We start from the raw sequence: 142,810 nt of genomic DNA, 5'->3' as shown, positions 1-142,810 counted from the left end.
AGCTGGGCTCCACGCTGGGCATGGAGCCTACTTAGAAAATAAATAAATAAAAATAAAATGCAAACACAACAGGGAGGATTAGCGCGTTGATAGGCTCTACCTAAGAAGACGCTTGTGGGAGTCTTAGACTCCGGAGAATAGCCAGGCAACGAACAAAGATGCTGCCTCAAGAAAGGAAACCGGGCACACAGAAGTGGAACCAATTTCACCAGTGGCCTTTGTAAGCTCTACTTCCAGCCTCCATGAATCCTCATTCCCAAAGAGCAGCTGCAGGTAAGTTTGTGTTTTAGGCCACCTTCAGGTGTCTGGGAACTGAGAAGGCAACGCTCCCTACTAGTTAGTACTAATGAGAGTTAATGACAAGTGGGCTGTTAGTCCCCAGGTAATGACAGGGTGTGGGTTCACAGGGTTCCTCCCGGATGTCTGCCTATGGGAAAACAGCCCAGGACCTTCTTTCTACGGTGGGGATCAGGCCGGTGCCCCATGTCTGTTATCCGGCTCACAGCCTCCAGGCTCGCAGCCAGGCCTGCTTTAGATTCTGCTCCTCAGACTGGCCTAGGCTGTCACACTTTGAGGAGGTGAAGCTCATTGTCTCTCTCATCAGGTGGATTCTACAGCATTTATTAAAAGGATTTACTGCATGCCAGGCCTTGTGCCAGCTACTGGGAAACGAAATGGAGTACGAGGAGCAAGCACCTCCCCACAGGAACTCATACCAGGCCCTAAAGTACTGCTGCGGAAGTGCAGACTTCATGCACAGGGATGAGGGAAGGAGGGGCTGCTGGGGCCCAGTGCCAGGGACAAAACCCAGAGCATTTCCAATACACCTGCAGGAACAGGTTAAAGAGTGTAACACAGGGGCACCTGGCTGGCTCAGTCAGGGGAGCGCATGACTCTTGATCTTGGGGGTTGTGAGTTCGAGCCCCAAGAGGGTGTCGAGATTACTTAAGTAAATAAAACTTAAAAAAAGTGTAACAGAAAAAGATCCCATTCACCGCAGTAATAACAAGACCTACAACATCTTAGAAATGAACCTAATGAGAAATGTGTAAGAGCCAAAACTTTAAAACTCTGGTGGACACACAAAGATGACTAGAAGAGATGGAAAGATATACTTCCCATTTCCTGGATAGGAAGACTCCCTGTAAAGCTCTCATTCTCCCCCAAATAATCTATAAATTGCATGTGATTCCAATTGAAAAATCAAAATATTTTTCACAGAATTTGACAAGTTGTTTATAACCTTATTTGGAAAAGGAAATATAAAAGAAAAGCCAAAAAAAAAAAAGTGGAAAAAATGAGTTTTGGGTTTTTTTAACCCAACTGTTATATAAAAACTGCTGTAATTAAAACAATAAAGTACTGGGGCGCCTGGGTGGCTCAGCTGGTTAAGCTTCTGCCTTCAGCTCAGGTAATGATCCCAGGGTCCTGGGATTGAGCCCCGTGTAAGGCTCCCTGCTCAGTGGGGAGTCTGCTTCTCCCTCAGCCCCTCCCCCCACCATGCTCCGGGCACATTCTCTCTCTCTCAAATAAATAAAATCTTAAAAAGAAAACAATAAAATACTGACACAGAATCAGACAATTCAATGGAACTGAAGAGAGGCTCTAGGATGCCCATGAATGTGTATTTATAAAATGCTTAAGGTAGAATTATAAACCATTTGGGAAACTATAAATAGTTGATAAACAGACTGGAAATAATAGGCTTTCTATCCAGGAAAAACTCAATCCCTATCAAATCATATACAAATATAAATCTTGAACAAATAGCCAAAAAATATATGTACAAATATGTCAATTACCACATCATTTATAATTACACAAAAATTGGAACTGTACATGTCCATCAATGGGAATCAGTTTAATTACAATAAACCTATAAAATGCAAGACTCTATAGCCCTTAAAAGGCTAAAATAGATGTGCTGACATGGAAAGATGCCCTCAACACATTAATGAGCAAATCAAAGAATACCCAAAATAAAGGATTGTACAAACACATTACTGCAGGAAAAGTAAGTTCATATACTCACTTTAAAGTCTGCAAAGAGGGGCGCCTGGGTGGCACAGTCGCTGGGGTCCTGGGATCGAGCCCCGCATCGGGCTCCCTGCTCAGCAGGAAGCCTGCTTCTCCCTCTCCCACTCCCCCTGCTTGTGTTCCCTCTCTCGCTGTGTCTCTCTGTCAAATAAATAAATAAAATCTTAAAAAAAAAGTACATGCATGCGTGTGTGTGTGTATGTGTGAATATTTAAAAAAAAAATAAAGTCTGCAAAGATATGTATAAATTGGTAATAGAGATTACACCAGGATGGAGAAGAAATAGCAATTTTCAGTTTCTAATTTTTCTAATTTATATACTTTTATATTTTTTGAGTTCGTGAAATGGGCATTATTATTTTTATTTTTATTTAAAGTCCAAAAATGTATTGCCCATTTGGGGAAAAGAAAGAATAATAATATTGCTAGTGGTTTCTAGGTTGAACTCAAAAGCCACCATCTCTCTGTCCCTGGCCTTTACTACGGGCTCTCCATGGAGTCAAGGTAAAGGGTAAGAAAATCTATCCCCCGATGTGCAGCACCTTTTCCCTCCAGTGTGACCCCTGGGCCAAATAATTTCTCTGCTGGCTTCAACAAGTTCAGGCTGGGGTGCAGAGGGCTCCCCACCACACCAGACTCTGCTGAACCTGCAGAGGGGAAACTGTGCCTTCCCCGTTGGGATCATTGTTGCCCTATACCCTGAGCTCTGGGGGAATAAAGAAATGGATTTGCAGGGAAGCACTAGAGACTGTCTCCCAGAGATGCCCACGCTGTTTTTCCTGGTGCTATGAATCCCTCGCTCTTACCCTACTGTCCTGTCCATCCTAGCACACTCTTCACAGCCTCAGGGCACCAGTTGGGCCTTATCTTCCAGAACTGCATCAAAGAAGCACAGAGCAAGACTTGAACCTGCAGCCTTGACCAACTCAGCTAGGCCATGAGCTCTGGGTCAAAATTTTATCTCCCTCCCCCTGCCCCTTCCCCTTCACTGTTCTTAGCTTCTCATTTCCTCTGCTGCTAATGCATGAGGCTCTTCTCAATACTACTAAAACTTCTATATGGGCCTAGGATATTCTCTGGTCCTAGGCAGTAAATTCAAACTGATCTTGTTTAGGTTAAAAAAAAAATTTTCCCCCCACAGGTCTGGCTGCTAAGCTGGTAAGCTAGTACTAGGTCCCTGCCCAGTGGTTTGGAGACAAAGCCCCTAAAAGTAACCAAGTGCCTTCTCTGGCCCGCCATTCTTTCACAGCTAGTGACTCCCCCTTGTTGGGAGGAGAGGGAGCTGGGCTGCACCAGGACATGGTACTCTCACATTGGGTGTGCCATCAGCATCTCCTCAAGAGCACGAGCAGACATGAAATAGCAAAACCTGCAAAAGAGGCCACAGGAGAACTTAGAGAAAAAGTCATATTTTTAAATGTGTCTGTGATGATTAAAAAAAAAAAGTAGAAAAAGAAAAAACAGAGTGTCTTACAGATCCAACAGAGAATCTAGAAAAGCACATACCAAATAAACCTAAGGAAAAGAAGACAATAAAGACTAAAGCAGAAATTCATGCTTTAGAAAACAGAAAGCTGGGGCTCCTGGCTGGCTCAGTCGGTTGAGTATGTGACTCTTGATCTCAGGGTCGTGAGTTCAAGCCCCACGTTGGGCATGGGGGAAAGAAAAAAGAAAAGAAAACAAAGCACAACTGACAAATCTATGTGCTTTTAAGTTACATAAAAAAAGAAATTAATGTACGATGTTAGAAATTAAGAAAGTGAAAAGAAATCACAGCTACTGAGGGAACTTAAGGGCAATAACCCTATACCCATGATGCTATTAAATTTGAAAAGAGATCACTTTCATAGAAAACACAAAGTAAATGTTTTGTAACAACAGCTACAGAAATTATAGGTCAATCTCCTTCACAAAAATAAATGCAAAACTCCCATGCTGACAAATCAAACAGCATGCTAAAAAAAAAAAAAAAATACCCCATTACCAAGTATGGAATATTCAAGGAATGTAAAGATAGTGCAATATTAAGAAATGCATTAACACAATCCATCCTATTAACAGGCAAAGGAGAAATATTTCACCTTCAAACCATGTTAAATAGATGTGACAAAATGAAGCATCCACTACTAATAGGGAAAAACTTCTTAATAAAGTGAAGCAAGAGGTGAATTCCCTAACATGACATAAAGACCCCAAACAATCAGCAATAGCACTAGAGACATTCATATTAGAGTGAAAGGGGGGGGCATCACTAAGGAGAACAATGGCCTCTGCTCACTAAATATTTGCCAAATGAATTTAACATGGAAGGACAGTCCTAGGAGAGAGGCGGTAGTCAACTGACAAAGGGATCGGCTCTGAAGTCAGCTCCACCTCCTGGAGAAATATCAGTCACACCACTGGCCTGAATCTCAGTTTTCTTATCTGAAAGGTGGGGGCTACTACCACCTGCCTCGAAGTTGTCACAAGAACTATGAAAACTTGGCCCCACGCACCACACACATGTTAAGTGCTCAAGCAACAATACTACAGCTAGTAATATGTAGGGTAAAGCGGGCGATACCACAGCAGGACTCCATTTTTATAAACAACAGAAAATTAGTAGTTCACTCTGGAACAACCTGAGGTTAGGGGCCCTGATCCCCATGCAGTTGAAAATCTGCATAGAGCTTCTGACTCCCCAAAAAGTGAACTACTAATAGCCTACCACTGGCAGGACGCCTTACTGATAACAGAAACAGCTGATGACCACATATTGGATACATTATATGTATGACCTACTGTATCCTTACAAGACAGCTGAGAAAATGTTAAGAAAATCATAAGAAAAACACATGGACAGTACCATAATGTATTTACCGAAAAAAAAAAAATCCACATATAAGTGGACCCACACAGTTCAAACCCATGTTGTTCAAGGGTCAACTGTGTGCACAGAGTCAAGTCTGGAGGAACACTACTGAACAGTGGTTAACTGGGTTGTGAAATTACGGGCAAATTCCTCCCCTTCTGTCTATTTCTATTTTCTAATTTTTCCAAAGAACATGTATTATCTGTAAAATACAAAAAGAGACTAAAAAGCCAAAAAATGGTAACAGAGTTCTGGTTTTAGCCAAGATCGAGGACTGGGCAAAGCTCATGGCCAAGGTGGCAGAGGAACTTTACAGGTGAGGGGGGAGCTGGTTACCCAGGGGAGGGGCTTGCGGGCCTCCTGGGCCCTGTGTCCTCTCGGCAGTGAAACCCACTCAGCTTCAGGCACCCCCACACAGCGCGTAGCCCAGCTCCTGGCGGAGGATGAGCTGAAGCCCTCTGGGGCCGAAGCCAGCACACAGTGCTGTACTATTGCATATCCTGACCTGACTTTGTGCAAATGACACAGAAATCCTGGATGATGGCAATGGGGTGAGAGTCCTCATTTCTTGAGCCAGGGGCTCGTTATGCAGATGTGTTTACTCTATGAAAACTCACCCAGCTGCATACAGTATGTACCCTTTTGTGTGTATGCTGTGTGTCAATAAAAAAAATTTTTTAATAATTAAAAACTCAGAGGAGAACACTCAGTTTCTGTCCTCTGCCACAGAGCTTCCCTCTTAAACTCTGGTTTTGATAAATATGAACTCATGGACCAGTTTCATGGAACAGAACATTCAATCCGGTATTTTGCCTGACATGTCTTGCTGTCTTCATTTTTCCCGACTCTTTACTGATTACTACTAAAATTATCAATGGACAAGAAAAAAGTTCTGGGGCAGTCAGGGAGACACAGGAAAGCCAAACTGGATGAAGCAGCACACACCTGCATCATCTGAGTAGTCCTGAAAAATGCTAGCACCCAGGCATTTTCTCAGGGGCTGGGCCCCGGCACTGATATTTTCTTTTTTAAAAACTGCCCAGATGATTCTAGTATGCAGCGGCACGGAGAACCACTGAACTAGCTGAACCGGAGGGACTGGCCCCAGGCACTCTCTCAAGCAAGCTTCAGCATGCTTGTCCCGGTGGAGGCTGTGGGGGTGGCAGCAAGTGTTTAGGGCCGAAGTGCCCTGGCACCCTCCCAGGTCCTCCTCCACGTCCCATGACCCCCAGACCCCAGGCAGAGACCAGGGGGGACCCATGCCCCCACAGGAAGGAGGCAGCCTCTGGAAGGGTGGGAGAGGAGCTTCCCAAGGGTTGGACACAGAGCCCTGGGCGCTGGCTCCCAGCCAAGTGTTCAGAGTGCTCTGGACCACTTGCCAGTACAGCCCCAAAACATGTACCACTCCAACCACACAACCCCAGAGCTAAGCCCTAACTACTACTCAGGGTCCGAATGACACCACCGGGAACCCACAGCTGGAAACCAGGAAACCGAGGAAAAATAACAGTGAGAAGAAAGGCCACAGGGCAGAGGTCAGCGTATAGCTCAACCATCACATCAGGGAGAAGTGGCAGGGCCAGTGAGGCAGGGATGCCACACGGACCACCTGCCCAGAGTTTCCAACATTCATCTCTGGGACCCCATACCACCCTCATCTTGCATCCACTCTACCTAAATGTGTGAGAGGAACCCACAGGTCTGACCAAAGCAGATGGCTATCGTGGCCCAGCAGCCAGCCCCACAGCATCTTATAAGCTCCTAGATAACTGACATAAGGAGTCCCTGGCCTACACCCCACAAAGCAGTCCCCTCAAAGGCCCCCTCTGCTCAGTCTAGAACTTAGGGCTAAGCTCAAAGCACACGGGGTGAGAGTGGGCATAGGCTGAGGCCACGAACAGTGTTCTAGGATGGAGAACACAGCAGGAGAAGAGAAAGGGATGTGCTGTACCAGGAAAAACAGAATGGACATCTCTGGGGCACAGCCTCCCCCACTCCACTGAAAATCCATCTCTGTGTGCCCCCCACACAGCTCAGGGTGTAGGGTAACAACGATCCCACTTGGAAAGGCAGCCTCCCCTCTCTGGGTCCAGCAGAGCCTGGGGGTCAGAGGGTGCTCCCTGTACCCAGCTTGCACTTGTTCAAGCCAGTAGAGAAATGATTTGGCCCAGGGGACTTGGGCCTTGGCCCACGCTCAAGGGAGAAGGTGGTGCAGAGAGAATCTGTCTGGGGATGCAGACAGGACTCTCAGCCCAGAACCCTTCCAGGGTCTCTGCCTCTGCTCTAGTTACTGGTCTCCCTATACCCTCCACCTTATGCAGAGGAACCAGCAGGAATCAGGGATGAAAACTTCCTAAGATATAGGACGGTGGATGAGCAGAAATAGCTCCTTCAGTAAACTCCATCTGTGTAGCAGGGCTGGGAACCAAGGCCCACAGGCTAAAAGAGCAGACTCTGGGGGAGGAGAACACTGAGGGGGAGGGGACGTGGGTGCCTGCTGCGGAAGAGGCAAAGCAGGAAAACTCAGTCAATAGGGCAGGGAGTTTAGGAGCTCACTGTCAGGGACAAGTTGCAAACCCTTTCAATGTCTTTGTTTCCTTCGCAAAGCCCATGAGGTTAGGATTACATGTGAAAAATGCTTGGAGGCGGGGTTGAGAAATCCAATTACTTAAGCACCAAGGGCACAAGAGTTCCAGGCCACAGAGGTAACCAGGATTTGCTCAGACCCTAATCTTACCGTCCTTGGGATGTTTGCCTCCTAAGGAATATTTCTGCAGCAGGACAGTGTCACCTATGTCTTAGCCCCTGCCCTACTCTCCTCAAGGATGAGGCAGCTGTGGTAGTAGGAAATTGGTATTTTTATTTTTATTTTTTGTCTAGTCTTTAGCATCCTACATGAAAAGACCGAAGATCCTCAGCAGAAAAAAACAAGTTTTACAGAGTGTGTAGGGGGAAAGCGGGATAAAGTAGGAAGGAAAATGTCCAAACTATAGCCATCAAAAATACTGGGATGTTTGTCCTCACAGAAACTAGCACAGAGTCTGTGATCAGCCCCCAGACGAGAAGAGCTATATCTCTGAAGACTGAGAGCCGCCACATGGAAAAAGCTCAAAAGTCAAGGTACCCTGCCTGAGACAATGGAGCTTTAGCATTTTGTAGGGCCCAAGTCCACTCTGGCATCTACAGGAGACCTGGCCTCTCCCTAACTGTTCTCTTCCTCTAAGGCCCGTGGTACACACGTGCGCACACGCGTACACACACACACACACACTCCTGCCCCTTCAGGGGGCTCCGCAGGCTCTGACTCCTCTCCATCAGAATCTGAGACTCACAGAGAAGAAAGGGCAAACTGCAGGCATCCTTATCTACAGAAGCTGAGAGGCAGGTAAGTCTTTCGAGGTCCTTGGAAAGAATCTCTGGGATAGTAAGATCTCTACTCTTCCACGCGTCCTCCAGATGGACGGTACAGAAGAGAGGGGAAGTCCTATCCAGAAAGGGGCAGGGGGAGGGGATCAAAACAGAGACCCTCTGCTTTCCCAGAAGCAAAGTTCAAAAATAATGCAGTTGAAGACATGGCCCGTAAACTGTGGATCACCAGTCCACCGCAACTTCTAAAGCCATCCCAGCTATTTGCACCTGCCACAACAAGCAAGAGCGTGTTCGCCGGACACGCCTCATCCAGTGGCTCCCAGACCGGTCTGGATGGTGCTGAGCTCCCAAGGTGAGCCATGCCTGGCACAAGCCGCAAACTCCTTGTACAAACAAAGTAAGGCTATGTTTCCATCTGCAACATTTTGGGAATGAAGGGAAAAAAAAAAGAAAACTGGCACTTTGCCACATTTCGGTTGAGAAAAACTAACTTTGGTAACCCCTTCATTTCACAAAGAAAACTAAAGTCCTGGAACATTAAGTGCCCCCACACCCAATGCACAGGAGCAGAGTGGGGAACAGAGAGGAGAAGAAACCAGACAACTGCACTTCCCAGCTTCCTCCTTTTAGCCGGTGGTCTCCATGGGAACCCCGAGGCAGGCCGGGCTGCAGGATCCACACACTCGAACTGAGTAGAAGGTGATTCAGGATTCAAGGTGGACCGCCAGGGCATGGTGTTTCCGTCCTGCTTTACCTGAATCTCAGACACACCACATCTATAACCAATAATTTTTCCTTTCAAAACTAAGCTTTCTTCCCAACTATTTCATTCCTGACCCTACTACCCTAATCTGCAAGCACCAGATTCCAGAAACACTTACTCAAAACAAGGCTGGCATGTGGATTCTTCCTGCAAAGTCCCTTGAGGTCCACTGAGCCAGTGATGAAAGCAAATATAAAGAGCTAGGAGCTAGGCACAGCTGGGGGCAAAGGGTTTGGTCCGCCACGTGCAAGTTCACAGCCCCAAACACAAAGATCAAAAGCCTTCACTGCATAAAAAACAAAACTTGCCAGTGCTGGTTTTCCCAGTCTGAGTTAGGATTTTTGCTAATTTTGTCAATGTCTCTTGCTTTCTGTGGTACTGTGAAGAACAAATAAGGACTTATTTTTCAGGATCTAGTACTGTACCTGGAACATGGTAAATGCTCATAAATGTTGAAAGACAAAGGGAGAGGAAAAGGGGAGATAAAACAAGTAGGATCACAGTCCTGGATAGCATGATAATCAATAGATTTTTTTTTTAAAGATTTTATTTATTTATTCGACAGAGAGAGTGAGAGAGTACAAGCAGGGAGGAGGAGTAGAGGGAGAGAGAGAGGCAGGCTTCCCGCTGAGTAGGGAGCCTGATGCGGGGCTCGATCCCAAGACCCTGAGATCATGACCTGAGCCGAAGGCAGACGCTTAACCATCTGAGCCACCCAGGCGCCCGATAATCAATAGATTTTCACCATCTGGGCCATGCTGGTCCCCTATTTGTCCCAAGGCTTCCTAAACTAACCCCCAAGGAAGCCACCTCCTTCTCAGAAGCTGCACACATGCTGGGAACAAGGGGGAGTCCTCAGCTGACTGCCAGATGCAAGAGTGTGAGAGGAAATGAGGCCAAAGGCCCAAGAGGTCAGGGTGGGAAAGAGAGCTGGGAGACCCGGAAGCTGAGCCAAACCAAAGCCCCTCCCCATGCTCCCTGCCCCCACCTCCACTGAGCCAAACCCCTTGCTACAGCCTCAGGGGTATGGGAGGGGACTTGGCAGGACCACAAAGATCATTTCTAGCAGCTGGGGGGAGCCCGGAGCCTAGGCCCCTCCTCAGCAAACCCAGCAAGTGGGCCACTGGAGCCCTCACTGTGATCCCTGCGGGCGGCTCCCGGGTCCCTGCACGCGGCTCCCGGGTCCCTGCACTGTGGCAGGCAGGAAGGCTCTGTCCCTTTGGCTCGCTCACATATCTATCCTGCACTGTCCTCTCAATGGTTCAGAAGGCACTGGGGTCACTAAGGAGGTGGGGCTGAGCTCTGGGACTCTAACTACTGTCCTTATCACGCATGGAGGGGGGGAAGCGCGAGCTCTCTCTAGCTCTCTCTCTCTTCTCTCTCTCAGCATTCCCAAAGTCAACTCTGTGTTTGGTTCCCTTCCTGCTCTAGCCTGACACGCTCACCTGCGTCCTTATCTCCCCAAGTTCACTGCTGCTTGAAAACTTACCTCAGAGAAAAAGAGTTTCTGCTAGACCCTCACCAACGGCTGGAGAGTAGGAAGAACAGGCAAGGAAGAACTAGTAGGAGTCACCCACGGTGTGTGGATCACAGATCCTCGACAAAGGGGCATTTCTGCAGTGGTCCAAAGGAGAGACAGGAGGCAGAGATCCCGGGCACAGTCCCAAAATAGTTTCCAGACATCCTCAGCCAGTCAAGGATTCCCATGGGGCAGAGCGTGGGAGCAGCGTGGGAGCCCGAAAGCAGGGGTGGCCTGGAGCTCTCGGCACTGGGCACTCACTCCTGTCCAGGCTGCCAAGAAGGAGGCGGTGGCAACAGTGTGTGCTATGGCATGTTCCTTGGGCTATCATGAGTAGACACATAACACACTAGCCAGCAAAATGACAAATTGCGTTTATCAAGCTCAGCTCTGTGCCTGTGCTAGGCATTACACACACCCTACGGCACGGATGTGCCTGAAACTCTGGCTGGACTGCACACAGCAGACGAGCGTATTCCCACTGCGTGCTGCACACCACTCACCCATGAGGTTTACCCGTCTTGCACCCATCCTGTGGGAACACAGACTGGGACAAGTGACGCCCCCTTGTCCCGTGTCCCAGAGTCTTGGCCTGATCTCAGAATGAGCTCACGCACCAGACACATCTTCCTACACCACGACCTGCTGAGGGAAGAGGATCTGGTAACACTGCCTCATCGGGGTATGTGGGACACGGCACCCGATTGGCCACCTAAGGAAACTCCATGTGAGGGAAAGGTGGCACCAGGAATGGGGGGGGCAGGCGGGGGCGGGGGAGTGTCAGATCTGAGCGCTTGTTGGCAATGCCCAAGCCGGGCCAAGAGGAGACTAGGATTCTCAGACAGACAACTCAACAATAAAAACAAGCACAGACACAATCTCAGAACTTCAAAAACACAGCCGGCTCAGGCCCTAGGCTGAGAAGGGGGAAGGAGGAAGATGTGCTTAGAAGGCTTCCTCTGCTTTTTCAAGGAGCCTCTGCCGCATGCCCACAACACCAAAGGTTGAGGCATCAGGCTGAGCGCTTCCGGCAGCACTGCAGGGCCAGCAGAACACAGGGAGAAACGGAGAACCGGCTTGGAAAGAACTGAAGAGAAGCCATCGCTAGGCAGGAGGGGGGTGCTTTGGGGAGTAAACAAACCTGCCAGCAGGCCTTCCTCCAGCAGAGAGGGAAGCTCTGGCTGACAAGGCCGGAAACACAGAGAGGGAGGGAGCTGCCTCTGCCCTGAGCCCATCTGTCCTCATCCCCTTGTCCTGTTCTCCCCAGGGTGGGGGGCAGAACAGGTGCACTGCATGATCTCCATGCCCACAGCCCTCAACAGCACACACACTGCTTACAGCTCCCCCAGGCAGCAGTGGGAGGCCAGGGAAGGAAGTGGAGGTGGAACCGGGGGTTCTGCTCTGGAGAAGGGAGTGAGTGAGCTCACAGCTCTCTCCTTCCCACCCACAGCACCGCCAGTATCAACCACCCTCTGCTTCCCTCAGGGGCCGCCCACTGCTCCCAGCCTCACCAAGGCCTGCCCAGCTCCCCAGGGGAGCTAATGCCACCTGGCTCTTCTTCCCCCAGAACGGGGCTTCAGAAGCAAAATTCATGCCCTCCGCCAAGCACTTCCTTGCCTCAAGTTCCTTGGTAGGAGGCCAGGGAACCACCCCGGCTCCTGATCCAGCCAGCAGCTGCCTCGCCCAGGAGCCCCCATCCCACGTGGGGAAGCAGAGCCCCTCCCCGCCAGCGTCCCCACCCAGTCAGTGAGGCGGCAGGATGCTACCTCCAGCACCTCCACAGAGCTTCCCACAGCTTTCCCAGGAAGCGGCAGGAGGACTGCCAAGGACCAAAGTCTAAGAGCCTCCGGGGACTTCAGCAGCTTGCCCACCTGCTACCCAAGCCACCTGATTCCCACAGCTCCCGAGGGCTCCGAGGGCCAAAGGGGAAAGTAGGGCTGAGGCAGGGGCAGGGACAGGCTCCCTCCCCCCATCCGGCCCCTGCCCTGATAGTCCCCACACTCCTTCTCCAGCCTCTCTGCTCTCAACTTGAGAGGCAGCCACATGAAGCTGCCTCCCGCTCAGTTTTCCCCACCCTGGGCCAGCAGAGGATACTGCTGAGTAATCCCAAACACTCAGCGGGTCCCCAGCCCTGAAAAGAGGGGCAAAGCCCAAGGAAACCTGGTCCTTGCCAACGCGAGAGGAACATCTGTATTCCCTAGTAATGGCTGAGACCCCACCAGATTCTGCCCTGCTCTGCCCCAAATACCCCAGTCCTGGCCCTCAGACGATCACAGTGCCCCCTTCTCTGCTTCCCACGCACCTGGTAACATTCCCTTCCCAGTCCCCCAGACACCAAGCTGCACAGAGTAACAACAGCCGCCCGACGGATTCCCAGTCATGATGTTGCATCAGCCCCCACCCTACCCAAAATATCCTCACCCCCACCACCTCCTCTCCTCTCCAGCCATCTCCATGGTGACAGCAGCATGACTAATGACACCCTATCAGCTTCAGACTCAGGAGCACAATCCCCCCTCACCCCCCCCCAGGGCGCCCCGGGATTTCTGCAGGTTGGATGCAAACCAACAGCACCAGGGACATTCTCTAGAGATTTCCAGAGGCAAGGGTGGGGAGTGGGTTGCATGTATTTAAAAAAAAAAAAAAAAAACCAGTTCAACAAACCCAATCCCAACAGCACCCAAACCATCCAGCTGAGAAAGCAAAAAGAATCCAAACAAAACCCACACAGGCCTGAGAATTCATTGGTCGCCCACACCCCCGCCACCCCTCCCCCTCAGCTGCTGCTACACACACAGTGGGAGATTAAGGGATCACCAGAGGAGACCCTTTATTTTTATCCAATCCAGTCAAACACTTCACCCCCACCACACACGCGCACACACACACATGCGCGCGCGCACACACACAAGCGCGCGCGCGCAGACACACACACACACACACACACATAAGGTACCTTGACAGCAGCCCCTTGTCCCCACGGCCCGGCTCCTTCACCAGCCTTTATTTCCACCTGCAAAAGAAGCCAGAAAGACTGATGAGCCAGGCAGACACCAGGAAAGAAGCGAAGTCCTTCGGCTGCACAGCCCCAGCACCGCTGCAGGGGAAGGAGGAGAACCGGAGGGAGGGGGCCGCGGAAAGAAAGGATAGCAGGGACCATCTTCCTGGCTCCAGCTGCCGCCCAGACTCTTGGTGGATGGGCTCATTCGCCTTTCCGTGTTTTTGTTTTCATTTCTCCTTTTTCCACCCTCCCGAGATTCAGGAGGGCACTGCCCCTCCTCCTGAGTCCTGTCTGGCCTCGTCCCTCCCCGCCCTGCCCGCTCTACCTCGGCCGGCCTCCTCTGGTGCATCGGCCGGCGGGCCTCCCATTATCCCCGCCGGAGCACACGGAGGGAGGCACTGCAGAGGAGGCGGCGGCCAGCTGCCGGCTTGGCTCCCCTCCCCGCCGCCGGCGAGGCTGGTGTGGAGGGGGCGGCGCGCTCGCCAGCCAATCCCCGTGGCCCGCCGGGCGGCGGGGGCAGGGCCGCCGGGGGTGCTGGACCTGCCCAGCCGGGAGGCGGGGGCGCCGCCAAGGGTGCCGCGGTGCTGCGCTGGCTGCAGCCCAGGTCTGCCGCCGCTCCCTGGCAGGCCGGGGATCCCGGGGCACCCCGCTTCCTCCTGAGCAGGGGACCCTGAAGGTAATACCCAAGGCGTCCTCTGCATCTCCAGGGTCAAAGAAGGCAGACGGCGCCCGGGGTCGAGCTGGGGTGGACTGGTGGGATTCCCCCTCCAGCCCCTCTGTCACCCCAGGACACCAGCATACTGCCTCATCCTAGCAGCAGCGAAAACAGTGCCAGGTGCTAGGATAAGAGCAGGAGGAGTGACAACCTCCGTCATCTTCCAGGAAGGAGAAACAGAAAAAAAGTCTTGGCAGTATGAACCTTTACCCCATTTTTGCAGATGAGGAAACAAGGCGAGACAAGTAAAGGAACTTACCCAAGGTGACAACAGCTAGAACACAGCAGGGCTGGGACTCCAAGCCAGATCCATCTGGCTCTACAGACCAGACTCTTAACCGTGACACACAGTCCTGCTCCTCCCTCCCTCTAGCGCCCACCTCGGAAAACAGACTGCTTGAAGCCCACACTGCTGTGGTTCAAAGCCTCACCAAGTCAGCCTTGCCCTCCCCATACACACAAACACCCACACCTCACCCTAGATCCCTCATCGCTCATGCCTGAACACACCCCACCCTATCCAGACAGCCTCTGCCACCACCACTAGGATGTTTCCTCCTCTCTCAGAAAGGCCATAGAAGGTGGCCCTCCAGGTCCTCGGCGCCCCCCAGACCTCAGGGCTTCCCATCCCTGGGAAAGGCTGAAGAGAAGAGGTGACCCAGACCCCAAGAGGTCTGGCCTCCACTTCCCAGACTCTGAGCCTTTGAACGCTACAACACCCAGGAGAAGAGAAGAATGGCAGGAGGAGAAAGAATAGAATGGGGAGAGGAAGGTCTTAACAAACCACTCCTTGATTTCATTTCCTGGGCATTCCTGGGCACACCCTGCTGCACCCTATCCACTCCCTGTAGCTGAATACCCCCGAAGTTACCACCTCCTGGGAAGGGGACAGCCACAGACTCTGGTGCTCGCACGTCTGGTTGAGTTCCTGGCTCCATCACCAGCCAGCCGCAGCACCATGGTTGTGTTACTTTACCTCTCTTAACCTCACTTGGCTCTTCTGTAGAATGGAACTACAAACACCAGCTAAGCCCTGCACAGTCAGGAGGATTCTACAAAGAAAGGTAGCATGGCGCCCGCCACGTGACCGAGCAGAGCGAGCCACCATCACTCTGAATTTCGGGGGGAAGCTCACCGTGTGCTACTTCTCATCTCACAGATGAAGGTGCTGAGGCCACAGAGAAGAGGTAACTGGTAGAACTGGTTAGGATGTGTGGGAGCCTCTGTTTCAGTGACCTGCCCAGTTGCTGCCCCCTCCATGGGGTCCCAAGCTGATACTCAGAATGGGAGGAGCTGCCTTGGCCTCTGGTGAGGAGACTCCAAGAAGCACTAGGGCCCACACCTGCCTCACCCCTGGGGACAAAGGGCAGCCCTGCTGGCTCCTCTCCAGGGTAGGCAACAAGGCGAGGCAAGGAGCAGGGTCCTACACCATGGCTCGAGATGGGAAACGGCTTCTGCACCCCCAAAGCTCTTACCTGGGCCAGGCCAAGAGAAGTCCCCTCTTTACTCTGGTCCCCAGCACCCCTGCCCGCCCCCCCCCCCAGACACACACACGGTTGGCTGCTGGATAAGAGTGACTAACACTGCTTGGACAGTAACAGTTAACACTGTTGCCGCTGCGGCTGCCACAGTTTATCAAGCCCCTGCTGCGTCCCAGGCCCTGTGCCAGTTACGCTGTAGGAGCATCTGACTGAGCGTCTGACTTACTCCACACACAACCTTGCCTCTCATGGGAAAGCGGACGAGAGATGTTAAGTCACTTGCCCAGCAACACACAGCTGGTGAGGAGTGAGCTAGAATTCCAATCTAGGCCTTGCTCATTCCAGTCCTCTCACCCCCCTCGCTCTCTGCCAACCCCAGGGAAATGCAAAAAGGGATAGGGTCATTTGAACCTAACCACTTCCCTTCAAGCTATGGGTCTGAGAATAGTAACGTTTTTCATGCATCAGAGACTTCGGGAAGCTGCTCCTTGACTGGATTCCCCTCCCCCTTCCCCTCCCCCGCCCGGTGCTAGGCTTCCTCCGCCTGTTCCCTCCCTCTGCCTCTCTCCCAGCTCCTCTAGCCCCCACGGGCATCCCCCGCTCCTCCGGGGCCTCACAGCGCAGCTCACAGCCTCTCCCAGAGCACCGGTCACAACCAGGCGCAGTTATTTATTTACACGGCGGTCTTCCCCATGTGGGCGGGGGCCCCATCTTCCCCACTTTACTAGGCTGTGCTAAGTTTCTAGGCAAGGTGGGTGGGGAGGCAGGGGGTTGGGCACTGAAATGTGGAGGCCACTCTCCTGGTTGACCTTCTCTTTGAGGTACCCAAGGATCAGAGGGACACGTGCTCTCTGGAGAGGGCAGACCTGTTCGAACTGAACTACAGCTGAGCCTTAGCCTCGTTCAACCAGCATGTCTTCCTCCCCAGCCTGCAGGAGCCACCCTGACTGTCTGACCCACCCCCCCAACTCCACTGCTAACTCAGTCCTACCCTACCCACAGGTCCTGGCTACCCGCCCCCCTCCGCCCAGCAATCCAGGGATATCCTAGAAGAGCCTATGCTCCCCAGGGCAGTCTACCTGCCCCCGTCTCTGTCCCACACGGGCCTCCTGCCCTTTCCTGAGGAACCTGGAATGTCAGGGCTCCAAGGAGTCACAGAGGTGCATGCTCCTAGCAGAGACACTCTCCACACCCCACAACAAACCCTCTCCCATCTCTACCGGCCTCTCTTTCGACATTTTGGACTTCTCAGTGACTGACCCAGAGGTACTCGGGACCCCTGGGGGCTGAGGGGCCCCTCCCTACTTTCTGTCATGACCCCAGTCCCACTGTACTCCCAAAAGAGGAATAGGGCCAGAGCCATCCCTACTGAGGAGAGGCAGATGGATTCACTCACTCTCAGAACACACAAATTACCCCAACACTGAGAACCTCAGTAACACGGGTACCCACAGGCCAGAAACCACACAGATATACAAAGACTAGGGGATGGGGATACATCCAGACATAGATTCAGGAGCATGTGCAGGAACATCAACCAAACATCAACCCCATGTAGGGCCCCACACTTGGAGCATGACGTAGCATATCTTATTTAATCCTCAAAACAAACCAGTGAAATAGGAATTATTCACACCTATTCTACAGATAGAGAAATCCATTTACAGGGAGACTAAGCACCTTGCCTAAGGTCACACAACGAGGAAATGACTGAGCAGGGCTCTTGCCTTCCCCTCACTTGCACTGATACAGTCGGACTGCTCTGTGTGGTTCTAGGATTTTCATACCAACCTACCTCTTCTAACGTTGGCAGAAGATAGACAAACTTCTCTTCTCCGGCACAGCTGTGTCCTGAATGAGGTCACTCCCCACAAAGCTTTACTTTAAAGCTCAGTTCAAGACCCGATTCCTCCAGGAAGCCTTCTAGGGTTACCCCAGTCCTCTGTCAGCCGACAGCACTTCTAACATTTCTCATCTGACACTCGGTACTGCTACTTGTCTGTCTGGGTGTCCTGCCTCCCCCACCAGAATGGCTGGAGTCATGCCTTCCCAAAGCCCCTTTGGGGTTTTGCCCAACATACCACACACAGAAGGCACCTGAAATCAACTGGGGGGGACGTCATACCCTCCTCTCCTTTCCTCTCCATCACACAAAGGGATCCTGCCAAAGAAACCCAATACCTCCTCCACCTTCAGAGCCTATGTTTGAAGTCCCCGGTGTCCACGCATCAATTTCCACCCAAGTAATTGCAGCCCATCACACACATCATCCCCTATATTTGAAACTCTTTGCGGTTGTCATGGGAACTGCCTTTGCCTTCATTCACTGATCAGGCCTCACAATTAGCTTTGGCAGCGGAAGTCTGTGTCAACAGCAATCACAAGGAGGAGGAGGAAGAGGAGGAGGAGAAGGAGGAGGAGGAGAAAAGGTGCTTCTCCTGGAGACGCAGCAGAGATGGACTGAACCCAGGCACCCAGCAATGTCCGAGGGAATGTAGTCAGAGCCTGCCAACAACTCGGCCGGCCGGCCTGCTTCCGAACTCACCAACAGAATGCACCTGGGCCCCCCAGGCTAACCGGCAGCAGCTGGAGCTCTGCCCATACCCCGCATGCCGTCCTCGAAGCTAGTGAGAAAGTCTTACAGTCTATTTCCCCACCCCAAATTCAACAGCCTTGGGCCACCAAATGTCCCAGGATCCAAGCAAACAACACGGGACCTTAAGAGGTCGTTGAGAAGTGGGACAGGAATGCTGAGTGGTTTAGAGACCTGGGGACAGCGCCCGTGGAAGACTTCCAAGAGGAATTCACACAAAGTGTCTTCCCCACCACCTGGAGGACCTGGGAGTACCCTCGGGTGGCCCCCTGCGGTGTGTCCACGTCCTTCCACACCCTGCCACCAGCCCTGAGCGTTCGAGAAGCATCTCCACACACCTCAGACTCAGGGGAGGTGCCCCCTTCCTCCTGGAAGCCCCCTCATCCTTCACCTATGGCTACACTGAAACTCTCAGAATAGGTCCCCTCCCTTCCCCACTGGGCCCAAAGGTGAGTAAGGCTGGTCTCTGCCCTCGAGGCGTCCCTCCCTTACAGACCTGACAGACTGTACTGTAATTATTTGTTTCCATGCTCGTCTCCCTCCCCAGACTGCGAGCTCATTAAGGACCGAGTAAGCGCCGCCTCCGCTTTCCCCGCCGCTGAGGCTCGGAGCGCGCCTTGCGCACAGCCAGTCCCAGGCGAGATTCGCTGAATGAGGCTGGGAAGGCGACTCGCGGGTCTCCAAGTCAAAGCAGATGACGTCCTGCTCGGGGACACTGAAGCCAAAGCCCTCCCCCAGCACCGGGGACGCTGCCGGTCCCAGCACCAAAGAAACACTCCGGGAAGGTGCCTCTCCTCCTTCCTCATCCTAGCACCAGGACTTCCCAACGCCCCGCACCTTGCTGGGGGCATGGATGCATACCCTTAACGAGCAGAGCAACCCATAAAGAGAGGAAAAGGAGACAAGAGCGAGCCCCTCCGTGTGCAGCTCCCCTTCCGTCTGGAGGATCCCGAGGTGCTGCCCTGTCAGCAGCGGCAGGTACACCCTCCGTCCGCAGGCTCCCCGGCTGGGTGTGCGGAGGTGGGGCACACTGGACTGGGGGCTTCACGGGTCAGAGCCGGCGGCGGAGGAAGAGCCAGCGAGCAATCCCCAGACCTGCAGTCACCCGCAGTCCAGCCGGTCACCCCACAACTGAGCTGCCAGCTTTCTCTTCTCCCTCAAAGACTAAGAAAAACTTAGGTTATCGGATTTCTTATGCAAATGACAGAAGACAGGGCCCCAGAGGGTGTGTCCACCGCGGGTGTGGCAGCAGCCTCTGCCCTGCTCTGCCACCCTCAGGTAGAGGTCCCTGCAGCCCTCAACGACTCCCCCAGGAGCGCCTGGCCAGGCCCAAGTAGGGCTCAAGGGAGATGAAGGGGTGCCTCTCTTCCTGAGCGTCCTGCCTTCGATCCACAAGGGAGCTGTGAAGAAGTGATGGGGATGGGGTTAGTGACAACTCCTGAGACCCCTGATGTGGTCTTTCAACCGGTCGGTCCCCACAACGCCTTCTCCAGAATGAGAGGCCCAAGGCAAAGAGGAGACAACAGGGCTAGATGCAAACACAGGCAAGGCTCACCAAGGCCACTGGTCAAGACTGGGGGTGGGAGAGGCCACTTCCCTCTAGCGAGCGTCAGAGACAGCCTTTGGGTAGGGAGCCAGGCCTCATTCCTGTTGTTATTCCTTCCCCATAGCAGGTAATTAGAACACAGCCCATGCCTTCAAGGGGAGGCAAGGAGCTTCAGGGTGTGTTAGAGCCTAGGAAAGCACCAGCCCCCTCCACACCCCTCCCCGCTTACCTTGGGGGTGGGGTGGGGACAGGGATCCCAGTCCAAAATATTCTTCTGAGAGCAGCCAACAGAAACAACTATTTCCCCAACCCAGATACACGTTTCAGTGAGGGTTCAGAGATCACACAGGGAAGCTCCATATTCAACAGAACTTTTCATAGTAACGGAAACATTCTATATCTGCACTGTCCCATACACAAGGCGCTGACCACATGTGGATATTGAGCAACTGAAAGGTAGCCGGTGCAACTGAGGTACTGAATTTGGTTTTATTTCATTTTAATTAATTTAAACTTAAACAGCCACACAGGGCTAATGGCCACCATACTGGACAGCTCAGATAGAGAACATTTCTGAAATTTGGGGAGGCCGTGACTACTACAGAGAATCTGCTGAAAACCATGGGCCCTCTCCCCTGAGAAAACACACCCCTGAACCTTCACATATCATTTGGCAGAAATTTTCAGAACATTCACACTCTATTCCAACGTAGGTCTGAGATTAGGTCTAGGTCTAAGATCATCTAGAACTTGACCAAAAACTTTTATGGCCTAAGAGAGAGGTTTCTTCGGCAATGTAATTGTCTAAGTAACATGAAAACAGACCTGATGTTATACTTTACAGTCTCAGCAGAAGACACCACGCGTGGAAGCCCCCACCGATAGAGGATGTCCTCGTAACATCCCTACCAGTCAACACCCAGCCTCTCCCAGACACGCGCAGGCACAGGAGGCACACGCCCTCTCAGGGCTGGCTCTTCATTTTTGGAACAGCTGTAAATGTTAGACAATTGCTTTTTCTTTTCTTTTTTTTAAAGTAAGCTTTACACCCAAAGTGGGGCTTGAACTCACAATCCCGAGATCAAGAGTCGCATGCTCACCGACTGAGCCAGCCAGGCGCCCCTAGACGATTCTTTTTTCTAACATAGGTTCAATCTCCCTGCTTATAACTTCCACCCACTACTAAAAGTTCTGCACACTCCTGTACACATAGAAACTGACTCCCTCTTTCACATAAGACTCACCTTAGCATTCTTCACTTCAAAGTTGAACAGCCCTGTTTCCTTCAATTATCCTTCATGTGACCATTCTGATGGATCTCGAGATAGGCTGTCAACAACCCTTTTAAGAGTTTCAGCTCGGGGCACCTAGGTGGCTCAGTTGGTTAAGCAACTGCCTTCAGCTCAGGTCGTGATCCCGGAGTCGCAGGATCGAGTCCCACATCGGGCTCCCCGCTCAGTGGGGAGTCTGCTTCTCCCTCTGACCCTCTCCCCTCTCATGCTCTCTCTCACTCTCTCTCAAATAAATAAATAAAATCTTAAAAAAAAAAAAAGTTTCAGCTCTTCCTACTTGCTAGGAAACCAGGGTTCCTTACTTGTGCATTAGTTTTTCTTTTTTTAAACAAGTACAAGACTCTGGATTTACTGATTAAATTCCATCAAGTTTGGCTGGGGCCCAATGCTCCAGACCACCCCAATCTCCTTAGCCCCTTGTTCTATCATTCGACTTAATACCTACACCACCACCATCACCACCCCACCCCACCCACAGATCTGACACACCTACTCCCTACCTACAGCTTAGGAAGATGGTACACATGCATTCTCCTCCGTAAGTCTCCAAACCCTCCCATAAGACCCAAGGTCCTACAAACATATACCACTCCTCTTCACAACCACCACCAATTACTTCTCTCATGGGCTCCAAGATCCTGAGTCAGGCTACTTACCAGCAGACATCTTCTGAGAGCCCTTTCCTGACTACTCTCAAAACACACACACAAGTTCCACAAGTCCTTAAGAGATTTTATTGATAACTCACTAGACTAGAAGCTAATGGGCTCCAGAAGAACAAGAATAAACCTGAAGCAAATCTCAAGAGGTTATTGTCTCCCTGACCTGCAGGGTAAAGAAATGGGTTGGGGTGGGGCCACCTGAGTAGCTCAATTGGTGAAGCGTCTGACTCTTGGTTTCCACTCGGGTCGTGATCTCAGGGTCGTGAGATCGAGCCCCGTGTCCGTGGGGCTCCACGATCAGCTCGGAGTCTGCTTAAGTTTCTCTTTCCTTCTCCCTCTGTCCCTCCCCCAACCCTGTGTATGTGTATGTGCATGTGCATGCACGCTCTCTAAAATAAATAAATAAATCTTAAAAAAAAGAAAGAAAGAAAGAAAGAAAAGAAATGGATTGGGTCATCTTCTTTATTCTTGTTGGCAACTGGAATTCTCTACCTGTTCATCCAGACTTACTTCTGTCCCCTTCTCCAAGCTCCACCCCCTTTTCCCAGTCACACAAGTGCTGTAGATCAGCTCTTCACACTCTCATGGACATACAAATCACCTGGGAATCTGGTTGAAGTACAGATTCTGATTCAGTACGTCCTAGGTAGGGCCCAAGATTCTGCAGTTCTAACAAGCTCCCAGGTAATGCCGATGCTGCTGGTCCGCGGATAGGCAAGAGGGATGCATGGTCATGAACCATTCAGATACTCTGAGACTCAGGGCGAGCAAGCAACCTGACTAGAAGAGCCCAGGTCGGCGCTCATCACCTGGGTCTCTCATCTGCATCAAATTTCCACCCTAACTACACATTAGATACACCTGGGGAGCCCCAGCCCAATTGGGCTCATCACAGACCAATTAAATCAGAATCCCTGGGAGTGGAACCCAGGGGATCGCAATGTGGAATCCCTGATCCACTTGGTTGATAAAAAGATTGAACCAGGCAGTTACACCAGTGACCTCTCTTCAGGATGACTTTAAATAAAAAGCTGGCCCTCTGATCTGTCCAAGAAGCTGCAGGAGATGCCATCATTTATTTGCAGAAACCCAGATCTATTCATTTGGCTGGGCTGCTTTATAAAGAGTCACAAGGACCACCCCCCTCACCAGAGCTCACCACTTGCCTTTCTAGTCTCACAAACTACCTTTTTAACAACCTGCTCTAGAGCGATGGAAAACTGATGTCAAGCTTATGTGCTTAAATTTTCCAAAATCTCTCTGAAAAATTGGGACTTTTTGCCTGTCTCCGGTCTTTTAGCCCTCTTTCAAGCGCCATAACTGCATAAAGATTGTCACTCTGCGAGCGTGGGTGACGGGGTTCCGTACCATAGCGAGCAAAGGGCTCACGCTCAGGTTGAGGCAGCTGAAGGGCCCTCCTTTCCTAAGCACACCCGCTGGGGTCCTCCCCAAGCTCACTCCTCCCAACAACACAGGGCCCCAGGGGCTGTTCTCTGTCCCCAGTTATGCGCCCAAAGTTGTAAGCCTACTCTTCCTTCTCATTCTTGCCCTGGGAATACATAAAAGACATTTATTGTCTTGAGTATTTTCCACCAGCCTCAGCACATTCTGGCCACTGGACTTCCTGACACTCCTCTTCAGGGGTCAGGCCACTCCTGAATCTGCCTTCGGCGACACGCACCCCCTTTCCACATACGGAGCGTGGCCTTCCACCATCTGCGCTCACTGAACAGAGCTCACGTAGCCACACAGACGGCTCAGTTCTCCCTGAGTCCCACCACCTCCCTCCTTGGGGCACCATTCAGGGCTGTACTGTCAGCATTTCCTTTTTAGAGAGCAGTCTTATCCCTCCTGCTAACTTCCCTTTTAGAGTCTGTGGCCATGGGGTTAAAAACCGTTTGCATTTGAAAAACAATTTCTAAAGTCTGTGGCAAATGCCTGTTCTTGCCCAGCCTTCACTCTGGCTTCCCAAACGCTAAGATGGGGTTCCTTTCTCTATGAAGGATCTGATCGCCTCTCTTCTACCATTTCTCCCTTTGCTGGTGCAAACTGGTACCAGCCTGAAAGCACCCCTCCTCACAGCCTCTGTCTTCAGAAACACAGAACTACCGACAGGCGAGGCAAGAATTCATAGGTATTCTGATACTGTGGAGGGATCCCCAATTCTGAGGTATCTTGTCTCAAAACTGGCAGAGAGAGCCACTGAATCCACCTGGCTGAGGGCTAGACAGTGTGCTCACGCTATGTATATATATTCCCATTTCTCTTCATTTTTCACCCACAATGTTCTCAGTCAAGCTTCCCACCTTACACGTATGTTTTTGTAAGCAGGATTTGTTTGTTTTTTTCCATTAAGAGTTATTCTCCTACCCTTCCTATCAGGTGTTTACTGCCTTCACCCACGAGCAACTTCTCAGTCAGGCCCAAGACCTCAGCAGCGCCTGGCCCCTGGGTGTCTAGCCTCCTCCCCCAGCAGAGAGGCTGCAAACTCCTCCTTCCTTCTGCCTGGCTCCATGGTTCTTCTGTGAGCAAGCTAGAAGATGTCTTGAGATAAACATTTAATTTTTATTATATCTCTACAATTACGACTCAGAGACTAATACACAATTGTTAATGCATGAAGATACCACACTGTCTCTGTTTCTTTCACCCATCGCCATCCCTCAGAGTTGGGATTCACTCCCAGGCATCTTCTCTAGGTGTTCTAGAAATGTTTTGTCACTGTCTATTGATTACCTACTATGTGCCAGACATTATGCATATTTTAATCTCCATTAATCCTCACAACAACCCCGCAGAGAAGGGTCACTCCATCTGACAAATGAGAAACAGATGCTCCATCTGACAAATGAGAAACTGGGTGGCTCAGTCAGTTAAGTGTCGACTCTTGATCTCAACTCAGATCTTGATCTCACAGTTTTGAGTTCAAGCCCTGCATTGGGCTCCATGCTGGGCATGGAGTGTACTTAAAAAGAAAAAAAAAAAAAAAAGGAGAGAACGAGAGAAAGAGAAACCAATGCTCAAGACAGTAAGCAGTCCAGTGCTTGCTTTGGGGTCTGAGGCCTACTTTGTCTCCACACCCACCAAACCCTACTTTTCTAATTAGGCATCTCCGTTGTGCTACAAGTCACCACTCAGGTAAAAAGAATGTGAAGACTAACAGCTTCAGACATCAACCTAGGATCGAAATCCTTCCTGCCATTAGGAAGGAAGACCACAGTCCAGGAATGAACCACATCAAGGTGGATGGCCTCACTTTCAGTCCCAGAGAGGCAGTCACCTGGCTCTGGCGGGAGGGCCCGTCCCTGGGAGCTATCTCTAGTCTTAAAATGCTGAACTTCTTCTCTGAGTGAAGGGGCTCCACGGCACCTCCCCCTCCACAAACACACACACACACACACACACACACACACACACACAGCAAAAAAGAGTGAGGAGTAGGGAAGAAAGACGGGAAACCCAAGATAACGTTCCCCGCTTACAGAATGATACAAGGCAGCTGTCAGCAGACAACTCAAAGGAGGCAGGGGGAGGTGGAGACGGGTAGAAGGAAAAGGTGCCTAGAAGAAGAAATGCCAGGGAGCAGGGATACAAGGAGACGAACTGGTTCTCAAGAGACTCCTGGATGCTGGGTCTTGCCCCACCTGAAGAATCAGGACCCAACTCTAAAGTTCTATTCCTGAGCCAAAACCAAAAACCACCCTCAGATGCCAGTAACATGTCTCCCCCTTTCCCAACCTCCCCAGTCCCAGGACACATTCCCTCTGCTACAAGGCTGCTCACATCTGATGCATAAGGTCCCAGCAGTGCCGCTGGGGCTGGTAAATGCTGGGCTGGCTCTCGGGCTCCATCACTCAAGCGGAGCCTCTCGGGGCGTTTCTCAGCTCCGTGATCGCGTGAGAGATGCATTCATTAAATGCAGCGTGGCCTGGACAGTGGTTCCCATGCTTTCAGCTTTCACAAACCAATTTAAAAAAAAAGTCGTAGATCTAGAGCTAGTAGCTACCATCTTGTATTTTACCAAGTAAAGACTTTTTTAAAAAAATAGATCTACTTTCTACCAGCACCTTCATTTCGTAAAAGAAAGCACCTTTTGAACATCAAATAGAAAGGACCTATCCTTAAAACAGGTCAAAAAAAGTTAGCTCACTCCACTGTCCCCTTTCCATTGTTTCTCTAGAAACTGGGAAAACTGTTGTAGGCCAGCATTGGTCTACACGCCAGTATGCGGACCTTCTGTCCTGGGACACCTCGGGCCACCAGCCATAGACCCTGGGGGCCTAGAGGGACAGCTGGCCATGGCGACGTCCCCAGGGATACAGATCTCTCAGCAGGGCTGTCTGTAAGCCTCAGCCAAGCCAGATCCCTGTATCTTACCCATGATCACCGGGCAGCCCAGGCCGGCAGCTTATGCACAAGGAAAACAGGACCCTGGCCTCATTCTCTGCCCCTTTCACTCAGGTAGGCCGCACTGGTGCCGCTCTAAGAAAAGCTCAAACACGGTTCACCAGGGCCGCTGGTTCCAGGAACATCCAGCTTAGAAAGATCAACCCCCCTACTCAGGTTTGATCACGGGAGAAGCGGAGTGAAACATAAGGGGTGGGAGGCGGCGGGGTGGGGCGGTGAATGCCTGAAGGAAGCAAGCAATGGAACCAAGCTTTAAAAGTAGACTGAGCAGGTCTTCCTTACACCAAAACACCAATCTCATGCCCAGGAGTGAAGCCTACCCCTGCTCTTTTCCCTGCTTTCAGAAATGACCCACAGGGCCCTGGGCCAGCAGGATGCCAACTCCCCACAACACCAGCAACACACAGGGGCTGAACACTGTCTCCCAGGCTGGGGTGGGGAGCTGCCTGCTTTAACCAGAGACCGGGGAAATAGAGCACAGTCTGTGGTCCTGGGCCATGACATGCAGCTTCCACAGGGAGTGGACAAGAGAAGGTGAAAAGGAGTAAAAAACACCCCAGCAACACCCACTTCCCTGCCCCCAACACTTGGAGCTTTCTTCCCAGCCACGGGACCACAGCCCCACCAAGCTCACGGCACAGCTGGGCGCTCAGCGGTCAGGGAAATCCCGAGCGCCAGCCGCCAGCCCATGGAAGCCACAGGTGCCCTAGCCCTCAGAAGCGCAGCAGCTCCCAGCCCAGCTGGAAAGGGCTTCAAAGGCCATCAAGCACAACCCCTCCATTTCCCCGGGGAGAAGACAGGCCCGGAGAGGGGGCCCGAGGCGCCTGAGCCCTTGGACAAATCAGTGGCAGAGCAGAGGAGCCCCGCAGACCGCGCAGGCCGCCGGCTCTGTCCAGCGCCAGTTCCGCTGCCTGCAGCGACCTCAGCTGCTCCACGCTCCTCCAGAGCTGCTCAGCTTCGCTCGTCCCTACTTCTGCCAACTCTCCGCTATCCAGGCTGCCGCCAACCTCGTGCTGGCAGCCGGCCACCAGAAGAGAAGGGAAAGATGGCCAGTGCAGGGTCACTACCTCTCCACCTCCCCCTTTCAGCTCATCCCCGCTCCTCCTTTCCTCCCTCCATCCCCCTATTCCAAATAAAGGGAGTACTCTTTCCTGGGCTTGACAGTGTCTCGAAAGCACATCATTCATTCATTCATTCATTCAGTTAGTCTCTGAGTGCCAACTACACGTCAAGGAACTGAGCCAGGTCCTGAGAACACAGGAGATAAGGAAAAGTCTTTGACCTCCAGAAGTACCTCAGTCCAGGAGGGGAACCCAAATCGTGGGTTGTCATCAAATTCCCAGTTCCAACTGGCGCTCCTGCTGTCTTTCTGAGAAGAATGATGGTGCCCAAGAAAAGGCTTAGGAAAAGACACATCCCATTCCATCAGGGCAGCATAAAACCGCCCTGTCACCCCAAATCTTTCTTTCCAAATCCCTCAGTCTCCACCCCTTACTTGACACCATCACTCCCCCACGTCACCCAAGCATTGGTGTGACCCGGAAGTACATCCGAGGCTTCACGCAGGACAAAAAACTTCTAGAAATAAGGCTGGATGCGTCAAACGCAAACATCGGAGATGAGCGTGCTAGCCGGAGACCCCTGCTACCCGGTTTCTCTCTTACCAACTGTCAGCCCGGCAAAGGAGAGCAAGCCAGCTCCGACCCATGGCCCCATTCAGAGTTAGACCGAAAGGATGAGAATGGAAGAACGGGCCCAACGGCGTCTGCAAGACCCTGAGAGTACATCAGCTTCGTGGAAAGGGCAGGGCAGCCAAGCAAGGGCCAGCTTACCTCCTTGAGAAGCCCCACTTTCTTCTTCAGCACCTCGCACTTGCGCAGCTTGCAGATCTGGTGTGTGCGGCGGTTGGTGCAGCTGGTGCAGGCCCCACAGTTTTCCAGCCGCCGGCAGGGCTCACAGGTACCACACCGTTTTCGTTTCTTTCGCCCATCTCCACCCCCTCGGAGTTGGGGTTCGCTCCCAGCCATCGGGAGCCCAGGCCCCTGGAAACCCCCTACCATCACCTGGCCCTGAGGGAAGTCATAAAGGCCTGGCAGGTCCGGCTGGACCGCCAGCGGCACCTGAAACTGGCTCATGATGCTGCCAGAGGTAGGGGCATAGGTGCCGGAGGAGAGCCACGGTCCAGCTTCCCGCCTGCCTGCCAAGGCCCCCACCAGGTCCTTCTTTCCTAGAACAGTCAAGAGTGCACAAGGGTGAAGGCAAGTAGCTCCAGTCTCCAGGACAGGCGCCTCTTCACCTCCTCTGCAGCAGTCTGATAGGGCTCAGTTGGGGGCCACTCTCCCATCTGCTGGGGCCCAGGATCTGGGGCAGGACACCAGCAGCGGTCCCCAGAGAAAGGATCATCTTGGCTGGGTGGGTTCTTCACCCTCACCCACCCTGGACCCAGGCATGAGGTGAGCAGGTGGGTGTGTGGTGGGGGCTGGGCAGGGTGAGGAGTTTCTCCTGGTACTTGTCCTCCGGGGGCAGGATGATGGAGGAGGCAGCGCTGCCTAAAACAGAGACAGAAAGGGGAAGCGCATCACTCGAAGCTCAGGGACAACTTTCACATGTTACCTCTTCCTGCTTCTGGAAAAAGAGAAAATGGGGGAAGAGAAAGGGCTTGCTCAAACAAAGTCCTGCCCGAACCTCTGGCAGGGGCGCACCAGCACCCCCCCCTCCCCGCCTGCGGGAGGAGGCCTAGCGCCCGATGGGGGTGCTGAGGGAACCTGCCCGACAAATTTAAAGGGGTGATCAAGGTGAGATTTCTAAGAAAGTTGTCCTCTGCCCCACCCCCACGGGCTTGGGAGAGTTTCACCAAAATTCCCACACACACCCCTCACTGGAGGTCGCTGGGCCCTCCCCGAGGGCGCAGAGCTTTCAAAATAAAGTTTGCTGAGAGCTTCACTCGGCGGGGCTGCCCGAGCGCCCCCGGCACGGAAGCGGCCTGGACGGGGGCGCGCCCGGGGTAGCCCGCGCCGGCCGCCCCACCGCGCCCCCCCTCCCGCCCGCCGGCCAACGGGGGAGGGCGGCCCGCTCCGCCGAGGGGGCGCAGGGAGGGGGGGCGCGCTCCAGCTCGGGCCGGGCCGCGCGCGCGCCGCCGCTCGGGCTCCTTTGTTCTGGGGCCTCGGCCGCTCGGCTCCGGCGGCTCCGCAGCCCCCGCCCCGCCCCGCCGCCCCCGCCCGGCTCCGCTACACTGTGACCCGTAGCACCCCCGCCCCGTCCCCCGCAACAAAGTAGCGGCCCCCCCCGGCCGGCCCCCGGGCCGTCCCCTCCTCCCCCCTCCCCGGGCCGGGGGCCCCCCTCACGCCTCCCCGCCGCCCCTCCCCCACCCCGGAGCCGGAAAGGCACCGACTGCACCGACCTGCCCGCCGCCTCCGGGGCGGAGCGCACAAAGGGGCAAAGTTTCCCGGCCCGCGCTGCCGCCGCCACCACCGTCGCGGCCGCCGCCGCCGCCTGGGGCGCCCGCCTCACGGAGCGCCTGGCCGGGCCGAGCTCGGCGCGCGGAGCCCCCCGCCCGGGCCGAGGAGGGGACGGCGCAGGAGGAAGGAAGAGGCAGCGGCGGCCGCGGCGGCAGCAGCAGCAGCAATGAAGGCGTCCGCGGGACTCCCCGCCCCCCGCGCGCCGCGGCACGTGCTCGCCCGGGGACTCCCCCGCCCGGGAGGGCGCGCACGTGCGGCCCCGCCGAGCCCCGCCGGCCTCGCCGGCCCCGCCGCCCCCTCCGCCCGGCCCGGGGCTGCTCGAATGGGGGGAGGTTTGTTCCCGCGGAGGGGGAGGGGACGGAGCGGGCAGCCCGCGAGCGGGTGGCGGCAGGGCCCGGCTCCGCCGCCGCGCCTTTGCACCTGCAGTACCTCCCCGCCCCCGCGTCGGCCCTCCCAGGACCCGGCTGCCCCCTTCGGGCTAGCGGCGCCCGCCCTCCGGCGCTTCTGCAGCCCGGGCGGGCGAGGCGGGCCGCGCGGGGTGGGGCACGCGGACCTCCCAGCCTAGGCCCTCGGCCGAGCCGGCCCCGGTGTCCCCACTTCCTGCCGCTCCCTGCGGGCCCGAGCGGCCTGGGACGGCCCCGGAGCCCCCGGGAGCACTGAGCTCCGGGCCTGACTGACCCCCCTCTCCCGGCTGCCGCTCGCTCATTCCGAGGCAGGACAATGGGGGACATCGCGCGTTTGCGTACCGAGTCAGCCTGGCCGGCAAGGAGGGGTTACCCGGGGACAGAGGCTGCGGGCCGGCTGCGGGGCACCCTCGCAGGGGTCACGGCCGAGCGCCGTACTCAGGCGGACCCCAGGGCCCTGCCATCGCGAGCCTCCCCCGCGCCGCGCTCGGCTCTTTCGCGTCGAAAACAAAGACTAATCCGATACCCCCGCCCTGCCTCCCAGAGGAGGGGGAACGGGCGCGTCGCGGAGGGTAACGGAGGAGGACAGCGTTCAGGAGGGGCTCAGAGAACCTCCGACGGGGCCGTGGCGCAACCAAGCCCCATTAGCGGGTGCACACACTTTGAAAAGTCACCCTGGGCTATTTTCCAGACAGAGGACAAGGAGCAAGGCACAAGAATATTTCCAAGTTGCCAAACTGCCCGTTCTCTCTGCTGCTTTTTTTTCCCCTCACCTGTTGTGCAGGCCAAGTTGAAATTCCAGGTTAGATTAATTCAGCTCCACCCATCTGGCCTGACTGCCAGGCTGCTGTCCGCAGCTGCCTTCCACCTACCTGGGTTGCTGGGGAGAAGGGTGGGTCTCTAACACACACACACACACACACACACACACACACACACACACACGCTCGCGCGCGGGCAAGTCCTGGCAGAAACAACCTTGGGGCGGACTGGCCTGACCAGTTTGGGCGGTGCTCGGGGAGCCAGGTACCTGGCAGGCATCCCCGCCCGGCTGAAGCTAACAACTCAGCCAGAACTGGAAAAAGAGCATTCGGCCGGCTATTTAGAAGAAACAAAAAAAGTAACTGATCTCAAGTAGCGCTGTCCAGAAAGCCCTAGGCGGCAGGAGAAGCCGGGGTTCTGCCTGGAACTTCCCTCCTCGCAGGCCTTTTTTTTGACAGCGTGCGCCAGTGGCCAGGTTGTCAGCCGCGGGCGGGTGGGGAACATGGCTGCAATACTTACTTCCTACCTTGGTGTGTGAGAGGACTAAAGAGTTTCTGTTCGGGGAAGTAAGTCTAGAACTGAGAAGAGATACTTAGTGTAATTTTCAACCAAATATGAGAACAGGTTGTGGACTTGAAATTGTTGTCAATGTAATAAATGTTTAATGTTTTAAGTAATTTTATTTTAATAAAAATTATATAAAAGAAAATGTAGAACATATAGAGAATTCGAAGACAAACATCACCCAAATACAACCACATTTAACCATGTGTATATTTCCTTCTAGCCTTTTCTATTTGTAGATTAGTTCCTTGTTTTTAAATAACATGGCTGTACACACTCTGATTACGCAATTTGCTTGCCTTCTTTTCATTTATCATTATACCATAAGCATTTCCCTATTTGTTACACAATCTCCAGATAGCGTGACAATGGGGCGAAGCAGGTGGCTTAGGGACAGCAAATTCTGGGTTCTAGACCCGGCTGTGTCATTTGCTAGCAGAGTGACCTTGGACAAGGTACTCACCATCTCTGAGAGAATCCAAGTACTTGGCCTACTGCTCTCTGGACAGCGCTACTTGAAATCAGTTACTTCTTTTTTTTCTTCATAGGGCATAATAAATGAGAACAGTTACTGTCTCATCCATAGAACAACCTTGTGAACTAGGTACTATCATGAAACTCATTTTACAGATAAAGAAACAGAGAGATTAAGTAACTAGCCCAAGGTCACCCAGCTAGTAAATGGTAGGTTCAGAATCTGAGCCTGGCATCTTTCCTCCCGTATTCTGAGCAATTTCCTGCCAAAGTACTCTCCACCAGCTATCTATGAGGGGGTTGTTTCACAAAACCCCCTGGCTTAGCTAGCTAGGTGGATGCTGGTGCCATTCGCCAAGACAGAGTACGGGAGGAGAGATACCTGGAGGCGTCCGTGTGGAGCTGAGGGATGGGGCCTGGGCTGGAAACACACCCGCGGGCCCCATTGCTGAGCACCGTGTAAGTGAGGCCTCAGATGTGGAGGGGCTCACGGGTAGTGGACACGGAGCGTGAGAGGAGAAGGCAGCCAGGACAGAGCCCCAGGGAACGCCAGCTCCCAACGAACAGCGGCTGACAAGGGGCCACCCAGAGAGACTGAGAAGAAGCCACCCGAGAGGTGGGAGGGAAACCGGGCCCAGACCGACACCTGCCTGTGCTTTCCCAGAGGCTTCTCCCTCTGGAACCCTGCACTTGGACAGTCTCATTTGCTCATTTCCTGTGCCTAGGGAAACCCCTTCGCCCCTCACCACCAACCCCCTTCCAGCTACTCCTTCTACTTGCCAAATTTCCACTCATCCTGCAAGTCTCCGCATAAATGCCAGTTCTCCTGCGAAACTTCTTCCAGCTCCTGGGATTCCAGAGCCCCACCCACCCCCACCCCTACCCCAGAAGTTTGAAGCTCCCTCCCTTTGCCACAGTTATCTTATCAGCATTGTAATTGTTTGCACATTTCCCTCCCAGTTACTATGAGCTCCTGGAGGGCTGGGACCTCGTCTTTCCACCTTTGTAACCCTAGACCTAGCGCTGGGTCAATATGTGTTGAATGAAGAAACGAGGTCAGTAGAACCTGATTAATGACATATCCCAGTGACACGGAAGACCCACAGGCCTCCAAGGGGTTTTTTCCAGCCGGCCTTCTGGGCTCTGCAGCCTCGCGCGCTGCCGGCTTACTCCTTCCTCGCACTCAGGGCGGCAGAGCAGCTGGGACGGCGCCGAGCCTCTCTGTCCCGCGGCCGCATTAAGCTAGAGGCAGTGAGTGGTTCGCTAACCGTGGTCCCCAGACGCAGCGTCACCAGCACCTGGGAACTTGTTAGAAATGCCAGCTCTCGGGCCCCACCCTAAACCTACTCGAGCAGAAACTGGAGGTGGGGCCCCGCGCTGTGTTTTAACAAGCCCTTCGGGAGATGCCCGCCGAAGTTGCAGAAGCACTGGACTCGTGGAAGCCAGCGGTTGAGAAGAAGCCAGTTCAGCACCCCGGCGGCGGCCGGGATCAGGCCCGAGGCGCTTAGAGGAGGGAGACCGAGAGAGGCTCCCTTTATTAAGCAGCGGTGGGGCGCCACCCCCCAGCAACCGAAGACTGAGCCTTTTTAGGCCAGGGCTCCGATGAGGTCAGGACCTGGCTGCCGCAGCTGCCCCAAGGGTTAGAAAGGGAAATCCCGTCGCGAAGGAAACAAGCCCAGTGGGCTGCAGGCTCTGCAGGGTGGGCAGGGGGCGTTGCCCTGCTTGGGGATGGAGGTGGGGCTGGGAAATAATGAGGACCTCCAGCTCCACGGAGGAACTGCGGTGGCTTCAGCACCCGGCGAAAGAGCACAGGAAGTTGAGTTGGATGTGCCCGCGTGGTTCTTCTGGAAGTCACTTCGTGGAATCAGCACTGCTGCTTGTTTGCGGAACCTGCAAATGATCATGCGTCCCTCACCTCTGAGATGCTTGACCCTGCTCCTTCTCTTTAGCTAATAAGCAATTTGTCCTGTTTGAAGAAGGAGCTTTGTCCTATGGAACCTTTTGCAGAAATGTAAATAGACAGCCAGGTCCACGCCTGGGCTTGTGTTCAAGATTGAAGGCATTGGGAGGTTTATTTGGGGACGTGTTTCTTCTTTGATCATGTATTGGTTTAAAACGTTATCAGCTACTGTTCGCATAGAGCTTTCCCTTTGCAAAGCACTTCCACATACATTATCATTCGGTCTGCGTAGTGGCTAATACACCAAGGGCAAGTGTTACTTTCCTTTTCTTTCTGTGACACAGCTTTTCTTATTATCACCATTTTACAGATAAAGGAACTGGGGCTCAGAGAGGTAATTTGTCCGAGGTCATTCACTACCAGGTGGCACAATTGGGCCTACAATCCGGGACCTCTGTGATTCTCCTATCAGGGCCAGGGCTGATACGGGACAGAAGCTGGCCTTTTGCTCCTGGGAGAAGGGAGATTCATCAGTGGATTCCTTTTGGACATGCACTGGTTAGTGTGACACGTGTAGGGTATCTAGACTATGTTTTTGAGTAGCTCAGCAAATGCTTTCGTGTTTTATTTCTGTGACTTCATTTTGAATTTAGGCTGAATCAAATAGACTATGTAACTTGCAAGGAGAATGCGAGGCCCCCACCATAATAGGAAAAAGATGAAATAACCTGGAAATCTTCTAACCTTCTAACCTAAGGGGGCTGGGCAGGAGGGTGGGAACTTTGATGGACTCTGAGACTCAGGCTGCTGAATACCCAACAGGGATAAAGGCCTTGGTACACCTCCCCCCAAACCTTGATTTGACCGGATGTAACAGGACCTGTTAGGTTTCGCTATAATAACAAACAATCCCCACGTCTCAGTGTTTGACATAAACGTTTATTTCTCAATCATGAAATCTGTCCACTGGGGTCAATAGGAGCTCCGTTTCCCATAGCTACTCGGGGACACGGGCAACTACAACTGGACATGTTGCCTCCTCGACCCTGAAGGCAGGAAATGAGGATGGGGCAAATCAAGCACTAATTTCCGAAGTGTTTGCCTGGAAGCAATTCACATCATTTCTGCTCTCATTTCACTGGCCAAAGCAAGTCACAAGGTGGCGAGGAAGCGCAGTAGGTGCGATGCTCCCATGTGCCTGGAAGGAGAAGCAAACATTTGGTTAACAGCACTAGTAACACACAGGGAATAGTGTCTGCAGGGGAGGTGGATGTGGATATCTGAGGGGTGCAATCAGTTCTGCCCATTTCATGAGTGCTTCTGCCTCCTGGGGATGTGTATCTGAGATTCCCATTCTATTGGGTTGTCACTTCTCCCACTAGAGAGGATTCAGAGACTCAGACCCCGGACAAAGAAATCTGAGCGGAGGGAAGCATGTGGAAGAGATGAGTGGCAGTGGGACAAACTCAGTAGAAATGAATGTGTGACTTGAGAAAGAATCCAGCAGAGGAAAGGACTCAGGGTATATGTGTCACCAGGGGACTGCCTGCTAAAGGAAAATTCTAAAACAGCAGAATGATGGCAGAAGCATTTCCTGCCTTCTCGCCATTCACTCCCACTCATCCTTCCTGGCTAAACTCAGGTGACACTCCAGGAAGCCTTTGATGGTCTCTCGAGACTGCACCTGCCATCACGTTGTTGTCTGTCAGGGACAGACACCGGGTCTGTCCCGTGTACCGTGCTGTGGAGAGACCACATCTTGCTCAGTGCTGGCTGCGCTACGGGGGGTGTATTAGAGTCTCAGCATGAAGGCAGAGAACCCAGCGGGAAGGCTGTTGCCGGAACCCAGGTGAGAAAAAAGTGGTAGTAGCCTCTATGAGGGTTGTGAGGTGGGGTGGAGAGAAGTACTGAAGAGAGATTTAGGGAGTCACGTCAACAGGGTAGGGATCGATTACATGGGGGCTTACAGAGGAGGTTTTCAGAAGAGCAAGGTCAGCCTTTCTAAAAGGAACTTGTAAAAAAAAAAAGTGGAGAGTTGGGGAGAGGAAAGCATAGAAAATGTGTAGTATAAAAATCATGAAATTTCTGAGCTACAAATCTTAAGAATCCAGCCAGAGCACTGCAAAGCCTTCTTAGGAAGAATTGAGCATCCTTACAAGACGGCTTCAACTTCAACCTGTTTGTCCCATCGCCTTGTTTCCATATGCAGCCCATTCCATCTCCGCTGAGCAGGAGCCTGTCCCATCTGAGACCTGAACTTGATATCAACTCCTTTCATTCTCGAGGCTCCCCTTCCCCATATCCCTCATGGGTGAGGGTCCAGCCCCCATTTGCAGGAACTGTGCAGTGCAGGCAAACCCATCCTCAGAGCCCCTACCAAACCCGATCATTCCACTTGGCCCTTGTGTGCCCCTCCCCCACACCTTCACTTTCCCCAAACCCTGAGATGCTCCCTCTGGGTGCCTGGGCTCCATTTCCAGCTCCTCTGTGTACTGGTTTGTGACTGTGGGCGAGGTAATTCCCCTCTCCCAGCCTCCTTCCCATCTGTCGAAATGCTACTTATACTCCTTCCTTCGCAGAGTCCTTGGCAGGGGGTCAAAGGAGCCACGCTATGGCAATGTCCTGTCTCGGACCTTGGCGTATCGTAGGCGCTCAGATGGTCCCCTCCTTCCATCCCGTCCCATCCCCTGCCTCCTCTTCTCCCTTCACGGAGAAAGGGTCTTACAATATTTCAACCACATGTAGCCATGACAACCAGAGTTAAAATTTATACAATAATCAGGGAGGATATTATGTATTACCTAAGAGAATGGAGGTAATGACGTGCAGGTGCCCAGGATGAGACTTGGCACTGAGTGGGAGCCCCTCCGCCGCCTCCCCAACTAGAGACGGCAGCCCTCCAAACTCGTCCTTCCCTACATATTCAAGCAGCCCTAGCGCCTGCCACCTCCACTCTAAACGGTCCTGAGCTTGTCCCCTCTCTCAGCCTTCGGGTGGCGACCCGGCTCTCACCCCTGCTGCCCTCCTTGCCCTCACGCCGCGGGCTCCTTCCTCACAGACATGGACCCCATTGCCTTGGATTCGGACCTCCTGAGCCTGGTAGTTTCACCAGAGCCCTGGACTTGAAAAGACCAGGCACCTGGGCCATCCTGTGGCTGCGGAAGAAGAAGCTTCAAACTCTTGCCACTCCAAGTGTGGTCTTGGGTCCATAGCAGCAGCAGCATGGAGGCTTGGTAGGAGGGCAGAATCTCAGGAGGCCCCAGAGCTGCTGAATCAGTCTCTGTGTTCTAACAAGACTTCCAGGTGATTCCTGGGCGCCCTACAAATTGAGAAGCTCTGCTTTAGAAGTCTTCAGGGATAAATGGGCTAGAGATAAAAAGGCTGCCGCGGTTCCCCACGGAGCAGGAGAGGCGTTCTTGGGAACACCTGCACTAATGCACTGAGTCATTCGAGGTCACTCTGGCATCGTTCCTGCTAAGCCAGGGAGGCGGGGTATGAGCTGATGCCTCCCTCTTCTTGCCATTCTGTAGGGTTGTCCTAACGGAGACAGGACTAGACCATGACCCACATCCACCTGTCATTTGGCCATTTCAAACCACAATAAAGCATGAATTTGAACATCTAGCTTTTGGAAAACAATCCAATTATTTATAGTGAATCAAAGCCTTTCAGACAGAAAAGGGGTGTGAAGGCAGAGAGAGGCCACAGGGAACAGATTAGCCCCTCAAACAGGAAGGTGCAGTGGGCAAAGGGCGCCTGAGTGAGGGGATGATGGGCACTCAGTGGGGCCTGCCCAGATCCACCAGCCCCAGGAGAACCTCACAGCTGCTAGAAAAAGGAGGGAGAAGAACAACGATGCACAGGAAGCTGGAAGCAACCCACAGGGCCTGGGGGAAGAGCTGAGGTTTATAAGTACGTGCCAATGGGTGTAGAAAAGTTGATGCAGTGGGTTTTTTGGAAAATATCCCTGGGGCCCAGAGAGGAGGCTGCACCTTGGCCATGAGAGCCTCCTTGGAGGCAGGCAGGTAAATTCCTTACGTGATATACCAGAGATGCAGGGTTTGTGTCCTGCTTCCTCGGGGCACATCTGGGACGTAGGGCCCGATATCAACGCTGAACGAAAACCTCAGGATTAGGGTTGTCAGATTTAGCAAATATAAGTACAGGACATCAGGTTAAATTTGAATGTCAGAGAAACAACATATTATTTTTTAGCATATGTATATACCAAATGCTACATTCTGGAGCAACCCTACTCAGGATTAGAGTCTGTCCCCAAGGCCTGCGACCCGGGGAGTTTGGGAGTTAGGCAGCCACCTAAGGCCCAGTGGTACCTTCCTAAGACCTACCCTATTTCTGAAATCTGAGAGAAAATGGGCTTTGTTAATTTTGGGGTGGGGCAGTCTTTTTATGAGAGGCTATGCCATATTGTTTGCTTTTAAATGTTTTGTCCTATGAAGGTGGGGCCTGCCAACGTATTTCTCACATTATCATGTATCAGGTAGGGCAATTCAAGGAATGTGTACTAAAAAGTATTATAGTTTTGATCATTTCAAGTCAGGTTCCTGTAGGAGATGATAAATGATAAATTAAATGATAAATTTAGGGAAAATATTTACAAAACAAATGAACAGGAAAAGTGTTATATACTTAGTATTCTTTTTTTTTTAAGATCTTTATTTACTTGACAGAAAGAGAGCACAAACAGGGGGAGCAGCAGGCAGAGGGAGGGGAAGAAGCAGGCTCCCCACTGAGCAGGGAGCCAGATGCGGGGCTCGATCCCAGGACCCTGGGATCAGGACCCGAGCCGAAGGCAGATGCTCATCCGACTGAGTCACCCAGGCGCCCCTATACTTAGTATTCTTAATGTGTAAGGAAAAAGATGAATATCCAAAAGGAGGGGGAAAGGCAAAGGATGTGAACATTCACAAAAGAAGAAATACAAATGGCCAATAAAGATATAAAAAGCCCAACCTCATTAATAATCATAGCAAACTGATAAATCACAAAATGAAAATACTCAGTTTTGCAAAGACTGTAACAATTCTCTTTCCCAACATATGCCACTGAGGGGACCATCACCTTGTGTACCCTTCTGGGAAGCAATTTAGCAATGTTTATCAATAACTTTCAAAATGTTTATACCCTTTGGCTCAATAATTTCACTTTTAAGAAAGTGGTGCACAAAAATCTAGGTACAAGGATCGTCATGTAAGACTTACTTGTAACAACAGAAAATGAGAAACAACTTGGATGTCCAACATTAAAGAATGATTAAGGTTATAGGATGTGAGCACATTAAATCATGATGCAGCCATTATAATGATTTTATTAATTTAAAAGTTAAACAAACATAGGTTATAGGTTATAGAAAAATAGAAGACACAAATGAGCAAAAAGAAAATCTGAAAAGAACCCGCAGTCCAATGTTTATCATTATTAATGTCATGGACCATATCTTTAAAAATCTCCTATGTTTTAGGGCGCCTGGGTGGCGCAGTTGGTTAAGTGACCTACTCTTGGTTTCAGCTCAGGTCCTGATCTCAGGGTCATGAGATCAAGCCCTGCATCAGGCTCTGAGCTCAGTGCAGAGTCTGCTTAAGACTCTCTCTCCCTCAGTCCCTGCCCCCACTAAAATAAATAAATAAATCTTAAAAACATCTTTGATGTTTTAATGTTAAAATAGTGTTTTTGAAAAATATTTGGCAACATTGGAAAACATTTACGAAATATATGAAATCATATACATTTGTAAGTAGATATGCACAAAGATCGGAAGAGAATACATCGCAGTATTAACAATGGATCTCTTGATGCTTTTTGTTTTCCTCTTCATACCTTTCTTCTAAAATTTCTACAAAAAGTATTATTCCTATAATCGAGAAATAGAAAATTATTTTTGAAAAAAGACAAATACAAAGCAATTTCTTTGGAAAGAAGGAAGCCAATTCTGATTACTAACAGAATGATTGCGGCTTTGCACACTGCAGCGACCCGGAGAACTCCAGGAATCCTGGTGCCCAGGCCCCATACCCAGAGATTCTGGTTGAATGGATCTGGGTGGGGGCCCCAAGCCTCATGTGCTTGGCAACATCTAACCACACCTGGGTGTGGTCTAACGTGCAGCCAGGCGGGGACCCACCGCTTGTCCAAGCCATCCCACTTTTAAGCAGAAGTTTAGGCCTCTGTCTGGTTGTGGAGGAACTGTAAGACCTGATTTCAAGCCCCATCAGTGGCCCTCTGTAGCTATGTGCTTTAGGCAAGCCGTCTAACCAAAGCTTAGTTTGTCTGTCTGTAAAATGGGGATGTTTGGTGCCTACCGCAAGAGTTGGGGTATGGCTTCCAGGAGAGGGCAAATGAGAAAGGTCGGTGTGAAATAGAAAGCATATAGAATGAGCTCTTTGTTGGAACCTGGAAACTCAGATGATACCAATTATCTTTGATCAATGGAATATCCTTGGCAACATGGGAACCCAGGCAAATAAGCAGGTTTGTTTCTAAGCTCTGTCAGTCTTGTAATTTGACTTGATTTGGAGATTCTGGAGGCAGGTGCTGTCAGATGTGGATGCCCAGGACAGTCCTAGCCTAAGGGCTCATGGCCAGTGGACGGCAGCCAAAAGATCTGAGTTGGTTCAGACCATTTGGTCATCTTGCTTTGAGAGGTGGCTGGCTTCCAGAAGCCCAAACCTTGTTCTCATGAAAATGTACCTTTGCATTTTAAATACATACCGCTTCCAAATACGTGCTCCTATTCAACCGTCTCCTTGGGAGGTTGCGTGGCCACTGCTTAAAATGTCTTGGGAATTCCTCTTTTGAGACTGCCTTTGTCTAAGCTACATTTTTTTTTTTTTCTGGGTAGTTTCGTTTCAATCAGTGAATTCATTCTTGTATCCTTTGAAGAGGAGCTTAATTTTAGAAAACAGTCAAAAATATCTTTCAGAACCAAACCTGATGATTAAGATGGTATTCAAGCCTAGATAAGACCTTTTTTTTTTAATTGAAGAGGTCGCTCGTGAAGTACGTGTGTGCCTGTCTTCCTACCCAGTGTATTCCCAGCACCCTGCCCAGTGCCTGGGACCCAGATGTTCAACATATTCCTGTTGAATGGTGAACACAGCCTGGCTCTCTACTGGGACCTATAAACTGGCTGCAAAGGTAAGTCTGAAAAGGCTTTGGACCAAAGCAGTCTATTTGGGATTAACAAATTCTAGTTTGTATGCTGATTAGAAATTAGTCCCTTTCTTTGCTAAGTATGCTCTCTCTCTCTTATATATACACCTTATGCATTTGACTAAAGAGAAAATTTTGCGGTTCCTTCCCCTTACTGGGGCTAATACTGGATTTAGTTTCCTAAGGCAACACTAATCAGTGACACTGGACAAATCCAAACATTTCTGGAATTATTTTTTATGCCAACCCAATTCACAAAACAACCAATCAGGTATTGTTAACAAGGACAATGCCTGAAACAAAACTCGCTTTTTCACACAAGGATTTCGAGACACCAACGTTAATCTGGATTTGCACATTAGCTGAGGTCCACACCTCCTGCCTTAATGAATTTGAGGAGTATGGAGTTATGCAGCTCACAGCCCGGACGGAGAGATTGGCCCGAGTCAGAACTCCAGGCTGTCCCGGCTCCGCCCTAGTAACTGTAGTAACTCGCAACTCGCCCGAGGAGCCTGGGGAAGACATTTCACACTTCCCCCTTGGTCTTTCTGTCCTTATCTATGCAGTGATCTCACACTCTTAAAGTCGCGGATGCAAAAGTGAGAACCATGCAGGCTGACAGGAGGCAGGCAGGGCAGGTTGGGAGGCAGGAGACGGAGAGGAAAGCAAGGTCCTGCTCAGGTAACGAGGAGGCTTCCACGCACAGCCCGTCCCGGCTGAGGCAAAGTCTCTGCTCCGAAGGAGAAAGCAAGCCAAAGCGCCAAGCCGAAGCTCGACTGCTTCTGGCCATGGAACCGTTTCCAGGAAGGGAACACACAGGTCGTCTGAGGTCAAGTTCAGGGCACGCAGCCAGCCGCCAGGCGGGAAGGAAGCTGCAGTGAATGCCTGCTTGCTTGCTCTCCAAGCCCTTCACCTTCTGAACACAAGTCCTCTATCAGCCCCTTTGCCAGGTCTCCCGGGGGACCTGAGAGGCTCGGTCCAGCCCCAGGCATCCTGGCTCAGCCTCACAGACGCAGCCCACACAGCGGTGCTGAGGGCAAGCAGGTAGGAGACAGCGTGAGCATCGGAGGCTCGCCGGCCTGCCGTGGCCTTGCAGAGAAGAGGGGCCCAAGTGCTCCATTTAAAGCCTTTGAGCATTCCTCATCCACCGTTGCCCTCCCCGCCCCCAGAACGCACCAGACACGTTCCTAGCTCCCTGCCTTTTTCCGTGGCCTTAACTCCACAGCCACCGTCATCCCGGCTTCTGCTCTACGGCTGCTCCACCCGTGTGGTGCCCAGCTCACATGCCATGGGACCCATGCAGCGCCCTTTGCTGGAAGCAGCTCCGGGTACGGTCTGTCTGGCATCACACGTAGGCACACATCGTCTCTTCCCGCTTGGGACCACACTGTAGCCCCTCTTCAGCATCACATCATACGTATTCCTTCCTTTGCCCACACTGCTTACCTGCCTGGTCTGTCCTCACCATCCTGCCTCCCATCACGTTCCTCGCCTCACCGCCGCGGCTCAGCTCAGCTAGTCTCTCTGAAAGACTCTCCACCCACAGACCTACCAGCCCCGCTTACTGAGTGGCTACTCTGTGCCCAGAAGTTTGTCTACAGTATTTCTTTTTTTTAAGATTTTATTTATTTGAGACAGAGAGAATGAGAGAGAGAGCGAGCACATGAGAGGGGGGAGGGTCAGAGGGAGAAGCGGGCTCCCTGCCGAGCAGGGAGCCAGATGCGGGACTCCATCCAGGGACTCCAGGATCATGACCTGAGCCGAAGGCAGTCGCTCAACCAACTGAGCCACCCAGGCGCCCTGTCTACAGTATTTCTAATCCTGGAACGGCCCTGCAAAGTGGGAGCAAAGATAGTTTCACTTTCAGACTTAAGGAAAACAGAGGCTCAGAGAGGTTCCTGAACTGGTCAAAGTTGCACAAATGGTTAGCGGCCCTGCCGGGATTGGAGCCCAGGTGTGACGCCTAAACCCAAGCCCTCCATCTCTTCCGTACTACTTTTTCCTTCGGAAGGCAAATATTTTGAACTTGAGGCTATAAGAATTTTGAAGAACATCGTTCTTGTTTTCAAAGCAAGGAACCAAAGAGTAGCTAGGCCTGATGACTTGCCCAGGGTGACATGGCTTCTCTCCACCCTCTTTCCTCATTCCTCCCACGTTCTGGCACCGGGGACCCTGGAACCATCTATCCACTGCAGGGGGTCTCCAGTGCCAGGTAACATTCTCCGGGGTTTCTAGATGCAAGGCCTCTGACACACATCTGTCCTGCAAGCAGGGCCCCAGAGGAGGCAAGAGAGAATGTCACAGCAAGCTTAGAGCCCCCGGATTATTAGTTGAGCTATATACAATGATAAAACCCCAAACCACAGTGACTTAGGTTTAAATCTTTCTTGTGTAGAAGAAGTCTGAGGAGGGCAATCTGGGGCTAATGTTGCAGTTTTACCCAGTCAGGGCCTGGGGCCTCTTCTGCCTCCTGCAATTCTTTCCTCATGAGGCCCTACCTGGTGCCCAGCGGCCCCAGGATCACCTGGCTCGGGGGAGTCCGAGAGCAGACTCAAAGGGCTCCCTGCCTGTCTTCTACTTGTACCCTTCACACTGGAGAGGCTGCTCAGCGCCTGGCTGGGAGCTGGCCTGGGACCTGGCAAGCATGTAGCATGGTGCTTGCAGCATAAAGGGGTAGGAGTGGCGGGGACATTTCATTGCTTAGTCCAGGGACCCTCCTCAAGCTCAGCCTACTCTTCTCCTGTCTTCCTTCTTTCTTTTCGTCTAATAGTTATTGAGCTGCCCATTCCTATGTGCCAGGCACTGGAGATACAAAGATGCATGACGTGTCCAGTGATCTACTGAAGAGACGGGGAAATAGACTATTTGATGCTTTGGTGGCAAAAGGGCAACGATGAGATACACGCGAAGGGCCCTCGGTAGGAGCGCAAAGGCGCCTGGCCCAGCTGGGGAGCAGGTCAGCCACTGAAGGTGGCGCTTGCTGGTGACACAGAGCTAAGAAATAGTAGGGGACAATTGCTAGCCCCAGATGACCAGCCAGCTGTTGGGGATGAGTGAGAGGGAGGAGTCAGGTGCCCCCAGTTTTCTAGCTGCGGTGGCCAGCGGGGGGACGGGGCCATCAGGGAGACAGAGAACACAGGCGTTCTCTTGCCTTGGGGAAGGCCCCCAGCTTCAGAGGAGGCTGTACCTCCCCAGTGCCACTCTTTTCCATTGCTGCTCCCGAAGTTGTGCACAGGGGCCCTTTCCACTGTAAGGGTTTCAATTCAAGTGCTCTCAGGAGATGAAGTCCCCTTGACCCTGGCCTCATGCATCAAATGCAGGAGTGTAGTGTGGACCATGCAGCCTCCGGGCCAAACTAAGCTGGTTTCACAAGTGTCAACTGGGCCCACTGTCCCTAGTATAGAGCTCTAGAAAACCCACCTGTAGTGAACATCTGCCACTTTGTGGAGAATCAGTGAATGAATCCCCTTCCTGTGCTTGGGGACTTTCCCACTGTGGTTGGAGGGAGAGCCAGCCTGGGCACGGTGAAGATGAAAAGTCAGATACTGCCTTTCTCAGATTCCCATGCAGCTACTGGGCATGTCAAGGGCATGTGGCTGAGACTGCAACTAAGATATACCTACCAGAGTCTCAGGTCCGTGAGGAACTTTGTGTGGCAGGAGCAGTTATGGGAGATCACGTTCTCCTAACAGCCACGCTGGACACTCCGGGACCTTGCAAATGACAGCCTTGAAGCTTGAGCTTCATTAGATCCATCGTAACCAGCTTCTGTTTGCAATTAAGGACCATGACGACTCCTTGGCAGTTTATCAGTCCAGCAGGGTGCATGGTTAGGGCCAACGCACGGGTGAGGGGAGCACAAACTGTGCAGAGGACAGTGAGTAAAACCATTTAGCTAGAACAGAGGATTCTTTCACAGAGTAGGGTAAGATTAAGGTTGGAGGATCCCAAAAGCTCAGTTCAGGAGCCTGGTCATCACCTTGTAAGAGGCACCAACACTTTTTTAAATAAACTTTTATTTTGGAATAATTTTTTTAAGTACGCTCTATGCCCAACGTGGGGCTTGACCCCATAGCCCCGAGATCAAGAGTCACATGCTCTACTAACTGAACCAGCCAGGTGCCCCAGTTTTAGAATAATTTTAGATTGAGAGAAAAGTTGCAAAGATAGTACAGAGAGTTTCCACATACCCCTCACCCAGTTTCCCCTGATGCTAACATCTTGCATTGTATGCTACATTTGTCAAAACTAAGAAGCCGACACTGGGATATTACTATTTACTAAACTCCAGGTTTGATTTGGATTCTGCTAGTTTTTCTACTAATGTCCTTTTTCTATTCCAGATTCCAATCCAGGATACCACTTTGCATTTAGATGCCAATCTTTTTAAAGGAGAAGACTGAACATGATTAAAGCTGTTTAGAATTGTCTGATAGCAACATCCAGGTTGGACCAGGAAGTTGGGTAGAATGGCATTTGTAAAGGCATCCCAGAATCTTCACTGAGTTTCCAAATGCACCTCAATGCCTGCCGCCTGAAGGGACTCAGCACCTTGAAGGTGCGGTTGCCAGGAAGAGGAGATCTGGGCCACTGGAAGCATGTCTGCCTGCTCAGGACCCGCGGGGCCAAAGGCTTATTTAGGATGCACCTGGGGGCCCCCACCTAGCAGTGCTAGCAAGCTGGAAGTTCTGCCTGCCTGAGCAACCCAAGTGGACTGCTAAATCTAAATAGGGGACCAAAGAAATGCATGCTGGCCTTCTTTTCTCAAAGTCTAGCTTTGTCTCCCTTAACAAGCAGTTTGTTGTGGGAAGAGAACAGACTCTGGAATCAGGGTGGACCTGGGTTTGAGCTCCAGCTCCACCACTTAGTGCAGGAGCCCCAGGTGAGTTCTCTAACTTCCCTGAGCTTCTATCTCCTCACTGGTAAAAACTGGGATCTTAAACCTCCTTCCTAAGATTACTGAGCGGATGAAATCACATTTAGAAAGTGTTCGGCAGGGTATCTGGCACACAGTAGGCATTCAGTCATCATTGGCTCCCTTGACAACTTGAGGATGGGGTCTGGCCTCGTAGTTTTTTTGCACATCCTTGTAGTGCTTAGCACGCAGAAGGCACTTCGTAACTTGGTGATTATAACATGGAGCTCACAAACCCAATGACCCCAGAAAGGGCAGGTCATGTCTCCAGTTACCTCACTCATTTATTTAGCAAGTCTATATTAGGCACTCGCCAAATAGCAGTAAAGAGATAAATGCCAGGCACTGTGCTAAAGCCACCAAGACAGGGTCTGTGTCAAAAATGGCAAAGCCCAGGAGGGAAGAGAGGTCTCCAGACAACTTTCATTCAGGTCCGATACAGAGTCGGACATAGCTGAATAAGCAGTGTGTCCAAGAGCACAAACACTGGCTCCTTCTGTGTGGGGCCAGGGTAGAGCCTCAGAGAGAGAGGAGTAGACTGCGGGCTGACACAATCAGTAGTTCTTTCAGTAAAAAAGAGTGGGAGAAGATGAGAGAGAAGCATTTCATTATGTGGGGAACACAAGATGTCTTCTGGAAGCATAGGTAGTCTGGTGGGGTTTATGGGAGGAGGGGTGGCAGGTGAGGTTATATAAACAGGGCAGCTCCAACACCTCTCCACAGAAAGGGCCGAGGGGCGGTCATCGGGTGGCAGGGGCCGGCCGAAGACCTGACTGGAAGCTGCGCTTTTATAGAGAAACCAGTTTTCTTTGTACAGTAGTCTCCCCCTTGTCTGACGGGGATACGTTCCAAGACCCCCGGTGGAAACCTGAAACCACAGGTAGTACCAAACCCTACATACACTATTTTTACTCCTACACGTACATACCTCTGATAAAGTTTAATTTATAAATTAGGCACAGTAAGAGACTAACAAATTCATCGTGAGTAACAACATCGAACAATTACAACCACGTGAGTTTTGTGAACGCACTCTCGCTCACAATACCTTATTGTGCTGTGCTCACCCTTCTCGTGGTGACACTGAGATGAGAAAATGCCCACGCGACGAGGTGAAGTGAGGGCAATGACGTAGGCGCCGTGATGCAGCGTTAGGCTACTGTGGACTTTCCCAGAGCTTGTCAGGAAGATCGTGTGCTTCCAGAAAACGGCTGACGGCTGGTAACCGAGACTGTGGGGAAGTGAAACCGTGGATAAGGGGGGATGACTGCACATGGCTGAGTTGAGGCAGCTTGCCGGTGGTAGTACGGGGCGGGCACGGCCGTGCTAGGAAGGGAGCCCTACGACTGCTATGGAAGAGGACGTGGAGTCGAGGAACTCGGGGGACTGGACTGCAACGTCCACTACACACCTGCAGCTAGAGAAGCAGACGCTGAGGTGCAGGGAAGATTCGGGAGCTTTCAGAGAGGAACAAGCAGAATTTGGTGAGAAAGAGTGTGGGAGGAGAGCTGGAGGGTGAAGAGGACTCCTCATGTGAATGGAGAAGCCAGAGAAACAGGCTTTGTTGCAGGGGTGGGGGGTGGGGGAGGGGGGGTGGAGGCGGGAGCTGTTTTGCACATGCTGAGCAGAAGGAATAGCCAGGTAATGATGCCCAGAGGTCCAGACGGAGCTGGCTTTCAAAGTCATCCTCCTGTCTGGGATTTGCTTCAAAACAATCTGAGAGGGGTGAGGTGGCCCTAGGTGACACAAAATTGGCTCTGAATAGATAACGGAAGTGGGTGAGAAAGTAAAATTTCGCTCAGACTAGGAAAACCAAAGCTGGGAGGGCAGACCCTAGGTAAGGCCAGCTACAAAGTTACCGCGGAACAATACTCCTCCCAAGGGCTAGTGTCATAACCATCCCCTTCTTTGCGAAACTACTGCTTTCTGACTCACTGAGAAACCTTGTTCTCTAAAATGATGGACCATTAGAAACTTCGCTGTTTGAAGTTTTATCAGTAAAAATGAAACCAACCCCCTCTGTTGCCAGGAGGATCTAAGTCACTTTGACACAGAGAAGCGGTCTTGATTTGCAATTCCCGTTCAGAGCTTCAGATAAGGGGCTTCTGAACACAACAGTCCACATTTACCTTAACTTTGTATTTCTGCCGGAAATGAACCTGGGTCTACTGTGCAGTTCAGACTGGTGTTGACTCCTGTATACACAGACCTGCTTTGCTTTGAGCCTATCAAAGCACTGCTTCATTTACATTTTGACCTAAACTCTATCCTTCCCCCAAATCCTGTAATTCTCGCTTTTCCTGTTTGGTCAGACACCCCTAGTTCCTCTGGTGTGGTCTCCTTCATCGTAATGAATTAGTGAATCGGATTTTGTCAAACTACAGGTTTGTTCCTGGTGATCTTAGGCTGACTGGGCCAGCGTATGGGTAATAGGGTTACAGGGGTTCCTTGTACTATTCCCTCCGCTATTACAAATGACTCACATTTCCCATGTTTGCAAGTGCTTCAGAAGTCTTCACCCCATGATAATAGTAGGAGCCATGACATTGAGATCTCTGCAAGTGTGAATAACAGCCCTCCAAAGACATCCACATCCTGATCCCCGACACCTGTAAATACGTTATCTTCGCAGATGTATTAAGGCTAAAGATCCTGAGATGGGGAGAGTATTCTGCCCCAGTATAATCACATGTCCTTAAAAGCAGAGAACCTTTCCCGGCTGTGGTCAGAGAAAACTGTGACCACAGAAGAAGGGTCAGAGACTTTGCTGATCTTGAAGATGGAAGAAAGGGGCCACAAGCCAAGGAACGTGGGCAGCCTCGAGAAGAAAGGCAAGGAAACAGGTTCTCCTCCAGAACCTCCAGAAAGGAATGCAGCCCTGCTGATAATCTGATTCTAGCTCATGAGATTCATGCAGCGTTCTGACCTATAGAACTAGAAGTTAAATTTGTGCTACTTTAAGCCACATTGTGGCAACTTGATATGGCAGCAAAAAAAAAATGAGAAAGAGATCACTCAGAACAGTGGGTAAAGACAGAAATGAACCAAGGGAGACACCACATAATGGAACAGCCAGAAGAGACCAACAAAGGAGAAAGTGGTCCAGATGTAAGCTGCCCACTCCTTAAAGTGACAGCTGAAGGTTGAGTAGTTTTGCAGTTTGAAGTGCCTGTTCTTCCCTTGCTTCAGTGTCTGCATTCAACAAAGAGCCTTTTTTTTTTTTTTAAAGATTTTATTCATTTATTTGACACAGAGAGAGAGACAGCAAGAGAGGGAACACAGCAGGGGGAGTGGGAGAGGGAGAAGCAGGCTTCCCGCCGAGCAGGGAGCCCAATGCGGGGCTCGATCCCAGGACTCTGGGATCATGACCTGAGCTGAAGGCAGTCGCTTAACTGACTGAGCCACCCAGGCGCCCCTAACAAAGAGCCTTTTCTATCTGAACTATCACCTTCTCCCTTCGTGTTGAAAGCCTGAGAGTTTGAGAACTTTCACAATCTCAATTCACATTATAAACCCATCAAGGTAATATTCTGGTTCCAGAAGAGCTGGTTTTACCACATCATAAACGAGAATGAAATTTAGCTATTTTTATGCATTAATCCAAGTTCTGTGACATTGGAGGACAGCCTAAAAGAGGAGGGGGACAGCCACCAGACCAGCCTGACCGTGCAGAGCTGGTCTCCGTGTTTATTTTTTATTTATTTGACAGAGAGAGACACAGCGAGAGAGGGAACACAAGCAGGGGGAGCGGGAGAGGGAGAAGCAGGCTTCCCGCGGAGCAGGGAGCCCGATGCGGGGCTCGATCCCAGGACCCCGGGATCATGACCTGAGCCGAAGGCAGACGCTTAACGACTGAGCCACCCAGGCGCCCTGGTCTCTGTGTTTAAACACCCCTCCCAGACCCACCCCTCCTCGGATGCTTAAGGTCCAGAACTACAGCTCATCACTAAACCACTTTCTCAGCCACCAATCTGGAAAATGGCAAATTATTTCACCCAGTGAGACTGTTGATGGCACTATCTTACAGAACATTCACTTTCTAAAGGGCTAAGTGTACACAGGGAAAGAAACGCTGGATTTCCGGGTTTTCAGGCTAAGTGGAGAGTGTGAAGGATAGCAGTGTATTCCTAAGTGATAAACCGCCAGACTCATCTGGTTTTGACAACCTGGGCCTAATGCCTCATTCTCACACGAAGGCCTTGGCATGTGACTTTTTCCCCCCGCCTGAATGCCCTGCCCCATTCATTCCTCAGAATTCAGATCAACTGTCACTTTCTTAGGGGGGCTGTCCCAGGTTATGTTAGTTCCTTCTGTCCTAGGCCCCCCCCAACACCTGTACTTCTCCTTTTGGACCACTCACCACACCTGAAATTACTTGTTCAGTGTCTTTCACGTTCGCCATTAGATGATGAATTCTGTAGGGTAAGGACAAGGTCTGCCTTCTGTCGTGCTCACTGTTATCTCCTCGGTCTCCAGCAGACAGCAGATACAAGTGTTTGACGACTGATTAACTGAGTGAAGCGTGGGGGCCTCGTGCTCTTATCCTGGGTCTACAGGTGATTTCTACATTAGTGGTTCCTGGAAAATGAGAATTAAACATTTGGGCCCCTCAAAGCTAAAGAACCAAAACCACTGAGTTTCTAAAACGTACCTAACATCTTATGTTCATCCGTGGTCTTGTCCGAAGCCTGAAGCAGCCAACAGATGCAAGTACAAGTGGGTCAGATTTTCGACAAGAGTAACAAGATAATTCAGTGGGAGAAGAGAATATTCTTTCCAACTAATGGTGGGACAACTGGATATGCACATGCAAAAGAATGAAACTGAACCCTTCCTTACACCACACACCAAAATTAACTCAAAATCAATCACAGACCTAATGTTAAGAGCCAAAACTATACAACTCTTAGAAGAAAACACAGGAACAAATGTTTGTCACCTTGGGTTATTCAAAACTTTCTTAGACATGACACCAAAAGCACAAGTGACTAAACTAGACCTCGTCAAAATTACAAACTTTTGTGCTTCAAAGCACATTATCAAAATACACCCCACGGAATGGGAGAAAATATTTATAAATCATGTCTCTGCTAAAAACTTGTATCCAGAATATCTAAAGTCTCTTACAACTCAACAGTAAAAAGCCAAAGAACCTAACTGAAAAAAAGGACAAAGGATTTGAAGAGGTTTTTTCCAAAGAAGAAATACAAATGACCAGTAAGAACATGAAAAGATGCTCAACATCATTAGCCATCAGGGAATGTAAATCAAAACATGACAGGATACTAGGATGGCTATAATCAAAATGAGAGCAAGTGTTGGCAAAGACCTGGGGAGACGGGAGCCCTCATATATTGCTCCAGAGAATGTAAAATGGTGCAGTCACTTTGGAAAAGTTTAGCAGTTCCTCCAAAAGTTAAACATGGAGTTACCATTTGACCCAGTAATTCCATTCCTTGGTATATACCCAAGAAAAATTAAAATCTAAAAACTTATAAATGAATTTTCATAGCATTATTCATAACAGCCAAAAAGTAGAATCCACATGTCTATCAGTAGGTGAATGGATGAACAAAATGTGGTATATCCATACAATGAAATATTAGTCATAAGAATGATGTACTGATGCATGGTACAACATGGCTGAACCTTGAAACCCTTGAAAGTGAAAGAAATCATTCATAAGAGGCCACATCTTATGTGACTCCATTTATATAAAATATCCAGAAGAAGCAAATCTAGAGACAGAAAATCGATTGGTGGCTGCCTCGAGCTGGACTGGGGGTGGGAGAAGGCGGGTGACAGGGGACGGGGAGCGACTGCTAGTTGGGTGGCAATTTTTCTTGGGGTGCTGAAGACATTCTGGAACTGACTGTGGTCATGGTTACACAACTCTATGGACTATACTAAAAACCACTGAACTGTACGCTTTCCTTAGGTGAATTGTATGGTACATGAATTATATCTCAATAAAGCTGTTAAAAATTTAAGTAGTAAAGAAATGCCGTGCTTCTATTTCACAACGGCATGCATTTGTCAGAAGCTAATCTCACACTTGTTTTCCCAAACATAAAGAAAGACACAGGTTCCTGTCTTCGGGGACACTGACACCCAAGCTGATTCATTTTCCTGTGTGCTTGAACAACTGTCAAGGGCTCAGTGCAGGAATCCCGCTCCTGGGGAATCATGGACCTGCAGGCTTCTTGCAATGGAGCACTTCAATTCTACAGAGCCATGCATTTTTCTCTCGTAACAATGAATTGTCCTCGGAGCCTGAAGTGCAGCACGAAAAATTGTCTTTCCAGCAGTCACTCCATTGAGATCACCTGACACTCACTGGGTACAGTATTTAGGGCAGGCCAGAGTGCCAGGATGACCGAACCCTAAACACGAGATGCTGGACTATGGGGCTCCTGATTCGGTTTCTCCCTTTGGTCCAGGTTCTTCAGCTCTAGCACAAAGGTCTGACCACCCCATGCCCCCTAGCAAGAGTGCTGGATGGGAAGAGAGAAAGAACACCCTAGAGTTCAGGTTCCATTCCGTAGCTCTGGGGGCTAGCACCGAGTGCCCACCCTCTCCTGAGCCACTGTACTTCCCTTTCGTGCCCAGGGCAGGGCTTGGTTGGGAATCCTGGGGACAATTCCTGCCCGGGCATGTCAGAGGGAACAAGTGAGCACACAGGAAGTCTGGGTGGCGAAGGAGTCAAGAAGAAAAGCTATGGCTGTCCTCAAGTGAAAATGGCTCGTCTAGAGCGGAATTCAGAGCAAGGACCAAGAGATAAATCGACAACTGGATTAGCAAAGGAAGCAAAACTTCCACTTTATTTTAGAAGTCCTTGAGATATAAAAGACAATAATTGCGAAGTCGAAGGCTAACACAAACCATGGACCTGAGTGTCAGAGAGGACCCCAGGGGTAAAAGAAGATGGCAAGGTGCATGACTCAGGAATTTTCCAGCTTTGGAAAGTCAGAGAGCCCAGATCACGGCAAGAACAGCCGGTACTGGCTACAGATTCTTTACAAAGGTGTTTACCTGTGGGAAAGAGAAAAACCAGAAGTTAAATTTCACATTTTCCGCAGACTCTCTAATAGTCCACCCACACTGGTATGCAACCACGCCCAGGTGTTATGAGTTAGGAAAAATCGGGAGGAAATAGGACCTGCGCAGGGTCATATTATGGAAGTGGCTGAGCTGGGAAGAGAATCCAGAAATTGCATTTCCCCAGTTCAAAAATACCTTTGAGGAGAAGTTGGCTGGGAAGTCAATTATTTAACAATTATTAGCCCAAAATGCTTTAGAGAATAGGGATATTTGTAACTTGTACAAGGTCCCGCAGGCTTTGGAGTGTGAAATGCAATTTGAAGCACAAAGCACAAGACCCATTACATTGAAGTCTGAAGCAAAGATAAAAGTGCAATAAAGGAAAATCACTAGAAGCAGGAGTTAAGGTCCTCCTCCTCCACCTTTTTCATGAGTTCTTCTTGTTTGGTTACTTCCTCAGAAAAATCTTCATTGACATCCAATACCAGTACTGGAATGTTCAGCAGAGCCTCAAAATGGAGCCTGTAAGAAGCATGAAAGTTTAGGGGACAGAAAAAAGAAAGCTGAATCAACCTTCACATACTCACGACATCTTAATAATCCATAGAGCAGATCTAAAGTCACATGGCTTCTCAATGAAATTGCATGTAAATTAGTTAAAAAAAAAAAAAGAACTTAATAAAGTTGGCTACAAAGAGGAAGGCTGAAATTTCTCTTTAGCCTTGAGATGGATACTGAAGGTCAGAGCCCCAAACATTTTAAGTGGACTACATACCAAGCCCAAAGGGAGGAAAGGCCAAAATCAGGACTGTCAACTTAGTAAAATGGACAATTTCTCTAAAAATTTTCAGCCCTTCACCCTGGGTCAACTCTATCACCATCATCAATCACAATGTTCAATCTAGGGAAACAAAAAAGCTGGAGAAACAGAACCTAATAAAATGCCTCTTAGAATATACACATTGTATCTCATATTGAGTTTCTCAGTTGGATTTATAACCACTTTGTACATCTGAACCTTCCTATGGGGCTGCCTGTTGAGCTGGTGTCTGAGCACCTGGCTGTAGGGAGGCAGGTGTCTGTGTGGTACTGTCTTCTCCACTTACTCGGTTGTCTTGTGAACAAGCCAGGCTTCGTGCTGACCGTGAAGCTGTTTGAGATACTCCAGCTCAACTCCTTTCTCCTCTTCCCTGGCCCTCTGGTGGAGTCTCTTCAAACAAACCTAAAAGACAATCCCCAGGCCACACTGAGCTCATGTGTTATCCTGGCTGTGACGATGTGGTCCTCGGGGGCTCGGGGACCCACTCGTGACATCTGGGAGTGATAAGCCACGACCTTACTTCTCCGGTCTTGTTTCCTTATTCAATCACAGGTTAACTGCAAACTTCATCCACCCTGGGAAGCTGTAATTACCCTGCTTTTAATCTCTCTCACCTCTGCCTTCCTCAGGTCCTCATCACCTCTCACCTAAACCATGGCAAGAACCTCTGGCTCTCTTTCTGGAGGCGGTGAGTGCATGGGATTAGCACAGGCCTTAAAAAAACCCACGATTCACTTCCTGTCTTCACCATGTACTAGTGGTGCAATCTTTATGGGCTTCCCATTCCTCCCCTCCACTCACCCCGCGGGAAGCTGAGAGGACTCACCAAGGTTAAGGTGTGTCAAGTTCCTGGCCACAGCAGCTCTCCCCTCCCAGTGAGCCGCCTCCACCCACCCTTCCACAGTGATCCAAGAGAACCGCAGCACTCTCCTCGATGCAAACACCTCCCAGGCTCCCTACTGCCTGTAGCCATAAAGCCCCAGGTTCAAGGAATTATCACATTTACAAAATGGTAAGCATCACATTTACAAAATGGTAAGTAATCTGAAACATGTCTTTCATAGCCTGTCACTCACTGACTCTGGAGCAGAAGGCAAACCCTACATAGATCAAAGATAAAACCAAGAAGTAAAAAAAGGCGAGGCTTAAGACTAACTCTCCTTCCCTCCCCCTTTCCAAAGAGGGCATCATTCCATTCTGCCTTCACCTGGTACAAAAGTCTGAAGCACGCTGGCTCAGAGAATGTCATCTTCTCCTTTACCTGCCACACAAGGCTGTCCCGGATTCTGGCCACCTCTCCTACCCCTCCACCCTCAACTTCCTTAGCACCTGCCTGGACTCAGATTGGACCCGTGGGACAGGCCGCCAGATTGGACCCGTGGGACAGGCCGACCTCTTTCCCGCCTTGAGACTTCTGCTCCCAATGTTTTTTTTGCCTGACTGCTTCCCTTCCTCTCTCTAACTGGCAAACATTTCATCATTCAATATCATCTGTCCTGGGAAGAACAGGTAGATTAATCCACTGATCTAGGACTACCCTCTTTCAAACACTTAACTTTATTCCCAATGTAAACTTTAGGCCCAAATGAAACACACAATATTCCCGAAGATGCAGAGTCCGTGCTGTGCACCCCACCTTTCCTCTAAGGAGACAAAATCATGTAAACAAATTTCATTTATGAGCTTATGTCCAACTTTTCAGATTGATTAACGGAGACAGATCTAACAGGTTAATACTTTTAGCACTTAACTCCTCACTAATCTTCTCCCCTAATCATTTATCATCCCAAACTTAGATCAAGTCCTTATCCTTGGGACTTTACAATTTAGTTAGATAATAAATAAAACAATATGCGAAACAGTGCATCAAGTGCTAAACTGTGAGGTCTGGACCTTTAGGGCAGCAGTCCAGATAAGGGAGGGAGCCACTGGGTCCCAGCGGTCAGAGAGGCGTTCCCCGGAGGAGGCAGGAGCTCCCCCTTTATCTCTGGTACCACCTCCCCAGCACCTCGGTGGGCCCTGGGGAAACACAGGCCACCGGTGGCATTTCCACTGTAGCAGGGGACAGAGGGAGGTGTGCACAGGGGGCACGGCGGCTGGGGGCCACAGTCTTGTCTTGTTCGGGGCTGAGCACTAGGCCGGCAGAGCCCGTGGTAAGTGTCTGTTGCCCGCCTTCATTCGTGGCTTGCAGTTCTGACCTCATCCCCCAGCTCCATTCACCTTTGCCTCCTGCTTTCATCTTTTCCTTTTCTACTTTCCCTCACCATGAACCTGCTTTCTCTTCCCTCTCTTTCTGCCCCCACACCCCACCTTCACTGCAGAGGGCTTCAAAACATTTCCCGTTGTTTGCCCCCCCCAGCACACGGCCCTCCAGCCCCGGCTTCTGGCAGTGCAGTCCTCCGTGCCACCCGCCACCGATGGGAACTCTTTGCGTGCCTTCAGAAGTATTTCATGCATATACACCTCACCCCACCTTTTAAAAAAACACCACACTTGTAAAAGGTGTCCCACCACACACACTGTGCCAGCTTTTCCTCACTTAATAATGTCTTAGAGACTGTTCCGTTAGTATAGTGCTTTCCCATTTTTACGGCGTCAGAGTTTTCCAGTGTATGGACAGAGCATAATACACTCAACTGGCCCAATGGTGACCGCCTGGGGCGTTTCCAATTAGCTGCTATTACAAACAGTGCTGGCTTGCATAGGAGCCACTTTGCCCGTGTGGGAGCATATCTATGGAGCAAATTCCAAGGAGCAGGATTAATAGGTAAGCTCCCATTTTGAGCATTTGGCAAAATCCTTGTTTTACTGGTAGGGTTACAACAAATTCTTTAACAAGTCCTGTGCAAGCAGTGCTCTAGTCCTGTGTGTGCTGTGATCAGTCGTCATGGGGAGGACACACCTGAGTGTGACTAAGAAAGACAGTGGGGCTATGAATGATAAGGGGGGACCCTCCTGCTGACCTGCCCCCTTCACCAACCAGCCCAGGAGGAGTGGCTGCTGGGACGGCAACTGGACTGCGACTCTGCTGGTGGGTCTGGCCACTGTGCTTCCCAAGCCCAAACCCCATGCCGCCAACAGTCCCCGGCAAGGCCTGGCTGGCTGTGCAGTCTTCCTGATTCCATGGGGCTGGGTGGGGACACTGAGGCCCAGACATCTCTCTTTTGACTGATTTTTTTTATGTTGGTTTGCTTGCTTTTTAGAACTTAGGGAAGAGCAGGTAGAAAGGAGCAAAATGCCCTCCTTAGGTCCATCTCACAAGCTCTAAACCCAGTATTTCCCAGGGCTCTGTATTAGAATATGGGGGCAAGTGCATGGCTTTTCACACAGAGATGTGGTTCACTTCTGTTCTGCTCTTCCCTTGGATATCGTTACCTCTGAATCTCCCAGAAGGGGTCAGGGGTGACTCTGGGGAAGGATATCAGCATTCCTGGGTCTCTGGCTCTAAAACCGTCGAAAGAGCATCAAAATCCCCATCCAGTCTTAAAGCTTTTTTGCTTTTTCTACCATTAAGTTGCAAGAGCCCTTCAAACCCCCTCATTCTACCCCAGCTGAAAGACCTCGGCTAGTCTCTCCGTGAAGACACATCAGTCACATCCCATCGTCATCATAGTCGCCACCACTGCTGTCATCATCACTGTCCCCTTCTCACAGTCATTCCAAGTGCACAAAAAAGTGAGGAAGACTTTCTTGCCGGCCTTCTTCTCTCCAGCTACTACAAGCCCATGTGCTGGGCTCCCCACTATCTTTTGGCCCTGCTTGGGCTGCTCTCAGGCCTGCTCCATCCACAAGGCTCAGGCCTGTCTCTGAATAAAGTGTGGCCTCCCATCAGAAGGGAGCTTTCCTCCTAAGATTATGCAGTATACCTGACACGTGACCACCCATTATGTAGGAATCAAAAGCCAGGAGCAACACACCTCTCAAAAAATACCTCCAGCCTTGACTCAGAATCCCACTCCAGAAGAGCCCTTAGAGACTACTAGCCTGAGCCACTGGATTTGACAGCAAGGACCCTTCCATGGGAAAGGCTGCTAGGAGCTGTCCACGGTCACTGCCAGTCAGAGACTTCTTCCGTGACATCACCCTATTCTGTATGAGGCTGGCTCCAGGGTCCAAGTCAGAAAGTCAAGGAATGTAACTTCTGTAGTCCATCCTGACTTACCAGTGGTACCCTTAAGGCTCAAAAGACAGCTAGCTGTAAATTATGCTAGTATCAGGGTGGGGTAAGGAAACTCTCCACTTCCTCCCGGCATCCTATTCAGGAAACCATCAAGACCATCAGACTCTGAGGACCCAGCTGGAGGAAAGGGAAAGCCGAAGCAGTTGGCTACAGGTAACCTGGCCAGAGGAGCCAATCTGCAAACCCTGGCTGAAAAAGACAATGCCCGATTTTCTCTATGTTGTTGTTCCATCGAGAGGGACCCTTTCTATCAGTCATCCGCTTTAGCCCTCTGCCACAGAAAGCCTGTGGGAAACAGGGTGCTCGATGCCAGAAGGGGAGGGTGTGACCCACACTGCTCTCCATGTTCCACATAATACCCGCCATCTCCTTTCTTCAACCAGAAAATCGGGTGTTGGAGAACGTCACCTCTTAGTTTCAGACAGCCCTGAAGATTAAGGCTTGATGTTCCGCATTACCTGGGGAGTAGCCTGGAGGTAGATGAAGCCATGTAATCTGAGCTGGCTGGCAAACTCCTGCAGGAGAAAAGAATGCCAGTCTTGATAGATATGCCATTCGATGTTATTGAGGGAACCATTTTCAAAAAGATTCTTCGCAAAGATATACCTGGTTGGAAATATAGGTGGGATTGGGGGAGGGGATCAGAATGGGAAATGGAATGAAAAGCAAAAGGGAAAGAAGCAGAAAAATCAATAACCAACTTGTTCCATGTCTGTTCAAGCTGCTTAACCTTTCTAGCTCCTCATCAATCTTTAAGAAATCTGAATTCTTAACCTGTATCTCCTTCCTTGTTCAACAGTAAGATGGGAAATAGCATGTCGACTCTAGAAGCCAAAATCACAGCTCTCCAACTGGATTAATCTACTGGAAGAACAGGGGCAGTGGAAAAGACGATCTTCGGTCGCCAGCGATTCTCCCTGCTGGAGGCCGGTGAGAACAGATAGCATTCAGGGTATGCAAACTCACAATTCTGAGATTTATTTATTATTGCAGCCAGCCCCTAAGCCAAAAAAACCATCTCGGGCTTATGAGGGCTTCCCAGTCTCCAGGCTGCTGATCCATCCTCTCGTGTGGTCAATAAGTGGAGAAGGAAATGTACTGAAGTGGTGTCACCTACAGAGCAGGGGATGCCTTTCTTATTTAATGCAGCGTTACCAAGAAAGCAGACCCTCCCCCAAAGCGCACAGGAGCCCTTACTCACTTGCTTCCTCTGCTGCTGAGCTTCTAATCCAGGTGCAAGAAAGCTCAATCTAAAAATCAAACAAGCTCGCCCCTTGCTTACTTCCACAACTAAAGGAGCATCTGGTAAATAGGAAATCAGAGCTAACAAGAACCCATTGCTTCAGAAGGGTCAATTCTGCTTTCAAACCTAAGGCATCTTGATACAAAACACAATTTACATCCTAAACAATGAACTCCAGTTTCTAAGGCAACGCTTAGCAACTGGCCACTTCTGGGAAAATGAAATTCAGAATCCTTGTGTACAAATGGCCCAGGGAAGTATATACCACAAGGCTGCAAGTGTTGCGATTAAGAGAATGGTGGCAGCGTCACATTCCTGAGTGTGAGCCTGGCCCCCAAATTCACAAACTGTGTTGCCATGGGCAAGTCATCAAACTCCCTCAGCCCATTTCCTCCTCTGTACAAAGAGGTAACAGTAGAACTGGACTCATAGCATTGTTGTGAGGACGGTATGTAGTACTCACAAGGTGCTTGGAAGAGTGACTGGTGCAAAGTATTCAAGACATCTTTGTTACTATACCTACTTCTTTGCTAGGCTGTGAAGAAATTAATCTAGGAGCTCCCGAAGTCAACTTTCTCAGTCTGGAATGGGTTAGCTATCGTCTAGCTGAAGGCAACATGGAAAGATGACTTTTGTAACTCAATTTCTGAAAAATATTTTCAGCTTCTTCACAGGCAACTTAGAAATTAAAATGCTGGGGCGCCTGGGTGGCTCAGTTGTTAAGCGTCTGCCTTCAGCTCAGGTCATGATCCCAGGGTCCTGGGATCGAGCCCCGCATCGGGCTCTCTGCTCAGCGGAAAGCCTGCTTCTCCCTCTCCCACTCCCCCTGCTGTGTTCCCTCTCTCGCTGTGTCTCTCTCTGTCAAATAAATAAATAAAATCTTAAAAAAAAAAAGAAATTAAAATCTTATAAAGAAAAATGACGGATCTGTTAAGAAGCCCTTTAAGAGGGGCCCTCCCCTTTCTTGAGGATGAGCACTTATTTCCCCACAGCTGGTGGTGACGGGGTGGGAGAAAGCTGGGGTGCAGAGGACTATGGGGAGGGAACAACCACAGACTGCGTGCTGGTGCCACGGAGAATGAGCTTACGGACCCAGGCATCAGGGCTCCTGTTCTAAAACCACATACTATTGTTGCTTTTAACTCCACCAGAAAAGATTTAGATTTCTTCCTCCTAGTCATCCACTCTCCCAAACAACTTGTGTTCCTCCTTTGGGACACACATCACACACATATGAGCACGTGTGCGGTCTCACAGTCCCCGTTACACTAGGGTTGACCTGAAAGCAGGAACTGGGTCTGCCTTCCTCACTGCTGCAGCCCCAGGGTCTAGCCCGGTACCTGAACATATGGGGATTTAACAAATCTGTGCTGAACAAAGGAATGAATGAATGAATGTTTTAAAGAAGGGAAAGGGTCGGAAGTCTGGCGGGCGGGAGGCGGCGGGAACAGCCGGCGGGCCGTGGCACCAGCAGCGGGAGGCGGCAGGATGGTGAAACTGACGGCAGAGTTGATCGAGCAGGCGGCTCAGTACACCAACGCCGTGCGGGATCGCGAGCTGGACCTCCGGGGGTATAAAATTCCCGTCATTGAAAATCTAGGTGCTACCTTAGACCAGTTTGATGCTATTGATTTTTCTGACAATGAAATCAGGAAACTGGATGGTTTTCCTTTGTTGAGAAGACTGAAAACATTATTAGTGAATAACAATAGAATATGCCGTACAGGTGAGGGGCTCGATCAGGCTCTACCCTGTCTGACAGAACTCATTCTCACCAACAACAGTCTTGTGGAACTGGGTGATCTGGACCCTCTGGCATCTCTCAAATCACTGACTTACCTAAGTATTCTGAGAAATCCTGTAACAAATAAGAAGCATTACAGACTGTACGTAATTTATAAAGTTCCGCAAGTCAGAGTACTGGATTTCCAGAAGGTGAAACTAAAAGAGCGTCAGGAAGCAGAGAAAATGTTCAAGGGCAAACGGGGTGCACAGCTTGCAAAGGATATTGCCAGGAGAAGCAAAACTTTCAACCCAGGTGCTGGTTTGCCAACTGACAAAAAGAAAGGTGGGCCGTCTCCAGGGGATGTAGAAGCAATCAAGAATGCTATAGCAAATGCATCCACCCTGGCTGAAGTGGAGCGGCTGAAGGGCTTGCTGCAGTCTGGCCAGATACCTGGCAGGGAGCGCAGACCAGGCCCCACTGATGATGGTGAAGAGGAGATGGAAGAAGACACGGTCACAAATGGGTCCTGAGCAATGTGGCCTGAGTATCTGCAGGATGTATAATACGCCTCCTTGGGACAAGTCCTGCTTTTTGAACTTGGAATAATAGCCTTGTTTGGGTCAGCAAAGTGGAGTTCATAAGCATTGTCGAAAGGCTTAAGACTGCTGCTGGTAATTTTGTAATATTATTAATTCTGAAACCTAAATGCCAGTTTTCTACAAATAGTAAAAACACAGCGACATTCACTGTGCTGCCACGTTGTCTGTCATGGGGGGTGGGGGGCGGTGCGCAATGAGGTATACGGACATGTGGAAGTTGGAAATGCCCGAGGGCGGTGTTTCTAGGTAGGCTTCCCAGGCCTCTATAAAATGTTTAGATTTTTAAATTCTTAATAAAACTCAAGATTAAAAAAAAAAAAAGAAGGGAAAGGGTCTAAATTACCATCACGATTAGAATGTATAATGAATTATCCTTTCTATCTCTAAAATGCCCCCTCTGAAGAAAACATCTAGAATGTGTAGCTGCCTATAGCAAAATCAATTCTCATATCTTCCTTTACAAGAAAATGTTAAGATCTTGTAGCTTCTAAACAAAGTGTTTCTTTTTCTGAGGGGTCTCTCACATGCCTAATTCACTAAAGGGCTGGAAATCAAAAACCCATGGTGATTATATTTCCAAGTAACCAGGACAGTCATATGTAATTCATCTTCCTAGTCCAGGAGGCATGGCCAGGGAAAGCGGAGAGAAAAATATGCAGTAGTATACCCAACAACTGTAAAAGAACCAAAATCTACAGCTCAACCACTTGTAATTCACATATTTAGCTTTTATAAAGAGTAAACTGTCTCTTGGGGTAGAGAAGGAATGTGTAGCCTATAGGATTTGTTCTACGTATCTTGCATGGTTTTGAGATAATGTTAAAAAAAATCACATGACACTTACAAGTGTACCCTTCTTTTTTCCCTCCAGGAGGTTTTATGGGAACACTAAGAAGTAGAACTAGGTTGTCTAATTTGAAAGTAAATGGGTGACCAGCTTAGCATCTTCAGAAGTAAATGGATGATGAAAAAGTACAACTATCAATAACCACAGCTGAGGGCACCTGGGTGGCTCAGTCGGTTAAGCAACTGCCTTCGGCTCAGGTCATGATCCTGGAGTCCCGGGATCGAGTCCCGCTTCCGGCTCCCTGCTCAGCGGGAAGTCTGCTTCTCTCTCTGACCCTCCCCCACTCTCACGCTCTCTCTCAAATAAAAATCTTAAAAAAAAAATAAGTAAATAACCACAGCGGAGCAAGAAGGGAAAACATGCAGCACTGAGCATGGGGCTTGTGGCCAGTGAAGGGCTCAGGGTCTTACCTGTCACTGTACACGGACCTCTCAAAGATCTGTACTGCGTTCTCGGCCTGTAACAGTTTCTCAGGGAAGGGCTCCAGCTGTACTTTCAGGCGGCTCATAAAAGATAATGTCTGGAATGTGTAGGACCATCGTGCTGGTTCCTGGTACATCATATCCAGCAAGTTTCCAAGACTTTGGGCAGTGAAGGCCTACAGGGAAATTACAAAGAGGAGCATTTCCAAGAAGGTATATTTACCCCATGGTGTTTACTCCCCAACACCATGGTTTAATAATCAATGAGGGAAGCAATTACAAAAGTTTCCTTCTACTAAAGAGATATAATCATATCCCCCAGTTTAGTCAAAGCTATATAATCAAGGAAGAGATTTTCCTACCTGATAAAATGAGATTTTGAGAGGGAGAGGACACGCCACCTTCAACACACCAGAGAAGAGCAGAGGAAGAACCACACATACAATCAGCACATTCACTGACTGGTTTGTGGAGTCTGTCTGATGAGGAGTTAACCAACAACCATCTAAGACTACTTGGAATCAAATCTTCCCATTTTAACACTATGTTGCCTCTCTTTTGAACTTTCATCTGTGGCTATTTCTTTACAAAACTTCAACCCAGACAAGAAAGCAACGGATTATTTGAAAATCCAACTAACCAACCAAATAGAATTCTCTCAAAGAAGGGATGAAAACAAACAAACAAAACCTTCCTCCTCCATTCTGGAGACTTTATGAAATGTATTTGAAGACCCACTTACTCAGCGTGTGCAGGTGGGAACATGTGTGAGATACTCAGAAGCCCTGGACTCTTTCCTGGGCTCTGCCACTGACTCAGCACAAAAGTGAATCCATTCGCTCTCCATTAACTGAAGGCCTACACGGATGAGGCGCCACATAGGCTTGACGCTGTAAGGGGTTTTATTTTCAGTGTTCACTGTGCTGTTATGTCATTTAATCTTCAAAACAGCTTCATGAAGAGGGCACTACTGCATGCTCATTTTCCTGAGGGGCAAATCCACTCATAAAGGTTAAGTAACTTACTTGTCCAAGGTTTCAAGATGAGTAAATGCAGAACAGGGACTCAAACCTGGCTTCCTGTAACTTCATTCTAATGCTTCTCCATATAAAGACAAGCTGGGAAGTAAATGATACATAGAATTTCCACAGATAGAAATGGGGACTAAGAGCACATATGGGGTGGAGAGGAAGACGGAGGGCGAACTAGGTTAGACAACCACAAGTGGTCCAGTTTGGCTAAGTATCAACCACAGATTCCAAAGAAGGATCCCAGCCCTTTGAAAGACTTCACGGGGAGCAATGCAGGTAGAGCAGAATGGATCACAAGATGTTTTCCCTCCTTCCAATTCTCCAACCCGCAAACACACAGCAGTCTCACAATGACCCCCGGTTAAGAGTTGGAAGTAGAGGCAGGGGGACAAATCTAAATCCACTGGAGTCTCTGATGGTGTCACCAGAGAGAGTAGAGAGCCCTTGGGGTGCAGCACAGTTACGAGACTGTATGGAAGCCCCATGAAGGGAGTGAGGTGCTGTGCACAGATGTACTAGGTTGACTGGGTGGGAGCTATTCCATCAGCGGCCCTTGGGCTACCAAAGGGAAACTGTTCTGGAACAAAACTCTGTTCAGGGCCTACACAATTTCTGCAAGAACCCATCTCAGCTACAGAACAAATGCAAACATCCCTTCAAACATATAAGCAAAGAGAGGAACAATGACTGGATATAGCAATATTCAGCAATTCAAAGGGAGAAAACCAATGCATCTGCTCAGGACAAGCAGGCCCTTAAGAGACAGAGCTGTTGCCAGAAACAAAAGAAAACAGAAAAATCTCAATGAGATTCAAGAGACTGCCACATTGATAAGAACAGGCTGTCATAAAAACAGGAATAATATGAAAAGAACATTCTTAAAGGAGAAAAAAATGCAATTGCCAAAACAAAGCACCCTATGAAGACAGTAATTAGCAGATTGTACACTGCAGTAAACCTAATTAGTGAATGTCATACAGAACATCAGCTCAAGAAATTTTCCTTAAACTAAGAGGAAAAAAAAAAAAACAACCCAGAAAATTAGGACAGAAATGAAGACATACAGGATAGGAGGAGGAGATCCAATGTACACTGTTGTATCATGCTAGAGTGTTTTTTGCCTTTCTTTTCTTTCCTCTGGAAAGATGTATCAAGTGTAATGTCACTTGTGTTCCACCTCACAGTAATTAATATAATTTTGTATCACAAACAACTTTCCAAACAAGAGCTAAAATGATCCACAACTCCACAGTATCTGTAGTTCAGACAAAGCTACCTAAGGAAATGATGTTCCTTCTCATGAGACAAAAGTCCAATACAGAGACGGGAAATGCCACCCCCAGCAAAGAGATGAGCAGAGGAAGACCATTACTCATAAGGCGTGTGTCTCCTTCTCATCAAATTTCATCATCACTGAGAATCACTAATAGAACCATGTAGTAGCTCTAATATTTAAGGACAAAGTTTAAAACTAGAAGCTATAGTAGGAAGGAATTGATCGGATAGAAAAGCTAAAACAAAAGAAAAAAATTAAAGAAAATTTCTGAGATGTGAGACTTTGAACCAGAAAAATTCAGAGTACCAGAAAAGATTTCATATATATTTATATATACAGCTTTCATAAACACATACACACACACACATGCACACACAAGAACCCAAAACTGGACCTATCCTACCAAAATACCAACAATTCAAAAAAACAAAACAAAAATCTAACAGCAGGGAAATCACATGAATTACTTATTAAAAAAAAAAAAAGATCAGAACCATATAATACTTCTCTACAACAGAAACTACCTTTTATATTACAGAGCAAAAGGAAGACATTTTTAGACAAGCAATCACTCAAATTACACCACCCACATGCCCTTTCTGAAAAAAATCTCTAAAATATATTTCAACCAACTGAAAAATTAAGAAACGGGAAGATGTGGAAATGAGAAAACAGTGGTCAGTGATCAACCAGGAGAATAGAGTTAAGTATAACTAAGGGTGTAACTAAGGAACTATTATTTATGTGGCTATGAAATTGAGTGCCACATTTCTATTGTTAAAAAAGAAATTTCACAATGTAAAAACATTCTGGATCTACAAAATTTCAGATAATTTCAATATACCTGGCAAAGAAGGTAATAAAAAAGTAGTAGAATTCTGTTTTGGCTTCTTTTTCTCTTTCACAGAGGCTCCGTTAACATTGAAAGATAGGTTTAAACATGTACATTTTTAATTTACATGTTTCCCGTTAGGATAAAAATAGTAAGTTTACCATATAAGGAAAGGGAGAAAAATGAAAGAAAATATTAAATATAGCAAAAAAGGAAAAAAAAGGGAGATGAAAGCACAAAATAAGGTGATAGAAATAAGTTAAACACAATTATAATAAGAGAAAAATTCCCAGGAAAGGCAAACCCTAACACTGGGTAAAAACTAAAAATCCTGTAAGAAAAATACCTAAAACAAAATGACATGTATTAGTTAAGGACAAAGGGACAGTGAAATCCACCAAATAGATGCAAATAAAAAGAAAGCAGATGGGGCAAAATTGTATTTTAAAAAAAGCATTATATGCTACAAGAGGGTTTTTTTATACTAATAAACCAATAAAGACTACACAAAGGAGTCGTGAATCTTTTTTTTTTTTTTTTAAAGACTTTATTTATTTATTTGAGAGAGAGAATGAGAGAGAGCACATGAGAGGGGGGAGGGTCAGAGGGAGAAGCAGACTCCCCGCCGAGCAGGGAGCCCGATGCGGGACTTGATCCCGGGACTCCAGGACCATGACCTGAGCCGAAGGCAGTCGCTTAACCAACTGAGCCACCCAGGCGCCCCGAGTCGTGAACCTTTTTACGTGCAGTAATAAAGCCCTGAAATTTAGAAATATAAGAGCAGAGCCGATTAAAAATACAAGGAGAAATGGACAAAAAGCACAAACTTTAACACACTTTTCTCATAATTTAATATAAAAAGTAGACCCCAATAATGAGAGCTCATTTTTAATTGTTATTAAGTCATTATTATTTTTCACATATCTGAAATTGATGTACATCTTACAATGTTTAAGTTAAACTTTAATAGACATTTTTATTATTCCTTAGAAGTATTATTAAATTGATTATGTGTCTTACGATCAATGGCATCTTAGAATTTGTAATATATGTCACACCAATTCCATACCTTAGAGATAATATATATTCTTCTTAAAAGTCCATGGCACATTTACCAAAATTGGTCATACACAAAAATCGATCATACGTAAGCCATGAAGAAGACCTCAGTAAGTTCCCCCAATTAAAATTGTATAAGCCATGTTGTCTGACCATAACAAAATAAAATTAGAGTAAAAAAATAATGCACACACAAAATCTACTCAGAAAATGTAAAACTGGGGTGCCTGGGTGGCTCAGTGGGTTAAGCGGCTGCCTTCGGCTCAGGTCATGATCCCAGGGTCCTGGGATCGAGCCCTGCATCGGGCTCCTTGCTCCGCGGGAAGCCTGCTTCTCCCTCTCCCACTCCCCCTGCTTGTGTTCCCTCTCTCTGTCAAATAAATAAATAAGATCTTAAAAAAAAAAAAAAAGAAAATGTAAAATACCTTAAAAATAATTCTAGGGCAAAGAATAAATCAAAAACTACAATTACAAATTCGGTATTTCAGTTAAAATCTTATATGTCAAACTCTAAAAGACAAGGCCAAAGCTTATTCCATGAAGAAAACTTTCAGTTGCAAATGCTTTTATTATTAAGGAAAGAAAAAAAGAAAAATACACAAACTAATCATTCAACCTAAAGAGCTTTAAAAATACAGAGGTTCTTAGAAAGAAAGGAGTAAATTTAAAGGCCAAAATTAATGAATTAGAATGCAAGTCCCCACAGAATTAATAAAATCCATTAACTGGGTCTTTAAAAAAGAACAATCATCTATCAAATCTATCCCTCCCCAAATATTAACACAAACAAGCAACATCAGACAAAAAACACAGTAATTCTGGATTAAACTATTAAAAAAATACAGGTACTACTTTTATACAATTAAATTTGAAAATCTCAATAAAAGGGCAATTTTCTAAGAAAACAAGGTTATCGAAATTGATTCAAGAAGGTGTAAAAACAAACAAACAAACAAAAAACCACAAACCCTGAATAATAGCTGAGGAAGGAACAGTTGTCCAGCAACTATTCCACCCAAACGGCACTGAATCCGTATTATTTAAAAAATGATTTCTATCCTAACTTCAAAGAATAGATAATTCTTACACTAAAAGTCTAAAACTTCTCAATTCATTTTATAACCCCGATGGTAAAACCTGTCAAAAAATAGTAATACCAATTAAATATATAAATATACATGCAAAATTTCAAACAACCTATTAGCAAATTGATGGAATAGTGTACCATGATCAAAAGGGTTCATTCCAGAATGTACAGATGGCGCCATTATCAAATCTACTGACTAATACTAAGAGATTAAAACAGAAAAACCCCATGGTTATCTCACTAGATACTAAAAAGGCTTTCGATGAAAATTCAACATCTGATCCTGAGGAAAACAGTTCCTATCCTAGTAATTAGAAAGGTACTTCCTCCACATGATCTACTGAAACGATTAACAATCACAGAACTTATATTGATACATTAGAGGTATTTCATTAAAAACAGAACAAGATAAGGCTGACTACCATCAGTGCTATTATAGTTAGTATTGCTCTAGAACTTCTACCCAATAAAACAAGAAAATAGAAGTGAAGTATGGATATTGGAAAACTCTTACAAATGATAAGTATTTAGGGAAAACTATTATTTTCTGAAACCTCAAGCAAATAAAACAAAAAAACCCAATAATATTACAAGACAAGCATAACAATTAACTGCTTTCCTTTAAAACAGTAACAATCAATTTGGAAAAGATGATGGGAAAACGGATCCCAGTCACAATAATAAGAATCAAATAACCATTCAGGAATAAACTAAACAAGAATACTACTATGAAAAGTAAATAATGACTTGGGGAAAATGAGCCTCCTGTAACTTTTAAAGTCACATAAAGAGCAAAATAAAACCATAAAAGCAAGAGAAAGAAATGTAGGCGCATGTTTTTATAATTTTGGATTGTGAGAGTCTTTTTAAAACTTTAATACCAAAGGCAGTAATTATGAAGAAAAAGACAGATTTGACTACATAAAAACTTAGAGACAAAAGAAAAATGACAAACTGGGGAAAGGATCAGCAATATGTGATAAAGACTTAAGATACTCAACATACAATGAGTTCTTATAAAGCCATTACAAAAATTTGAAGATCACAGTAGGGGGGAGAAAAATACAAGAGGTCTTAATAGGCAATTCACTAAAGAATACTAATAAATGGCTGATAAATATAAAAAAGATGTTGAATTCATTGGTAATCAAAGATATGTAAAACAAAATAACACACTGTTTTCTTGCCCCTCATATTAGCAACAATGAAAAACAGTACCCAGTGTTGCCAAAAGTATGGGGAAAGTGGTACAACTTTTCTGAAGGAAAAGTTTGTGAAGTATAACAGGTGTCAGCAATCTACAAGATGTGTAATTTTTGGACATTAAAACTCCAACTGTAGATAATCCTAAGAAAATACAAAAGTACACAAAATTTAGCTGTTAAGAAAAAAGATGTAGCTACAAGGATATTCATCATTGTAACATTGTTTATAACAGGAAGAAATTCATATAGTACATGTAACATTATATATTAATTAAATTAAATATATCAATTACATTAATTAAAGGATCATATTATGCAGTATACTGCAATCATTAAAATTACTATGAAGGGAAGACCTTGTATATCAAAAACCATGCAGGAAACAATTACAATTTTTGTTTAAAAAAAAGTAAATGTATATATGTTTTATACATTCATATAGGTGTATATAAATATATACATTTTCTCCTAAGTAGAAAGAAATCCAAAAGAACAAAAATGTTAACTATTTACCTCTGGATAATGGGACTATGGGAGTATTAGCTATCTACTGCTGCATAACAAATTGTGCCAAAGTTTAGTGGCTTAAACAAAAAATGTTCATTATCTCAGTTTCTATGGGCGAGGAATTGGGACACAGCTTAGCTGGCTCGTTCTGCCTCAGGGTTTCTCATGAAGTTTCAGTCAGGATATTGGCTGAGGCCAGTCATCTGAAGACTTGACTGGGGCCAAAGGATCCACTTCCGAGAAGACTCACTCACACTGCTGTTGGCAGGAAGACTCAATCTCTTGCTTCATGGGCCTCTTCACAGACAAGGATGCTGCATGACATGGCAGCTGGCATCTCCAGAGCCAGAAGTGATCAAGACAGATCAAGGTAGAAGATACAATGTCTTTTTTGGCCTACCCTAGCAAGTCCCACTGTTATTCCTGCTACATTCTATTCATCAGAATCAAGTCGCTAAGTCTAGCCACTCAAGGAGAGAATTAGGGTCTACCTCTTAAAGGAAAGTTCCAACAATCTGTGGACATATTTTTAAATCCCACAACAGGTGACCTGTGGCATACTCAGAGAAAGATATGTAATTTATTTTCTAAATGGAAAATTAACTTCACAAACACATACATACACACACAGAGACAATTTTTAAAAACATATGACAATAAGCATGATGTGCCTGCCAAAAGAGGTAACATAATTTTGAGCTGGAATAACAGAAAAATGCCACCTAGAACAGGTTCTATGATACTCTTTACTATTTAGAGTACCACTCTTAGTCTAAGTGGAAAACTAACCAACTGGAGCTTATCACCTAGACAAAGTTACTTCAGAATGAGGAACAGTCTGGGGGAAAACGGGTGTTTGGCTTGAAAGAAGACGCAAGGAGGAGAAAGAGCAAACAAATCATGAATTACCTTCAACTATACGAAGGGTTGTCATGCAGAGAAGTTAAAAACTTAAGAAGCAGAACTTGAACCAATGACTCCAAGTCACAGGGACGCAAAGTGGCTCATACAAGAACTTTCTAACAATTAGAGTTTTGTTAAAAACCAGAACAAGCCACTTAGTGAAATGTTCTTGGTGGCTGCGGGAGGAGTGTGTGGAGACTGAGGCAACTTAGGTGCCATTTCCTCAGCTACCCCTAAGGTTCACGTCCAAACTGGTCCTTCCCTACCCACATGGATATGGCTGGTTTTGAAACCAACACGATGGCCCTTCCCAAAGCAGTAGACCTGACACTAGGTCCTATGCCATGAGGCAGAAGTGAAATGTGCAGCACTTGGCACAGTATGTGGCAAAGTGTGTGCTTTATAAACGTTAGCTATTATTTCTGCATTGACTCAGTGTGACAAGATGTTCGCGAAGTCCCTTCCAATTTCTAACACTTCATAAATAAGTTAAAATCACTATAATTAGCTCTTAATCCTGAAGGTCAGCTTCAGTAATATACTCAAGGGTAGGAATGACAAAGCCAGGACAGCTGGACATACTTTGGGAAACCACAAAGAACAGAGGCAGTCACTTATGTAGACATGTAAAAACCACAAAAATCAAAACTAAACATATTCAAACAAGTCATATCCTCTCTGGCATATGTGGTCTGCTTTCTGGAATGAAAAGATTTAGAAAAAGCGAGACTCAAACTGGGCTATTTCACCTACTCAGAGCAAATTAGATTATTACAATTAGTTTATTCACCCATACTGGCCAACTACCCCCCACAACTGAAAACTTACTTTTTGGGTGCCAACAGCCTGGACACTCTGCCATGCCGCTACAGGTTCTGTAGCTATGTGCCACTCTGGGTAAGTTTTCGTGAGTAACTTCACAAAGGTGGACTTTCCCACGGCTGCAATGCAAACAGCATGTATCGGGACCCTTCCCACATTAGGGCTGCAGGAGAAGGCTGCTACTAAACTCTGGCACAGAGGCCCAACTGAAGGCAACAAGTACCAGTTTTCCCAATTTCCACACTCAGCACCAGACCAGTGTCTGAATGATGATGGGGCAGGCCATACTAACCAGTCACTGTAATGAACACAGGCAACAGGGAGGAAAAATACTCTTAAGATCTAACTTGCAATGTTAATGCCCTAACCTCCCAGAGGCCAAGTATTTAATGAGAGTTGAAAATGTAAGAGGACTACCCAATGTAGAGGAAATCAGCTACATAAGTTGTAAGGCTTGAATCATATTTATTCTGTGGCAGCGTAAAAACTGCAAGTTTTTCAGGAAAGAAAAATTGAGATTATGACCCTCATTCATTCAACAAACCTAACCAATATTTATTGGAGTGCTTACTATGGGCTCAGGACTGTCCGGCACTGGGAGTACAATGGTAAACCAAACAGAGGACATATTTTGCCCTCACGGAGCTTGTATGGGAGATACTAAACAAACATGGAATAACTAATAACAAAGTGTTAAGTGCTAGGAAAGAAAAATGCAGGATGGCTCTAATACAGCTCAGGAGACTGGGGAAGGTTCCTCTGGAGAAAATGCTATCTGAGGTCAGATCTGAAAGGTGAGGAGTTAACCAGGCCAGACGAGGGGAAGGGTAATCCAGGCAGAGGGAGCCGCATAAACAAAGGCACGGAAAAGAGAAAGAACCTGGTGTAGGACGAGACAGAAGAGAAGCATGGGCCTAGAAGAGGCATGGTCAAGTGAGGGAGGAGAGTGGCTCAAGATGTGTGTAGAGGCAGGTAGGCAGGCCAGGCCAGATCAGGCACGACCTCATAGCATGGTAAGAAGTTTGAATCTATTCTAAGAGCAATGGGAAGTCAGTGGCAATGGATTTTAAGCAGGGAATGATAAGATTCCATCTCATTTTTAAAAGATCACTCTGCCAGCTGTGTAAGAATAGACTGACACAGAAGCAGGCAAAGCAATTAGAAGATAATTGCAGCCTGAACCAAGGGATGGCAGAGGAGGTGGAAAGTAGTGGTTGCTTTGAGGAATATTTTGGAGATGAAACCAATCTAGTACAACAAATGATCTCTTCCCATTTACGCCAATGTCTGGCCCATTACCTTCCATGAGCTCCAGACTCACTATCTAAGAGCTCTCCAAACACCTCCACTTGGATGTCCCACAAACACCTCAAAGTCAATCTGCTCCCTACATGAATGAAGTCATCATCGTCCCCAGCAAACTGAACGTCCTCCCATACCCCAGACCTCAGGGGACGGTAGCAGCATCGCTCACTGTCAGAACTTCTCCCTCCTCTGCCAAACCTCAAGTAGCCACCAAGTCCTTTTGCACCTGCCTTCTACATTTCCCCCATCTGTCCTTTTCTCTCCATTCCCACCTCCAAGCTCAAGATCAAGCTCTCATCTCTTGCCTCTCTGACTCTGGCTTTGCCCTCTTTAATCCATCATTCATACTGCAGCCACAGTGAACACAAAATAACACTGCTTAAAACCCTATTGCCTTCATGAAAAATCCAACCCTTTGGCATGGTCTAGGAGACACAGCAAGATCTGGCCCCTGCGTGTACCTCTCCAGCCTCAGCTTCTTTTAGTCACCTGAGCTCCTGCTGACCAAACTCCTTGCAACTCCTATCACGCCATGTTCTTTCCTGCAAATGTGATTTTGCCTATGCATTCCCATTTCCTGGAACACCTCCTCTCCTCACCTGGTCAACTCCTACTCAGTCTTCAAGATTCTGCTCAGATGTGCTCCCTGTATAAAGCTTTTCCAGATCCTGATGCCTCTGAGCTGGATCAGCTAATCATCCTTTATATTTGGCCTGGCTTTCTGGGTAAGAATTCATCACTGCAATTGTAATTCGGTTTCTCCAGGTAGAAGATGGGGCTCCTCTAGGGCACACAGGGTGGAATCAGAGCCCAGCACAATGACCTGACTGAATAAAACACTTAATACACTACTAATTTTGGTTCCCTCTGAAACTGACATTTGTTAAAAATCAAAAAATGACTTAAGAGTATGTTTGGAGTTCAATCCCTTCTATGAGAGATGGTCTTTCTCAAGCAAGTTCTACCCTGAGGAGGAACCCAAATGGAACCAAAAGAAGGAAGGGAGGCACCTTTCAAGTCAATTCTATCAGCCACTTACAGCTACTGATCAGGTATGAGGGGATGTCTCAGAAGAGCCCACATATCCAATGTGTGCCATTGATTACACAGCACTCCAGTCCCTGTCTGAACAACAGAAGCTAAGAACAAACAACACGAGTCTGTGTGTTCTGTACAGTCATGCTCCTCTCTCAGTTCCATCTCTACCCAGCCCATGTGTGCCTTTGCACATCCGCCCAGCCTCTGCTCTTCCCATAAGTCAGTGAATAAATGCCTTCCCCTGCTCTTCCTGGCCTGCGTCTAAACCCCTTCCCCCTACCAAGCCTAAGGCCCCACCTCTTCCATGAAGTTTAGAATGTCTCTAGCTCACATGGAAGTCCTACCACACTGGGCAATTGAATCAAACAATATTTATTAACTGCTTATGACATGTTTAGCATTTAAGTGTTTTGATTGCTTCATGGGTCTTAATTTTGGTTTCTTAACAGGATCTGACTCTCTGGGGTTGGGACCCAGGAATCCACATTTGTAAGTATGCCCCAAGTGATCCTAATGCATACTTTTTTTTTTTTTTAAGATTTTATTTATTTGTTTGACAGAGAGAGAGAGACAGCGAGAGAGGGAACACAAGCAGGGGGAGTGGGAGAGGAAGAAGCAGGCTTCCGGCTGAGCAGGGAGCCCGATTCGGGGCTCGATCCTAGGACCCTGGGATCATGACCTGAGCTGAAGGCAGACACTTAACGACTGAGCCACCCAGGCACCCCCTAATGCATACTTCTATTTGAGGTTGCTATCCAGAACAATCTGATCAAAATCAACAGAGGTAGTTTTTAAAAATATATATATAGGCTCTAAAACCACATACCAGACTACTGAATAAAAGCCTAGAGGCTTGCCATGAAGTACCTAACAGACTGACAGGAATTACAAATTGGTTGAGTTTATATATTATCATATGCCTGCCTGCTCTGAGTAGCCCCTATTTTAAAATAATTTAGACTGCAGGTTGTTGATTAAATCTAAAATGTGGTCCCTGCCTACCAGTCAAAAAGCTATTTTAATTAATAGGAAAGATTAAGGCAATTGAGATCGCTGGGATTGAATGATCGTTAGAATTACATTTTTTAAAAGTTAAAAACAATCTAAGAAACTACTGCAGATGGATAGGAAGGGCCCTGAGGGTTAGGGAGTGCCAGCTTCACCTCTGAGATCAGACCCTATTAGTTCATCTAAAAGCAGTCAGGACTCTGAGGAACCGACTCATGCCTTTTAAACACACAAAACCCGGAACGCCAACAAATTTGATGTAATGGGAAATATACAGTTCCAATTACTGGAACAATTACACCAGGACAATACTTCTGCCCTGCACCCCACTGCCCATTCAAAAGCTTCTGGAAAGCCAGTTTAGTAATCAGGAGCCAGTTTCAGCAAAGAATGACAGTAAATTGTGGTGGCAGGTCCTAAGTGCTGTGCCATCCAGGCTGCTCTTGCGCTCAGAGAGCCTGGGTCATTTGCCATAGGACAGTATTTCTTAAGCTGTATTCCAATGGAACTCAGCTGTGCCAGGCACCAGCCACAAATATGAAATAATTTTAAAAGATAATTCAAAGTTATATATTCATATTAAAACCACACACAGCATAACACTTTTTAGTGCTATAATACCTAAGCATAAGTTTTTTCTTCCTGCTTGGGTTTTGATTGTTGTTGTTGTTTGAGATTTACTTATTTGAGGGGCACCTGGGTGGCTCAGTCCTTAGGAGTCTGCCTTCGGCTCAGGTCATGATCCCAGGGTCCTGGGATTGAGCCCTGCATCGGGCTCCCTGCTCCGAGGGAAGCCTGCTTCTCCCTCTCCCACTGCCCCTCCTGTGTTCCTGCTCTCGCTATCTCTCTGTCAAATAAATAAATAAAATCTTAAAAAAAAAAAAAGATTTACTTATTTGAGGGGGGAGGAGCAAAGGGGGGTGGGGAGAGAAAATCTCAAGCTGACTCCCCACTGAGAACAGAGCCCAATGCAGGGCTCTGTCTCACAACTCTTGAGATCTTGACCTGAGCCAAAATCAAGAGTCAGACACTTAACTATCCGAGCCACCCAGGCGCCCCTGTTTTTTTGTTTAATTTTTTAAGACATGTGTTTTAAAGTGTTCCCAGGGTCTTCTTAAGAGTGATGTTGTCTGGGGCGCCTGGGTGGCTCAGATGGTTAAGCGTCTGCCTTCGGCTCGGGTCGTGATCCCGGGGTCCTGGGATCGAGTCCCACGTCGGGCTCCCGGCTCAGCGGGGAGCCTGCTTCTCCCTCTGACCCTCTCCCCTCTCATGCTGTTTCTCTCTCGCTCGCTCTCTAAAAAATAAATAAAATCTTAAAAAAAAAAAAAAGAGTGATGTTGTCTGCTTTTTTCCTTTTTTTTAAGACTTTATTTATTTGCCAGAGAGACAGCGTGAGAGCACAAGCAGAGGGAGCGGCAGGCAGAGGGAGAAGCAGGCTCCCCGCTGAGCAAGGAGCCTGATGTGGAACCCGATCCCAGGACCCTGGAATCATGACCTGGGACAAAGGCAGATGCTTAACGACTGAGCCACCCAGGCATCCCTGCCTGCTTCTTTCCTGCTACACTGGCCTCCTCCTAGGGAGCAGAACACTCATGTCCACCAAAAGCCACTCCTCTTCATGCAGCACTGGGCAAACAAGACAAACTCCTTCCTTTGGTCTCTCGGCAGAGCACCAGCTTCTTATGGTATCATTATCACAATTTAGTTAGATCTCAGGTTCACTGTTATCTCTCAATGTATTTTTTAATATCATGGATTTGGGAGGTATCAGATCTCAGAATCAAACCTTCCTCTCAGACCTTAGCTCTTACTGAACTTTATTATATGTGCCATGACTTGCAAAAGGGTAGGAGGTACTTTCTTAGAGTATATTAGTACAACATGTTGATTTTTATTAGCACCAGGACTGTCATTCCACAAGCTACATCAAAGAGTTCTGTTGCTAATTTCCATCCTTTCCTAAGTCATGATTTTTTTCTCTCCACAAATTTTTCTATAAACTATGATGCCTGCTATTGCTACATTCTGCTAAAACCTAGCAATTAGATAGTATCTGATGTAACACCCCGAATAATATATTACTTTCAATGTTATACAGTTGTATTTTGTGTGAGCCTCTTAAACATACCATCACCTCCAGGCATTTTCCTAGCCTGAACAAAATTTAAAACATGGCAAAAATCCAATTCTGAAACCTTGTACCAAAAAGCAAACTAAGGCAGTAAATGTAAAACTATCTTAAAAAAAAAAAGTCTTCCAAAGAACATGTGAAGCCTGTATTTTAGGCTTTACATTTGATGCTGTATCCATCTACTCATTCATTCACTTACTGGGTGTTTATGGAAGAGCTACCAGGTGCTAGGTACTGTAATTAAACCGACGAACTAGGCGGAGACCCTGCCCTCGAGGAGCTTATACTCCACCCCTGAAACCAAGTACCCAGGATCAGAAAGGCTCTGAGCCCAAAAGCATTCTGGGCAAACTTAACAAAAATCACTCAGCAGGCTTAAAAGAAACTTAATACCTTTTTGCTCTGATTCCTCTTACTGTTTTTCCCATAGGAAACTATGCTTCACAACAAAAGTTGCTCTCAGCTCCCAGCATATGATTCATCCTTTCATTATCGCCTTCTCAGTGAAACCTTCTTGAACTCTCTCTGGTCCACTTCACCCCGAGGGGCAGAGGTAACCACTGCCTGCCCTGACTTACCAAGGTATTACATTATAATTATTTGTGACCCGTCACTCTTTCCACTTGCTTTTTGAAGACACAAACTGACCTTGTTCCCTTTGCATCCTGAGTATCCAGCCAGATACCAGGAATGGAGATGGATGGAATGAGGTGAATCACAGAAACAAAGACTCCAATATGCAATGTTTAGAATAAATAGGGCTTTTTTTCCCTAGGATTCTTTGCCCAACTGTTTATATGCAATAAAAGCAATAGATGCACATTAGTAACGTTAGACTGTATGGAACATACTATTAGGGAAGCTCTCTCTGCTTTATGTAGAAGTCTCTAGACTGTAAAAGTGACAAAGTTTCTTCTTTTTTGGTTGGGTCTTTGAAAATCAAAGTGAGAATGGTCTGAGATGACTCACTGCCAGTATCTCATACAGCAATCCTTTCTTCAATTGAGGTCTGTAATTATAAAATAACTGGTTTGGGAAGGCAATAATACACTGTAGCCATGAATACACTTAGAAGATAGACTAAGTATTTTATTTCTTAGGTCTTAAGGAATTCTAGGCACCAAACTTTTCATTTTCCATCACACATGGCATATGGCTTCTTAACTCATACTGGGCGCCATTAGGTGCCACCTCACTGACCCATTTTCCTTACGTGTTATGGTCTGCACTTACAGAATCAGATCAACGGGACTCAGAGCAGCATGACTACAAGAAAAGCCCCTCTAAACATATCTAATTTCAGTTAGGACAGGGGTTTACCTTCCCTTATTCAGGTGTCCTGGAGGGGCACTGATTTGTTTGGGGATGCCACCTGTGATTAAAGAACAAGATCACTCCTGCCTTGATTTTAAAGCAGCTTAAAATATTCCCTCCGTGGGCACCAATGACTAACTTCCACATGGTATCACAGCGCAGGAGTCAAGCATCTGATAAACACTGAAAAAATACAATGGGTCAGGCAGGGGGTTAGGTGCTGCTGATACAAAGATGAGCAAGACACTAAGTGGCCAACCCAGGGAAGTGTTGAATGTGCAAACAATCCTCACAGAACTCAAGTGCTGCAGCAGTTGTGGGTACAAAATGTTAGGAGAGCACACAGAGGAGGCAGTGACTAATTCTGCCTGAGGACAGTCATCACGGTGTGTGGGGTGATGGAGAGTAGTAGGAGGTAAAACTAGAAACAGCCAGATTAGGGGCCCCCAGTCCACTTGCCATTAGTCACATTTTCCTTGGGCAAGTGCATTCACTTCCAAGGCTTCAACAACTACCCCCACAATCAACAACTTCCATATCTGAAATCTCAGTCCCATCTCTCTTGATTTCAGGCACATGTCCTAATCTACCTCAGAACATCTATGTATGTCTCGGAGGCACCTGATAACCAAATCTATCACTCTAACGTCCCCAGACTTCTTCCTTTATTCCCATCCTCAGTTTTCAGTCAGTGTCCAAACTATAACCTCACTGTCATCCTCTATGCCTCTATCCCTCACCTCCAAGTAGCCACCTAGTCCTGTCAATCCCACTTCTAAAATCCCTCTCAAACCTCCATTCTTCTCTGTCCTTCCATTCCCTCTGTCCAGTCCTACATCTTCCCACATTCCAACTACAACGACAGCCACAAAACTACTCCAAATTCCGTTCCTGCTCATTCACTCCACACAGCGGATGCATGGTACTATGGGTACTGCAGCAAACAAGACATACAAAGAAAGTGCCTGCTTTTGAAGCTTTCTGTTCGTTCCTTCCGGCCAATTTCTTTTTTAAAATGAATCTGGGTGGCCCAGTCGTTAAGCGTCTCCTTTTGGCTCAGGTCATGATCCCGGAGTCCTGGGATCAAGCCCCACATCGGGCTCCCTGCTCAGCGGGGAGTCTGCTTCTCCCTCCGCCCTTCACCCTGCTCATGTTCTCTCTCACTCTCTCTTCTCAAATAAATAAAATCTTTAAAAAAAAAATGAATCTGGTCATGGCACATGCCGGCCTCAAGTCTTCAGTAGCCTCTCACCACCTACACAACAAACTCCTAGCATGCTGCACAGGCTGTTCAACATCTGGCAAGTCTACCCTTCCAGCCTCTTGTTCTGCCATCCAGGCACAACCCTGTTCTTAAGACTGCATGTTTCTTCAGGCTTTTGCCTTGGCAAATGTGACTTCCTGTACCTGAAACATTCCTTCGTCATCTCCCCCTCAAGAATTCCTACCCCAGAGATTCTGAGTTCCCATACCCAAGCGACTATGGCACTCATCACATGGTATAGGAATTGTATTTAGAAGTCTGCTCCTCCCATCTGGTTATGAGCTCCTTAAAGGACAGGAACTGTACCACAGGGGAGTCTACCCTCATAGCAGGTACTCAGTAAGTCTTGATTCGAGTAAAAGCAAGGAAGAAGTATTTCCATCTAGAAAGGTTAAAAAGCAAAGGTCAGGGAAATTGGGAGAGGGAGCTCAAACTTCACCTGATGGCCTGTCCAAGTACTTATTGTGTGAAGTACTTTGGTACTTCTCTGGGCTCTGAGAACAGAGCTTCCTTTAGAGGCATGTTTCCCAAAGAACATCTTTAACACCATGAGGCAGGGAGCAGGACTCTCCCTTTTCAATCTTTTTGATGTTTCTGATTTGGCTGGAGAAACACAAAAAACAGATGTGGTGACTGGTCTCACTTTAAATTCATGACCACTAAGTCCAAGTGGGTCCTTAATGCTAACTGGCAGCTCTACATTTCTCTTGCTCACTCGCTAGACTAATTCATGTCTTTCCTCTCTCTTCATGCTCATTCTGCTTAGCTGAGCCTTCTCCCTGTTTCACTGAGAAAACAACCAAAAGACCTTCCCCACGTTCCCACCACGCCTACTCGAGTCAGTACTCACTCCTGTTGCCATCCACACTGTTAACTAGTGATAGACTGCGCTCCTAGCTTAGGCTAACCTCTCTCCACTTCGCAAGACTCCATACCTTCTTGCTTACTAAAATCACTCCAGTAATTATACCCTGTCTCCTGCTCCACCAATTTTTTCCCCTCTCTACTAGACCATTTTCACCAGCTTACAAACATGATCTAATTCCTCTTACAAAAAGAAAAAACTGGAAACAACTCCCTCAAACCCTCCCCATTTCAGTTACCACCCTATGTCTTCCCTTTTTAGGAAAACTTCCAAACAGTTGTCTTAATCCACTGTCTCCAGTTCCTCACTTCCCATTTTCCTTGAACCTATGCCGATCAGACGTTCACCCCTACTGTCCCTAAAAACTGTTCTTCTCAAGTTCACCAAAAAGCTGTTACTTAAACAGCATTACACAGTTGAACATTCCCACCCCTTGAACACCTTTCTTCATTTGGCTTCCAAGTTACCATTCTCTTTTGGTTTTGCTCCGACCTCAGTGGTCATTCCCTTTCAGTCTCTTTTGCCTGGTTCCTTCCCCAATCTCCTTTCCATCAACACACAAGGTCTCCTGCCTTCAAATACCATCTACATTTATACCTCCAGTCCAGGGAGACTCTGAACTCCAGACTTATATATCCAACTGCCTCTTTACCATCTCTACTTAGATATCTAATAAGCACCTAAAAACCTAAAATGGCTAAAGATAGAATCTTGAAACCATCCCGGGGCGCCTGGGTGGCTCAGACGGTTAGGCGTCTGCCTTCGGCCCAGGTCATGATCTCAGGGTCCTGGGATCGAGTCCCGCATCGGGCTCCCTGCCCCTTGGGAGCCTGCTTCTCCCTCTGCTTCTCTCTCTCTCTCTCTGTCTCTCATGAATAAATAAATAAAATCTTTAAAAAAAAAAAAAAAAGAATCTTGAAACCATCCCTTGCCCCGAGTATCTTTTCCCATGCTTCTCCATTTAAGAAAATTTGGAACTCCCATTTTTCAAGTTGCTCAGGCCAAAATGATTGATCTCTTTATCTCACATTCACCCATCTGTTACCAAATCCAGTTTGCCCTGCCTTAAACTGTAACTGGAACCCAACTGCCTCTTACCATCACCATTACCACTCTGCTCCAACTCACGGCAACTCATCATTGCAACAGCCTCCTGACACCTTCTACTTTCAACGTATCAGCCAGAATCACCTTTTCATAATTTAAGTCAAATCATGTCCCTTGACAGCTCAAACCTTTTCCAATGGTAAGTAAAAATCCACCACGGGCTAAAGGCCTATACAATCCAGCCATTCCTTACCTTCACACCTCATCTCCTTCCATTCTCCCCCTTGCTCACTCTGCTCCAGCCACAACAGCTTTCCTCCTGTTCCCGGAACACACTATCCACCTCAGGGCCTTTGCACTTGGTCTTCCCTCTGCCTGGAAGATTCTTCTCCCAGTTACCTACATTGTTTCATTCCCTCACTGTCTTCTGGTTTTTGTCCCAATGTCACCTTCTCGGTGAGGCCTGTCTTGACTACCCTATTTAAAACTGCCATTTCCCTCAATCACTCATCCCTGAATTTTCCCCATCACACTCATTACTATCTAATACATTGTTTACTTAATTTATATTGTTTATTTATCACTACTAGAGTGCCACGAGAGATTTTTATTTGTTCTGTTCAGTGCTGTATCCTCAGGGCCAAGAACAGTGCTGGCAAACAGAAGTTGCTCAAAGGGTTATTTGTTGAATGAATAAAATAAGAAACTCTTAATTTGCTGCTAGAATGCCTTCAATACTCAACACTTGCTAATCTCCTTAGGGCTCAGCACCTTAGCTAGTAAAACCATCAAGTCAGAATTTGGTAACATTAAACTGAAGTGATTTGCATTCATTTCGTTTTATGATTACTTTTTATTTAAGATACTGGGTCTCTACTGTTATAAGTTACTTTTAATACATGTTTTAAGTTTAAAAAGTGAGTTTCTTATAAGAAAAACGTTAAGAAATTATATGGGACTAGAAGAGAGACACGGTAAAATTAGTGTTAAGTGGTATTTGAATGACTGAACTTTAGGAACTCTTAAGGTAGAGCTGCCAGAGAAAATACAGGACACCAGTTAAATTTTAACTGTAGATAAATATTTTTTTTCTAGTTTATGTCCCAAATATTGCATAGGACACACACTAAAACAGTATTCGTTATCTGAAATCCTATTTTAAATGAGCACCTTTTTCCCCCCTAAATCTGGCAACCCTATCTTAGGAGAACAAAGAAATTACACCCTGCTCCTTGTTCGCATCCATTTCGATCAGAACAAGCTGGCAGAACTCTTGTCCTAGCTACAGACTTCGTGGCTGTGGAGGAGTACCGAGGCCTGACATCCTAAAAATCAAAGAAGCAAAGGCCTCTTTGGGAGGGGAAAGGCCCCGCGGCATCAGACCGCGGGGAAGGGGGGGGGGGTCTGGGCCCAGCTCCCTTTCTCAGCCTCTCAGGCTTGCAGCCACTTTCCGGCCCTTACCAATATTTCCTTCGATGGAGAGCCTTCGAGGCCCGCACTCCGCGTGCAGGCCCCTCAAGGGGCACACGCCACCGACCGGGCTCTGGGCCATGGAGCTGGAAGGTGCTCGCAACAGCCTTCGAAGGAGCCGGCCCGCGGTCATTCCACCCACAACTTGCGCAGCCACCACTTCCGCCGAGAGCATTTCCGCCCTCGGTACAGCCGTTCCAGCGCTCCGGCGCGTCTATGACGTCAGGAGGTCGCCAGGCAAGAAGTGGGTGGGGTTGAGCCGGCTGGGGGTGGGGCCAAAGGGACGGCTCTGTTCTCGCGATGTTTGTGGATGAGCGAAGCTAGATGGGACAGACTTACGGTGTGGGGGGTGCGGGAGATTTAGTACCTGCGGTTGTTACGGGGGTTAAGCCTCTCGGTTTTTGTCGAACAGCAACATCGTAAAAGAGGCGTAAACTCACCAATCTCATCACCTTTGTATTTTTGTGTAACTTTTAAGTCATAACTAAAGACAAATCAAAATAACTGTAATTGTAAGCGAGGCTTTTCCAGGTGTTTGCTTTTTATTCTAATATGGGTAGCAACTGGACTATTTTAAGTAGGAAAATGACACAATCTGATGATGTACACAAATTAACTTTTTCCCATTCACTGCGACGCGCAGCACAATGCTGGCACATTACTGAATAAATCAAATTAGTTCATTACACTCCACCTCTTATTTTGTCTTTTGAATGAATAAATAAACGTTCACTCGATTTGCGTAGTAGCCAAAAATCCTATTAGGCTAAAGTGGGTGGAGGCTCAGGACATGAGTGGAACTCGTTTAAACCAGATAGATTGGGTCCTGTGGGCGTGAACACGACGGGGGTGAGGATTCTGAATGGGATTTGTCAAAGGCTGAGCAGAACCCGGGTAGAGACTTGCTGGTGTTTAAAACTGGAGTCCCCCTGTCGGTGGAGAGCTGCGCTCTGCTCTGCCGAGGGGCAGGGACAGTTCTGAGCTGCTGCCCCCGGGTGAGGCCCTGACTGGCTTTGTCCTGCCACACCCCGTTGTCATAACGACCTCAGAACTAACGCTTTATGAAATGTTATTAGAGGGTATTTCCACCTTCCACTGTTGAAACCACAAGAGTCAAAGCAGGAGTCCAACAGTCAAACCGGCCTTCAGGCAGCACTCAGAGGTGGGAGGTTTTAGGAAACAGGGACCTGACTGCAAGGGGTTGGGGAGGGGTCGGTGGCTGGGACACCTGTCTTGCATAAAAAGCACAAGACCTTTTTCTTATACTGATGTTTATATGGGATGGCCGAAGTGATGTTCGTATATTAAGCACATTTAAAAAAAATATAGGTTATAAATTTATTTAGGATAACCTAGATGGAGCACCAATGGATATTGGAACAGCTAAAGTCTGTCCCATCCTCTGCTCCCATTCTCACAGCCACCTTCGTGTCAAAATACTGCATACATTCCTTTATCAATGTGAACTCAGACTTGGAAAATATTCATCAAAAAAAGTTTGAGAGATGGGGCGCCTGGGTGGCTCAGTTGTTAAGTGTCTGCCTTCGGCTCAGGTCATGGTCCCAGGATCCTGGGATGGAGCCCCACATTGGGCTCCCTGCTCAGCGGGAAGCCTGCTTCTCCCTCTCCCACTTCCCCTGCTTGTGTCTCTCTCGTCAAATAAATAAATAAAATCTTTAAAAAAAAAAAGTTTGAGAGAGGCTCTCAGCACCCAGAAGGTCTCTCTGCCTTTGCTGCCATCAGGGTCATTGTGAAGTTTAAATGAGGAAGTTGTTAGGAAGGTTAGGTGCAGACAGGTAACTAGACTTCTCCTTAAAGTTAGAGTTACTAAAAGTTATTATTTTTTTTTAGACTTTAAAGTGTAGTATGTAGTGAAGAAAAGAGCTTGCATCATAAGTATGCAGGTTAATGAAATTTTGACAAATTGTACGTTACTTGGATTCAGATAAAGATATAGAGCATTGCTAGCATCTCCAGCATCCATTTGTCCTGCCAGTTACTACCCACCAGAAGTAATCAATAGCCTGATTTCTTTTTTTTTTTAATGTTTTATTTATTCATGAGAGTCAGAGAGAGAGAGATAGAGAGAGGCAGCGGCAGAGGGAGAAGCAGGCTCCCTGCTGAGCAGGGAGCCCGACGCGGGACCCGATCCCAGGACCCCGGGATCGTGACCTGAGCCGAAGGCAGAGGCTTAACCATCTGAGCCACCCAGGCGCCCCTCAATAGCCTGACTTCTAACAGCAACCGTTTTGCCTGTTCTTTATATAAATGGAATCATATAGTAGGTACTTCTTTCATTCAATATTATATCTATGAAATTTATCCATGCTATATATATAGCTGTAATTCATCCTCGTTGTCGTATAGTGTTCCAATACATTGCTACACCACAATGTATTTTATCTGTTGTGCTATTGCTGGACATTTAAGAGTTTCTAAATTGGGGCTATTACGAAGAGGGTGGCCATGAATATTCTTGAATATGTCTTTTGGTAAAGTTATGCATGCAGTTCTCTTGGGTAATACCTGTGAGTGGAATTATGTGATTGGTTATTTGTATGTTCAGCTTTAGTAAACAGTCCCAAACAGTAGATAGTTTTACAGTGTTTGTACCAGTCGACACTGCCACCATCATGAGTGGGCACTGTGCTTGTCCCACATTCTTAACAACAGTTGGTATTGTCAGCTCTTCATTTTGTCCAGGCTGCCATATATAGTTTTAATCTGCATTTTCCTGATGATTAATGAAGCAAAACACTTTTTCATATGTTTACTGGCTATTTCAGTAACCTCTGTTTTAAAGAGGTTCCCTGAATGCACTCTGACTGATACACCTAATCATGAAGGGAAGCATTTAAGGAGTAGTTAAGAGTGTGGGCTCCTGGGAGGCGGGGGTGAGGGTTGAGAAAGATAACCCACAAGTAGCACTTACCGCCTGCCACACAGCTATCACCCAGTACACTTTCCATCATCAGTAATGGCTGCCTTCAGCTCGACCCTCAGTGCCCGGGACATTTTTGCTATTTATCTTTAGTTGACTGCCTGTTGTATTTCCTCTCTCCTCAAGCTGCTGTAACCTACCCATGTTTCCCCCCTCTCCCCCCGCTATCAGCATATGACCTGACTTCCCCTGAAGACTTCAAGGACTGCACTTCTTGAAATGGGGTAAGACTGGGTGGGGGCAGGGCAAGGAACAATGGGTCAGCCTCACCATCTTCCCCCACATGGAGACTCTGATGCACCCCTCTACAGCAGGGATTTGTCAGTGCTCCACATTTCCTCCCATCCTGTGTGTGTGTGTGTGTGTGTGTGTGTGTGTGTGTGTGTGTGTGTGTGTGTGGCTGTCCTCTGGCCTCCTCCCTATGCTTTCTCTCCCAACAGCCTGTGACTGAAGCTCTTCTTTGCAAGACTGCCCTCGGCCTACCGGAGCCCTTTCCCAGCCCCTGTGGAAAGCATGGGACTTTACCTCCCCCCAGAGTGTGCCTTCTCCAATCACTGATAGGTCAGCGTGAAAGCCCAGTTGCATCCAGTCAGGCTTTTACACCAGAGCTGCCTGGGGACCAGGGTGAAGCCACCCTTGTGGGACTCTATCTGAGAGGTCCCCTGCTGGGCTTCCTCCCCTTTCTTGTGCTGCTTCTCTTACTCTGCTCTCTGGTTTCCCCTGCAAGCACTTCCTTAAATCACTTGCCTGTGTATCCTCACTTCAGGGTCTGCTTCTGGGAAACCCATCTTAAGACGTAAGTCCACTAGGGATTTTTGTAAAACATGCTTCTCCACCCTACCCCCAAGGGCAAGTGCAGGGATGGCAGAGGAAGTATGTTTGACGTTAAGGTCTGTGCACTTCCACTGGGGTCCACTGTCTCCAAATAGGTGTGTCTGGGAAGGCTCACAGCCAAGTGGGTTCTGCTCGGGAGCATCAGGGTTGGGACTTGAGTAGGTAGAGAGAGTAAAGGGTATGCCAGGCAAAAGTAGGAATCTTCTGCTATTAACTAGCTGGGTGAACAAGTTAACTTGAAAAACTAGCTATAAAATGGGAATGATACTAGTACCTGCTAATAGGGTTAGGGTGAGGATTAAGTGAGGAAGTCCATGGAAAACTCTTAACCTAAGGCCTCACATATTGTAAGCACTCGACCAATGCTAGCTATTATTATTACCCTTTGTTTTCTCATCATATTTTGTGGGTGCTTCTGTTTCACCTCAAATCATTGTCTTGCATGTGTCCTCCCCCCGCTTTATGCAGTGAGACTTTGATGGGCAGGAATCATCTTTACTGGATATGTAAATCCCATGTGGCCTTACCCAGTAATAATGGATGCCAAAAATTCAGCAAATACTTGAGAAATTTAACAGAATTGACCAAGGGCAGGGAGTAGGGAGCAAATAACAAGAGAGAGACTGAAAGGGAGATAGAAGCAGGAGGAGGAGGGGCGCCTGGGTGGCCCACTCGTTAAGAGTCTGCCTTGGGCTCAGGTCATGGTCCCAGGGTCCTGGGATCAAGACCCGCTTTGGGCTCCCTGCTCGGCGGGAAGCCTGCTTCTCCCTCTCCCACTCCCCCTACTTGTGTTCCCTCTCTCACTGTGCCTCTCTCTGTCAAATATATAAATAAAATCTTTTTTAAAAAAAGAAGCAGGAGGAAGAGAAGGAAAAGAAGAAGGAGGAGGAGGAGGAGAGGATGGAGGAGGAGAAGAAGAAGAGGAAGGGGAAGAGGAAGAGCAAGAACAAAAGGGAGAGAAGGGAGAAGAAGAAGAAGAGGAAGGAGGAGGAGAGGAGGGAAAGAAAAAAAAATTCTTCCTAGGGTGCTGCTCCTTTCTTGGTTAGTTTTGGGGAAAGATACAGCCTAATCCTCAATAACAAAAGCCCTCATAGAGATCTTGAGCCTACTGTGACCTTCCACCACCCAAATTCAAACATTGCGTTTGAGCCACTCATATGTCACAGCCTATAAACCTTGTGTTTCTCTTTCCGGTCATGTTCTCTGTGCATTGCCCTTGAGTACAAGGACTTAGATCTCTTAAAGCCCTTGTTTCTTAACCTGCCACCCCCGCCAAACGCCATGTAGACCTCATTCTTACTCACGTTCAAGGAAAGGGAAACAGGGTAGTACAGTAGGAGTACTAGCTTTAGAGTCAGACACACTTGGTTTTTAATCTTGGTTCTGTGCTCTTCAGCACGCTCTTAACTTCTCTGAGCCTCAATTTCCTCTTGTGTAATGTGGGAATATATGCATCTCACAGGATCATTGTGTGGATGAGAAATAAGGTGTGAAAAGCCCTTAGCACTGTTTAAAAGCCCAGGGCGGAAAAAAAGCCCCACGCAGAGAAGTAAGGCTTGCAGGTTTTAATGTTTCATGATTGGTAAGAGCAGTCTCCAGGGGATCCCCAGAGAATCTGTTCTGACTTTAGAAGCACTTCCTGTGGACAATGGAGGGCCCTGCCTCATCATACTCAGGCTTGCTGATCCACATCTGCTGAAAGGTGGAGAGAGAAGCCAGGATGGAGCCTCCAATCCAGACCGAGTACTTCCGCTCTGGGGGAGCAATAATCTGCAAAGAATAAATGTGGTGAATCATAATTAGCACCCAAGGGAATAGGGAGGTGGTCCAGGAGATCATCTCATCACAGTGCCGGGCTGCCCCAGATAAGGACAGCCTCCAGGTCAGAAACAAACAGGGTAAACCTTGTGTTAGATTAGATTGTTGCTCAAATCTTTACTCTCGCCCTTGTTCTCCCCCCATGGGAAGGATGCACTGTTTCGCCCTGTGACTTTGGGCTGGGCCCTGTATTTGCTTTGACCGATGTGACGTTAGCAGACGTGACACAAACAGGAGCTTGACATGTGCCTCAGGCCTGCAGCTAAGCCTCTGCCATCCTGATGAGAAGGGCTTCCCTAGAGAAGCTGCTGGCCCTTCAGTCTGGGCCCCAGCATGAAAGCTACAGACCCGACCTGAGCTGGCTAGACCCGCAGAGCTGCTGAGCCAGGCCTGACTTAGATCAGCTGACTCCCACTGACCTGCAGACGCACACGCACAAAAAACTTATTGTTATGTCCCTGAGATTTCACAGTTGCTTGTTCCTCAGCAATAGATGACCAATACAAACATCTATAGGGAAAGTGCCGCTCTGTTCTGGCCTGGAGTTTGGATGCACGCGCAGCTGAGGCTGGGCTTCTTCCAATCCCGAGTCAGCCAGCGCACTCAGACCCTGTGTGGAGCTTCATCTGTCAATAGCCACTGGTGGCTGACGAGTCCTGAGCTTAGTCTCTAGAAGTTGGTTGTCCTGTCAAACAACTTTGAACTCCACCTACAAGTGGATCCAGAGGGACAGCTACTAAAGGGTCTAAGGATTCAGGGCCAGAATAAACCAGACACTGAACTGATTGTTTTTGTCTCCTTAGACCCTCTCTACATCTTTCCTAAATTGTGGAGATCATGGACTTGCAGAAGAAGAAGAGTCTTGAGAAGTTATCTTTTTATTCAGTCAGACAAAGGCACTCGGTCACTCTTTGGACTGATACCTCAAGGACCAGCCCAGCCACGTTATTGCTGTACAGCTCTGGTTGTGAGAAGAGTCTGGGCTTCCCTGGGCTGGGGTCCCCCGTCTCAATGCCACCCCACGTCACCGCTCTTCTTCCATATCTTCGACACCTGTCTTATCTCCCCAGTTCTTCTACACAAATCCGGCTGTCCCGTTTGGCTGGGCTGTTCGTATGCACACACATACCCACTGGGGCACCTTTGCTTGCTCTACTTCCCCTGCCTCAAGTGCCCTTTCCCCTCCTCATGTCTTATTTACGTTGCCCTCTCAGTGAGCACGTGCACTGATTAGATTCTAAACTCCTTAAAGACGGGCACACGTTGTTAAACTCAGGGCAGTGGCTCACAAATCGGGATATGCATCAAAACACTGGGGTTTGTTTATCAGTATAGGTGATGGGGGCCCCCCTGATGTGGTGAGCCAGAATCTGGGGGTGAGGCAAGATGTGGTCAATGGTCCTGGTAAAAAGCCCCTGCCTCGGGCCTGGCGCCATGCCCCGCCATGCTGCTCCAGTGGATCTGGGTGAGAAGGGCCCGCAGGCTCCCACCTGTTTTCTGGTAACCTGCTCTGCTTGCCTTTGCTGAGCACCATCAGCTAGGCAGGGGGAAGGCCCGGGGCAGCCTTCCTTTGTGAAAAAGTTTCTTATAATATACACTCCCTCAGATGAAGCCAACTCCCAGAGACCAACTTTATCGTGAGACTTTGTAACTTTCAACCTATTTGTTATCTCTATTCGATTCCCAACTCCTTTTCTAAACCTGCTAGCAGCAAAATTCCTAGAAGCCCTAAAAAGCTCTGTATGGGATGCCTGTGGGGCTCAGTCGGTTGGGCTTGTGCCTTTGGCTCGGGTCATGGTCCCAGGGTCTTGGGATCAAGCCCCACGTTGGGCTCCCTGCTCAGTGGGGAGCCTGCTTCTCCCTCTGCCTGCCATTCCCCTGCTTGTGCTCTCTCTCTCTGTCAAATGAATGAATAAAATCTTAAAATAAATAAATAAATAAAAGCTCCATATGGTTGCTTGGTGACCAGAGGCTGGAGAGAGGCGGAAGACAAGTGGGCCTCCATTCTGACGAGGCTTGTGAGGTGAGCTGCCTTGGTGAGCAGCTGCGTGGGGAGGACGTGAGCCAAGAGCAGACAACAGATCACAGGCTGTCCAGGAATCAAGTGATACCCCTGTGAGTTTGAACCAGCAGCCTGCCCCATGCCAAACTTTCTCTCTGTAACTTTCATCCTCCTCTGAGGTAACACCCATATCCATTTTAAAGTCTAAAGATGCTGTAGTGTTGCTTCCTTCTTTTCTTCCCCTCTATTTCCCTCCTCCTGATTGTATCCTCAACCCCCTCAATATTCTCTTCATCCCAAATTCTTTCACCACCTTCTCATAGGACATCATATGATTACATCTGAGATCTCATGCTAAACATGTCTCCAGCTCATCAGTTCCCAAGGAACATAATCCCCCGAGATGAAATCTGTCCTAGACCAGGAGACCACCAATCTACGGGCCCGGCAGACTGACTTGGAGCATCTCCCAAGTAGGCAGGTGTTTGTCCAAAGAACAGAATGGAGGGAACTGGGGCAGAACCCACCTTGATCTTCATGGTGCTGGGGGCCAGGGCTGTGATCTCCTTCTGCATCCTGTCAGCAATGCCAGGGTACATGGTAGTGCCCCCCGAGAGGACATTGTTGGCATATAAGTCCTTGCGGATGTCGATGTCACACTTCATGATGGAATTGTAGGTGGTTTCATGAATCCCGGCGGACTCCATGCCTAGTGCAGGTCATAGTATCAATCAACACCTGTTAATTCATAAACACCCACACCTCCAGCTCCTCAAGTGATCCTTCTGTCTTAGTTCAGACCCTTAATCACCTCCCAAACGGATTATAGGATCAGACCTCTAACTGGCTTTTGGTTCCTCCTATTCTGATTGATCTTTCACACTGATCAGCGAGGGTATATTTCTAAGGGAACACTTTCAATGAGTCATCTTTTTCCAAGCTTTATTGAGTTATAATTCATATATCATAATATTCATCCTTTTAAAGTCCAGTAATCTTTAGTAGTTTCATGGATTGTGCAACCATTGCCAAAATCTAATTTTAGAACATTTGTAACACCCCAAAAAGAAACTCTGTACCCGTTAGCAGACACTGCGAACTTCCCCTTCCCCCCTTCCCCCCCCTAGGTGATCACTAATTTATTTTCTATCTCTATAGATTGGCCTGTTCTGGACATTTCATATAAATGGAATCCTACAATATGTAGCCTTTTGTGTCTGGTGCCTTTCACTTAATGGTATGTTAATGTTCACATTTCACCTAATGTTTTCAAGGTCCATTAATGTTAGACCGTGTGTCGGTGTGTTAATCTCTTTTATTGTAAAAAAATATTCTATTGCATGGATCTACCCACCACATCATCTTTGACAGCCCCCCCCCCTTATCTACAGGTTACATCTAGCTACCTTAGCCTGGCCCCAGGGCCTTCCACAGTGAAAGGCCTGCATGCCAAACCAGCTCATGCCCACCTTCCTGGCCTCCCCCACCTCTAGTCTTTCCTCCATGTGACATAATTTCACACTGAGGTTAGAGGAACCTTCCTAAAATACAAACCTGACCTTGCTACACTACTGCCTAAAAACTTTCAGGGATCTCATTGCTGATATGATTAACCACTATGCTCTTGGTGTGGTCCAGCCACTCTCTCCAGTTTCCCCTGTGTGCAAACACACACACACACACACACACCACATTTCTGCCATCGTGTCCCAAGTAGACCACGACCTTTCACACCTCCATGTCTTTACATGGACCCTTCCATCTGCCTCGTATGCCATTCCCTATCCCGCACTCCTTCCGTCCCCAGATACCCTCAAATGATACTCATTCTTCAAGATTCTGTTCAAATGTTGGCCTTCCCTAAGAAGCCTTTCCTGATTTCTTGGGCTTATATCACTTTGCACAGCTGCCATGAACTACTACACTGTCTATTAACATTTGTTTGCAGGCCCAACTATACCTATACACTCCTCAAGAAAGCAGTTGTCCTTGTACTAAATCTTCTCTTATTTAATCTTTGTTGCAACCCTATCTAGTTGGCACCAATCATTATTTCCACTTTATAGATGAGAAAACTGAGGTTTGAAGAAGACAACACGTCCAAAGTGACAGGCTTTAAAGGGGAAGAATCAGGACCTGAGGCCAGGTCTGACCCCATACCCATCCTGCTTACCGCTGTGGGTTTTGGCCCCAGTGACCTAAATGTTGAGTGATCCAAGAAGTGTTTTGTGTATTAACCTTATTCTTAGTTTATGTTATTCCCTATTCTGCTTTTCTTTTATTTTGATTTCCCTATCCTTTTATTTTAAATTAGATTTTAGCAGGGGCGCCTGTCTGGCTCAGTCAGTAGACCATGTGACACTTAATCTTGGGGTTGTGAGTTCAAGCCCCATGCTGGGTGTAGAACTTACTTAAGAAAATAAAATCTTAAAAATAAATAGATTTTATCTGATTGTATTGTTGATGTGTTTTTGGCCCTTCCTGGAAAAATATGGGCTGTGTATAAATTATAAACAAAGTGTGCGTGACTCCTGGTGTTTCTCCCTCCATACCTCTCCCCTCCCCTCCCAATTAGCAGGGACAGTAGGCAGCACCTCACCAATGAAGGAAGGCTGGAAGAGGGTCTCAGGGCAGCGGAAGCGCTCGTTGCCAATGGTGATGACCTGCCCATCTGGCAGCTCATAACTCTTCTCCAGGGAGGAAGAGGAGGCTGCCGTGGCCATCTCGTTCTCAAAGTCCAGGGCCACATAGCACAGCTTCTCCTTGATGTCTCGCACGATTTCTCGCTCAGCTAGAAAGAGTAGAAATGACAGAAAGTAGATACTCTGTTCTGTTAGTTTGTCCTATTTTGATCTCCATGAAAACCTCTTCTACTCTGGGTTCATTTTTAGGACAAATGTTAATTTTTCATTCCTCTTCCTAAAGTGCAAGTTCAAAATCTTGATTCCCAGGCAAAACTTTGCATGGGTTTTTCTCCTTGCTGTCTTTACTCTGCCCTGACAAAGCTACAGGCCTTCCTGAGGGCCTTACAGGACACATTTCCGGTATAGATGGAGGATTTGTTGTGATCTTACAGAATCTAGGAAAGCCCCTGCCTAAAATCTCTTGCCTGGGGTGGGCACTGAGGCATGACAACTTCTCCTTAGAAATTCAGACCTTATTTATTCCATGTGTCCTCAGACAAACCATAAATGCCCTTTGGTTACAAAATGCATCATCAGATTTTTACTACCATTTAACCCTGTAAAAACCAGCTCGGATCCTGGTGCAGACATGGACAGAGATAGCAGGTCCCTGGGGAAGGAGGGAATGCTGTGAAAGGGCACTTAAGGAGGCCTTGTCCCCATCCCGAGAGCATCTCAGTTGGGAAACTTCCTCCATAAGTAAGGCAGCCTTGACTATCCTAAGGCCCAGTCCCAGCCCAAAATCCTCCCCATCTATCTCAAGAGAGTTTGAGGACAGGGGGACACAGACTTTTCATCAGAGAACATCTGGTCCTAGCAGATTTGGTTTGAGCTCAAGTCAGAATCAGGAAAGGGGCTGGATACCTGTGGTCACAAAGGAATAGCCTCTCTCTGTGAGGATTTTCATGAGGTAGTCAGTGAGGTCACGGCCAGCCAGGTCAAGGCGCATGATGGCATGGGGCAGTGCATAGCCCTCATAGATGGGGACATTGTGGGTGACACCATCCCCTGAATCCAGCACAATGCCTATGGAGAGAGGGGATAGGACCTATGAAAACTTCTTGTCTTTCATCTTTCTGGGACCAGTTGCCAAATGGTCTTCAACTACCATATTTTTCTCTAGCAGCTGAGAAAATTCACCCACCTTAAGGATCATCACTAATATTTTTTGTGTACATCATTTATTCTCCCAAATGAGACTGTAGCCTTCTGGAAGGCAAGTAAAACATCTTCCCTTCTTGTACTCCTTAAAACACTTTCACAGTACCGCGTATTTGTCAATGTGCATCTCAGTTGCCCATTCTTTAAGGGAGGCTGGATAATTTGCATATCCTTCTGGCATTAAACTAACACATATGCACATGCATGGAGAATGTTAGATCTGGAAGGGACTATAAAAACCAGCCAATTTGAAAAAAAAATTAACATTCTCTACTGATGAAACTTAAACCATGGAGGGAAATGAGCTTTTCAACATGATAATAAATCTCTCTCAATCCAACAGCCATATCATAATTGATGGAGAAACAGTATAATATTATTGTTGTAATATTTAATATTGTCCTAGATGTTCTAGCCAATGCAATATGACAGAAAATAGAAAAAGAGGTATTATCAAAAGAAATAGAATTGTCATTGTTTGCAGATGATGAGGCCGTATACTTAGAAGACCCAAGAGAATCAACTGAGACATGGATCAGTAAAGACCAGATGCAAAATAAATATCCAGGGACCAGTAGCTTATACTTGTACAAGGATGCTGATCACAGCATATTTTATAATAAAAAGTAAAAAACTGGGGCGCCTGGGTGGCTCAGTTGGTTAAGCGACTGCCTTCGGCTCAGGTCATGATCCTGGAGTCCCTGGATCGGGTCCCGCATCGGGCTCCCTGCTCGGCAGGGAGTCTGCTTCTCCCTCTGACCCTCCCCCCTCTCATGTGCTCTCTCTCTCTCTCTCTCTCATTCTCTCTCTCAAATAAAATCTTAAAAAAAAAAAAAGTAAAAAACTGGAGACAACCATAAAGTCCAGCAGTAGAGAAATGGTAAAACAAATAAGTAAATTATAGAACCATCATACATTCCCCATCACTGTCCTTGTCACCAGCAGTGAAATTACCTTTTGCGTTTGCCCCCGCCCACTAGACTGTTAGCTCTCTGATGGTAGGGTTGTCTTGCTTGTCAGTGTGTGCCCATGGCCTGTGCAGTCTTTGGCACATGGTAGGGAGTAATGGAAAAATATCTGATGAATGAATGAATAATGAATACTTGAATGAATGAATGTTAAACTATGTTCATGGAAGCTGTCAAGTCCCCATTAGAAATTGCTTTATCTTGAAGTTCCCTCTGTTTCCCTGAGCACCTTTCCATACCAAGGGCACATATATAGCCACCATCACAGGTTCATGAGCAGAAACATCCCAGTATTGTTGGAAAGTGTGTGTAAGCTTGGGGACTGAGCTTATATATATACTGCTGGATGTACCAGTCATGCTTTGCTCATATCAATTCTTGCCAGCTCTACCGGGTAGACCTGAATGCATTCCACATGGGCTTCCCTTCTGTTACCCCTATGCAGGGTTTTCCGTGGACTTTGGCCGTCCCTTTGATTCTCCTAAGCGGGAACCTCTGCAGGAGTCCAGCTTTCCCTTCTGCCCCCCAGAGTCAGGAAGGGATCAGATTACAGGCTGCTCACCTGTTGTGCGGCCAGAAGCATAGAGAGAGAGCACAGCTTGAATGGCGACGTACATGGCAGGGACATTGAAGGTCTCAAACATGATCTGAAAGGACAATGCAGGATAAAGGATGATCTGGCAGAAATCACAGCATCTCTTGGCCCCCAGGATGGTTTGTGACCTTATTAAGGGCAAGGGCTGTGCCTTTTTACCCCGCTCCCACCTCCCACAGGGCCTGGCATAGACTACATACGTAGCATGTCCTCAAAAATTGTTGTTGTACTGATGCATGAAAGAGAGAAGGGATCCATGCTGCATTCTTGTACCCATGTTTAAGAGCTCCTGGTCTCTTACCTGGGTCATCTTCTCCCTGTTGGCCTTGGGATTTAGGGGGGCCTCTGTCAGCAGGGTGGGGTGTTCCTCAGGTGCTACCCGCAGCTCATTGTAGAATGAGTGGTGCCAGATCTGGTTGAGACAAAAGTCAAATGAGCCAAGGAGATTCCTAGAAAATTCCAATTGGCATGCTCATGATGGGGGAGCATGACACAATGTCCACAGCACAGGCTGGGTTCTAGAGAAGAGACCTCCTCCGGAGCGGAGTGCTGGGAATTTCTGCTTGACCTTTAGAGATTATGTTCCTTTTCAACAGGGCCCCAGACAGGACTCAGACCTGGGGCCGATATACTTAGCATATTGATTACTTCTATTTGAACTTCCCCGTCTTTTCCCTTCTTCTGTCTCTCCCCACTTTCTGCCCTGGGGGGCCAGGCCAACTGTATCTCTCAGTATTTCCTTGCTTCCTGGCTTCTGGCTATGTTTGGCTGATGGAAGTCACCAGCAAGAGGCTGGAGGGTGGGAAGAGGGAGAGAGGTCAAGCAATTCTCCAAGCAATGGTGTGGCCCTCCGTGAGCCCTGCTCCTATTGGATGGCCCCTCTTCCAGCTGTAGTGACGTTCCCTCACCCCCATCCTTCAGGCTGTCCCTAGTACTTGGGTGCCTCAACTTCCCTTTCTGGTTCCATAACTCTGCTCACACCTCTCTAAGTAGTCCTTTCTTAATTTCAAAACACCCACTGAGGGTATACTGTCTCCTGTTGGGAACCGGACAGGTATGCTTGAACTGTTGCTGTTCATTACTGGCCAGACCAGTGCTTTAGGGCAGGGTTTCCCAACCTCAGCACTTTGACACTTTGAAGTTGGATAATTGTGCGATGTGGGGGGCTGCCCTGTGCATTCTAGGATGTTTGGCGTTCCTGGCCTCCACCCACTAGATACCAGTAGCACCTCTCCAGCAATGACAAGCAAAAATGTCTCCAGACATCACCAACTCTTCCCCCCTCAGGAGGCAAAATTGCTCCTGTTGAGAATCACTGCTTTAGAGGAAGTAATTTCTTCCCACTGTGTCCAGTGATCCAAGATGACCCAACAGGAGTCTGTATTTCAGAGGGATTCAGCAAAGTGGCAGGGACATAGGGCTCTGATTTCCTCAGAGGTGGGGCATAGGATCATCTGCCTCCGTTGTACCCATATATTTCTGGGCTCCTGGCTTTGGGCGAGGATGGTGCCAGCTGGGAGGAGGGCAGGGATGAATCAGATATGGCCCCTTGCTCTTGGTTTCAAAGTCCGGAGGGGAGAGAAACACCCAAGAAGACAACATACAAAGACACATTCACATTTTGAGTAAAAGAAGAGGCAGTTCATTATCTGGGGGGTTGGAGTGGGCTCTGCAGGCAAAGGAGGGTCTCCAGCAGCTGAGAAGGGCATCGGAGGCAGAGAAAATGGCGCAAGCAGAGGTCCTGTCTGTGAAAGTTTCACAGGAGATGTGAATGGCAATTAATCCTAATTGAGTGATGGCAGAACTTCTTCAAATGTGGGCCCCAGATGCTTTGTACCAGAATCACCTGGGATGACTGTCATAGGTGCAGGCCCCCAGGCTGTATCCCGGACCCGTGAACCAGAATCTTAGGCGTTGGGCCCAAATACCTGCACTACATTTCATTTCACTTTTTAGAGCTTTAAAAGTGAAAGGTGTTGATAATTTTAAATTAGAAAAAAATATATATATATATTTTAAAGATTTTATTTATTTGACAGAGAGAGAGACAGCAAGAAAGGGAACACAAGCAGGGGGAGTGGGAGAGGGAGAAGCAGGCTTCCTGCTGAGCCAGGAGCCCGATGTGGGACTCGATCCCGGGACTCCATCCCGGGACTCCAGGATCATGACCTGAGCCGAAGGCAGTCGCTTAACCAACTGAGCCACCCAGGCGCCCCGAAAAATATTTTTAAGAGGAGTAAAAATCTCCCACATTTCCATCACCTAGTAATAAATAGTTAACATTTTGGCTTTTTCTTCTTACTAACCTTTCACCTTTAAGTATTTTCAAATTTATTTCTATCATCATTTATTATTTCATATGCTTGTATTTATTTATTATGCTATTTTTATACTTTTACATTCAATTTTGTTTCCTGCCACTTTTCAGTTAGTGTAACATAAAGATTTCCTTTTCCAGGGCGCCTGGGTGGCTCAGTCGGTTAAGCATCTGCCTTCAGCTCAGAGCATGACCCCAGGGTCCTGGGATCGAGTACTGGGTCAGGCTCCCTGCTCAGCAGGGAGTCTCCTTCTCCCTCTCCCCATCCCTCCACTTGTGCTCTCTCGCTCACTCTCTCTCAAATAAAATCTTTAAAAAAATTCCTTCTCCATAGTAAATATTTATGTTTAATAAATTGAACATTTATTTTATTTTTAATGCTACACATTTCATCATATACCATCATGTATTTACTCATATTACTATCAACAGTATCTTTGATTTTTGTTTATAAATAATCCTGTCATAGTTATCTTTGTGCATATTACATTTTCTTTTTTCTATTCAGGACGTTTCCGAAGAAAATAATTTTTAAAGTGGAATTACTAGGCTAAAGAGCATGGCGATTGGAAGACTTTCTGATTTCTATCACCGACAAAGAGGTTAAATTACTCTTTACTCCGGAATAAGAAAGCCTGTTTTACCCGTACCTGCATTCAGGGCTCTTGCTCTTAATATATGAAATAATTTGATAGGGAAACATTGTTTCCCTTTGAAAATTTACATTTCCTTCAAATGAGTTTAAGTTTTTTCAGATTTGCAGCTTTTTATAATTTCCATTTGGCAAATTATCTGATCATATCCTTTGTTTATTTGTCTGGTGAAGACTTTGTATTTTTAATGATCAATTTACACTACCTGTTTATGTTAACCTTCATTTCACTCATGAATTTTTTTGTAATTTGTTGTTTGTCTTTTGAATTTGGTTATTTTTTTTCACATACTAGAAATCATGATTTTTAAGAAATCACATTTGTCATCTTTTCCTTTAAGACTTCTTTCACCAGAAATTTGATGAATGCTCATGCTTACTATATTGTATTTTTTTTACCATTTGAATTTTTATATTTAACTTTTATATTCAACTGATATGTGTTTGGTGAAATGGTATGAGGTAAAGGCAATGAAGACTCCCTATCCCTAAAATAACTCATCAGTTGTTCTGGAATAATTCCCTGAATAATCCTTTTCTCCCGTTGGTGTTCAAGTTTCATTTATCATGTATTTCCTCCTTACTTTTGTGCTGATACCAAACTGTTTTAATTTTTTTTTTTAAGATTTTTATTTATTTATTTGACACAGAGGGACACAGCAAGAGAGGGAACACAAGCAGGGGGAGTGGGAGAAGGAGAAGCAGGCTTCCCACCAAGCAGAGAGCCCAATGCGGGGCTCGATCCCAGGACCCTGAGATCATGACCTGAGCCGAAGGCAGACGCCCAACGACTGAGCTATCCAGGCGCCCCCAACCTGTTTTAATTTTTATAACTATATTTTAATATGTGGGTATGGCAAGTCTCCTCTCATAGTTTTTTTCACTCATTTTGTTCTCATAAATTTTGCCTTATTTCTCCAGACATACCTTATGTTTATTTTGCAGAATTAAAAATTGTGATTTTTTTTAAAATTTGAATTCATAGAAGCAGAAAATAGGGTGGTATTTACCAAGACCTGGGGGGAGGAGAGATAGTGAGATATTGGTCAAGGGATACAAAGTCTCAGCTATGCAGGATGAATATATTCTGACGACTTAATGTATAGCATGGTGTATTTGAAATTTGCTAAGAGGGTAAATCTTAAGTGTTCTCAGTACAAGAAAAAAAGTAACTATGTGAGGTGATAGATACATTAATGAACTTGAATGTGGTGACTCTTACACATATAAATGTATATCAGGTCATCAGGTCACACCTTAAATATATACAATTTTAAAAATTGTGAGTTTTTTTACTGGAATGGCAATGAGCCTAAAAATTAATTTGAGAAGATTTGACAGCTTTCCCCTATAGTGGTTTTCTTTAAAGCACATAGTATACATAAATATATATATGTGTATGTGTATATATATATACAGATACATATATATATATTTAGAGAGAGAGAGAGAATGCGCACACGTTTGAGCACTTGAGGTGGGGGAAGGGGCAGAGGGAGAGAGAGAATCTTAAGCAGGCTCCACACCCAGCGTGGAGCCCCAGGCGGGGCTCGATCTCATGACCCTGAGATCATGACCTGAGATCCTGACCTGAGTGGAGATGAAGAGTCAGATGCTTAACCACCTGAGCCATCCAGGTGCCATAGGCACATAATATACTTTTAGGAATTTCTTTAAAGAGTCCACACATGGGGCACCTGGGTGGCTCAGTCCATTAGGCGTCTGCCTTCAGCTCTAGTCATAATCCCAGGGTCCTGGGATCAAGTCCCACGTCCAGCTCCCCGCTCTGCTGTGGGGGGGAGGGGGTGGTCTGTTTTTCCCTTTGCCCCTCCCCCAGTTCATGCTTTCTCTCTCTCTCTCAAATAAATAAATAAAATCTTTAAAATAAATAAAATATATTTTAAAAAATAAAGAGTTCATACATTGTTACTACTGTGCTAAAATATATACTAAAATATTTTGTCTGTTTTTGAATTAGATACTGTTAGATCTATATGAATAATATATGCTATTTATTGAGCATGAAGTATGTGGCATGCCTTGGGATGATACTGAGTACCAAATTCAATTTCCAAAGCAACCTAATGAAAAAAGTATTTTTATCTGCACAAATGGCTCAGAAGAAAGGACTCACTCGCAGATCTCCGTGCCCTTGACTCGGGGATCTGTGCTCTTAGCCACTCCATGATGCGAAGCGAAAGCTATGGTATTCTGTCTATCTCACACCCAGAGTGACTGAGTCTGGGATTTAGAGAAAAGCAGGGTGCATTACAGATTTCACAGCAACATTCTTTATTTCTGGTTGCGGTCTGTTCGATAAGCACTCTATTATACTTCAAAAGGCACTCCTTGCAGAAACAAGGACTCTCACACAAATGTCAGCAGAATTTAGCAAAAGACTATCAGGAGGGCTTTATTAACACACACATCATTTTGTTGATCACCAGCTACGATTTAAAAATTGCCCCCCCCGCATTTTCTTGCACACACACACACACACACACACACACACAAGCTTCTAGAAACCCCTAGAGAGTCCTACTTAGAATTTTCATTAGAGAATCAGCATAACAACCTGGCATCGATGCGCCTACCTGAGGTCCTGCAGGGGAAGTGAAAGGAGAGAAGCTGTTTGCACTGTAGAGGCAGCCGTGGCCTCAAGCCCTTCTCCGGTGGGAGCTGCTTGTGAGGATGAAGCTGGGCATTGGGTGGGACAGGCCCTCCGATGCCAGACAGGGAGTTAGGGACCTACTGTCAGCTAATGAGGAGCTACAGAAGATTCCCAAGGGGGTGAGTGACACGATCTGTTTCTAGAAAGACAAGCTTTGCGGCAGCATAGAGAATTCACTGGATGGTGAGGCAGGAGACAAGGAAATCAGGACGCCATTGCAACCACCCAATGAGAGCTGTTGGCAGCCCCATGGAGAGTAGCCATGCGGATGGACAGGAAGGAAAGAAGGACGTGAGACACATTTTAGAGGCAGTTGACAGGGCAGAGGCCTGGGGAAGATGAGGGTCATGATTAAGCATTATTATACTAAAAGGGGGGTCCACCAATACCTTTTCCATGTCATCCCAGTTGGTGATGATGCCGTGCTCAATGGGGTACTTGAGAGTTAGGATCCCTCGTTTGCTCTGAGCCTCATCCCCGACGTAGCTGTCTTTCTGGCCCATTCCCACCATGACACCCTGCAAAGCAAAAGACAAGGAAGGAGAAGTGAGTTGGCTGAGGGCTCCACTTAGGGGGATACAGGAATTAGAGGGTCTCTGAAGAAGGATACAGATAGGACAGATATCCGTCTTCCCTGGAGACAGGACAGAAAGAGACAAGGGTGAGGCAGACACCCATGACTGTGAAGGCAGCGGGGAGAGAAGGTGGAAACTTTCCTGTGGGCTCGACTCTCTTCTCTCTCCTAAGATGACATCATTTTCTAAGAGAGTGGGGCCTTCCATTCACTTCTTCCTTACTTCACACACACAGGACTTGTACTTATCCTCCTCAAATACCCTCTGCTCGCATAACGTCTCCAAATCTTGGCTCTTGCTCTCCCCCCCCCCCATATGTGGAGATCCTCATCCCCAGGTATCCCTTTTCTACAAAGCCTCTTCTTCCCAGGTCCCTCCACTCAGATTTAATCTCTCCCTCCTTTGCACTCCCCATGGTGAAGTCTTTTGTCTCTATGCTAGACTGTGATCTCAAGTTAGTTCACAGAGTATACATTTCTTAAAGGCAAGGGTCTTGTTTACTTGCATGTATTTTAAAAAGTTTCTTCCAGGGATGCCTGGGTGGCTCAGTCGGTTGAGAATCTGCTTTCAGCTCAGGTCACGATCCCAGGGTCCTGGGATCGAGCCCCACATCAGGCTCCGTGCTCAGCAAGGAGACTGCTTCGCCTTCTCTGCTCTCCTGCTCTTGCTTCTCTCTCTCTCTATCTCAAATAAATAAATAAAATCTTAAAAAAAAAAAGTTTCTTCCAAACCTAGCAATCTCACAGACTTAAACCATCCCTGCATGCCTGGAGTGTGTTGGGTTTGGTCCTGGATATTGCTATTTGAAAGCTCTTGCTCTGTTAGTTGATCAGAAGAGAGTCCCCACCCCCAACACACACACTCATACAACTCACACACACACACACACACACGTGCACACACACAGAGCTCAGTCCAGTGTCCACTACGCGGCGCTTTCTCCTAGTGGCTCAAAGCCTTGGGTCCGGATGAGCACACACCTGGTGGCGAGGGCGGCCCACGATAGAGGGGAAGACGGCCCGGGGCGCATCATCTCCCGCGAAGCCAGCCTTGCACAGGCCAGAGCCGTTGTCACACACGAGTGCAGTGGTCTCCTCTTCACACATGGTGAGTGTGGCCAAGTGAACCAGGGGCTGGAGCACCTTGGGAGCAGGGGGAGAAGAGAAGTAGTCAGCCACTTGTCAAAATCATGTTGGAGACAGGATTCTTGGTTTGGGAGCCTGAGTCCTGTCTACCTCCAGCCAGGGCCCAGTTCCACGAGGATAGCAATATCCAGACCTGGACTCCCCCTCCCTGGCAGGTGGACTTCTTCCCTCTACCCTGTTGTCATGAGCTGAATTGTGTCCTCCCCACCCCATTCCCCACATGCATATGTTGACGTCTTAACCCCCAGTATGTCAGAGTGTGACTGTATTTGGCGATAGGGTCTTTAGAGAGGTACTTAAGGTAAAATGAAGTCATTAATCTAACATGACTGGTGTTCAATACGACTAATCTAATAGGATGGCTATCTTTATGGGATGAGGAAATAAGGACACAGACATGCACAGAGGGAGACCATGTGAAGACACAGCAAGAGGGCAGCCATCTGCAGGCCAAGGAGAGAGGCCTCAGAGGAATCCAACCCTGCCAGCACCTTGAACTCGGACTTCTAACCCCCAGAACTGTGAAAATACAAATGTGTGTTGTTTAAGCCACCCACTCTATGGTACTTTGTTATGGCAGCCCTTAGCAAATGAATTCACCCGTCTCTTAGGGGCCTGAAATGACTATGAAGCTTTAATCCAACGGAAAGAATCTCTAAAGACATGAAATTTAGGAAAGGAGTTGAAAAATTTGCAGTATATAGAGCAAAGGGTTATTTACAAAATAAATGAACACTTACAAATCAATAAGAAAGAAATAAACAGCCCAAAGAAAAACAAGGGGTATGAACAGCTAATTGACAGAAAAGGAAATAGAAATACCCCACAACTCTATGTAAAGATGCTCAGCCTCACTAGTTATCAGGGAAGTACAAGTGAAATAAGTCCATTTTCACCCATCATACCGTTAAGATTCAATAGGTGTTGGCAAAGGTGGGGGAAACTGGCACTCTGACTCAAGAAACACACAAACTTAAACCTTGGAACTATTCCAAATTATGGGATTCTGCACTGAAGTCAAGAGAAGAGCCAGGCAGATCTACAGGGATTAAGGTGGATAGGTTTCTAAACCATTCTACTGAGTGAACAAAACAAGTTGCAGAGTAGAATGCATAACATAAAACAATTTATGTGAGTTCTTTTTATTTTTTTAAAGATTGTATTCATTTATTTGACAGAGAGAGTACACAAAAAAAAGTGGGGAGAGGCAGAGGGAGAAGCAGGTTCCCCGCCAAGCAAGGAGCCCAATGTGGGATCCCAGGACCCTGGGATCATGACCTAAGCCGAAGGCAGACGCTTAACCGACTGAGCCACCCAGGCGCCCCTACATTGAATTCTTTTTAAAGTACAAAACAATATTGTGTATTTTTCATCATTTTCTTTTTGTGGACATGAACTCATAGCAAAAAGTTCTGAAAAACCAAGTCTCCCACTGATCACCCTTGATTACCTCTGGAGGAGGCAGGGGCATGGGAGAGGAGGTGCTGGGTTTTATAGCTGTGATGTTTTCATTTTTTTCTAAGAGACACTGTATTCATGTATAGTTTATAATAAAAATAAACAATATAACATGTCATTAAGGGACAAATGATGCAGTAGTTACAGGTGAAATGTTCAATCCTAAGGGCAGAAGCACCTCGGGGAGGAAGGGCAGGCTGAGAGGAAGGAGGCAAGAATCCTCTCCCCACGGAGAAAACAGAAGCCTCCTAGCCTGGGGAGCCCGGGGGTGGGGGTGGGGGGACAGGGTGGAAATGGGAAAGGCGCTGGCCGAGGACTCAGGGAGGCCAATTTTCAGCAGTCCAGAGGAAGGGGAAGGTGGCTGCCGAGGAGGAAGGCATGTGGAAGCTTCATTCAGAATATTTGACCACAGGTGGGAAGGAGATAAGTGCTACAGAGACCTGTGACCCTGGCCCCTCCGTGGCCTCACGCTGAAGGTGGACAGAGCGGAGAGGAGACAGCCACAGGCCTGTGAATACAAGGTCAGAAAGGCCAAGTCGAGGCTGAGCGAATCTTCGTAACACAACTTTAAGGCTCAAAGGGAGCTCTCCCTGTTATGTTCAAAGCAGAGTGTACACTAGGAAGAGGCCGCTGCGACTTCCTGAATCCATCTCTGCCTCTGTCCCTGTTCCCCCCAGGACTCCCCATGGCCGTGGATCCAAGTCCCAGCTCTCTGACTCAGGCCACACGGCCCCCCAGGGTGTGGCCCAGCCTGAGTCTCCAGGCTCACCTTCCTCCTTGCCCCCTCTTTACTTTCTTACTCTGCCTATGTGGACTTTTCTTTCCATTCTCTGAACTGTGTCCTCTTCTCTCCCTGCTGGACTTTTAGACGCAGGGTCTGGAGCACCCTCCCCCCACCTGCTTGCTGCTCTAACCCCTATCACCTGCCCGGCCTCTACATGGACACTGTATTTTCATGGGGCCCCTCTGGCCCACCGGTCTGTCAGCGGCCCCTCTTCTTTGTCCCCAGCACCTTGGACTTGCACAAGCCATGATCAACTCTGCATATCCCAGCTCGTTTGCAGCTCTGCAAAGGCTGGAGCTGGGTCTGTCCTGTTCCCCAGCGATTCCTCAGTGTGCCCAACACAATGTCTGGCACAGAGTGGGCTCTTAAACCTTTGTCATCAATGGGGCGCCTGGATGGCTCAGTCGTTAAGCGTCTGCCTTCGGCTCAGGTCATGACCTGAGGGTCCTGGGATCGAGCCCCGCATCGGGCTCCCTGCTCGGCAGAAAGCCTGCTTCTCCCTCTCCCGTTCCCCCTGCTTGTGTTTCCTCTCTCGCTGTGTCTCTCTCTGTCAAATAAATAAATAAAATCTTAAAAAAAAACACACCTTTGTCATCAAAATGAATGAGTGAATCAATGGATCTCGAGGAGAACGACTTGCAGAAGAACAAAAACAGAGCAAACATTGGTAAGGGGAAATCAAGGTCTGTGACCATGTAGAGACTGAAAGAAAACACCTTTACCTAGCTGCTTAAAACAATATTGTTTCTGGTCTGAGCAGTTTCTGGATGGCAGAGAAGATCCCTAACTTCCTACCATGTTAGAAGAGTGGAAGATGAAGGGATATCAGAAGACTGAAGATGTGCAAATTTGTTCCAGTGTTCAAAAAGGGAAAGAAAGCAGATTTCTAAAACCTCAGATACTCTTGATATGCAAGTTAGGCAGGTTTCCAGAAGGCACTGTTAAAGAAAGCATTATTAAAGAAGCAGTGATTTCTTATAATCAGTAAGGGTTTACCAAGAACAAATGTTGGCAGAGTGACAGCCTCCCCTTTCCTTCCCGCTGTGGGCTGGGAATGCAGGAGACGGTAGGAGGCATTGAGCTTAACTTGATCATGGCATTGGACAAGGTCTCCTGTGATATCCATGTTGACAAAGCCATGTGCGCTGAACAATCAATCAGTTAGGCACATTTACAGCTGCCTGAGTTACTGTCACTGAAAGGTGTCAATTAATGGGTCATCATCAACCTGGAGGCAGTGATAGGCCTCAGGGCTCCACTTTTGGTCCTTTGTCACACATTTTTATAAATATGTTGGATGAGAATATGGAGCACATACCCATCAAATTTCCAGAGCCGGAAGAGAATGTAATATTAAATATGTGGCATGGAAGAATCAAAACCCAAGAAGATCTCAAGAAACAGAGACAATGAACCAAATCAAATAATATTAAATTGAACAGGGTAAATACAAGGTTCTGTACATGAGTCTAAATGAGCAAACTGTGAGAGCTCTTGTTCAGCCTCTGTGAGCAGGACCTGCGGGCTTGTGGACGATTAGCAGTACTCTGCTGACCAGCATAAAAGCCAACCTCACCTCTGGCTGGACTACTGTGTCCGGTGCTTGGGGCCACCCCTGCTGGCAAAGGTGTGGGGAGGTGGGTTTGCATTCATGAGTGTCAAACTGTACTACTTTTCAGAGGGGGAGCTCGAGAAAACTTAACAAAAGTCTTAAAAATGTACATGTCTTTTGACTCCACAAAGGCACTTTCAGGACCCTCTTCATCCTTGGGGAATACTCACGGGCAAGTACAGAGATTTGGCTAAGAGCTAGTTTATCACAGCTTAAAATAACCAAAATCAGAAACAGAAGAAGTTGTTGCATAATAAATTGGTTGGTAAACTAACTGCCAGAGGCCCTCATACAATGGAGAGAGCAGAATATTTAATGCAACAGAAAAGGTGCAAGGTGCATCGCTAGGTGAAACATAGCAGAATATCCCATGTCTCCATTTTTGGAAAAATGATTTTTAAATTTGAAAAATGTAGGGCTCTTCACATAGATTATCTATTTAGTTCTCACACACACACACACACACACACAAAAAAAAAAACCCAAGGGAAGATATATTTACTTCTATTTTGCAGATTTGGAAACCCAGTCTCAGAGAAGTGGAAGAACTTGGAAGAGGCAGGGCCGGCATCAACCAGGACAGGTTCCAAAGCCTGAAGCTTACACCTTCCTCACCACCTTAGTGAATCTGTCCTAACTATTCCATGTTTGGTGTTTTTGCCTCTGCCTCTCTGTCTCTCTAGAGCTGTTGGCAGCAAAAGCCCTAAACAAAAGGGTCTGTGTTCATTTCTCTCTCTGAGCCCCTGCACCCCTCCTATGCCAGGACTAAATCTGTGTTTTATGTGGATAGTCTGTGATTTATGTTTATAGCCCCCAAACCTAACTTGGTGTCTAGCACATAGTAGGTGCTCAGTAAATGCTGTGTGACAATCCCATCACTTGAGTGGCCCCCTCCCGACCTGGTCTGCTCTGCCCCTGGGATCCCTGTGTCCCCACAGTCCAGTCTCATGACAGCTCGCTCACACGGACCTGATTTAGAATCACACGGGGGCAGTTTTCTTTCTCTTCACAAGCTGCTCAGCAGACTGTTGTGCTTCCCTGTTCTAGCAGGTGGTCCACAGTGAGGGGAAAACAACCTCAAAAGCTCGAAGGTAGCCAAGAGGCAAAGCTGCACCTCTGGGACTGTCTCCCTCGAGGGTCCCCTCAGCATCTCTCTCTGGTGCGATTTATAGTTCAAGCCTGCCTGGCTTTTCAATGAACCCTTTTGTCTCCCCCTGAGCTCCCCCCACACAGAAAGAGAGGGTCGGACTTTGTTTCCCAAGCAGAGCAGTGGCTGAGACAAGCCACAAAGCAACTTGAAGCTGTCAAGTCAACAATGCTGTTCTTTAGGTGGATTTAAATCTGCTTTTTTGGAGTCAGAACTAAATGAGAAGTGACAGAGGTGAAGGCAGGGGTGGGGCTGCTGGCCCGGAGTGGGGCCTCCATGGGTCCCACGCTGGCTGGGAAGGAGACTTCTACTGTGGAGCCAGGCTCTCCTGGAATGTCTCCGCTAGGAGAAATTCTAGACTTTCCTCAGCTGCTTGCTGGTAATCTGTGGCTAGGCTCGAGCGTGTCAGCTGAACCAGAGCCAAAGTCACTGTGGTTTCCTGGGGTCACAACCACTTTCTGCTCTGAGAAATTCAATCAAATTGTTCTGGCTCTTTCAGCACGTACTACATCTGGTCTTCACAGAAGACTTCACAGAGTTACAAACACAGCTCTACCTCCGCCCCTCAAAGTGGCCAAAACCCAAAGACATAATGAGTGCAAGGAATTTGTTCACTTGCTCATCTCCCTGGTCACCCTCAGGCAAATATGAGGGCAGAGATGTTAGCTCCCCAACCTGTCACTCTGAAGGAGACAAGATTTGACTTCAGAGTTCCCTCCAGCTCCCCTTTCTTTGCCCTTCTCCTCTCTCAGGGTACCCCCTTCCCATGGCCCAGTCCCCCGTCTGCCCCTCTGGACTTCAGTTTCCTCAAGTGGAAAATGGAAAGGGTAACATCTATCTCCTGGGGTGATGGAGCAAATGAAGTAATGGAAATGAAATGGAAATGCTCTATAAATTATAAATCGGGGCCGGCAAACTAATGCTGGTTTTTGTACGCCCCACCAGCTAAGAATGATTTTGATATTTTTCTTTTTTCTTAAATTTTTATTATTTTTTTAAGTAAACTCCATCCCCAATATGGGGCTCAAACGCAGGATCCCGAGATCAAGAGTCGTGTGCTCTACTGACTGAGCCAGCCAGGCGCCCCTTGACATTTTTCAATGGTTGCAAAAAAAGCCAAAGAATAATATTCTATGACCGAAGAAAACTACAGGAAATTCAAATTTCAATGCCTATAAATAAAGTTTTATTGGAACACAGCCACACCTGTTCATGTACATACTGTCTATGGCTGCTATTTCTATGATGGCAGCCTCGAGTAGTTGCCACAGAAACCTTTAGACTTACAAAGCCTAAAATATTTACTATCTGGCCCTCCTCAGAAAAAATTTGCCAACCCCTGCTGTACAGGACTGCAAAAATAATAGTTCTTATGATCTCTCTTACCCTTCTCCATCAGAACTTGTTCCCAGGATGAAGTCTGTCATATTGGAAGGAGCTGACCCATCCACTTCACAAATCAATGCTTATTGAAGGGATGATTGAATTTATGCCAGCTTCCAAAGACATTTTCATTTCAGTGCAAAGTTTAAGCCCTAAAAGGAAGGCCTCTCAGATGGTGAGACTTCAAGCAATAGTTGGAGAAATATTTTGGAGTGAGGGCTTCAAATGACATTAAGCAGCCGCCTATAATAATCCGCATACACACAGATATTCACACAATTAGAAAGCTTGGCATAGAGAAAATTATTTAACGAAAAACACTCCTGCGGTGGAAAAATTCTAGCAGCATCTCTAATCAACGTTATGTTATCTTGACTTGGCTGATACACAATTAATTAAATTAAAAATGACTTCTGTTTAGTAGTATTTCTGATCCTCAGGAATCTGGGCCTGTTGTCTTTTACCTGGGCCTCTCACTCGCTCTCCCGGCTCCGCTCCAGTCCAGACCCCCTCTCTTGAGCTCCAGACCCTCAGAACCAACTGCCTGCGGGACATCTGCACCGCAGACCCCGTGGCACCTCCACTCCACCTCCGGCACTTGTCCCTCATCACAAGCCTCCACCTGGAATCGCACCGCCCACCCTGGAGGCCACGCCCAACACCCGACTCCTCCCACCTCCCTCCCAACCAATCGTCAGGCTCTCTTATTTCTACCTCGGTGCCACCCCTGGCCCGCCGCTCAGGCCCCCCGCGCACCGCGGGAGCGCTCTCGTCCGGTTCCAGTCCACTCTCCTCACAGCTGCCAGAGAGTAGTCCTTTTGAAGGGCAGGTCTCTCGCGGTCACCCTCCTGTGGTCCCCCATTGCTTAATCCTTTAGTGTATGAAGCCCTCATAATCCCGCCCTGCCTGCCCCTCTGATCTTAGTTCTCCATGCTTTCTGCCTTGAAATCTAAATTCAATTGAGACACTGAAACAGTCCAAAGACCATGCTTCCCTGACACCGAGACTAGTTCTACTTCAGGACCCAGCTCAGGTACCCCTTCCTCCAGGAAGCCTTCCCTGATAACTCCCGGGCTAGGTGAGGGCTCCTCCTGGGCTTTGTGTGTTTGTTCATCTTCCCCAGTGAGGGCAGAAGCCCCTTTGCTGTCCCTAAGGAGTAGGAACAGTGCCTGGCACATAGTAAGTACTCAATAAATGTTGGTGGAATGAACAAAGGGAAGGAGCAAAGAACTCTAGCCTCAAGTCATGATGTCATACTGCCTATTTGGTGTCCCAGACCTGTCCCAGACCTGTCCCGGACCTGTCCACTGCTCATTGCACTTTCTCCAGTGCCCATCCCTCTCCGCCAGAGGAAGCTCCGTCTCTTTTCGGCCCTAAGGGCTAGCCACAAAGTTTAAACTTGTTCAAATAGTAAAAGCAAGTGCTTAGAGCCTCCATGTACAAAGTGTGGTCCCAGACCTGCAGCCTCAGCATCACCTGGGAACTTATTGGGAATGTAAATTATCTGGCCCCACTCCAGCCTACTGAATCAGAATCTGGGTTGGAAGGTAGGACAATCTATGTTTTAACAAGTCCTTCAGGTGATTCTTAAAGTTTGCGCACTCAGGGCCGGGGCCCTGACAGTGTTGAGCTGAGCACCCTGTAAATGTATCATCTCATTTAATCCCCACAACAGCACTGCCGAGTAGATGTTATTATGAGTACTCCCAAGTGAGAAAACTGAGGTCACTCAGCAACTCTGGCAGCTGGGCAGTCTGCCTCCAAGGCCTGCAGCACTGCACTAAGCTGCCTCAGCCATAAACAGATGTTAGCAGACTCTGGTCACAAGAGTGGAAACAGCCCCTTGGTCTCATTTCCCTCTTAATTGTGTGTGTGTGTGTGTGTGTGTGTTGGGGGATGGGAAGGGTGGACGAGGGCATTGGCTGGTGGTGTCACAGTTGCCTGTGAGCCTTTTGGGCAACACTTAACTTCCCTAGGCTTCAGTGTCTTCAGAATGAATTGGATGGCTCTCAGATTCGTTCATTCGTTCCTGCCAGAGCTAAAACTGCTGGATGCCATAAGACACTTGCCCCTGCTCCAGCCCTGACTTTCCGCATCCCCCAGTGACCCTGGAGCCTTCAGGGATTGAAAAAATTCTCCATCTCAGCCGAGCATGGAGCCGAGGATGGTGAGACCCACAAGGGGACTGAAGAAAAGACGCTCCTACTCCCAACACAGACATCTCACAGACACTGGGACCATTGTTGGCTTTGATTCAAAAACCCCGCGAAGAAGCTGTTTTCCCCGCAAAGCATCTGCTCCCCTAAAACAGCCTCCCGAATGTCATGACATTCGGAGTCATGACAAAGGACATGAGCGCACAGATCTGCACCGGCCCTGGTGAGCTGGGTGAGGGAGACCACAGGTGTTCTATCCCGCCCGCCCCCCCGAGCAAAGGGCTGGCCAGGATACCCCGTGGCCAGAAGTGCCTTTTCCCGGAAGGCAGCTGCGTGCTTGCAGGCACCACTGACCACCGATGCCTTCACGCGTGGTCTGGGCCAGCGTCACGGAAGCCAGGCCAATCTGGAGGCGCCTCCCGCACCCAGGGGGCCAGGCGGCCTCAGAAAGGAAGGGCTGTCAGAAGTGGTGCAGTACTCACCGAGTGTACGAGAAGTCCTTCTCCCAGGGACTGAGGGCTGCTGTGTCTTTGGCACAAATACCAGAGCAATATAAAACCCCAGAGGCGGATCTTCTTTAAACAGAGTCCCTAAAAAGGCCAGCTGACGGTGTGTTAACAATATTACCATATAAGGTGGTTTTTTCAATAAATCGGCCGTGGGGGGTGGGGAAGGGGGCTGGGTAGAGTGAATTATCATTTGAAAAATGTATGCAAAAGGACTCCAGTGGCAACAGCCCTGGTGCTGGCGGATTTGTTCCTTTTTTGCTGCACTTGCATCAACAAAACTCACACCAGGCCTTATAAGCTGCCCAGAGAGAGGCCAGATGCAGCTCTGCTCCTGGAGAGAGAACCATACCAAGAATGGCAGTGGGCCTCCTCCCTCCACACCTCCCTCCTCAGGCCCTGCTGCCTGCAGCTCCCCCACCCTGGGGTCGGCCTGGGACAACCACGCTGTGCCCCAAAGTGGGTGCCATTGTGCCTGGTCTGGTACCAGCCCAGGACAGCTAAAAGCTGAAGGGAAACTGCCATCTATAGCTGGGAAAGAAATCCCATGTGCCCCACTCACACAAGCTTCTAAATGCTGGGCCGAGTCCAACCTGGACACCTTAAGCCACCTCTGGAACTTCACTGTCCCCTGCCATTTTCCTTTCCTTACTGGATTCCCTCTGCCAGTTCCTAATTTTGGGGAACTACAGACCAAGGGAGCTGCCTTAACACGCCTAACAAGACTCACAGCTTGTAGAATGTTCCACAGCCCTGTGGTTCTTGCTCTTCTTTTCATAATTCGTGTACTCTCCCTGGGCTACTGTTTCATTCCCCACACTATCAGCCACCAGCTCTGTGGCGAGTACTCTCAGCTCCACATTCCCACAGTCCTCACACCTGATGCCTAATCCAGACTGAAATTACCAAGTGCCTTTTGGACATCCCCACCCAGATGACCCTCCAAACCTGAACCTTTGTCCCCTCCCCTCAACACTACTGTGCCTCCTGGGTTCCCTACCTCAGAGTCTTTCCCTTTGGCCCTTCAGGCTAGAAACTCCAAGTCAGTCTAAACCCCTCCCTCTCCCTCATGCTCCGCAACCAGCTGGGCTCCCTTCCTGGTGGCCCTTCCCTCCGAGGGTTTCCACTCTTGTGCCCCTCAGCTCTGCAGCCTCCCTTCCACCCCTGCTAGCCCCGCTCTGCTTCAGACTCTGGTCCTGACACGGCTTCCTGACTGACCTTCCTGACTCTGCCCCATCCAGCGATTCCCAAGTGTGGTCCGCAGCCTGAGCGGAAGGCAGCACCAGCATGACCTGGTAACCTGTTAGAAATGCACATTCTCATGCTTCACCCAGATGGATGGAATCAGAAACTCCGGGGGTGCCCAGGATACCTATCCTTCACCAGAAGAAGCATGCACTGAATATCTGCTTAAGGTGTCCTGGGAAGCCCCCACCTCCACCCGTGATTCAGCCCAAGACTAAGGAGCTTGTGTGGGGGGCTGCAGGTGAACAGGGCACGTGGGATTTCTTTTCCAGGTATAAATGGTATTTCCCTTCAGCTTTGAGCTGTCCAGACAGGCACAACTGCACCCACACTGGGGACCCTGCATGGGAGTTCTACATGGTTTTGGTGGCCTGGAGCAATGGTCTGGTGCAGGTCTGTCTTCCTTATGAATTGAGGATTAACAGGAGTACGGATAAGGAGTGATAGAAACCAGATAGATTAGGGAAGGCTTTAGATGAGGACTTCTGATTGTCCCCGTGGGGAAGGGACACTGTAGCCATCGTGAGGTATACTTATCTTTTGACAACTGACCTGCGTGTTTAGTGTGAAGCCTAAACTCCAGGCCTCATGGGAAGCTTCCTGGAGCCTTTTAGGTCCCTGCAAAAGCCCTCACTAGCTGGTGGGGCATGCAAGGCAGCGGATGAGGTGGGAGCTGTCCAGCAGGGACAGACTGCTGTCAGTCCTCACTGGCCAAGGCAACGAAGAGCTAGTGCCCGGGTCATGTGTTCTTCCTCTGAGTCTCCCTCCACGGGTGGGGATAGGGCGCCAGTCTCTTTCACACAGATCAGGAATCTAAAGGGGCATCGTGGGATGCCTGGGTGGCTCAGTCCGTTAAGCGTCTGCCTTCGGCTCAGGTCATGATCCCAGGGTCCTGGGATCGAGCCCTGCATCAGGCTCCCTGCTCAGTGGGGAGTCGGCTTCTCCCTCTCCCTCTGCCCCTCCCCCTGCTTGTGCTCTCTCTCTCTGACAAATAAATAAATAAAATCTTTAAAAAAATAAAATAAAGGGGGCATTCTTTCCCTTCACAGCGTGGGGTTGGCTCCGTTTCCTTCCAAGCATTCAGCACTGAGGCCAGGAGGTTCACACCTTGTTGGCACAGTCAGCTGATAAACAATAAAGAGCCTGTAATCAAAGGGGTTTGGTCCTGAGTCAGGGTCCAAGGAGCCCAGAAATCAGAAAGGAAAGCTATCTGAATAAAGTGAAGCTCTTAGGAAATTCTTAGGAGATGCAGTCTACCTTGACTATAACAGAGAGAAGGAGGGGTGGGGGAGGCAGGTGGCAAAACCAGGTATCAGAGGTACTCAATTTTTTATACTATGAGGAAACCCACCCTTAAGATTTGTCTCCCCCTCCACCCCGTTTCAAAAATCAATGCAAAAAAACCTCGAGTACAAAAATGCATATTTTAGAAAGCAAACATCTCCTGCAGTCTCACACAAACCTGAATCAGAGATGGCCATTGTTAACAGTATGATGTGTATTCTTTCCGATTTTTTCCAGATTTTTCTACCATTTTTTATATTACTTTATAAAGATGGAATTATAACATATGTTTTTACAACTGTTCTGAAACTTGCCATGTCCTCTTAATAATATTCTTGGATGTCTTTCCAAACCAGTTCATATCATTTTTTAAACCCTTGCATAGTTTTCCATAGTTGGGATATATTATAAATTATTTAAACTATATCCTATTGATGGACTCTTGGGTCATTTCCAATTTTTTTACATATGTAAACATTGTTGTAATTAATAAAACTTTATATATGTGCTTTTGTGTGCATGTGTGAGTGTGTCTATATGATAATTTTCTTAAAGCAGAATTGTTTGATCAAGCAAGAACATTTGAGACATTGGTGGAAACTGCCAAACTGTCTTCTGAAAAGGTTGTACAAGTTTACGCTCCTGTCAATAGTGTATGAGACCACCTCCTCCTTCACACTTCAGACACTGAAGAGCAATGATTTTTTTCAATGATTTTTTTGTCCATTACATTTCTTTATTACATTTGGAAACATGCTAATTTTCATATGACTCATTTTTTCCCTGATTATAAAAGTAATACACACAATGGTTAAAAAAAAGAAAAATTAGAAATAGGCGTTTGCATCTTGAGTTGTTTGCTTCAGTGGGCAGTTGCTCAACTGAGCCGTCTGGCTCTCCTTGTGCCCGAAAGAACCATGTGGCAATTAGCCATCTTTTAATTTTTTCCTAATTCAAAAGGAGAAACTTAGCACCTTCTTGTTTTATTTTTTATTTTTTCTAACTAGGTTCCATGCCCAATGTGGGGCTTGAACTCATGACCCTGAGATCAAGAGTCATATGCTCTACTGACTGAGCCAGCCAGGTACCCAGTACCCTAAATTAAAATTCAGGGGAAGCTGCGGGGCTCAGTCAGTTAAGCATCCGACTCTTGATCTCAGCTCAGGTCTTGATCTCAAGGTCATGAGTTCAAGCCCTACGTTGGGCTCCACGCTGGGCGTGGCACCTACTTAGAAAAAAAAAATTTAATTAAAATGTATAATTATTTGGTAACTAATGAGAATGAACACATTTGGCATTAACTTTTTTTTTTTTTTTGGTCTTTCTCTGAGAATGGCTGGTTCATGTCTATTTTTCCATTGGATGGTTCATTTTAATCTTCTTGAATTATAAGAGTTCTTGGTACATTTCATTAGTGATACTATTAGCCTTTTGCCTATCCCAACAGTTGCAAATATGTATTTTCCTCCCAGTTTAACATTTGCCTTTTGATTTTGTCTCAGAGCATTTGCCTTATTGAAGTTTAATCAAAGGTCTTTCTTTTTTGGTGTCTGTGTTTCAAAACATTCTTAGGAATGCTGAGCACTTATTTTTTTATTCTCTTTTTATATTTAATTGTGGTAAACTACACATAACATAACATGTACCATCTTAACCATTTTTAAGTGTACAGTTTACTAATGTTAAATATATTCATTTTACTGTGCAAACAATGTCCAGAATGTTTTCATCTTGCAAAAATAAAACTCTGTACCCATTAAACAACAACTTTCCCCAGCCTCTGGCAACCACCTATTTTCTGTCGGTGTGACTTTGACAATCCTGGGCACCTCCTGTAAGTGGGATCATACAGTATTTGTCTTTGTGTGTCTGGCTCATTTCATTTAGCATCATGTCGTTGAGATTCATGCATGTGGTAGCATGTGTCAGACTTTCCTTCCCTTTTAAGTCTGAATAATATTCCACTGCAGGCATTTGCCACATTTATTCATTCATCCACGGAAGGACACCTGAGTTATTTCTACTTCTTGTCTGCTGTGAATACTGCTGCGAATGAATATGAACAAATACCTCTTCAAGGCACTGCTCTCAATTCTTTTGGGTATATATTCAGAAGTGGCTTTCGTGAATCACGTGGTAATTCTATTTTAAGTTTTTTTAGGAACCACCGCACTGTTTTCCACAGCAGCTACACATTCAGTGTATAAGTGTTTGTTTCTCTACATCCTCACTGACATTTTTTGATAGTAGCCATCCTAATGGGTGTGAGGTGGTAGCTCTGTGTGTTCCAAAAAAAAAAAAAATTAAATAGACTTTATTTTCTGGAGTAGATTTAGGTTTACAGAAAAACTGAGCAAAAGTACAGAGATTTACCATACACACCTTACCCGCCCCCCCAACGAATATCCTCCCCCACAATCAGCATCTCCAACCAGACAGGTACATTTTTTACAATCAATGAACCTACGCTGACATGTCATTATAACCCAAAGATCACAGTTTACATTAGAGTTCACTTTTGATGTACATTCTATGGGTTTTGACAAATGTATGATGACATGTATCCATCATTACAGTGTCAGGATTTTGCCTTTTGATTTTGCTGTCCTAAAAATCCTCTGCGCTCCATCCATTCATCTCTCTCCATGCACTCCAACTCCTGGCAATCACTGATTTTGTCATTGTCTCCATAGTGTTGATTTTCCAGAATGTCACATAGTTGGCATCGCACAGTATGTAGCCTCTTTATTTTTATTTTTTGTAGGCTTTTTAGATTGGCTTTTTTCACTTAGTCATATGCATTTAAGGCTCCTTTCGTGTCTTTTTATGGTTTGATAGCTCATTTCTTTTTAGTGCTGAATAATAGTCCATTGCCTGGATGTACCAGTTTATGTATCCATTCACCCACTGCTTCCAAGTTTTGTCAATTATGAATAAAGCTTCTGCAAACATCCTTGAGCAGGTATTTGTGTAGCTGTAAATTTTCAACCCATATGTATACCAAAGAGTGTGACTGCTGGGTAATACGTGAGGATATGCTTCGTTTTGCGAGAAACTTCCAAACTGGCTTCCAAAATTGGTATACCATCTTGCATTTCCACCAGCAATGCTACTCCACATCACTGTGGTTTTGATTTGTATTTGCGTGTTTATTTTTATTTTTATTTTTTTATTTTATATATAGAGAGAGAGATAGAGAGCACATGTGAGCAGGATGGGGGACAGAGGGAGAGGGAGAGAGAGAATTTTAAGCAGGCTCCACATCTCACGCGGAGCCTGAGGTGGGGTTGGATCTCATGACCCTGAGATCATGACCTGAGCTGAAATCAAGAGTCGGAGGCTTAACCAACTGAGCCACCCAGGACCCCCAAGCACTTCTTTTTAATGTCAAAAAATCTCTTCCACTTGACAGTTGTTGATCTTTTAATTTCTTTGAGGGAAGGCAACAGCTAATACCATTTATTCACTCTTTTTGCCATTTTATTTTTGTCAAAATAGAAATTCAGTTATTTTCTTCTGATTTAAAAGGAATACTCACTCAAAACACTTCAGGAAAAAAAGTATGAAGTGGAAAATAAAAATCCCCAGCATGCAAAAAGTCACTATGGATTAAACTCTTTGCAGACATTTTCAATACAAATACATATTTAGAAAAATGGTATTGTCCTGCATACACAGCTTTATAACTACATAATTTATTTCACTTTATTATCTTTCATTTGCCACTAGAATGTTAGCTCCAGGAAGGCAGGAGTTGCTTTTACTTTTTTTTGTTTTGTTTTGTTTTTTAAAGATTTTATTTATTTATTTGAGAGAGAGAGAATGAGAGAGAGCACATGAGAGGGGGAGGGTCAGAGGGAGAAGCAGACTCCCCGCTGAGCAGGGAGCCTGATGCGGGACTCGATCCAGGGACTCCAGGATCATGACCTGAGCCGAAGGCAGTCGCTTAACCAACTGAGCCACCCAGGCGCCCCTTTACTTTTTTTTTCCCTCACTGCTGTATCCCTTTGTGACTAGGGGAGGCCCTGATGTATGTGGGCACTCAATATCAGTTACATGAAGAAATCAAGAAACCCCATTTTTATCACCTAACACAATGTCTTGGAATTTCTTTTTTCTGTGTCCATAAGTATATATTTTCACCAACATCTATTTTATTGGTTGCATATATTTCATTTTTTTTTTCGTTTTAAACTTTTAAAAAAGATTTTATTCATGTATTTAAGAGAGAGAGCAGGGTCGGGGGGAAGGGGAGAGGGAGAAGCAGACTCGCTACTGAGCAGGCAGCCCCACTCAGGGCTCAATCCCAAGACCCAGGACCTAGGACCCTAGGACCCTGGGATCACGACCTGAGCCAAAGGCAGATGCTTAACTGACTGAGCCACCCAGGCGCCTGGGATTGCATATATGTCAATGTATTTATTGAACCAGTCCTTTACTGACTGGCTGTCTAACTAGCTTCCAATTTGTCACTATTACAAACAATACTGTAATGAATATGTTTTCACTTATGCTTGTGAACCTCTGGGATTATCTCTCCTTAGACTTAGATCATTCCAAAAAGAGAAATCTCTTGGTCAAGTAGAATGCACATTTTAATTATAAATCATTTTGCTAAGCCAGACCTCCAGAATGTAATTGCAATTTATTCTTCCACTCAAGTACAAGATTGCTACTTTCCTTACAACCTAGCTAGAGAGCATCAAACTTTTAAATCTTTGTAATCTAATAGGTAAAAAATATTGTCATCCTGGGTTTAAATTTGCATTTATTTGGTTATTAGTGCATTACACATCTTTTCTTGTTTATTGTCAATATGTACTAATTTTGTGCATTTTTCACTGTTATTAGGGTGTTTAATCTTTTCTTACTGATTTACGATAACTGTTGCTATATTAAAGATATTAATTAACCTTTTATATGTTGTGAATGTTGAAATTTTTATTCCTAGTCTGTTATTTTTTCTTTTTTTTTTTTTCCTAGTCTGTTATTTTTTCAAAAATTATTTTCTTGGTATCTTTTTCCAACTGGAAGTTCTATTGAAATTTTTTTTTTAATTGAAGAATAACACACATACAGACAAGTAAACAAATTCTAAGTGTGCACTGAGTCTTTATACCCACATAACCACTTTCCATGTAACTTCTCCTAGTCAATAATCTTCCCAAGGTAAATGCTACCCCGATAAAGTTTTAACTTTTGACATAAAAATATCTGTCTTACCCTTCATGGTATGTATTTTTGGGCCATGTTTAAAGAAGTCATTCCTCAACTCATAATTATGTAAATATTCACCTACATTTTATTCTGGCACTTCTGTTATTTCATTTCTTATATTGAAATCTTTATTGAATCCAGCAGAAATCTATTCTAATGTAAACTATGAGTTAGGTTCAAGGTTCCCTGTCTTCCTTGTTCCCCCAAGAGCTACGACCCAAACACTATTTGTAACTAAACAATATCACTTATAAACCAGTCAACACCATCTCCATGATTTGAATGTTCTCTCTTTCTATACTCTGCCCTCTTCTTTTATCTGCCTACTTATTTCTGTACCAGTATCTCACCATTTTAATTATAGCTCTAGGTTTTAATATCTGCAGAAATAAATATTGTATTGTTACTCTCTTTCAAACATTTCTTGGTTGTTACAGTTCATTTATTCTTCCAGAAAAACTTTAAAATCATTTTGTGAAATTCTTGCACCAAATCCCCTGAAAAAATTGAGACCCCTAACTGGAGTTACATTGAATTTATATACTAACTGATAAAATGTTTATATCTTTGTGCTGTTTGACTTCATTTATATCTTTCCACTTATTCAAAATTTTATCTTCCTCAATAACATCACGAAGATTTCATCACATAGATTCTGCAGAGTTCTGTTTTCTTAACAAGGTTTTTTATATTTTTATTGCTGCTATATTGACATTTTTGTTATATTTTCTAACTCATTACTGATGTATAGGAAATATATACATTTATAATATACACGTGTATATTATTATATACACATATACACATATATCTAGTCATCTTACTAAACTCATTAGTTTGAAGTTTTTTTCTAGATAATGTATCATCTGAAAATATTTATTTCAACCAATATTTCTACATTTTATTTATTTTCTTATTTTTATTACACTATTTAGAACTTCCAGAACAATGTTTAACATTTTGCCCTTGTTACAAAAGGCATCCTTGTGTTTAATGAAAATGCATCTAGTTTGGTATTCTCAACCCATCTCCGCTAACCTCCACATTCATTAAATCTGAGGGGGATCCAGGTGACTGTGCTTTGTTAGCTACACAGGTAATATTGAAGCATGTTCTTTCCCAATACACCACTGAGGACCCTATTCTAGTATTATTCAATATAATTTGCATTATTTTTCATCTTAAGGAAGTATTGCTCCATTCTAAGTTTAAGAGTTATTCATTGGGAGTTGGATTTCCTAAAATGTCCATTTCAGCATCTCAATGACCCTCCCACAAGGATAAAATATGAAAGCGTCCCTGTTGGAAGGCACCCAGAACTACCAAAGCAGGTAGGATATAAGAGGCCAGGTTTCTAGAGAGAGGAAACTCATTTGGGTAAATCTGATATTCTATGCCATCTTCCTCTTGAGACATCTTCCCATACTATAGCAGCACAGGGCAGAGACCAAGAAGTTGATCAAGCAGTGGGACCCCGGGCTGGCTCAGTTGGTGGAGCATGCAACTCTTGATCTCGGGGCTGTGAGTTCGAGCCCCATGTGGGGTGTAGAGATGACTTAAAAATAAAATCTTAAAAAAAAGAAGAAGAAGAAGAAGAAGTTGAGCAAGAAGCAGTAACTAAGAGACTAAGAAGCTTACCAGTGCTTTTAGCAGAATTTTGGGGCAAGGGAGAAAACCACTGGAAAGCAGAGCCACTGTGGGGAGCGGCCTGTCAAACACTCTGGGTCCACTGGGACCTGATGGTCACCTTTATGTATCAACTAGGCTAGACCACAGTACCCAGATATTTGGCCAAACATTAGTGTAGGTGTTTCTCTGGAGGAATTTTTAAGATGAAACTAATGTTTAAATCAGTAGACTTCAAGTAATGCAGATTATCCTCCACAATAGGGGTGGGTCCCAGCCAATCAGCAATGACCTTAACAGAAAAGACTGACCTTCTTGGAAGAAGAGGGAAAAGTAGAAAACAAATTGTAAGGTGGTGAGCTTATACACAAATATATCAGTAATTACACTAAATTTAAACTGAGTAAATATCCCTATTTAAAGATAAAGATTGTTTAACTGGATATTTGATGATATTAAATTGGCAATTCACTACTTATAAGAGATGCACCTTACATACAAAGATTCAGTAAAACTGAAAGAAGCACTAGTCAAAACAAAGTTATACCAACATCAAACAGCGTATGTTTTAAGGCAAAGAGCAGTCATAAAGGAAAGAGACATTTTATAATATAAAAGGGTCGGTCCACCAGAGGATAAAACAATTCCACATTTGTATGCACCCAATAGCACATATATATATATATATATATAGACAGAGAGAGAAAAAATTAAACAAAAAGGAGAAATATATTTGCAATCATACTGGGAGTAACACAATTTTCTCAGTAACTGATAGAACAAGAGGGCACAAAAACCAAGAAAGATGTAGAGTATTTGAACAGGATTAAATCTTATCTGGTACAGACTGTTGAGTGAACATTTTTGTTTCCCTGAAATCGTCGCTATGGCCCCAACTGCAAACAACAGGCTCTAGGAGATGGCCAAAACTGGAGCGCAACCCCTCCCCCAGGCCTTACTGAGAGGCAGCTCAGCCACCTTTCTGGTTTCGTTCCCCACAGGTGTCTATGTGGGAAAGCCAGAGAGAGGGAGACGGAGTCTTCCCAGCCGAGTCCTCAGTCTTGGGGGAGAGCAGTGTTGGAATGAGAGGGGATTTTCCTATTACTCTGCGGAGAGGGCTGCTTCCCCGCCAAGTAAGGGGGGATTCCAAGAGGACAGTTTGGAAGATCCAGGTGCCCAGAATAGTTTTCACTCTCCATTTGGCTGTCTGCCCGTGCTGGACTGCCCTGAGCCCACCTGAAGGTGCTGGGGGAAGACAGTAATACAGCAGGCAGTGGGGAAGTCTGTGGAGCAGACCGGACACCCTCAGTTTTGGGGTGTCCTCATAGGACCAATGGGCACAGGGAATGTGGTTGGGCTGGAGCCTTCTTGCTAATACTCCACCCAAGAGAAAGGCTGTGGTTGTACCACTGGAGAGGGTAGGGACAAGGGAGGATGAAAGTGTTTGAACCAGGCCAGACTTCCCATATCAAGGAAGTGCGAGCTTGGGTAGGGAGGTGCAGTTTGCATGGGACCCACAGAAAACTCCACACGTGATTGCTACAAGAAAGCCAGCACTTGACAGTCAGTGCTAAATGAAGTAACAGCCAAAGGGGAGAACTTTGAAATCTACCATACATCTAAGTAAAAAGACACATGTCCTTCCTTTTCCCTCCAGCCCTCTGAGATGACCCTGATCCTGGAGGAGATAGAAACAGATGACACCCCTTTCCACTTTCTAAGTGTCCCAAACCTTGGGCTGGCCTGGGAGGTATCCCAGGATCCCTATTCTTTCCCTTACTTATTTTCAGGCAGTGCCCTCGACGGAGTCCCTCGACTCCCACAGTCATCCTGTCGTTCCCATCAATCCCTACCCTCATCCCCAGACAGGAAAAGCTGGAGGAGAATAATAGGGGAAAGGGGGGCTAGAGGGCTTTAAAAGCAGGGTTGATAGCCTCCCTGCTAGACGGTTATTTTAAAAGTCAAGATCCACCTGACACTTGGGCCTGCCCACCCAGAAGGGTGGCATTTTTTTAAAGATTTTATTTATTTGAGAGAGAGAGAGAAAACAAGTAGAGGGGGAGGGGAAGAAGGAGAGGGAGAAGCAGACTCCCTGCTGAGCAGGGAGCCTTACAACGTGGGGCTGGATGTGGGGATCGACCCCAGGACCCTGAGATCATGACCTGAGCCAAAGGCAGATGCTTAACCAACTAAGACACCCATGTGTCCCCAGAAGGGTGGCTTTTAAATGAAAGCAGGAACCATCCACCTTCATTTTGTGAGTAGGGGCTGTGGTCTCCGTGGGCTGTTAGGATCCTCTGTCCATCTCTCTAGGCAAGAGAAGGATGTTTCCCCTGCAGAGCTAGAGTCCCCAGAGGGTGATTCACAGCAAAGTACCGGCCTTAGGCCTCATTGTTATTACTATGATTGCTATTATCAATACTGCCACTTACTGAGTTGTATCTATGTGTCACAAATTGTACTAAGCCCTGTGTATGCATTCACTTATTTACTCCTGGTTTTCACATTTTATGAAATTGAGGACTTTGAAGCTGGAGAGGGTAAAGGCACTTAGTTAAGTGACATAGCTGGTAAGTGAGGAAGCCAGGAATCCATCCCAGGTCAGTCTGGCTCTGGAGCCCACTCGTAACCTCAGCATTATGCCCTCCCCTAGTGCTGAGGGGAAAAATATACTTGCAACTTGGGATCAGCTGAGAACTACCAGAAGTATCACTTGCAGTGTCTGAAGGTGAGGTTCTCCCATAACAACATAGGGCAAATAATTTAGAATGAGTCTTAATTTCAAAATGTTACAGCAAACGCAGGTCCTTCTTTTCCTACATTTGGTTTAAGTCTTGGCTCTCCAAAATAACCTTGAACACATCAACTGAAGAAACTGTGAAAGCCCAAAATAGAAAAAGGCCACTCAAGACCTCATAAAAGTTAAAGTTTAGAATACATTTTTTCACTGTCTTAAAAATACTTTACTTCAATAACACCTTGTGGTGAGAATGGAATCTGGCAGCAAGAGCAGACTCCGGGAAGAGGTTTTGAGCTGTTATCCTGGAAAGTGAGTTTGTGTGGGACCAAACCCCTAGGAAGTTCTCTTCCTCTGGCTCTCACAAAACAAGGTCAACTGCCCCAATTTTTATAAATATGAAGCCGATCTCTGACTAGAGCCCAACTCACTGCCCAGACAATTTTAAAACTTGATCTAAATAAAGCACCCGGGGGCAATTTTTTGCCTCTGGAGTTGTTAATGCTTCTCCTGAATGGTGGGCTCCCATCCCCAGTTTTGTTTATTGATTGTGCTTATTATTTGTGTTTTTATTCTTTGGACTTAGCTCTGTTCAGCTAGACCCAGAATCCAGTTTATCTTCCTTGAGTAAGAACAACCTGTGCCTCCTCTAACTCAAATTAAAAGTCTGTTTATTGATCGTTCTACCCCGATTCTATGCCAGCTCTTTAACAAGTTGTGAAAACCCGGGATTCTCAGATGAACATTTGACATAAGGAACAGATGGGCTTTCAAAAGCAATTCTACCACAGGTCACTGCCATAATTTCTGCCCTGCAGTGGCAAGAATAATATCAAATTGTCTGCAACTTTTATTGACCTTTCCTCAGTCTGGGCCATGGACGAATTGATTTTGGTGCTGCTATTCTACTTCATGGGCCAGAGAGGGGCGGGGGGGTGGTGTGCAGGTTTCCTGAGGGCTGATCCAGGCTGAATTCTGACACCAGTACTTTTCCACTCATTAAAAAAAAAAAAATCTGATACTATTTTTTTTTAAGATTTTTTATTTATTTATTTGAAAGAGAGAGAATGAGGAGAGAGAGAGCACATGAGAGGGGGGAGGGTCAGAGGGAGAAGCAGACTCCCCGCTGAGCAGGGAGCCCGATGCGGGGCTCGATCCTGGGACTCCAGGATCATGACCTGAGCCAAAGGCAGTCGCTCAACCAACTGAGCCACCCAGGCACCCCTGATACTATTTTTGGATGGGCTGGTTGCATAGCTCCTTGCTATTAAAAAAAAAAAAAAAAAAGGAAGGAAGGAAGATATTCTTTTTTACTCTGATGATAGGGCTTTATTTTCCTGGACAAAGAATGGTTTGTATATACAACAGACTCTGCTAGCCAATTATGGATAGAAAGAAGGGCTACAAGATCAAAACCTTGAACACTGAAATGATTACCTGGGTAGGTATTCCCATGTTATTCCCAAGCTCATAAATAAGGAGACAACCACATTGTCCAAAATTTGACTCTCCAAATTTGCTTGTACAGAAACCCTTTGTGGTTACTGCAAGTTCCTTTTCTGCTGTGAAGTGGGAATCGATGTAGTAAGTGGCCCACGGGCTCTCTTACTAAATTTTGGTGAGCTGTGTTAAAACAAAAACAGTTTGAAAGTTGAGAGCCTCGGACCTTACTCAGCCACCAATAAAGATTGGCAGCTGCACCACAAGCACTTGCCAAAAATTACAATTCCAAGTTCACTGTCACTGAAAAGGAACTTGTTGTTTAAAATCCATGCGGTCCAGCATCTAGGTTAAGCTGGATTAGCAGACAGCTAGCTGTCTGAGCTGAACTAGATACTGCCCCATCGCCTGCACCCACCTGAGTTCCAGCAGAATTACTATTACTATATATTGTGCTTTACTACATATTGTACTTCACTATATCATATATGTTATATATATATATATTTTACTATATATTGTGCCAACTTTTACATGGCAAAATAGAGCCCTCTATGTGTTGTTTGGGTTCATTATATACATGTTTGTATTATTAATGACATCACACACATGTGGCTCATCCATAGTGGGAATGTATTCTAGATTCATCTGCCCTCACATTCAATCAATTTATCTTCTCTTTCTAATATTTCACATATCCTGGAAAACCTTTCTACTAGGTATCCAGAGTCTGGGGTCTTGACACTTAGTGGGCACAAATATTTGTTTAAAGAATTTAAAGTGGAGTACAAATAAATTATAACTATAAAGGGTATAAGTGAAATTATAAACGTGGAGTATAACTGAAGTGAAAACATTCATTTCTCCCTTACTTGGGTTCCCTCAACACTCATATGTAAAGTTGTTGCTCATCCCGTGTATACTCATCATTTAGGAAGAACCTGCTCTTGTGCTCTTTCATGAGAGCATGGCTCCTTTATCTAATTCCACTACTCACTCCTTGAAGGCAGAAAGCACAGCATTTACTTCTGTGTACTTTGAACAGTGCTCTGCACACAATAGGTGCTCAATAAATGCAAATTAAATGAATGAATGACCCCTGGCCTGGACGTGTGATCCATGTTTTGGGGAGTGAAGGGGTCATTACCCCATAACGCGGTGTTATTATCTAGAGCCAATAGTACTTGGGCTATCATTTCTATCTTAATAGCTTGTTCACCTTAGGTCATACTGCCCACAGTGGCGATGGTAAGACCTCGCTTTTTCCTCCTCGGCACCTATTGTAGACATCTGTTCCTTTTGCTTGCCCAGCATCCACTCCTCCTTCTGCCCTTAATGCCATCATGATTTTTCTTTGGAGAATGAATTCTCCCCCACTCTCAGTGCATGTGGTTCAGTTGGTGTATAGGCACAAGGCCCAGGCCTGGCCAATCAGAGCAGTCTATCCCCCTGGCCACAGTGACTGGTCCTAGGATGAAGTCATGACCAAAGCCATTACTGAACAACTCAATGCCAGGAATTTGTTTTGGAACTGTTGGACACAGAAGTTCTCTTTTTCTTGTTGGACTTACCAAGACAATAGGATATAAACCTATAGCCATCGAAACTATTCTGTTGGAAAAACTTATTTAAATGAACACACACACACACACACACACAAAATATAAATGAACAAACACTGAGTATATAGGAGCCAAGAGAGGAATACAAAATGAGTCTTGGGGTGCCTGGCTGGCTCAGTCAGTGGAGCATGCAACTCTTGATCTCAGGATTGTGAGTTCGAGTCCCACGTGGGTTGTAGAGATTACTCAAAAATAAAATCTTTAAAACAAAACATAAAAAACAAAATGAGTCTTGATGACAGTGGGCACTGGATCCAGCTGTGCCTGAACACCAATCTGAATTGAATTTTCTGTCAGTGCAATGAAAATAGTTCAAACTAACACAGCATTCTATTCTCATTATATGGTCTCTTCCTAGGCCACGTTTAAGTTCTAAGGGTCATAATCAGAGGCTTTGTGCTTACAGAACAACACTAGGACTGGGAGCTAAAATATTTGTGTAAACTTATCCCAAGTCTACCATGGTTCAATTAAGAATAATTTAAAACTCCAAAGCCAAGGGGGAAGTATAGAACACTGAGTGAGAGGAGTTCTAGACACAGATGTTTAAGCATGGCAACCAGGGCTGTTAAGAGCTGTTCAAGGTGGCAAAGGGGCCAGTGCTGTTTTTAAGACAAAGTGAGGTAAAGAGAGGAGATTGCCAGGAATCGGGAAACTAACTACAGGGACCGACTGAGGAATATCTAAGAATAGTCTTACTTCCTTTAGTCTAGGTGATGTTTCCACTTCTTTCACCCACTAATAACCCATTACTATTTCTCCAACACAAGTAACAACCTAGGTCTCACTCAGGTCCCAGGAAAAAGACAGAAATAACCTGCTGGCCATTGTGGGAGTTCTTTTTTGGAGGAGAGTGAGATGGGGAAAGTAATCCTTCCCTAGGAACTGATCACAGAGACCTGCTAAGCCCAGATGGATACAGAGGACTTCTACAGGCCAAGAGCCCAGTTCTCTCTTCTTTAGGTCAGTTCTTTCTCGGCTCTTCACCCTCCAGGTTTTGTCCAAAGATCTCTGCTAGCTCTTGCAGGCAAGGTTTATGTTGAATGGGTTCCAGTGGTGAGGTCATCCTAATGGAAGGTTTCCATATATGACATGCCTCTGCGGCTGCGCCCAAGAGCATTCCCAAGGCCCTTTCACTGATGCTGTCCAAGAATAAGATCTTGGCCGAATTCCCACATTGAAGGGGCAGTGGAGCTTTGGGTTCTGAAAATAGCAGGCATTGTCCTTTTTGTCCAATTATAAAAGCAATATTGTTCTCTGTAGAATATTTGGAAAATTGAAAAAAAGTATAGAAGGGGAAAAAAAAGAATAATCACACCATAATTCCATCATCTGCAGATAACTAATATTCATATTTAGGTGTGCTTCTTTCTCATAGTTTTATGAATACATGTATCTACGTATATTTCAGGAAGGCAGTGTTGCATTGTGGTAAGAGTGTGGGTTTGGAAGTCTGACACCACTCATTCAGAGTTCTGTGGTCTTTGGCAACTCATCTCTTCAAGTCTTAACTCCTTCAACAATAAAGTTTGCTAATTTTTAAATTAGTGTAGCACCAGTATGGTATTATTTTAACTTACAAGTTTATAATAAGAGCTATCTGGTAATAAAATTTCCCCCAACATTCATCTTCTTTCAATTTTTAAAAAATGATTATTTTACTTATTCCAGATTATTTTTAGAATAATATTTCCAAGTTAAAAAAAATGAGGGGTGCTGGATGGCCCAGTTGGTTAAGCATCTGACTCTTGATCTCAGCTCAGGTCTTGACCTCAGGGTGGTGAGTTCAAGCCCCGCATTGAGCTCCATGCTGGGCATGGAGCCTGCTTTAAAAAAATGAGATTTTTGTTGACTTGCATTTAAATTTATGGATCAAGTAAAAAAGAATTAACATCTTTAAAGCACTAAGTCTTCCCCTCATGGAATATCGCATATCTGCCTACCCGTTTATTTTCTTCATGTCCTTCTGTAAAGCTCAGTTTTCTTCCTGTTAAGTCTTGCACATTTCCTGTTCATTTTGTTCCAAGGTATTTTATAGTTTTGGTTGCTAGGATGAATGAGATTTTTTTCCCCCAACTGCAACTGATTGTTTCTTTCTTTCTTTCTTTTTTTTTTAAGATTTGAGAGAGAGAGAGCGAGCGAGCATGAGGCACAAGTGGGAGGAAGGGGAAGAGGGAGAGAGAGAGGGAGAAGCAGACTCCCTGCTAAGCAGGGAGCCCGACACAGGGCGATCCCAGGTCCCTGAGATCATGACCTGAGCTGAAGGCAGACACTCGACCAACTGTGCCACCCAGGCACCCCTAACTGGTTGTTTCTTGAACTAGGAAAGCTATTTCAGAAGTTTTATATATGTCTTTTAGTGGACAACTGCTGCTCTTTATTAGGTCTACCCATTTTTCAGGATTGATTATCTCTAGATTTCTAGGTAGATACTTAGTTTGCAACCAAAAACTGTGTCTCCTTTCCAACAGTAAACTCTTTATCCACTTCATAACATTGGCTAGATTATTCTTTCAGGACACTGTGAGATAATAGTGGCTAGAAAGGGTCTGCCTTATCCCTGACATTATTTCTTTGTTAAGAATGATGCATGTTGGGGGCGCTTGGGTGGCTCAGTTGGTTAAGCATCTGCCTTTGGCTCAGGTCGTGATCCTGGGGTTCTGGGATCAGCCCGCATCGGGCTCCCTGCTCAGTGGGGAGTCTGCTTCTTCCTCTCCCTCTGCTCCTCCCCTTCCCTGCTTACTCATACTCGCTCTCAAATAAATAAAATCTTAAAAAGAATGATGCATACTGAATGTGTTGAATCACTATTGTACACAATATTGTACACCTGAAAATAATGTAACACTTAACAATGAGTTAACTCCAATAGAATAAAAAAAAAGAATGATGCTGGGTGTTCTTTCAGATTTATCATGTTAATGAAGCTTCTTTCCCCCCCTAATTTATTAGGGGAGTTTCAAAAATAAAGAACAAATGTTCTTTATTAGGTAGAGACTCTTAGGTCTGTTTTTTTCCTTTGACCTACTTCTGCAAAATATGATATTAGCGGATTTCTTTTATGGGGCCATTGTTACATTCTCAACAAACTCACCAAATGCATCAGGGCTCTGGAGCTGGGCAGACATGGGTTGCCATCCTAGCCTACCGCTTACTACCTGAGCATCATGAGCAAGTACTAATATGTTGTTGTTGTTTTTTTAAGATTTTATTTATTTATTTGACAGAGAGAGACACAGTGAGAGAGGGAACACAAGCAGAGGAAGAGGGAGAGGGAGAAGCAGGCTTCCCGCTGAGCAGGGAGCCCGATGCAGGGCTTGATCCCAGGACCCCATGACCATGTCCTGAGCCTAAGACAGATGCTTAACAACTAAGCCACCCAGGGGCCCCGAAAGTACTAATATGTTCTAAGTTCTAATGCATCATGGCATGGACAACAAATGCTGGTAGTTAATGTTCCTTTACTATATTGATAAATTTGTTAGTGCTTTATTTAGGATTTATGCATCTCTATTACTGAGCTTGGTGTGAAGTGTATGTATGTGTGTGTCCACATGATTTATTAGGCTGTGTTCATAAAAATGAGTTATGTTGGTTTTCTTATTTTCCTATGCTCTACAACAGTTAAAATAGTAAGAGGTATTTATAGACCAAAGTCCACAGCAGCACTACTCACAAGAACTGAGAATGGAGCCAACCTAAGTGCCGATCAATGGATGAGTAGATAAACAAAATGTGATATATACATACAATGGAATATTATTCAGCCTCAAAAAGGAAGGAAATTCTGACACATGCTACAACACAGATGAACCTTGAGGATGTTATGGTAACCAAAACAAACCAGTTACAAAAAAGACAAATATTGTATGATTCCATCTATATGAAGTATCAAAAGAAGTCAAATGCATTAAGACAGAAAATAGAAGGGTAGTGACCCTGGGGTGGGGGGGTGGGGGAAAGGAGAGATGTTCAATGGGTACAGAGTTTTAGTTTTGAAGATATAAAAGTTCTGGAGATCTGTTTCACAAGAATATGAGTATACACTATATAACACTACTCAACTGTACACTTAAAAATGGTTAAGATGGCAAATTTTATGTTATGTGATTTTTTTTGCCACGATAATAATTACTTTAAATGTAAATGGACAAAATTCTCCAGTCAAAAGACATAGAGTGGCTGAATGGATAAAAAGATAAGATCCTTCCATATGCTGCCTACAACAGACTCACTTCAGATATAAGGACATACACAGATTGAAAATGAAGGGATAAAAGGAGATGTGCCATGCCAATGGAAACCGAAAGAAAGCTGGTGTAGTGATACTTATATCAGACAAAATGACTTTAAAACAAAGACTGTAAAAAAAAACAAAAACAAAGACTGTAATAAGAGATAAAGAAGGGCATTACATAATGATAAAGGGGTCAATCCAACAAGAGACTATAACATATGTAAATATTCATGTCAGCAACATGGGAGCATCTAAATATATAAAGCAAATATTAACACACCTCACAAAGAGAAATAGTAGTAAATACAATAATAGTAGAGGACTTTAATACACACTCACATAAAATCCAGACAGAATATCAATAGGGGAACATCAGCTTTAAACAAAACTTAGACCAGATGAACTTAACAGATATATGCAGAACATTCCATCCCAAAGCAACAGAACACACATTCTTCTCAAGTGTATATGGAATACTCTCCAGGATAGATCATATATTAGGCCACAAAACAAGTCTTCACAAATTTAAAAAGACTGAAATCATACCAAGCATCTTCCAACCACAATGGTATGAAACTAGAAACCAATTACAAGAAGACAACTAGAAAATTCACGAATACGTGGAGATTAAACAACATGCTGCTGAAAAACCAATGGATCAATGAAGAAATCAAAAGCAAAATCAAAATACACCTTGAGACAAATGTAAATACAGCATACCAAAACTTACGGGATGCAGCAAAAGCAGTTATTAGAGGGAAGTTCACAGTGGTAAAATGCCTATGTTAAGAAACAAGAAAAATCTCACACAACCTAACTTGAGACCTCAAGGAACTAGAAAAAGAAGACAAATGAAGTCCAAAGTTACTAGAAAAAAGAAAATAAACGTCAGAGCAGAAATGGAGAATAAAAAGATATAGGAAAAAAAAATCAATGAAACCAAGAGTTTTTTTTTAAAAAAGGTAAACAAAACTGACAAACCCCTAGCTAGAGTCATCAAGAAAAAAAGAGAAAAGACTCAAATAAATAAAATCAGAATTGAAAGAGGAGATGTTACAACTTCTACCACAGAAATACAAATGATCACAAGAGACTACTACAATTACCTATCAACAAATTGGACAACGTAAAAGAAATGGATAAATTCCTAGAAACATACACTCTTCAAAGACTGAATCATGAATAGAAAATCTCAACAGACTAATTACTAGGAAGGAGATTGAATCAGTAATTTAAACACTACCTACAAACAAAATTCCAGGATAAAATAGCTTCACTGGTAAGTTCTACCAAACCTTCAAAGAATTAATACCAATTCTTTTCAAATTCTTCCAAAAAAACAGAAGAGGAGGGAACATTTTCAAACTTATTTTACAAAGGCCAGCATTACCTGATATCAAAACCAGACAAGGACACCACAAGAAAGGAAAAATAAAGGCCAATTTCCTGATAAACATAGATGCAAAAATCCTAAACAAAATATTATCAAAGTGAATTCAACAATACATTAAAAGGATCATACACCATGGTCAAGTAGGATTTATTCCAGGGATGTTAAGAAAATGGAACCCTTGTGCACTGTTGGAGGGAATATAAGTTGGTGCAGCCACTTCTGAAGAAAATGAAAACACTAGCTCAAAAAGATATATGCACCCACCATGTTCACTGCAGCATTATTTACGATAGCCAACATATGGAAACAACCTAAATGTCGACTGATGGATGAATAGATTAAAAAATTGTGATAGAGGGCGCCTGGGTGGCTCAGTTGGTTAAGCGACTGCCTTCAGCTCAGGTCATGATCCTGGAGTCCCTGGATCGAGTCCCGCATCGGGCTCCCTGCTCGGCAGGGAGTCTGCTTCTCCCTCTGACCCTCCCCCCCTCATGTACTCGCTCTCTCTCATTCTCTCTCTCTCAAATAAATAAATAAAATCTTTAAAAAAAAAAATTGTGATAGATACATATCTATCACACATATATTGTGATATATGTATATATATATGCATGCAATGGTATATTATTCAGCCATAAGACAGAATTTTAAAATTGTTTATATATATATATGTAATCACATACATGTTGTGAGATACGCATGTGCATGCACATGTACACAACGGATTATTTTTCAGCCATTAAAAAGAATGAAATCTTGCCATTTAACAACATGGAAGGACCTTGAGGGCATTATGCTAAGGGGAATAAGTCTGACAGAGAGAGACAAATACCATATGATCTCATGTATATGTAGAATCTTAATAAACAGAACAAGCTCATAGGTACAGAGAACAGATTCGTGGCTGCCAGAGGAGGATGGGGGTAGGTGAAATGGGTAAAGGGGGTCAACAGGTATAAACTTCCAAAATAAATAAGTCATGGGGATATAATGTACAATCTGGCAACTATAATTAATCATACTGTCACTACAAGGAAAAACTGTAACTATGTATATAGTGCTGGATGTTAACTAGACTTATTGTGATCATTCTGCAATATATACAAATATCAAATAGTTATGTGGTACACCTGAAATTAATATAATGTTATATGTCAATTATACGCAATATAAATAAATACATACATACTTACATACAATCAGAATGGTGGTATGATAAAGAAAATGGTATGAGAATTACCTGTTCCTTGAAAGTTTGAAAGAACTCATTCAGAAAAGCATATGGAGATAACACTCATATGCTTTCTTCCATTTCTTCATTGATTATTGATCTTTCAGGTCTTCCACTTAGCTTAAGATAATTAAGAGAATTTTGGTTTCATTCACACATATAATTTTTTTTCCCAGAAAATCTCCTATTTCACCAAGGAGCAAATTCATTAGCCTACTTACATGTAGTACTTTCTTATACATTTGTTGTATCCCCTTGTTCATTTCTAATTTTGGATATGTTTTTCTTTTTCCTCTTTGACTACTTTATTCCTTTTTCAAAAAATGATATTGTGAATTTATCTACTCTATTTTAAAATTCAATAATTTCTACTTTAATACATGTTTCTTTCCTCCTGGCTTTCCTACTATATATTTTGTTCTTTTTTTCTAATTTGACTCAAATGCTTAATTCATTTTTTAGTCTTTCTCATTAAATAGTTAAAGCATTTAAAGTTCTAAATTTCAGGGCGCCTGGGTGGCTCAGTCGTTGAGCGTCTGCCTTCGGCTCGGGTCATGATCCCAGGGTCCTGGGATTGAGCCCCGCGTCGGGCTCCCTGCTCAGTGGGGGGCCTGCTTCTCCCTCTCCCTCTGCCCCTGCTCGTGTTCCCTCTTTAGCTGTCCCTCTCTCTGTCAAATAAATAAAAAAAAAATAATAAAGTTCTAAGTTTCCTTCTTTGTACAGCTTGTAGAAATTCCAGATGTTTAGTCTGTGATATTGTATTATCATTCATCTCTGAATAAGTAAATAGGCAGTTTTTAGCTTCTCATATGCTTTCCTTCTTTTACCTTCTAAGAGGTAATCGTCTACAACTAACTTGTTAATTTTTAAATTGTACAATCTTTAAAATCACTATTCAAAATGTGTGCACATTTACCATTCTATTCCCCACTGCCAGAACCCCAGAGATTTCCCACTTAGTAGCTGGGTGACTTTGGACGAGTCTGTGCCTTTATTCCTATCTTTTTGAGTGTCAGGCACTGTTCTGGGAGCTGAGAACACAAGAGTGAACAAGACCAAGTTGTTGTTTTCAAGGAGTATACTTTGGATACAGAAGCTAGGAATAAACAGTATGATTTTAGCTAATGACAGTGTTATTCGGAGAGTAAAAAGGAGGTGTGGTAGAGTGATGGGGTGTCAGGGAAGAGCACTGTCAGCGGCCACCTCCCATGAACTCATCTTGGTCATTAGCCCAGAAAACCTCTCCCGAGCCATTTGGCACCACTCCTCTCCCCTTGTTTTAAACTGCTGCCTTCCTCGGCTTCTGTGGTAAGACAGTGGTGCCACTGTCCCCTGGTCTCCTCCTGCCTCTCGGAACTCCCCCCTTCCAGCCTCCATCACATCTTCTCTTGACTATCCACTGAATGAGCCTGTTGGGCAGGATAACCATCTGTCCTGGCAGTTGGAAGAGAGCCCAACTGCTGGCTCCCTCTGCTGAGGGCGCTTGCTCACATTCAGACCTTTGGCACAAGGTGACCCTGTGGTGGCAGCACAGGCCCAAAGAGCAACACCGGAGGCAAGGCGTTAGATGGCTTCCCACAAAGTGGAGATAGAGCTTCTCAATCAGGACACAGGTCCAGCTGGCTTCCTTACACACAATTCAACACCAAGGACTCGATTTCAAGAAGGGCTAAGCCGAAGAAAGTAAGGAAGTGCCATGCTGACTGAAAGGCACTCAACATAGTGCTGGAAAACAAGCATGAGTCCTGCCCTTACAGAATTTACATGATTGTTCAGACCCGACCCACGTAAGAAGACAATGAGAAAACACTGCAAAATGGCAAAAAACAACTCATTAAGCTGTGGGAAACTGCCTAAAAGTGGCACTGGAGTTCAAAGAAGGAAGCCCCCAGAGTGAACTTACAGGTGAGAGAAAGCACCAGAGGAGGTGAAACCTGAGCTAAGCCCTAAGGGAAGCAGGTGTGGTCACCAAAGAAGGACACAAGGGCCCGCGGTTGTGCATTGCAACCGGGCTGGATTCGGGACCTAACAGGCACAGTGAATGATACGTATGGCCCGCTTCTAACCCCAAGTAGGCTAAGGTTAACAAAAAACTCAACCCTGGGTTAAGGAGTGGCGACTTAGTGAAGAGGGTCAAAGTTCTCTTCCTCTTCTTTCATCTCAAAAACTAGTTGGAACAACAAGAGTGGGAGGTTCAAAGAGGAGTGGGATGGAATCAAGAGATAAAAGATACGGTGCAATCTCCTTGGGTCCCGGCTCTGCTCTCGGTCTTAGGGGAAATGATTAGAAATTTGGACTGTTTCTTCTGGTTCTTGAGATTCTCAGTTTTCCAGCTCAGGATATCAGAACAGACCAGGTAAGATATTTGGAGCTGAGGCCCAGCTAGTGATAAAGAAGGTGGATCTGCCTCAAGAGTCTTGTAGCCGGAAGGTGGGTGCTGTAAAAGTCTAGTAGGTAGGAGCAATGGCACCTCATCTCTAGCATTTCCAGAGATACAAATAACAGGTGTCTTCAATCTTTATAGCATTTTACAACTCTCACAGTTGCACATGGATTTCATTTTGTCCTCATTTGAGGTAGGCATATCAGACAGATCCCATTTTACAGATTTTTAAAGAAGTTTGGGAAGTTAAGTGACTTGTGGGTGAATAAACAGCTGGGCCTAAAAGCAAAGTCTTACATGTTCAATCTGGCACTTCCTCTCTAGAGGATAATGTTCCTGTGGTCCTGATCCAAACAGGCTTTCTCAGTGCCCCAGGCAAAGCTCCTCACAAAACAAAGTGAGCCTTGACTCAGAAATTCCACCCGTGGTCACAAACTGGTCTCCAAACCCAGGCAGGGTTAAAACACTGAGATACGGGGGTCGGGAGAGAGGGGTCAGGAGGCACAATACCAACTGACAAACTGTTTTCTAGGGAAAAACTGGTCTGTTCCAAAAACTGTTCTCAAAAGCTATTGAAACAGCCCAACGTTGTGGGATTCACTGGGCTTTCACGTCATTCATGCTTTGCTCTCGGGTTTCCATTCCTCCCAACCCCCACATGAAAAATTTTTCCTTCCCCTGGGGCAACTGAAACCCAGAAGAAGTGATCAGCAGACAAAGGGGATAGGCACCATGATTTTAAAATCAGGGGTGCCAGAATCAAAGTTGAAGCCCTCGCCTCTCAAGCAACAAATATCCACCACACTAGCCCCGCTAGGGAGTGCTTCTCCCCATGCTGCCTTTTAAAGTGTCTGTTACCCAAGAAAGCAAAATAAAGGCTTACGTGGTTTCTTCTTCCTCTTTGGTGGCATTTAACTGGACTATGTGAAAGTGATCATCTGAAGAAACCTAGCAGCTGCCCCAGAGTCTCTCTGTACCCGGCCCATGGCACTTTGGAAGGTCTGTGCCTCTGAAGCCAACTGGGATGCAGCCAGACGAGTAAGCCTCTCTCTCCACTCAGCCCAGACCAGTAAGCATGGTGCTCCTGTGGCTTGGGAAGGCAGAAAGGCTTTCAGGAGCCCAGGAATTGGTCTCTTTACTGAGCAGTTGCTACTCTTTCGGTATAAGCTGCTTCATGTTTCATGGTCTGATTCCCTTTTATTCACAATATGGAACGCTTCCCTCCTTTCCCTATAACTCTGGCTCCTTTTCTCTTTCATGGGTCTCCCTGCTTCCTTGTGGGCTGGCTTACTACCACAGCTTTCCCCCCAGAGCTAGGCGGGGAAAGAGACACTGAAACTGCCCCGTGCAGAGTGGCCTCTGCAGCAGGCGCAAAGAGAGCATTTGCAGACTGGTTTCCTGCCCCCGCTCCCCGCCCCTGGCAGCCTCTGGGATTCCTTGCACACAGGTGCAGAGGCAGAAAAGGTGTGGCCGTTTGGTAAAAAGTAAATGACCGATGTGACTGTGACACATGGCATATTCAGTTCACTCTGGTTTGACAAACATTTGCAAAATGTCTCTGAAGTGCAGAGATGGATGAGAGAGCTCACAATTCTTAGGCATAGTGGTCCCTGAACTCTGACTCCGTGCAGTGCTTTTCAACCCTGGCAGCACCCTAGCAGCTTTGGAAACAAAGACGAAAACAAAACAACAACACTGTCTGGGGCCCTACTCCAGAGATTCAGAATTCATCAGGGTGGGGTAGAGCACAAGCATCAGTATTTTTTTTTTTTTTTAAATGCTCCCCAGGCATTTGAATGTGTAGTCAGGAGCAAGAGCGTTATGTGGTCATATGCAGAAAGTTCTGAATAAAGGCTAAATTTAGGTTTTAGGCAATGCAAAGCTATTACAGGTTTTGGAGCAAGACAGGAAACATGAGCATGGCTGTAGTGTGGGAAGCTTCTCCTGACTGTACAAGGCAGAACAGACTGGAGTCAAGAAATACTGAAAAAAAAAGAGAGAGAGAGAGAGAGAGACCTGGTAAAAGCCTATTATTGCACTAGTCCAAGTAAGGGGTAATAAGGCCCTACACTAAGCAGTAGCCCTGAGCATGGAAAGGAAGGATGAATTTCCTGGAACGTCCCAGACTGGGGCAGTTATAGGACTATTAAGGCAAGGTGGGACAGTCCAGGCTGCCTCTGGGGCCACAGTAGGGAAAGGAAGGCAGTGAGAGGAGAGGCACTCTTGCCCAGACTCCTCCCCAGACTCCCTTGGCCCCACATTCCCTCCACCAGAACTGCAGAAGAAAGAATTTCTGATACTTTAGGGGTTAAGAACCCACGAGGAGAAGAATAGAGACTTGGTTCTTCCAGGGGAAAAGTTCAAGGACACTAACCTAAGTGATAAAGAACATAATATATTCAAGGACACAAAACATTAAAATGAAGCAAAACTTCATACATTTGCAGACTTTTTCCCATAGAATTTTAACATAAAAACTCATTCTTCTCCTATACAAGGTATTTACTCTCCTGCCCTCACCTGAAAGGTCACTAACAATCCCATTATTTCCAGGCCACCTTAGAACGCTAGGCTCAGCTCATAGAAAGAGAAATATAGAACCAACTGCAGCTTCAAACACCTTCCTAGATGTTGCCTGAGTCAGAAAAACATAGTTAACATAAAAACATTGGTAGCGTGGGGTGGCAAAGGAACGTAATCACTCATCTGGAGCGTAACCTGGCACTGCAAATAAAGGCTCTATTATCGTTAGCTGAAAGCTTTCAGGGCATAAGAAGGAAGTGAACGGGATGACCCACTTGAGACAACACCAAAAGAACAGAGAACTTCACAGCTCTGGAAGATGGCAACAGGCAGACAAATGACACTGAGCAGTTAACAGTGAACTGGGACACACCTTCAATGTCAGCCCAGCTCAAATTCCATTTTTCCCTCACCTTTCCCCAAACAACCAGACCTTTTAGTTAGCTTGTTTCCACAATACTTGATCAAACAGATCACTCTAGAGCATACACACACAAAATATGTTAATTGTTATTTTATTGTAGAGGAAAAAAATATCCTGAAATACTTGTTAAATAACAATACTTCCTGACAAAATCATTCTTTAGGGTTTTCGGGCCTCACCATATGGTCAGACATAGTGAGCTACCCTTCACCCTTGTAATAAGCTTCATTAATATTGTCATAAACCACAGGAAAACCCAAAGATTTTCTAAATGGCTTCCAAATTTCTGCATAGATGCCCTTAATAATTTCAGAGGTAAGCAATAAACAAATTGATGGAGAAATTAGAAAGATAGTTTAGAGGAAAAAAAATGTTAACAACTGGTGAATCTAGAACAAAGGGTATAGATTAAGTGTTCATTACACCATTCTTTCAAGTTATAATTGCAGACAGACTGAAAAGTTGTCTAGCATGATCATGCTATTTTCCACACTTGCCTAAAAAATACAGCCAATTATTCCTTCTTAAACCAGAAATATAAAATCAGTTCTCCCCCAGGTGATACTCACTTTCAATTCTGTCTAAAAAAGCTTCCAGAGCTTTCTGCAAATTTAAATTAAGGGGCTACAGTACACTGATATGGTTTTATAGTTCTTGGGAAGTGTTCGAATCAAATTCTCATCGAAGGTCTGTGATGGTCACTGCTCTGTCCACAACGGTCACGTGGCTGCAGCTCTACAACAGGGGAAAAGAAAGAAAGGGAAAGTCCTGGAAAATTCTAAGAAGTCACTTTCTAAACCTTCTTATTTAACATGCTTATTCTGGCTAGTGGTTTCCAGTTTGGAAGCCAGACTGCTACTTACATGGCAGTTACAGTGAGGGGCCTGGGAATCAGTGACTCCCCAATCCCTACCTGTAACCTCAATCAATGTGGGCCCACATAGCTTCATTTACTTTTCAGTTGGATGTATATCCTAGAGTCGGTCACGAAATTTACATTTATTTGAAAGAATTGCTGAATTCATTAGTTTTTTTGGGAGGGGGGGTCACTGTGTCAACCAGCTAATACAGTGCACCCACTGTCACTTGGGGAATGCTCAGTTTTGGCATGCAAAAGGGGCCTTTATAACTGAAAAACTGAAAACGCGGGCACTTCTTTTGCAGCCTCTATTTCAACATCCTGGTACCTAGACATTTATTACATTCCAAGCAGACTGACCTATTTTTGAACAGATCTGTCAGGAAGTTCTTTCTCAAAACTCAGCTGAAAACTGTCATTCCATCAGGACTTAGTTTTAGTTCTGGGAGTCCTATGAAATGCACTCGATACCTTTTCATACAATAATTCCTCTAACACCTAAAGTCAGTTTTCAGATCCTCCCTGAGGTTTCTCCTCTAAACATCCCCAGTTCCTTTCATGTGACAAGGTTCTGAGTCCCTTTTCTATACTGGTCACTTTTTGGTGAACCCAAAAGAAATAACACTCCATGGCCTGCATGGAGTGAAGCAATCTACTAGATTTGAGGGGCAAATTGAAACATACTGATCTTATCAGCAACTGAAACTTTTTATTCATGGCATATAACTTAGGGAAAAAAAAACTTCCTAAGAAGGTCATAAAAATAAATCCTTATTATTTAAGCAGAATTTCAGAATCAAATATACCTTATCAATCTTAAGTGGCTTCTTTCCTTTGAATTCAAATCTCTTATTGAAGTACAGGCTTAGCAACTGGTGTTGATGAAGGAAAAATACTAACATTTAATAAGCCAGGTACTTTCTGTATATTCCTTCAATTAAGCCTCTCATTAACCCTATAAAGTAGGTATTATCATCATCATCCCCCTTTCCAGATGAGTAGGCTGAGGCCCAGGAAGATTAAGTCTAATCCAAGATAGTCCTTAAATGGCAGAGCTACGACTCAAATCCATTCCTATCCCACACTGCTTCCCACTTATGTCGTTTTTAGGAAGATTTGCAAAGATAAGTGACAAGGCTGATCTTCTATGTGGGTCAGAAAGGACAATGCACCTCATCAGCTCAGACTGTCTTCCCTGCTTGAAGCAGAGCCCCAATTTCTTCTATATAGATACATACACAGAAGAGAGGTGGATCCTTGCTGTGTGGATGAAATCCTTTCTGGCGACAGGAAGAAATCTCCTCTAGTCCGTGGTCAGTTAGTTTAAAGAATCCAGTTCTGCAATAAGAAGAAAAAGCAGGTCCAGAATCAAGCAAAGGTGTTTCCCTAGTCCCAAACACACATGGATGCATGCGTGCGCACTTACACACACACACACACACACACACACGGAGTTCATTTTGAGACCGCTTCAAAAGTACGCTGGCACATAGGTCTCTTCTCTGGTGAATGAATCAGAGTTAGAGAATGACTCATCACTGCCACCACACTAGCTGTGCTGGGAGAATTCATAGTAAATAACAGGATTTAGAATGAAAAAGAAGTTAGCTGAGATAATCTGTTTGACTCTGAAATTCTTTAATCTGACATCAGTCTTAAAATTCCCATTGCTTCAAGTCAAACACTTCAAATTTCTTATGTCCTTTTCTTAGAAAAGCATCGAAATTGTTGTTCGATTATCTTTATTAAACAAACATAGTAGGCGTATCAGGATATGGTGCTTAAAAGGTAACCTTTTAAAACAGCCAATGAATACCACAATCTACATATTTTACCGAGAACAAGGTCCTCCAAACAGAGACCTTTTCCTCAGAGGCTTTTCCCCACTAGCCCCGTGTACTGCCCCGAACCGCATCTATGGACTTACTCCTGGAACTTGGGGGAGCAAACAATGGCTATTGACTCCGGCAACATCATCTGGTAGGAGCAATGAGTGTGTAGGTCAACGCTGGAGAGGAAGGCAGTCTGTGTGGGATGAGTCTGAGAAGAGGAAAACACGTCTGAGATCCCCCTCAGGGAGACAGCCAAGCCTACCCCATGAAGGAAACAGAGACAAAGACTTCTCAACAGCTGGCCACAATCCCCTTCTCCAGCACAAAGCCATTGGCAGTCACGATGGGGTACGCCTGAAGTTCATTACTTTTGAGCACTGTAAACAAGTAGAGCTTAACAGGAGTATGTGAAGAAATGATCAT

The 142,810-nt window shown here is 46.4% G+C and overlaps 4 protein-coding genes, 1 long non-coding RNA gene and 1 pseudogene across 16 annotated transcripts in view; 2 read left to right on the top strand and 4 right to left on the bottom strand.

Annotated features, from left to right (window-relative positions):
- Positions 1-30,977, bottom strand: part of TET3 (tet methylcytosine dioxygenase 3) — a 98,866-nt gene extending 67,889 nt beyond the window's left edge. Inside the window, exons 1-3 of one of the 7 annotated variants that reach the window (XM_081833705.1) lie at positions 30,872-30,977; positions 28,069-28,785; positions 13,496-13,552 (exon numbers count right to left, since the gene is read on the bottom strand). In XM_081833705.1, the coding sequence (XP_081689831.1) occupies positions 13,496-13,552; positions 28,069-28,371 (360 nt within the window). In that variant the 5' untranslated portion in view covers positions 28,372-28,785; positions 30,872-30,977. Of the gene's footprint in view, positions 1-2,032; positions 2,202-13,495; positions 13,553-13,865; positions 13,962-28,068; positions 28,786-29,108; positions 29,266-29,636; positions 29,831-30,440; positions 30,572-30,871 lie in introns of those variants that run through there. The other 6 variants (XM_081833706.1, XM_081833702.1, XM_081833704.1 and 3 more) reach the window with 6 other exon arrangements.
- Positions 30,978-40,825: 9,848 nt separating this feature from the next.
- LOC145723928 (uncharacterized) lies at positions 40,826-54,475 on the top strand. Its single transcript, XR_014149348.1, has 3 exons — positions 40,826-40,953; positions 45,312-45,850; positions 54,374-54,475. It is a non-coding gene; the product is annotated as an uncharacterized LOC145723928 (long non-coding RNA).
- Positions 52,678-83,136, bottom strand: DGUOK (deoxyguanosine kinase). Of its 4 annotated transcripts, none has more exons than XM_081833698.1 (7): positions 82,917-83,127; positions 79,983-80,146; positions 62,750-62,937; positions 58,383-58,530; positions 54,031-54,146; positions 53,347-53,446; positions 52,678-52,915 (listed from the first exon to the last, which is right to left on the bottom strand). In XM_081833698.1, the coding sequence occupies exons 1-7, from the start codon at positions 83,098-83,100 to the stop codon at positions 52,889-52,891; spliced, it is 927 nt and encodes a 308-aa protein (XP_081689824.1). In that variant the 5' UTR covers positions 83,101-83,127; the 3' UTR covers positions 52,678-52,888. The 4 variants fall into 4 exon arrangements, with proteins under 4 accessions (XP_081689824.1, XP_081689825.1, XP_081689827.1 ...); XM_081833699.1 differs by lacking the exon at positions 79,983-80,146 and adding an exon at positions 71,490-71,602 and having other exon boundaries at positions 82,917-83,124; XM_081833701.1 differs by lacking the exons at positions 54,031-54,146; positions 79,983-80,146 and adding an exon at positions 71,490-71,602 and having other exon boundaries at positions 58,383-58,514; positions 82,917-83,136.
- On the top strand, positions 60,592-61,849 carry LOC102751221 (U2 small nuclear ribonucleoprotein A' pseudogene; annotated as a pseudogene).
- Positions 83,137-88,250: 5,114 nt separating the features above from the next.
- On the bottom strand, positions 88,251-112,442 carry ACTG2 (actin gamma 2, smooth muscle). Its single transcript, XM_081833697.1, has 9 exons — positions 112,311-112,442; positions 103,124-103,285; positions 101,958-102,086; positions 96,230-96,340; positions 95,896-95,980; positions 94,069-94,230; positions 93,120-93,311; positions 91,048-91,229; positions 88,251-88,470 (listed from the first exon to the last, which is right to left on the bottom strand). Exons 2-9 carry the CDS (start codon positions 103,247-103,249, stop codon positions 88,327-88,329), a joined length of 1,131 nt encoding a protein of 376 aa, XP_081689823.1. The 5' UTR covers positions 103,250-103,285; positions 112,311-112,442; the 3' UTR covers positions 88,251-88,326.
- Positions 112,443-139,770: 27,328 nt separating this feature from the next.
- The window catches only part of STAMBP (STAM binding protein), a 25,858-nt gene continuing 22,818 nt past the window's right edge, over positions 139,771-142,810 (bottom strand). For all 3 annotated transcript variants that reach the window (XM_031018137.2, XM_031018138.2, XM_006747286.3), the window contains exons 8-10: positions 142,483-142,595; positions 141,794-141,893; positions 139,771-140,431 (exon numbers count right to left, since the gene is read on the bottom strand). In XM_031018137.2, the coding sequence (XP_030873997.1) occupies positions 140,375-140,431; positions 141,794-141,893; positions 142,483-142,595 (270 nt within the window). In that variant the 3' untranslated portion in view covers positions 139,771-140,374. The remainder of the gene's footprint in view (positions 140,432-141,793; positions 141,894-142,482; positions 142,596-142,810) is intronic.

The sequence above is a fragment of the Leptonychotes weddellii genome, chromosome 10 (genome assembly GCF_054177405.1).
Source record: "Leptonychotes weddellii isolate Sample4059 chromosome 10, ASM5417740v2, whole genome shotgun sequence".
Lineage (NCBI taxonomy): Eukaryota > Metazoa > Chordata > Mammalia > Carnivora > Phocidae > Leptonychotes > Leptonychotes weddellii.
The sequence above is the reverse complement of the archived record's forward strand: the minus strand, read 5'-3'. Positions and strand labels throughout refer to the sequence as shown.

What these genes read in the sequence shown, in the direction of transcription:
- DGUOK (XM_081833698.1), bottom strand. Translation starts at nt 83,100, where the DNA reads ATGCTCTCGGCGGAAGTGGTGGCTGCGCAAGTTGTGGGTGGAATGACC. An exon ending in CTCCATCGAAGGAAATATTG is followed by an intron (nt 80,147 to 82,916) that starts GTAAGGGCCGGA and finishes GTGTTTCTCCAG; the next exon opens with CCAAATCAGAAACATCAAAA. An exon ending in AAGAAGAACTCATGAAAAAG is followed by an intron (nt 52,916 to 53,346) that starts GTGGAGGAGGAG and finishes TCTTTCCCACAG; the next exon opens with GTAAACACCTTTGTAAAGAA.
- ACTG2 (XM_081833697.1), bottom strand. Translation starts at nt 103,249, where the DNA reads ATGTGTGAAGAGGAGACCACTGCACTCGTGTGTGACAACGGCTCTGGC. An exon ending in TGGGCCGCCCTCGCCACCAG is followed by an intron (nt 102,087 to 103,123) that starts GTGTGTGCTCAT and finishes TTTGCTTTGCAG; the next exon opens with GGTGTCATGGTGGGAATGGG. An exon ending in TGCTTCTGGCCGCACAACAG is followed by an intron (nt 94,231 to 95,895) that starts GTGAGCAGCCTG and finishes CTCTCTCCATAG; the next exon opens with GCATTGTGCTGGATTCAGGG.